Source organism: Chiloscyllium punctatum, chromosome 15 (assembly GCF_047496795.1).
Source record: "Chiloscyllium punctatum isolate Juve2018m chromosome 15, sChiPun1.3, whole genome shotgun sequence".
In the NCBI taxonomy this organism is placed as follows: Eukaryota; Metazoa; Chordata; class Chondrichthyes; order Orectolobiformes; family Hemiscylliidae; genus Chiloscyllium; species Chiloscyllium punctatum.
The window spans coordinates 57,811,400-57,934,833 of NC_092753.1; the positions used below are offsets into that span (position 1 = coordinate 57,811,400).

Consider the following 123,434-nt stretch of genomic DNA (forward strand, 5'->3'; position numbering starts at 1 on the left):
GAGAATTATAGATGAAGTCAATGGATGGAAAGGTTGGCTTGTATGATGGACTGCATTCACAACTCTCCGTAGTTTTTTATGGTCCTGGGCAGAGCAGATGCCAAGATACCAAGCTGTGATGCATCCAGATAGAATGCTCTCTATGGTACATCTATAAAAATGGTAGGAGTCTTTAAATATATGCTGAATTTCCTTAGCCTCCTAAGGAAGTGAAGACCTTTCTGCACATCTAAAATTTCCAGGCTGATTTCTTTTCTGTTTATCTGGCATACTAAGAAAGGGAAAAACACCATGCAAATCTCGTCAGTACTGACAAATCGCAAACACACTATAGTGCTCAGATAATTTTTCATTTGCCAGTAAATTGAAAGAGTTGCTATGTTGAATGAAGAGAACAGTTCAATTTATAGTATTCTATGAGCAGCTGTACACATCAGAGCATAGGCCACAGCAAGAATGTCAGCCCGTCCAGATCCATAAATATTGATTAGTGTTTCAAAAAGTATTGATAACATGTGACATCCCATTACCAGCTTCTCCAGTCAAAAATTCTCTTTGGGGATTCAAGGACTCTTTGTAAATAATCTTTCGCATCTATGTCACACCAACTCATAGTTTTGCCATCATACGAAGATGCCAGAAAACATTAGCAATGCTATGAGAAATTGTAAAATTCTATTTCTTCACTTACTTCAAGTTCAGCATCGGTATCAGTCACTCATTGTAATTTGCTTATCTGGCCTTGTACTACACATAAGTTCCTTTCTGACTGTTGGTATCATAATTTCCATTGCAGTCAACATCAGTCTATCCAAGGTTCTTTACATATGAATGGTTCAACCATTTGGAATTTCTGGTCATCCAGTTTCTAAATGACATGGTGATGCAAGTTTTTTTGGTTCAAACTGCAGTTCTGAGGAAGAGTCACTGGACCCAAAATGTTAACTCTGCTAGATCTACTGAGTTTTTCTAGCAATTTCTGTTTTTGTTTCTGATTTCCAATATCAGCAATTATTTTTGTTTGAGATTTCTCTGGTTCTCAATTTGGATGTATTAGAATGTTTTCACAGTATGGGGTGTTAACACACACCCTCGAGAAAAGCACCCAACTCATAGAATTGAATCATGGAATCCCTATAATGTAGAATCACGCTATCCGGTCTATTGAGTCCACACTGACTCTCTAAAGCGCATTCCACCAATATCCACTCTATCCTTGTAAGCCCACATTTCCCATTGGCTAACCCACCTAGCCTGCACATCCCTGGACACTATGGACAATTTACCATTGCCAATCCACATAACCTCATCTCTTTGGACTTGGGAGGAAACTGGAGTGCCCAGGGGAAACTCATGTAAACACAGGGAGAATGTGCAAACTTCACTGACAGTCACCTTTGGGTGGAATCGAACCTAGGTCCCTGGTGCTGTGAGGCAGCAGTACTAACCACTGAGTCACCATGCCGCCCTAACTTTCCCCTATTTTAGGTTTTGATGGCCATAACAATATAAAAAAGAGTCTTTTCCCTAGCATGTGGGAGTTCATAGCCAGGAGGCATATTTTTAAGGTGAGAGGGGAAATTTTTAAGTAGGATATGGGGGTGTGCAACCTTTTTTTCACATAGACAATGAATTCATGTGTAGAATGAACTGCCAGAGGAAGTGGCTGATGCAGGTACAGTTACAAACGTTTAAAAGATATTTGGATAAGTACATGAATAGGAAAGGCCTGGAGGGATCTGGGCCAAACTATGGCAAATGGGACTAGTTTAGTTTGGGAACATGGTTCAGCATGGATTAGTTGGACTGAGGGGTCTCTTTTGATGCTGTATGATTTTATTACTCTATTATTCTAACAACATGTGTGTTTGTTTTATTACCTAACATGCATTTCTCCCATTTTTAAACCTTTTTTGCCATTCCTTTGATTCTAAATATATAGAAGCTGAAACAATTATTCTTCTGGAGTCCCCCTGTAACTCGAAAAATACCAATGGAATTACAGGAAATTTTGCCACAACCCAGATTCTGTAAGTCTCAGCTTGCGTCCCATGGGGTTTAACAACAGATGGAACCTCTGTAAGTACCTTTACTTGGGCAGCTGTTCTAAGAAAAGGAAGGAACTAAGGGTGGAGCTTTTGCTGTTTCTTCAGCCTAAAAAGACAGGTATGGAACAGGGGAAGAGATGTATGCACTTTCTTTCAAATGTAACAATGCCTCATAATGAAGATCCGAAATGAATGCTTTAAGGAAGAGGTTGCTGCCTTTGGTAGTAGCGAGATGGTAGAGATGAGATTAGAGGCAATCTGTTGTCACCATTTTGGGATTGTTAATAGGCAGAAAACAAAGAGTAGAAATAAGTGTGTCATTTTCTGGTTGGTAGACTGTGACTTGCGGGGTACTGTTTGTTCATAATTAGCTGCTCCCATCCTCTATCAAAAGGATAAAGGGATACCTTGGAACAATATCTGATGTATGCACTAGAGGAAATAAGCAACATTTGGTTAATATACCATTGTAAATTGGTCAGATTAGAAATTGAATACATACTCCAAAGTGCATAAGAGATGACAACTTGTGTTTGTTTTTACGTTTATACGTCTCAATTAAGTCACTTCTCAACCTTCTTCTCTCTAACAAAAACAACCTCAAGTCCGTCAGCCAAGTCCATATACACCACATCAACTGCTTTACCCTCATCCACCTGTTTGGTCACCTTCTCAAAGAACTCAATCAGGTTTGTGAGGCACGGCATACCCTTCACAAAACCATGTTGACTATCCCTAATCAACTTATTCATTTCTAGATGTTTATAAATCCTATCTCTTATAACCCTTTCTAATACTTTTCCCACAACCAAAATAAGGCTCACAGGTCTATAATTTCCAAGATTGTCTCTACTCCCCTTCTTAAACAAGGGAACATTTGCTATCCTCCAGTCTTCTGGCACTATTTCTGTAGACAATGACAACATAAAGAGCAAAGCCAAAAGCTCAGCAATCTCCTCCCTGGCTTCCCAGAGAATCCTGGGTTAAATACCATCTGTCCCAGGGGACATATCTATTTTTACATTTTCCAGAATTGCTAACATCTCTTCCTTGTGAATCTCAATCCCATCTAGTCTAGTAGCCTGTATCTCAGTAATCTCCTCGAACACATTGTCTTTTTCGAGTGTGAATACTGATGAAAAGTGTTAATTTAGCACTTCCCCATCTCCTCTGACTCAATGCACAACTTCCCACTACTATCCTTGATTGGCCCTAATCTTACTCTAGTCATTCTCTTATTCCTGATGTACTATTAGAAACCCTTAGGGTTTTCCTTGATCCTACCTGCCAATGACCTCTCATGTCCCTTCCTGGCTCTTCTTAGCTCTCTCTCTGTAGGTCTTTCCTAGCTAACTTGTGCCCTAACTGAGTCATCACATCTCATCCTAACATAAGCCTTCTTCTTCCTCTTGACAATAGATTCAACTTCCTTAGTAAACCATGACTCCCACGCTCGCCAACTTCCTACCTGCCTGACAGGTACATACTTATCAAGGATCCGCAGTAGCTAGGGAAGGTGACAGCCTAGTGGTATTGTTGCTGGACTGTTAATCCAAACACCCAAATATTGTTCTGGGGACCCAAGTTTGCATTCCACCATTGCCGATGGTGAAATTTGAATCTCATAGGCACCTTATTGTATTCTTAAAAGGATGGGCAAAGTAGGTGCGGAAAGTATGTTTGCCCTGGCTTTGTGTTGAGAATCATGGGACCCAGTCACAGAATTAAAAAAAGCCTTTTGGATCAAGATTAGGATTAAGGTGACCAGGTCTCATTAAGCATAGTTAAAAGAGGCAAGTCTCCTGTAGGAGGTCCACCCAGTCTGTCTGCATGTAGTTGCAACCAATTGGAAAGGGTTCAGAAAACAATTACCAGGATATCGCCAGGAATGGGGTGTTTTGAGTTATCAGGAGAGGCTGGACAGGCTGGGACCTTTTTCAAGGGAGCGTAGAAGGTTGAGGGGTGACCTCATAGAATCCTTGTAAAATCAGGAAGGGTATAGACAACGTGAATAGCAAAGGTTCTTTTCCCTGGAGTGGGGGAGTTCAAAACTAGGGTGAAAGGAGAAAGATTTAAATGGGATGCATGGGTTAACATTTCAACACTGAGGATGGTTCATATGCGGAATTAATTGCCAGAGGAAGTGCTAGATCCAGGTATAGTTATAACATTTAAAAGACATTTAGACTGGCATATGAATAGGAAAGGTTTTAGAGGAATATGGGCCAAACGCAGGTAGGTGGAACTAGGTTAGTTTGGGAAAATTTGTCAGCATGGATAAGTTAGACTGAAGGGTCTGTTTCTGTGCTGTGTGAGTTTGTGATTCTATGACTTGACAACCAAAGGCTTGCCCTGTGGAAAAGTTTCCCATTACTGTAGTTTGGCTCCTTTTTTTTATTATTTAACTATCTTAAATGCTTTTAGAGGTCACCTTCCTATTGAACCCTCTCAATTACATATCCTCTATAGCAGGTTGCTGCATTTCTCATGCTAGTAGGCCTTTCTTTGGTCCTCCAGTTTCATGAGCCTGCTCACCACCTTTAATTAGAAAACCTATCTTCATGCCAATAGGGGGCACCTCTGTATAAATCCCTGCCTGTGACTCAAAAATTGAACCATAAGACTTCCTGTAGAGGGAAGATCCAACCTGCTGTTGAGATCTTTACACCCTAAAAAAGACTGTGGCTACCACAGTGGCGTGCACTTCAATGTAGTTATACATGTCTGTCTAACTGAACTGTCAGTCTGCATTCCAGAGGCATGTGCAATGAAGTCTACAGTTATGAATGAACTACACCCCATATATAATCTGGCCAGAGCTTCAATCACTGATGAATACGTAGCAATCTTGCTTCTTTGAATTCAGTATTCCAAAACAATGGATTGGTAGTGTTCGAATGAAGGACATCAATGACTTGCTCCCACACAGATCCCTGGATATGCTAAGGAAATGTCTGGGAAATAGAAGTGTTAGCACAGATGACAGTGCTGTCTCTCAAGTTTGGAAGAAATTGATTTTTCAGGGTCCTTTGATGAATTAGGCAACATAAAAGGTAAACAACCCTAAATATTTTGTTAGAATTGCTGTTCTGCAAAATTTATGGCTTTCAGTCTCTCAGGATAAGCTGATGTGCGATCACAAGTATCCTCATCAATGTAAAACCTGAGAACTGACAAAAAATAGAGGTGAAGTTCAGAGCTGTCTAACGAGTTACTATTTACTTCTTTTGTACACAGAAATGGGCTGAAATCTTTTCGCTATCCATTAAAATATAATCAAACAGAAATTTATTTTTACTACTTTCAGGATTAAATTTTGTTAATTGCAGTTTTGTATTTAATTTGATAATCTACAAGTTTCCAAGTAATACTTTAGTGTTCCTCCTCATTAGTTACAATGAGGGAAGAATATGTTCGAATATAGATTTTATATACAGCTAGAATTCCCTTTTGTCTCGATAGATTCTTGATCAGTAGGAGAGTCAAGGGGAAAAAGCAGGAAAATGGACATGGGGGAATGTTGGATTATCCATGATCTTATTGAATGGTGGAGTAGGCTGGAGGGGCTGAACAACATACCACTGTTCCTATTTCTTATGATATGTGATCTTAAGGTGCATGGTTGCATGTTTTACCCTGGAAATAGAAATGAAGAACAGAAGAAAACTTGTGTTAAGTCAAATGCCAGGGCCTGTGACTGAAGACATAATTTGTGACATTCGTGATTAGATAGATTTTTTTACATTTCTGTATTTTGGGGTACAGCCTTTGTTTGCATCAGTTTCAGTGTGGAAGTTCCAGGATGGTCACTAGTCAGGTGAAGAGATATGTAAATAGGAGGAACAGGGAATGCTCCTTTCCTTCTACTCTAAAACATATTAACAGTGTAATGTAACTCTCAATTGTTCTTTGTTGTATGCAGCTTAAATGTATTAGTCTTACTTAAATAAAATTACAACTATCATCAATCTGCAGTCAGCTTCAAACCATTGAACCACAATACAGCCCATAGGGGCTTCACATTTCTTAAACAGGATGATACCAGATTAATTCTGTACATCTTCCCATTCAAATGGCACAGTTGTAGAAATATTACATGTGACAAATATTAAGCAAGGTGGTAAGATACACTACGTACGCATGCACTTTACAGTTAACAAGGAAAGTAACTTGGGATTGCAGTACTTTATTTCAAGTGCTATAAGAGTTTACCTTGAAAAGAGTGGAAAAAAATAGCAACTGAAAAATCAATTCATAATTGCTGTAGTTTAAGTAAGGCAAAGGTAAATGATTGGAAAAGTGTACAGTATTAATTGGCCATTTTATGCATTTGTATGACTTTGTGTTAAATTTTAATTTAAGTGATGGTATCACTGACTGTGTTTCTTCCCATTTGCAAATATGACACTGCAGACAAGTCTTCTGCGGTGCCTTTTCTTTCACCTGTTCCATGTTAATACCTCCATACACGTGAAATTCTGCAAAATGCAAATATGTACAATGTTCTTTGAGACAATAATAGAAAAATCTCAGCGGTCAATTGAAGTATGGGGTTTTCTTTCAATATTTTGATGCCATATCCCATCATGATCTTTGTGAATGTTTATGTCTGGTTGTTCAGCTTTTGTATGTTGCTGTCTGAAGAGGGTCATGAACCAGGAAGGAGACAATATCCTTTCTCTACAACGGGCAATCCATCCAACCTTAGCTAATCAATTAAGGGTGACATGATTAATATATCAGGATGGCCGCTTGCCTGTAATCATGTGGTCATAGATCAGCTGCATGCAATAGACTCTTTTTCATCAAAGGAATAAGACTGGGGGAAGGAATTTGTATAGCCATTTATATGCCATCTGGATAATATGCAGTGCTGTCTCATTGCTTCTGACTGCTTTTCATACTGAAAGATGGTGAAGGAATCTGGCAAACAGGGAATATATTACCTCTTTTATGAAGTGGTGCACTGGTTATTAGACTTGGACATATGTACACTATTATTGCTTCAAGGCATTGAGGGACATGCACATTCATGGCTGTGGTCAGTTTGTCAAAAATCATCAGGATTGTACATGTTATGGAACTTAACTGAGGCATCATTTTGCGGTTATTCATTAGCAAAATACAAACATAGGAATAAGTACAGAAAATACAGAACATCAAGCCAGTTCTGCTATTGTATTAGATAAAGGCTGATATACAGCTTAACAGCATCTGCCTGTCCTTTTTTCATAAATCTTCAAACCCTTGCTTTTCAAAACTCTATCAATCTTAGTTTTTAATTTTTTATGTTGCTAGTGAAAGCAGATCTCATGAGACATGTGAATTAGCACGTTTAACTCTGCAAACTTAGATTGTGATGGAGATGGGGATAGGTAAGTACTTGCTGCTTAAATAAAAAGGCACAGCAACAAAATGTTGCTACTGTTAAACAGAATTGTTTTTAAAGGGTCAGCTATTCCAAAGGTCCTTATGTTAAAAATTAGTTTGGACAATCAAATATCAAATTAAGCTATGTTGAAACTAATACGTAAGAGTAATTTAGTCCCCGAGATTTCAGTTACTCTGTGTGAAAGATACATTTTCTAAAATATGATTATTAATAGCTTTGTAGAACAAAATAAATAAATCTACATCTTCGTGTGTAACCTTAAACTTTCAGTCCTGCTTGCTTATAGGTTCACTGCTTTATTGAGTAGAAGGAATTTTTACTGGCAGTTCAAATGTTTAATCATTTTCTTTCACATACTTAAAACAGAGGCGAGTGATACCAGCTCCACCTACAGAGTAAACTACTGAATAACATTCTGGCAATGTTCAATTTGGAAATCTTTTCCACCAAACAATAGTGCAAAGTGTGAAATTTGACCTGCTGATCAGAAATGGTGAAACACTGAAACCATTCTGTCCCTACCATCATTAATATAACAAATTGAGACATATTTCAAAATACTTTTAAAAATCATGTCCACAGTTTCTTTCTCTCGATTTCTGTGAAGTTGTGGTGCTATAACCCTATCAATCCTCTCATTCTATCATTATTTTCCTTTTTAAAAATAGCACAAACATAATTAGGAGATAGCGATGTTGGGCTGGGGTGTACAGAGTTAAAAATCACAACACCAGGTTATAGTCTAACAGGTTTAATTAGAAGCACTAGCTTTCGGAGCACTGCTCCTTCATCAGGTGACAACCACCTGATGAAGGAGCAGTGCTCCGAAAGCTAGAGCTTCTAATTAAATCTGTTGGATTATAACCTGGTGTTATGTGATTTTTAACCTTGCACAAACATAGCGTGTCCAGGATCATGCTCAGGCAATATGTTTAACTTCCTAATGCTGATCCTTAACTTTTGCATTCCTTTCTGAGAACAAATTACAGGTGAATTTGCTACTTCTGTTCAGCTGAAGAAACTCTGCAGTTGTTATGCAAGCATAGCGGAGTTGTGCATGGAGACCCTATGGAATCCCATAGTAGCTGACACTGAAGGAATTGCTTGGGAAATTGAAGATGCTGTTGGGCAATTCCCCTAACCCTGAAACCCTCTGAAAGTCTAATTTTAAATCAGAGAACTTGGAAGGTCCGATGGAATAAAATAAATAGATATCCAGGAAAATTTAGACTGTTAAAAAACAGTCAAACATCTGAGTAGCTTTTTAATTGGCCTCATACGTACATCACAACTCCCCAATGACATATCCCCAATCATTTACATCATAAGACCATGAACTAGACCTGCCAACCTGATATTCCTACACTGCTGTGGACTCATCAGCCCCCTTTCACCTGCTCCAGATCTGGCTTTCCACTTCGGATGTGAACATGCCTGACCCCCACTTTCCCTTTCTTTGGACTCAGCCCCCTCTGTTCCCCCACTGCTGGACCTGGAACCTCCTTCCCCTGCTACCAGACCTGACCTCTCTCTTCACCAATGTGAGTTGACTCCCCTTCCCCCATATTAGGTCTGCTCCCACTTCCCTTGAAGGCTGATGCCCCCACCTCTTCCCTTGTTCCAGATCCAACACTCCTTCCCCTGCACTGGACTCATTGCCTCCTTCCCCCCGATAGACCTGAATCCTCCTTCAAATATTCTAGATACAGCCCCACGTCTTCACGGCCAGACATGAACTCGATTATAATCTCCAGAAATGACCTCCAATGTCTTGTGAGCCAAAACCCCTTCCATCAACCTAGACCCACTCTCTGCATCTCTCCCAGGTTCCAATCTTTATTTAACCATCACCAGACATGACCCTGTCTATTCTTGGAACACCTCCAATTCCACCCAGCCTGGTTTCTCCCACCCACCTCAATCAATGCTGAACACTGCATCACTTACCACATCTCTTGCCACCTTACACCTTATTCAATTGCTCTACCTACTTGGCATACATGAACCCTACCCACTGTTACCCTATCACTACTCAGCTGGCACAATATTTACCTGGCACCCGAACACTAACCAGCCACCACCCTCCTCCCCTACCCACCTGCTACCCTAACCTCATTATTAATTTATATATTTACTTTTTGACAACAGCTGACAAAATAGCTGTCCTTGATTCAGGACTTTTAAATTTCAGAATACAGTACCTGACTGCTGTGAAAAGTGAATGGGTTGGGGTTGCTGGGGTGGCAGGTGGTTTACTTTCCACTGGGACTTATACACTATAAGAGAACTGTCAGAATGGAAATGCGGGTCCACATTTAGGAAGAAGCCCCAATTAGAAGCTCCTGTCAGAAATGCAACGTTCCCTCCTTTGACAAAAAAAGTGGAGTGGTATGGCAATATGCATGGGGGGGGGTTCAATCCTCAGGAAATTCAGGCCATTAGATACAGTTTGCTTGAAAATCTCATGTCGGTTTATTTAACAGCTCAAACAACAACTTACAGTTACAGCAAACTAGTAATTCAACATTCTGCTAGAATACTTCTGATAGATTGCATATGGCAATTGGCCATGTTGTTACATCCTGATTCTTGGCTCTTTAGCATATCGAGTTCTTAAAGCCACATAGTTTTTCAAGCTTTAAAAGTACGGAAGTTGGTGGAACACAATGAACCATTCCAGTCCATGTATTTATTAAATAAGCAGCTGATATACAAATAATTTAAGTAATTAATTTAAATGTCTGATGGTCATCTCATTTCTCTTCAAAACCTGCTACTCTTGCTTTACCAAAAATATAGAACAAAAAACAAAGAAAATTTACAGCTCAGGAACAGGCCCTTCAGCCCTCCAAGCCTGAGCTAATCCAGATGTACTGTTTAAACCAGTCGGTCAATTCCTAAGCATTTGTATCCCTCTGCTCCCCACCTACTCATGCATCAGTCCAGACGCATCTTAAATGAATCTACCGTGCCTGCCTCTACCACCTCTGCTGGCAATGCGTTCCAAACGCCCACCACCCTCTGTGTGAAGTACTTGCCGCGTGTATCCCCCTTAAACTTTCCACTTCTCACCCTGAAAGCATGACCTCTCGTTATTGAATCCTTCACCCTGGGATAAAGCTTGTCTCTATCCACCCTGTCTATACCCTTCATGATTTTGTAAACCTCAATCAGGTCCCCCCTCAATTTCCTTTTTTCTAGTGAAAATAAACCTAACCTACTCAATCTCTCTTCATAGCTAGTACCTTCCATACCAGGCAACATCCTCGTAAACCTTCTCTGCACCCTCTCCAAAACCTCCACATCCTTTCGGTAATGTGGTGACCAGAATTGTACACTGTATTCTAAATGCGGCCAAACCAATGTTTTGTACAATTTTAACTTGACTTGCCAGTTCTTATACTCAATACCCCGTCCAATGAAGTAGAGCATACTATATGCCTTCTTGACCACTCTGTGCAGCAACCTTCAGGATACAATGGACCTGCACTCCCAGATCTCTCTGCCCATCAACTTTTCCCAAGGCTCTTCCATTCATTGTATAATTCGCTCTAGAATTAGACTTGCCTAAATGCATCATCTCTCGTTTGTCTGGATTGAAAGCCATCCGCCACTTTTCTGCCCAACTCTCCAGTCTATCTATATCCTCCTGTATTCTCTGACAGTCCCTTATGCTTTCTGTTACTCCACCAATCTTTGTGTCATCTGCAAACTTGCTGATCATACCAACAGTGCCCTCTTCTAGATCATTTATGTATATTACAAACAACAGTGGCCCCAGTACTGACCCCTGTGGAACACCACTGGTCACCTTTCTCCATTTCGAGAAACTCTCTTCAACTACTACTCTCTGGCTCCTGTTGCTCAACCAGTTCTTTATCCACCTAACTAGAACACCCTGCACATCATGTGACTTCACTTTCTCCAATAGTCTACAATGGGGAACCTTATCAAACGCCTTACTAAAGTCCATGTATATGACATCAACAGCCCTTCCATCATCTAACAACTTGATCACTTCCTCGAAGAACTCTATTTAATTGGTAAGGCACGATCTCCCCCACACAAAACCATGTTGCCTATCACTGATAAGCTCATTCTTTTCTAAATATAAATAGATCCTATCTCTCAGTACCCTCTCCAGCAACTTCCCCAACACCAACATCAGGCTCACTGGTCTGTAGTTACCCGGAATATCCCTACTACCCTTCTTGTACAGGGGGACAACATGAGCAACCTTCCAGTCCTCAATTATAGTTCAACAATAATATTTGTTGAAGTAATATCAAAAGTTTTCAACTTGAATGTTACAAAATTTGCAATAATATTCAATTTGCCCCTGCATGATATGTTCCACTCAATATGATTGTAATATATTAAATATCTACAAAATGATTGCATTCCCTGTCAAGTATAGAGTGCAGGACCTGGAGTGTAGGGAGGTGCAGGACCTGGAGTGTAGGGAGGTTAGGAACATGGCATCAATCTCAAAGGAGGGTGCCTGTAAACAGGAAAGTGGCTTGAACTGTGTATATTTCAATGCAAGAAGTATACGAAATAAGGTAGATGAATTTGCAGCATGGGTTGGTAACTGGGATTTTGATGTTGTGGCTATTACGGAGATATGGGTAGAACAGGGACAGGATTGGCTGTTGCAGGTTCCAGGGTTTAAATGTTTTAGTAGGGTCAGAGATGGAGGTAAAAGAGGGGGAGGTGTGGCATTGCTTGTCAAAGATAGTATTACAGCGGTGGAAAGGACGATGGATGAAGACTCACCATCTGAGGTAGTTTGGGCTGAGATTAGGAATAGGAAAGGTGAGGTCACCCTGTTAGGAGTTTTCTACAGGCCTCCTAATAGTCCGAGAGACGTAGAAGAAAGGATTGCGAGGATGATTCAGGAGAAGAGTGAAAGTAACAGGGTGGTTGTTAGGGGGGACTTTAATTTTCCTGATATTGACTGGGAAAGCTATAGCTCGAGTTCGTTAGATGGGTCGGTGTTTGTCCAATGTGTGCAGGAGGGTTTCCTGACACAATATGTAGACAGGCCAACAAGAGGTGAGGCCATACTGGATTTGGTTCTGGGTAACGAACCAGGCCAGTTGTTAGAATTGGAGGTAGGTGAGCACTTTGGGGACAGTGACCACAATTCAGTGACTTTTACTCTAGTGATGGAGAGGGATAAGTGTGCACTGCAGGGCAAGAGTCATAGCTGGGGGCAGGGAAATTATGATGCAGTGAGGCATGACTTAGGATGCATGGCTTGGAAAAGTAGGCTTCAAGGCAAGGGCGCAATTGATATGTGGAGCTTGTTCAAGGAGCAACTATTAAGTGTCCTTGATAAGTATATACCTGTCAGGCAGGGAGGAAAGGGTCGTGTGAGGGAGCCGTGGTTTAATAAGGAATTGGAATCCCTTGTTAAAGGGAAGAGGGTGGCCTATGTAAAGATGAGGTGTGAATGTTCAATTGGGGCGATTTAGAGTTATAATGTAGCCAGGAAGGATCTGAAGAGAGAGCTAAGAGCAGCAAGGAGGGGGCATGAAAAGTCCTTAGTTGGTAGGATTAGGGAAAACCCAAAGGCTTTCTATAGGTATGTCAGGAATAAACGAATGACTAGGGTAGAAATAGGGCAGTCAAGGATAGTAGTGGGAAGTTGCATGTGGAGGCTGAAGAGATTGGGGAGACACTGAATGAATACTTTTCGTCAGTGTTCACTCAGGAACAGGACATTGTTGCCGATGTGAATACTGAGTCACAATTAATTAGAATGGACGGCTTTGAGGTATGTAGGGAAGAGGTGTTGGAAATTCTGGAAAGGGTGAAAATAGATAAGTCCCCTGGGCCTGATGGCATTTATCCTAGGATTCTCTGGGAAGCAAGGGAGGAGATTGCAGAGCCATTGGCCTTGATTTTTATGTCCTCGTTGTCTACAGGAATAGTGTCAGAAGACTGGAGGATAGCAAATGTGGTTCCCTTGTTCAAGAAGGGGAGTAGGGATAACCCTAGTAACTATAGGCCGGTGAGCCTCACTTCTGTTGTGGGCAAAATCTTAGAGAGAATTGTAAGGGATAGGATTTATGAACATCTGGATAGGAATAATGTGATCAAGGATAGTCAGCATGGTTTTGTGAAGGGCAGATCGTGCCTCACAAACCTTATTGAATTCTTTGAGAAGGTGACTAAGGAGGTGGATGAGGGTAAAGCAGTAGATGTGGTGTATATGGATTTTAGTAAGGCGTTTGATAAGGTTCCCCATGGTAGGCTACTGCAAAAAATATAGAGGTATGGCATTGAGGGTGAGTTGGAGGTTTGGATTAGGAATTGGCTGGCTGGAAGAAGACAGAGGGTAGTAGTTGATGGTAAAGGTTCGTCTTGGAGTGCAGTTACTAGCGGTGTTCCACAAGGATCTGTTTTGGGACCATTGCTGTTTGTCATTTTTATAAATGACCTGGAGGAGGGGCTAGAAGGTTGGGTGAGCAAGTTGGGTGAGTACGAAAGTCGGTGGAGGTGTTGACAGTGAGGAAGGATGTGTCAGGTTACAGCGGGATATAGATAAGCTGCAGAGCTGGGCAGAAAGGTGGCAAATGGAGTTCAATGTAGCTAAGTGTGAGGTGATTCACTTTGGTAAGAGTAACAAAAAGATGGGGTACTGGGCTATTGGTTGGATACTTGGTAGTGTGGATGAGCAGAGGGATCTTGGTGTCCATGTACACAGATCTCTGAAAGTTGCCACCCAGGTAAATAGTGCGGTGAAGAAGGCATATGGCATAATGGCTTTTATCGGTAGAGGAATTGAGTTCCGGAGTCCTGAGGTCATGTTGCAGTTGTATAAGACTCTGGTGCAGCTGCATCTGGAGTATTGTGTGCAGTTTTGGTCACCATACTATAGGAAGGATGTGGAGGCACTGGAACGGGTGCAGAAGAGGTTTACCAGGATGTTGCCTGGTATGGTAGGAAGATCGTATGAGGAAAGGCTGTGGCACTTGGGGCTATTTTCATTGGAGAAAAGAAGGTTTAGGGGTGACTTGATAGAGGTGTACAAGATGATTATGGGTTTAGATAGGGTTGACCATGAGAACCTTTTTTCCACGTATGGAGTCAGCTATTACAAGGGGGCATAGCTTTAAATTAAGGGGTGGTAGGTATAGGACAGACGTTAGGGGTAGATTCTTTACTCAGCGAGTTGTGAGTTCATGGAATGCCCTGCCAGTAGCAGTGGTGGACTCTCCCTCTTTATGGGCATTTAAACGGGCATTGGATAGGCATATGGAGGATAGTGGGCTAGTGTAGGTTAGGTGGGCTTGGATCGGCGCAACATCGAGGGCCAAAAGGGCCTGTACTGCGCTGTATTTTTCTACGTTCTATAACCTGAGGGTGAAAACCTGAAGAATTCACAAGAAGTACATAAGATGTGAAATGTTTTCCTATACACAATAGCACACTGTTTCTCAAAACATTTTCAATGTTCTTAATTTATAATGTACATTTTTGTAAAGTTACAGCCCAAAAGGTGCTATACTTTTGAGCCTATTGGTATATTATGGCTGAAAAGCCTTAGACAATGATTATTTCACATTGCATCAATGTGAATCAGGAAGGAACTCTCCACTTGGTGAAGTTGTTCCTCACACAAAGAAAGATGGTTGTGGTTGTTGGAGACGTATTATCTCAGCTTTAGCACACTAGTGTAGGAGTTCCTCAGGGGAATGTATCTTCAGCTGCTTCATCAATAACCTTCTCTCCATCATAAAATCAGGGGAGGTTTGCTGATAAATCTACAATGTTTAGTACCATTCGCAGGTCTTCAGATACTGACACAGTCTATATTTAAATGCAGTAAGATCTGGACAATATCAAGGCTTGATCTAACCAGTGACAAGTAATACTAAAGGCCCACAAGTGTCAGGAAGTGACCACCTCCTACAAGAGAGAATCTAATCATCACCCTTAACATTCGTTGACATTAAAATTGTTGAAAATTTGCTATCAGTGTCCTGGGGGTTACCACTGAACAGAAACTGAACTGGACTAGCCATATAAATACTGTGACTACAAGACCAGGTTAGATGCTAGAAATCTTGCAGCAAATAATCCACTTATCAACTTCCCAAAGCCTGTCCACATCTACAAGGCACAAGTCAAGAGTGTAATGGAAGACTTCCCACTTGCCTGAATGTGCACAACTCCTAAAATACTCAAAAAGCTTGACACAAAGCAACTCTTTGACTGGCACCATATCCACCCATATTCATTCCCTCCACCACTGACGGTCAGTTGTTGCAGTGTGTATAAGATGCAATGTAGTGATTCGCCAAGGTTCCTGAAATAATACCTTCCAAATACATGGGCAGCTACCATCTAGAAGGACAAGGCAGCAGATATAAGGGAACACAACTGCCTGCAAGCTCCTCTCTCAGCCATTCACCATCCTGACTTGGAAATATATCACTGTTTCTTCACTATCACTCAGCTGAGGTCCTGGATCTCTCTTCCTACCATCATTAATGACATACCTACGCCAAAAGGTCTGCAGTTGTTCAAGAAGACAGCTCACCATCACCTTCTCCAGGGCAATTTGGTATACACAATACATGCTGGCTTGCAAGAGAAATCCACATCCCCTGAACAAAACAAAACTAAGATAAGTCGAGACCTAGTCCCTGGACTTTCCAAGTCTCCTCAATGTGGCTGAAGGGTCAATCCAAACATTTACATGAGAATTCTGGAATTGACAATTCCACAGCCACAGAGTTGCCTCAGATTTTGATTTGAAGCTGTAACATGTCCTGGTCAGGTGTTTCTTAAAGCAGTGGGAATCTAAACAGCCATGATTTTAATGAAAACTGAACAATTTTCAGTCAGTCCTAGGAGTATTTGATGCTTATTTCAGTACTGAAAATCTTAAAAATGAATATATTGAGTCTGACCAGGGGTCCCTGCAGCCAGTTGTCATGGTACCTTCCATCAAAGATAATGCATATTTATTTATATAGTGTCACCAACTCATGTAGGGACTTGGCCATGAAGGCTGAGATTGTTTGATCTCACAACAGTGCAAAACTTAATTCTTGCAGTCAGAACAAGGGCTGACCTTCAAACAGACGAACCAGCATAGATTGCAGGCTTAGCTCAGAGTGTGACCCTGGGGACTACTTCAATGCAGGATTGAGAGTTTGATGAAGCTCATCAATGTGCTAGGCTCAAAGATGGTTGCCCCACCTGACGAAAACCCACCAAAGTGATAAAAAGATGGGACAGCCATTTTGAAATGATGGCACGGTGGTTCAAGGAAGCATTGTAGGCCAGAGGTTGTCCAGTGGGTGATGTCCAATACCTTCACTGTAGCAAATATGGCCATCATTCTGGAGTTTTACAATCTCAGATAATTGCTGAAAAATTAATCACACAGAACAGAGGAGTTCATAAAATTGAGCAAGAAAAACATATGGAAATTATACATTGAAAATGTCTTGACCAAGTTGATATTGTTGACGCTACAGTAGATGATGATATGGACCTGATTATTACTCGTTAACCTGGAAAATCAAGAACTTTGGGATTATTTTTGATTCAGGAGTACAGTTGACAATAGTCTCATAGTAGGCAAAAGTGAGGACTGCAGATACTGGAAATCAGAGTCTAGATTAGAGTGGTGCTGGAAAAACACAGCAGGTCAGGCAGCATCCGAGGAGCAGGAAAATTGATGTTTCAGGCAAAAGCCAGATTCCTGACATAAGGGCTTTTGCCTGAAACATCAATTTTCCTGCTCCTCGGATGCTGCCTGACCTGCTGTGCTTTTCCAGCACCACTCTTTTCAGTGGCTTCATAGTATACATTTCTAGAATCTTAAGATTGTTTTGAAGCCCTTCTCAAGGTCAAGTAAGGATGGGCAATCAATGCTAGCCAGCCAGCAATGCTCACATTCCACAATGAATAAAAAAATTTTTAAAAACGTACCTCCATAATCAAGAACAGAAATAGCAGAACATTTTGGGTGTAGTGACTCTGAAATATAGAAATACTGATCCAGATATCAGTTAGAACACAGGATTGTTGGACATATGCAGCTGGAACCAACTCTGTGGCACCATAGGTGGCTCAGTGTACAGGATGGGGAGGCAGAAGAGTGGAAAGGTTCTATTGAGGGGGCAGTTTTTAGTTGGGGGATAGGCAGGAGTTTCTGTGGACGTAAATATATGTATAATTGCCTCAAAAACAGGGAGTGTTGTAGAAACTCAGCATGTCTGGTAGCATCTGTGGAGTGAAAAACAGCTTTTATCATTTCAAATCCCAGTGTCCCTTTACCATGGTGACCCTTCACCATGGTCACTGGGCCTGAAATGCTAGCTCTGCTTTCTCTCCACCGATGCTGCCAGACCTGCTGACATTTTCCAGCAATTTCAGCTTTGGTTTCCGATTTCCAGCATCTGCAGTTGTTTGTTATTTTTACTTAGTGCTTACCACCATGATGTTTGAATCTGAAGACCTACATCATTTTGCTGCACTCTCCAGGCAGGTGGAGGGTATACCATCACATTCCTACGTGGTGTCTTATAGATGGTGGGCACTTTGGGAAGCCAGGAGATGAGTTTTTACTGCATGCTTCCTTCCCTCTTGCAAACACGGTATTTGTATGGCTGGTCCAGTTCAGTTTCTGGTGAATGATTAACACCCAGGATGTTGATAGTGAGGGTTTCAGTGATACTAATACCATTGACTATCAAGGGTCAATGGTTAGAATCTGTCTTGTTGGAAGTGGTCATTACCTGTGTGCTGTGAAAATTACTTCCCTTTTATCACCCAAATCCTGAATATTGACCAAGTCTTACTGAATTTAGATATGGACTGTTTCAGGAAACACCTCTGATCAACATGCACCAAACAACCCCACTGCCCTGTGGCCAACTACTTCAACTCTCCCTCATACTCTCCCAATAACATGCAAATTGTGGGCCTCCTCCACCACCAATTCAAAGCCAACTTGAGGAAGAACATCTCATCTTCTGCTTCAGGGCTCTACAATTACACAGCATCAACACTGACCTCACCAGTTTCCAAATCTCCCTAACCACCACTCCCCCCCAGCCTCATCACAGATCCAACCTCCAATCCAGCACCACCCTCTTGACCTGTCCATCTTCCTTCCCACCAATCCACTCCACTCTCCCCACCTACCTATCACAATCACCTCTTATCCTATCTCCATCCCACCTACCTTCACCCCCAGCCCCCTTCCACCTCCACATTCCTGATGAAGGGCTTATGCCTGAAACATCGACTCTCCTGATCCTTGGATGTTGTCTGACCTGCTGTGCTTTTTCCAGCGCCACACATTTTAACATGAACTGTTTCAGCATCAATAAAGATGCAATGGTTTTAAAAATTATGAATTTATTATCAAACATCCCCATTTTTGACCTTACGATGGAAGGAAGGTCATTGATGAATCAGCTGATGATGGATGGGCCTAGGACTCTATCCTGAGGAACTCCTATAGTGAATCATTTGGGCAACCCCACAGGGCAGATGACTGCCATTCAGCCCATCAAGTTTGCAGTGACCCTCTGAATAGCATACCACCCTTTCCCCATAAAACCATATTTAACTCACCTAGCCTGCACACTAGATACTAATTTAGCATAGCTGAAAATGTGTTGCTGGAAAAGCGCAGCAGATCAGGCAGCATCCAAGGAGCAGGAGAATTGACGTTTCGGGCATGAGCCCTTCTTCAGGAATGAAGGCTTCTTCAGCTCCTTGGATGCTGCCTGACCTGCTGTGCTTTTCCAGCAACACATTTTCAGCTCACTAATTTAGCATAGCCAATCCACTAAACGTACACATCTTTGGATTGTGGGGGGAAACCGAAGTACCTGGAAGAAACACATGCTGACACAGGGAGAATGTGCAAACTTCACACAGTCACCCAAGACTGGAATCAAACCCTGATCCCGTGCACTGAGGCTGCAGTGTTAACCACTGAGCTACTATGCTACTGTAAGTACTTAAACCGAGATGACTGCCCTCTAACAAATGCAACCATGACTTATGGTGCGTCAGAAAACCACAGGCAGTGCTAGACTGCCTATTTCTGGGATTCGTGATCTGATACTGTTTCCATCATAAAACCATAAGACGTAGAAACAGAATATTAGGCCATTCAGCCCATTGAGTCTGCTCCACGATTCAATTATGGCTGATAAGTTTCTCAACCTCTTTCTCCACTTAACCCTTGATCCCCTTTACAATCAAGAATCTTTCTATTGCTGTCTTAAATATACTCAATGATCTGGCCTCCACAGCCTTTTGTGGCAGTGAATTCCATGGATTCACCACTCTTTGGATGAAGATGGTTCTCCTTATCTCTTTACTCTAAGACTGTGCCCTCAGGTCCTAATTTCTCCTACCAATGGAAACATCTTCCCAACATCCACTCTGTCTAGACCATTCAGTATTCTGTAAGTTTCAATTAGATACCCCCTCATCCTTCTAAACTCCATCAAGTATAGACCCAGAGTGCTCAAACATTCCTAGTATGTTAAGCTGTTCATTCCTGGGATCATTCTCATGAACCTCCTCTGAACACGTTCCAGGGCTAGTACATCCTTCCTGAGATATGGGGCCCATAACTGCACACAATACTCCAAAGTGGCCTGACCAAAGCCTTATAGAGCCTCAGAAGTATATGTTCAAGTCCTCTTAAAACAAATGCCATCATTGTATTTGCCTTCCTAACTACTGACTCAACTTGCAAGTTTACCTTGAGAGAATTCCTGGACTAGAACTCCCTGATCTCTTTGCACTTCAGACTTCAGAATTTTCTCCCCATTTAGAAAATAGTCATGCCTTTGTTCTTCCTACCAAGGTACATGATCTCACACTTTCCCACATTATACTCCATCTGTCACTTCTTTGCCCAATCTCCTAACCTGTTCAAATCCTTCTACAGCCTCCCCACCTCCTCTATGCTAACTGTCCGTCTACCTATCTTTGTGTCATCTGCAAACTTCGACAGAATGCTCTTTGTTCCTTCATTGAGACTGTTAATGTATAAAGTGAAGGGTTGTGGTCCCAACACTGAGCCTTGCAGAACACCACTTATTACTGGCTGCCATCCTGAGAAGGACCCTTTTATTCCTACTCTCTGCTTTTTGCCATACAGCCAAGCTTCTATCCATGCTAGCACCTTGCCTCCAACACCATGGGCCCTTATCTTACTCAGTTGCCTCCTGTGTGGCATCCTATCAAAGGCCTTCTTGAAGTCCAGGTAGATAACATCTATTGCTTCTCCTTGTCTACTCTGCTTGTTACTTCCTCCAAAGAATTCTAGCAGATTTGTCAGGCCTGACCTATCCTTGATAAAACCATGCTGACTCTGCCGTATTTTACCATACACATCCAAGTACTCAGAAATCCCATCCTTCACGATGAATTCCAGGACCTTACCTAAGATTAGGCTAATTGGTCTGTGATTTTCTGTCTTCTGCCTTACTCCATTTTTAAACAGGGATGTTATGTTAGCCATTTTCCAATCCTCCTGGACTCTCGCTGATCATACTATAAACTACATAGCATGAGAGTTTCCATTCCTTTTAGAGTGGTGATTCCACCTCCAAGAGATGCCAAACAATTGTACAGCTGGCTGCTCTTCAGTCAAAGCAGCCTGGATTGTTAACTACTGCTGGGAAGGCACCCAATGTGAAACAGAGTAATGGACACTAACCTGAAATGAGATAATAGTTGGGCTTGCTGGGATTGGTCAGGCAGGCTGCACTGCAATTGAAGTTGTGGCTAATGATGGGGGCAGGGGTGGGTATGTTTCTGTGGAGTTATTTGTTTCTGTTTGTCATTGGGCACCCGATTTGGAGGGGCACCCTCATGGACATATAGCGCAGGAGCCAGCTTTTACTAGCCAGTCTCATCACATGACAAAGGCTTCCTCTGATAGAGATCATGGTAAGAAAGATGTTGTTGAAGAAATTATGTTTAGTTCTGCAGTTCAGCCTTTAGTTAATACCAACTGCAGACATACTAGACTGGTAATTAGGGGTGAATAATGAATTCCCGAGTAGGAATACTAATCAATTAACTTTAAATTAAATCAATTAAGAATTTAAAAAGTAATAGAAGTATTTTACAGGTGTATCAATTAAAAAAACACATTGGAAATGGATATTCAAGACTGAAATCTGTAACAAACTGCTGGAGAACACTAATAAACTTTAAGAGTAAACAAATGTTTGACAAATGAGGTTTAACATAAATAAATAGGGTGATTCAAAGTTTGTGAGAAGATTTGTAGCTCTGGTGCTCGTTGTTGTGGTTCTGTTCGCCGAGCTGGGAATTTGTGTTGCAGATGTTTCATCCCCTGTCTAGGTGACATCCTCAGTGCTTGGGAGCCTCCTGTGAAGCACTTCTGCGTTGTTTCCTCCGGCATTTATAGTGGCCTGTCTCTGCCGCTTCGGGTTGTTAGTTCCAGCTGTCAGCTGCAGTGGCCGGTATATTGGGTCCAGGTCGATGTGTTTATTGATAGAATCTGTGGATGAGTGCCATGCCTCTAGGAATTCCCTCGTTGTTCTCTGTTTGGCTTGTCCTATAATAGTAGTGTTGTCCCAGTCGAACTCATGTTGCTTGTCATGTGTGTGTGTGGCTACTAAAGATAGTTGGTCATGTCGTTTCGTGGCTAGTTGGTGTTCATGATCTGGATCATTGTGCAGTCCTTGCATGGGATTTTGTACACTATGTTGGTTTTGCTCATGCTGGGTATCCGGTCCTTTGTCCTGGTGAGTTGTTGTCTGAGAGTGGCTGTTGGTTTGTGTGCTGTTATGAGTCCTAGTGGTCGCAGTAGTCTGGCCACTGCAGCGGACAGCTGGAACTGACAACCAGAAGCCGGAGGAAACAACACAGAAGCGCTTCACAGGAGGCTCCCAAGCACTTAGGATGTCACCTAGACAGAGGATGAAACATCCGCAACACAAATTCCCAGCTTGGCGAACAGAACCACAACAAATAGGATGATTATTTTGGTTGCATACCTATTTTGCCTATTACTTGAAAGGACTGAGCCTATGTGGGTAGAAATACAATGTGAATTCTCAGTACAAATATGCCAATAAAGTTGTGCTGCAGGTAGCAAAGCCATAAGAAAATGAAGCGAGTTCCAGAACTGATGAACCAATCCTTTAATTGATTATGGATATATGTTTGTTGTTAAATAATGGTCATGGAAATGAGGATGTGAATGAAGGCAGGTCAAGTCAAATGCAGGCTCAATTTATAGTCATCATAGCAGCCTTTACTATGGTTGCCATTTAACAAAGAAAATACAGCAGAACTGGAGCAAGAGTAGGCCACTCAACCTTTCAAGCTCAGTCCTCCATTCATTACGATCATAGCTGATCATCAACCTCAATGGCCTGATTCCACTCTCCCTTCATATCCTTTGATCCCGTTAGCCCCACATGTTATATCTAATTCCTTTGAATCACACAATTGCGCTGGCGTCGGCTGCTTTCCGTGGTCGTGAATTCCATAGGCACACCATTCTCTGTGTGATGAAATTGGATTTGGCTAATGAGGATGCACAGTGAAGATTCACGGTGAAGTTTCTGGTCTCAATAGCTCCACTGTGGGAAAATGTGGCAAAAGTGAGGACTGCAGATGCTGGAAACCAGAGTTTAGATCAGAGTGCTGCTGGAAAAGCACAGCAGGTCAGGCAGCATCCGAGGAGCAGGGGAATCGACGTTTCCACTCTGATCTAAACTGTGGGAAAATGTGCGACGACGCTTGCCAAGTTGAACGCCAAACCCTCTAAAGTTTCAGGGCAAGTCTCTGTGAGTGCATATTCTTCAGCAAACACATCATCTGAAGCGCCTCGTGACACCTGAAGGTGGAACGTGCGCACGGAACGAGTTGTGCGAAGTCCTGAATAGTTTCCCACGCTCCACGCAGACGCCCGTGCCGTCATAACAGATGGGCAGCCAAGCAGACCGCATGCGCAGCGATCAAGGGCGGTGGCCAGTGTGGCCCAGGTGCGGTTGACAGGGAGGGGCACAATTGCGCCTGCGCTCCGCCAGCTTAACCGAAGTTTGGGGGGTGGCCGCGTGGCTGGCAGGTTAGTCAGTCAGTCAGTCAGGTTTCCGTTCCCATGGTGATGAGCGCAGCCTCTTTCCCCTCCCTTGGTTCCGGGACTGAGCCACTCGAAAGTCCGCCCGGGCCGGCCCGAGCCAGGCTGAGTGCAGCGGCCCACATCTGGGGCAGCGGGTCAGTGTGATGGGGGTGGACGAGGCTTATAAATCGATGGGCGGGGTCGGCAGATACCAAGTATACCTCATCGTCTTATTGAACTTGCTGCAGGTGAGTAAGGAGCTGAACTCTGCCCGACAGATGTGCCAGAAGGAACTTTGTCAGGATGCAGTAAATGTGACTCAGGAAAGGGGAAAAATGAGTTTATTCGAACTTTTAAGCTTGAATTGCCCCTTTCGATAAACAAAGAGAAATGATCCAACCGTAGGTAGCTTTGTAACATGTTTTTGATCGCTAAATGAGGCAAATTTAATTTAATGGTATTAGCTTCTTTTTAACGAAGTCCAACATTGTATCCATCGAGGGTTTATAGTTGAAGTTCTGCTGCTCATCAAAACCTTTGTAGGGGAAATTTTATCGTTTCATATTTAGAATTCTGATATCTGGTTTAAGTCTTAGAAATGGACAGTTCCTCATTGAAGTCCATGTCTGTCTGAAAAATTCAAATCACCTGAGGGAAATTAAGTTACATACACATCAATAAAAGTGCTCCTGTATCTTGCCCTTAATATTGTGGGCTCTAATCTTATTTAGCAGCTTCCAGTGTAGCAGGAAAGGGTTCAAATCCCACCATGATAGAAAACTAAAACCTATCGGATTCACTAATGGAAGTCTGAAATCTGTGTGTGCATCTCACACACCCTCCTGTGTGTAAATTCAGACTCTTTGATGTGTTTGCAAGCCTCCTCAAAAAAGGAATGAAACATGGACAGACTGCCTGGCACGGTGGTACAATGGTTAACACTGCTGTCTCACAGCACCAGGGACCTGGGTTCAATTCCTGCCTTGGGTGACTGTCTGTGTGAAATTTGCACATTCTCCCTGTGTCTGTGTGGGTTTCCTCTGGGTGCTCTGATTTCCTTCCACAATCCAAAGATGTGTAGGTTAGGTGAATTGGCCATGCTAAATTGCCCAGTGTTAGGTGCATTAGTCAAGGGTAAATGTAGGGGCATGGGTCTGGTTGGGTTATTCTTTGGAGGGTGGGCATGAACTTGTTGGACCAAATGGCCTGCTTTCACACAGTAGAGAATCTAATCCAATCTAGAGCAACATCTGGGGACTGTTAAAACTGTCCCACAGTTATACTCAGACAATCGTACCCATACCCATCATCACCATCCTTGAATATGTCCTGTCCCACTAGAAGTGGTGGCACACTTGTACACAAGCTGAAGGTGCCTTTGAAATTTGAACAATGATTCCAGAATCCATGAAGTCTCGTGGTACAAGGTCAGACATTGGTCACAAAATGTCCTGCTGCTTACACTTACTGTGCTTCTACTGGATAAGGGATTTCAAAGTCCATTGCCAAGAAGTGCTCAGACGTACACTACTCACACATGGCTAGTCTTAAAGACATTGCCACAGATCCAGTCTAGCAACTGACAGTAGAGGAAACGTAAAAATCTTCTTGACCTTTGTGTCAACTAGTTAACGTAGCACTCTCACCTATCTCTTTATGATAATCATGGTAGGAGCTTAATGAGAGATGGAGGAACAAGAAGCCCTGCAGACAGTCACCAACACATAACTCGGCCAACACATAAATAGGGTCCTAGTTTCTCTGAAATGGAAACATCTCTTCCATGTCCACTCAATCCAAGCCTCTCAGAATTCTGTAAGTTTCAATGAGATTTCCCCTCATCCTTCTAAATACCATTGAGTACAGCCCCAGAGTGCTCAACCACATCCTATATGACATTCCCTTCATTCCTGGGATCATTCTTGCAAACATTTTTTGCACCCATTCCAATGCCATCATTCCTTTGATACAGGGCCCAAAGCTGCTCACAGTATTCCAAATGTGGTCAGACGTGAGCCACATGCAGCCTCAGTAGTACATTCTGCTGTTGTATTCTAGTTCTCTTGAAATGAATTCTGTCATTGCATTTGCCTTCTTAACTGTGAACTGAACCTGCATAACAATATTAAGGGAATCCTGAACCACTACTCTGAAGTCCTTTTGTGCTTCAGGTTTCTGAAACCTTTCCCCATTTAGAAAATAGCGTATGCCTTTCCTAGCTATCAAAATCATTAACTTCACACTTTGCCACATTGCATTCCATGCCACTTCTTTGACTGCTCTCCTAGCCTGTCTAACCCTCCTTCTGCAGCCTCCCCACTTCCTTGACACTTCCTATCCCTCCAACTATCTTTGCATCATTTGCAACCTTAGCAACAATGCCCTCATTTCCTTCATCCAGATAGTCACTGGCTGCTATTCTGAAGAAGACTCCTTTATCCCCACTCTCTACCTTCTGCCAATCCTCTATCTTAGCCAGTACCTTGACTCTAACATTGTGGGCTGTTATCTTATATAACAGCTTCCTGTGCAGCACCTTGTTAAAGACCTGCTGGAAATACAGGTAGATCATGTCCACTAGCTGTCCTTTGTCTAATTTTCTTGTTATCTCCTTAAAAAATTCTAACAGATTTGTCAGACATGACCTCCCCTTGATGAAGCCATACTGACTTAGCCCTATTTTACCATGCATTCCCAGGTACTCCGCAATCTCATCCTTAATAATATACTCTTAAAATCTTAGCAATAACCAAGGACAGACTAACCAGCCTATAGTTTTCTATCTTTTGCTTTCCTCCTTTCTTAAACAGGGATGTTACATTAGCTATTTTCCACTCCTCTGGGGCCTTCCTTGACTCTAGTGATTCCTGTACGGTCTCCTCAGCCATCTCCTCAGAACTCTGGGGTAAAGTCAATCTGGTCTGGGTGATTTATCGACCTTTAGCCCTTTAAGCTTCCCCAGTTCCTTCTGTTTTACTCCCAACTCTTCCCCCTGACTCTCTTGATATTCAAGTATTTGGCTAGTGTCTTCAATGTGAAATTGGGCAGACACACTTAAAGCAACTTGTCGAGAAGAGAGATGTCAAGTGCCATCATAGGAAAGTGATGAGTTGATTGGTTGTTTTGCTGTGAAAGACTATGTTTCAACTCCAATAATTTCGAAAAATATAAAATTCTAAGCCAGCAAAGGAAAATAAATAGTCTCTTGGCATAGGAGTGGAAGCTGATTTGTGGTAAGAATGAAGAAAAATGCTCCAGTTTTTAGGTAATGGTAAAGTAAGTTAAAGTAACTAAAGATTAGATTACTTACAGTGTGGAAACAGGCCCTTCAGCCCAACAAGTCCACACCGCCCCGCCGAAGCGCAACCCACCCATACCCCTACATCTACCCCTTACCTAACACTATGGGCAATTTAGCATGGCCAATTCACCTGACCTGCACATCTTTGGACTGTGGGAGGAAACCGGAGCACCCGGAGGAAACCCATGCAGACACGGGGAGAATGTGCAAACTCCACACAGTCAGTCGCCTGAGGCAGGTCTCTGGCGCTGTGAGGCAGCAGTGCTAACCACTGTGCCACCGTGCCACCCAAAAGTTACAACAAGAAAAATAATGTAAAAGTAGTCAAGTGGAATGCCTGGCTCATGGCATGCAGGAATTGTGGACACTTCTTGTGACCAGTATGAGCTATGTGCAAGGAATATAATTAACAGCAAAGGCTTGAGGCTCAGATTTTTTGAACTAGAGCAGTGGGTTGAGTAACTGAGGTGTATTCACGAGGCAAATAACTACATATATATTGCATTCAGCGAGGTGGTCACACCTGAGGTTGAAATAATTTATTTATAGGGCATCACCAACTAGGCTAGCACTTACTGCCCATCCCAGAGGGTAGTTAAGAGTTAACCACATTGCTTTGGGTCTGGAGTCACACATAAGCCAGTCTAAGTATGACAGTTTCCATCCCTAAAGGAAATCAGTGAACCAGATGTGTTTTCCCATTAATTGTCAATTCTGGTCATAATGAGACTCCTAATTCCAGATTTTTATTAAATTCAGATTTCACCATCTACAAAGGTGGGATTTGAACCTGGGTCCCCACAACATTGCCTGGGTATCTGGATTAACAGTCTAGCAATGATGCCTCTAGGCTATCGCCTCCCCCACATAAGCAAGCAGATAGGAAATAGTAATCATCAGATGGTTTGAGTGAAACAGATAAGCTGTGTAGCTCCCCTGAAGTCTTGGTGTTCTGTTATGAATATTGGTTTGGGCAAAGGATGCTTGGAGCAGTGCAACAAGGACCAAACATGTGGCACTACAAGAGGTTCAGTGTACAAGGTGGGAGGAAAAAACATCAAAAGGTAGTACTGAGGGGGGAATTCTTTGGTTAGGGGAATAGACAGGAGATTCTGTGGCTTTAAATATAATATTTTGCATCAGTGTTGAGAGAAGGATAAGGAAGCTAGAGAATGTGGCAAAATAAATAACAGCATCTTGAAGATTCCATATTACAGGGGAAATGGTACTGGATGTCTTAAAATGCATAAAGGTGAATAAACCTCTGGGACCAGATCAGATGTACTCTCGAACTTTTTGGGAAGCTAGGGAGTTGATTGTTGAGATATTTTTCTCATTGATTGTCACTGGTGAGGCACTGGATTACTGGACGTTGGCTAACATGTTATTATTTAAGGAAAAATCAGGGAACTATAGACCAATAAGCCTGACATCAGTGGTGAGCACATTGTTGAAGGAGATTCTGAGGTACAGGATTTACATGTATTTGGAAAGGTAATAACTGATTAAGGATAGTCAACATGATTTTGTGTGTGAGAAATCATGTCTGACTAACTTGACTGTTTTTGAAGAAGTGACAAAGGGGATTGATGAAGGCACAGTGGTGGATATTGTCTATATGGACTTCAGTAAGGTGTATAGCAAGGTTCTGCATGATAGACTGGATAACAAGATTATATCACATGGAGTACAGGGAAAACTAGCCATTATGATACAAAATTGGCTTAATTGTAGGAGAGAGAGACTAGTGGTGCAGAGTTGCATTTCAGACTGGAGGCCTGTGACCAGTGGTGTGTCGTAAGGATTGGTGCTGCATCCACTGCTTTTTGTCATTTTCTATAAATGACTTGGATGTGAATATAGCAGGTATGGTTAGTAAATTTGCAGATGGCATTAAAATTGGTGAACTTGTGGACAGCGAAAAAGGTTACCTCAGCATGTAACAGGATCTTGATCAGATGGGCCCAATGAGCTGAGGAGTGGCAGATGGAGTTTAATCTAGATAAATGTGAGGTGCTACATCTTGATAGGGCAAAACTGGACAGGACTTATACACTTAATGGTAAGGACCTGGGGAGTGTTGCCAAATTACAGATTGAAAATATTCAATTTGGGGAAACTTGAATCAGTATTTGTTTTAAAATGTTGAATTATGCAAACCTGCTCTAAAAATGTGTTGCTGGAAAAGCGCAGCAGGTCAGACAGCATCCAAGGAGCAGGAGAATCAACGTTTCGGGCATGAGCCCTTCTTCAGGAATGAGGAAAGCTGGACACACTTTCCTCATTCCTAAAGAAGGGCTCATGCCCAAAACATTGATTCCCCTGCTCCTTGGATGCTGCCTGACCTGCTGTGCTTTTCCAGCAACACTTTTTCAGCTCTGATCTCCAGCACCTGCAGTCCTCACTTTTTCTCCTTATGCTAACCTGTTCCGAATTGACAAGTTTCTGATTCTAATTGCTATTTGGTCCTCGAAGAAGGAAACCAGGCTGGGTCAGATGTCTCTTTTCTTGAATAAAATTCTAATAGTCTTCCAGTGAACAAATGGAACCATCATTGGTGTCACAATGAATAGAGGATTGATTGCGAGAATTTTTTTTGTTCAAGATATCATTGAAGGTATCTGTAAAATGGAGGAATTAAATAAAGACAGAATTAAACTGAAAACAGTTTTGCAGATCTGGCTTTTACAACAAAAAACAGAATTGGAATAACATTAATCCAAAGTATCAGTTAATGTTTAGATTATCCAGGACTTGAAATATGATGACAAAGTTAACTGCTCAAAGTGTTAAGGTGGAGTGTCTGGGCACCTCCTAATGGCCCATCCTGCAGACAGTTCTAAGGCAGTGGGTTATGAAACATTGTATATTAATCACAAGGAATTTTAGTCCTCTGGCAAATATGTTTGTGAACTGACTCACTTTAACAGTGTAGTGCTATATTGGCCTTGAATTCTAACTGTATGTGGAACAGTTCTGTTAAATTTGTTATCTTGATTTGTTATGTAGTGGGGAATAGACACAAAGTTAAGAAATATAAAAATATTAGCTTTGTGTTTGGTGATTGCTGTATATTGAGTTTACAAAAAGAAGTTGTACTTCAATATCACACAGCTGGAGTGAGCCAGTGTTGTCTGTACTGAGACACCTTTTTGATGAAAAAATGCAACTAAACTTGAATTAAAGTATGATGAGACTATTAATTTTGGAAAGTCTGTCAATCTTCAGTTTGTCAAGCTAAGATATTATTATAACTTGTAATAAACCCTGATGGTTCTTATCAGTGTTAGACAAGTATTAGTGGAAATTGAATGATTGATATCAGAGAAGGGAAACAAAATCAAATTATCTTCAAGTTACATAATGTGACTGATTTTGACAGTTTGCGCACCCTCCTTGTCAAAGGGTGAAAATCCTGCTAAAAGTGATGGATGTTTTTAATGAAAATTATACCAAACTAACAGAAGGGATTATTGGGAAATGTAAACTTTTTAAATGTTTTGTAGGATGCCTTTGATTAATGTGTAATTTTAATGAGATAGTTGTCATCGATCCAAGGACAAGGGTCATAACAAATTTCTAAAGGAGGCAAATTGCTCAACTTAATTATTTGTATAGAATTTGGATATTTTGATTCACGTAGTTGTGAAATGTTAGCTTTAGACCAGAACACCTGGGTTCATGTCCTGCTTGGTTCAGAAGTGTGTCAGAACATATTGTTTAAAAATAGAAGGTAACAGTTAAGGTAATTCTAATAATTAATCAAGAAAATTTGTAATTCATCTAGTGCTGGATAAGAATGGTATCAAGAATGTTGTCAAAATACATGTTGAATCTAATATCATGAATGTGGATATTTTGCCAAGGGGAAGCATGTAAATGAATTATAGAATGCATATAAATGAGTTATAGGAGGGGAACAAAGATGGGTCCTTGAAGAGTGGGGCATAGACAAAGAGAAAATATTGCTGGAAACTTTCTGGCTATGATTGGGTGGTAAGAATGGAAATAGGTAAAGGGCACCCTATTAAAACTGCACAACAGAAGAGAAGGATTGGAAATAAATATGGTTAACCACATTTAAGGCTGCTTGGAAGTTGAAAAGCATGAGGAATGATCATGCAGTACTGTCATGTCCACAGAGGAAGTAATATCTGGAGTACTGTGTACATCAGTAGTCATTGTGTTTAAGGAAGGATATAAACACATTGGAGGCATGCCAGAGAAGGCTGTCTAAACTAACACCTGGAATGGGTGGGTTGTCTAATGAGGAAAGTTTGGACAGGCTCTTAACTGTTGGAACTTTTAAGAATAAGAGACACCTTGATTGAAACATGCAGGATCCTGAGGGACCCAGACCAGGTAGGTGTGGACAGCTAGTTTGATATTAAGGCTTTTAAGGGAAAATCTACAATTAGCAGTCTTTTTTTTTAAAAGAAACATCAGTGGATAGACTACTCCTAATCCTGATTGTGTATTTTATAGTTTGATTAGGACAAATTCACTGTTGGGGCAGGAAAGATCACACATTAATATTAGAGGAAAATCTGAGTAAATCAGGGGTAAATTTAGCATTATTTGCAGATTTTTTTTCATGCTTCTTACCTTAATTACAATGGTCATTATGGATTGCTAAATTCGTGGTCAGTAATTTTTGGTATTGATGCAAATAATTGATCACATGAATCATTTAATTGAAGGTTATACAAACTGACTTCTCTGAAGTTAGGGATTATGATTTTGAGTAAAGGTAAATCTTCAGAAAACTGGAATAATGCTTTCACTGACCTCTTGTTTAAGTGATAGACTCATAGCAGTAAAGTATATTATTCATTAGTCCTGACACTGGATGTAACTCATTCATTGTGCAATGACTCCTTTCTTTAATTAGGTTTTTGTTGCTGCCCAGGCAGTCTTCATGACTATAGCTGGAGCAAGGGTACCTTATCACTGGGACTTTGGAAACATTTCACCAGATTCAAGCCACAAAAACATTTCAATCGATCAGAATGAGGCATTTAAGCACTGGCTTCATATGGTGAACAAGTCTGAGATTCAAAGGCATGTGCATTTTGATACTGGTTCCTCATCTGTTATCAGAGAGGTAGGTAAGACTTTTAAAGAATGATTACCTCATTTGAAATTTGTTAAGTCGGTAAATCTATAATGAAACTTTCAGGGTGTGTGAAAATATTTAGTTGTATAGAAATGAGCTATCACACAAAGTCTGGAACAAAATTAGAGTTCTCTATTCATGAAATAATGTCAAAGATCAGGAACTAGAATTATTTTGGTTATAAGATCAGAAGGAAGAAAAGCAGAAAAACTAGTCTTTCAACCGCTTGATCCTACACAGTCAGCCATTCAGTGAGATCACCACTATCTGATTCTTACTATGATTTAATTTTACTGCACCCATACCCATAATGTTTTACTCCTTTGTCGAGTAAAACTTTGTCCAAATAAGTCTTGACTAGATTCAATGCCTCAGTCTCCACTGCTATCTGGAAAGAGAATTCCAAATGTGAATGACCCTCTGAGAGGGAAAAAAAAAAGTTCTCTACATGCCAGAAATCCTTTATTTTTAAACTGTATCCAGTTCTAGATTCCCACAAGAGAGTCCTTTTCTCATTTGCTCTTTTGAGCCTCCTGAGAATCTTTTATCTGTTCAATAAGATTTGGAATGACTAGATTACAGTTTGACCTGTTTCTCATTGACATCTTTGCTGTATTTTGACAGTGGTTCCTCATTGGAGATGCTTCATACAAAGTTTTTTTGGCCAGTTCAGTATATTTCTTTGGTGTCTTGGTTGGTGTAATCATTTTTGGACAACTTTCTGATCGATTTGGAAGGAAGAAAGTTTACTTAACAGGTATGGATATATGAAAAGAATAGTATCTTTATTTATCAATTTATTGATGTGAAGGTAATTCAATATGAACTAAGAGCATGAAAACTTTGTTTTATTAGGGAATACCATCAAGAATATGTCAGCTGACCATCCATTTTGGTGCACTGTAGCAGTGGAGATTTTCCCTCATTTGTGAATACATATAAAATAGATTTCAAAAGAAATGGGAGAGAAGTAAATTTTTTGCCCCTTAAATCTCTTCTGCATTTAGTAAGATTGTAGCAAATCTTCATAGGTTTCAGATTCTATCCCAAGCCTTAGATGTCTGGACTCTAAGGAGATCAATTAATTGAAGATTTCAATTTCTTTAAGGACTGAGTATCTTTAGTAGAAATTCCAGCAATCATACCCCTTTGAGTGAAGAAGGTCTCCTCTTGGTCTGAAATGGCTGTCAGTTTATCCTGAGACTGTTCCTCCTATTTCTCGAATCTGCAGCAAGGGAAATCAGCCTTTCATCTTTTACCCTGTTATACCCTCTTAGAATATGTGTTCTTTGAAAACACCTCCCATTCTTCTAAACTCTAGAGAATATTGGCTAATTGTAGTACATCTCTTTAAATGAAACTACTCTGTTAAGCCAGGAAACCATTAAGCAACCCTTCACTGTTCTGCTTCTACAGCAAGTATATCCTTCATTCGGTATGAAGATTAAAACTGGAATTTATATTGCAGATTTGGTTGCATCAAGACCCTGTGCAATTGCAGTAAGACATCCTTACTCTTGTATTCCAACTTCCTTTCAATAAAGGCTCAAATACCATTTTCCTTCATAATTGCTTTCTGTATTTGTGTTCTAACTTGTGTACGAAGGTATCGAAATCCCTGTGAAACCAACAGTTAATGGTTAACTCTGCATTTAAACAATATACATCATTTGAATCTTTCCTGCCAGATTAAGTAACATTATATTTCCCTACATTGTACACAATTTGCAATTGTCTTATCTCCTCAATTAAGCAAATTATTTCCTCCTGACACCCAATGTTCCCACCTAACTTTTATGCTGCATATAAGCTTGGATACATTACACATTCACTTCATCAAACTCAGGCAAATAGATTATAAGATGATAATTGAGGCCTCAAAGCTGAGGCTTATTTCACCCTATTAGAACAGCTTGCCAACTTGAAAACGATTTGTTTATTTCTACCCAGTTTTTTGTCTTTCATCCTGTGAACTATACATGCTAATATGTTATCCCCAACTCCATGCATCCTAACCTTATGCAAAACCTTTTTTGTGACACTTTGCTGAATACTTTTGAAAATCTAAATAAACTATATCCACTGCTTCTTAATTATCAACTTATGTTGTCAAACTAACTCGTTGACAAACATAACTCCCTTGTTTTTATTTTATACACTGTCCCTTTATTTATTGATTCATAAATTTATACAGCATAGAAACAGGCTCTTAGGCCCAACGTATCGATGATGACCAACAAACACCAAACTATACTACTCCCATTTACCTGCAATTGGTTGATAGTAAACTATGTCCTGATATTTTAAATGCTCATCCAGATGCTTCTTAAAGTTGCAAGAGTATCTGCTTCCACCATACGCTCTCAGGTAGCATGTTCATTTATCTGCTACCCTCTAGGTGAAAAAAATCTTTATCAGATCTCCTCTGAATCATTTGTTTCTCATTTTGAGTTTCATAGAATCCCTACAGTGTGAGCCACCATGTGGCCCACTGGTCTTAGACACTTAACAAGGCTGGTAACATCCTTTGGTAACAGCTATTTCAACTTGCCTGGCCACGTTCAAAGATTTATACACATGTACCTCAAGGTCCCTATACTCCTCTACTCTAAGCTGCACCATTGACCCTGGATTGTGTCTCCCAAGTTTTTTTCTACGAAAATGTATTACCTCACATTTCTCTGCAATAAATTTCATCTGCCAGGTATATGCTATAGAGATAGAAGGAAATAGCAATAATGCTGGGCTAAAATGGGTGTAAAGTAGAAACTGCCATGTTAGTGTGTTTACTCTAGCATTAAACCATGCAGGTTTAATGCTAGAGTAAATGGTACAGTGGAATCAATGTGGACTTTGAAAGGACTAATCATATTGCACACCTGGGCAATACCAAATAGCATCAGAATTTTCAATATGGCAAAAATGGATTATGCCTCATAGCCAATCATACTGTATGCTTTGATCTACAAGTACTGACATGATAGGAAAAGTGGGATTAGTGGAAATATATGAGAAAGACTCAGTTGACTGACAGGTCATGGAGAATTTGAAGGATATTTTGACTCTTTCATTAAATTATATTGCTTCTATCAAATTGTTTTTTTTTTCTAAGAACCCTGTTATTAACTGTTTCCTATTTTTGACATCAGATTAACATGTATTAAAATATCATGATCTGGAGATCTGAAATAAAAGTTGAAAGCATTGAAGAAATTCAACAGGTTTATGGATCTATGGAAGGAGGGACAAAGTTAACCTTCCAAGTCTGATATGACACTTTTTGCAAGTGCAATCTGACCCTGAAGAATGTAGGAATATCACAATGAAGAGTCTTGTCAGACTCACAAAGTTAACTTTGTTTCTTTCACTACAGATGCTGGAAGACCTGCTGAGTTTCTTCAGTGCTTTGTTTTTATTAGCTGGTGGTGTAACTCCTTTCTGCAACTAGTTCTCCTTCAAAGGCAGAAACATAATAAGTATTTGGAAGTTCCCAAATTATCCGCTTCAGAGGAATACATAGTGAGGACACTGAAATAACACAAAAGTTGATGATGCTAAAATAGAAATTGTGTAAATAATCATTGTATTATCAGGGTTAGGGAATACCTTAAATAGTAAGTAATCTCTTTTAGAAGAATAAATAGAATCATGCAAGGTTCATGTTGGGTTTAATTAGAACAATAACACTAAAAAGATTACATATAGTAGCAGTGCAGATAATTGCTATTTCCTTGATGTATTGAAGATAGCTATGTGCAGTGTCGTAGAAAAAAGGAAGAAGAGAATTTAGTTATTTCCACTGGTTGTTTTTTTTCTGTCAGTGACAAGTGATTTTTTTTTAATTTTCCTGTTCATGATAGACTATGTTGTGTTTTTCCCCCAGATGTTCTATTTGTGAAGTCCAATTTTTAAATGACTTGCAACAAACTTTCTTTTGTAACTAATATGGAAAGTATTGGAGATACTCAACTGGTCTGTTAAGAGAGAAACAGTGTTTATATTTCGAGTTCTGTAATTTTCTTCTTTGGAATTTTCTTTAGAGTTAAAACAAATAAGTGATTGGTTTATTCAAGCATTCAATTTGGTGAATGATTTGCAACACATGCTGTCTCACAGAGAGCCCTTCCTGATGAAGGGCTTTTGCCCGAAACGTCGATTTTACTGCTCCTCGGATGCTGCCTGAACTGCTGTGCTTTTCCAGCACCACTCTAATCTAGACTCTGACAGAAGTATACAAAGAAAGGAAGGGGAAGGAAAGAAGTTATCAATAGAATTTTTAAAAATAAAGATATTGGCATTAATTCACATGCATTAGAGCCCAGTGAGTTAATGTCTAGTGATATTTTGCAATTGGCTGATTCGACAAAATAATATTTGTCAAAATGAGTGGAATTGCAGTTGAAGGTGCAAAAATATGATTTCCGTAGTCTGAAAGTGATCTCACCTTCAGATGAAATAAAGGGCTTTTTTCCATTTTGAGAGTTTGAGATGAGAAGTAGGCTATACCTAAACTTGGAACTGCTTTGTTGATTGTATTGATGTAAGTAACTAACTAAGGGATGGTATAATTTAAAGTTGTTCAAAAAATAACAGTTTCAGTTATGTGACCAGGCTTAAGGTTGAGTCATTTTAATGAACAAGATGGTGTTGATGCATCTGGTCAACAACCATTGTGTGTTGTGGCAGCTAACTATGTGGTCATTTGTGTCATCTTGGACTTTCAGTGCTCTTTGTTCAGAATAGGCTGAGTTAAACATCTCATCTGTGATTGATTCTTTTTCTGTTGGTTTGACTGGAATGCCTTTACAATGCCAGTACTATGACTGTTGTTATAACCAAGCCTAGTTCCCCAATTTATTACATTTCTAGATGGAATACTGCAACTGTTAAGCTCCCACCTGAGATAGGATGTACTGGCTCCCTTTCTTTATTCACCTGTCCCTTTGCTAGTTGATTGCAACAAGGTTAATATATCAAGGCATCCATAAGGGAAAAGTCCTTCCTTCCAGTACCAAATTATTTTCTGTTTTCAAAGAAGCCAATTTAACTAGGCATTCTTGCTTTAACAAAAATCAGTATTTTATTAATTACTAAATGTAAGAAGAATTAGTTATACAACATACCTCGTTTCCAATCTGTACATTGTAAGTCCAAAAAGAAGACATACAGATCAGTCCCTGGATTGTTTGTGAAGAGCGAGCATTGTGGCCCTTGCAGTGGCAGTAACCAATAACATTGACTTTGAAAGGTGAACTGTTGTTTTTTGAGGTTCTTGATTTTGTAGGCTGACTGAGGTACTTTGGACTGAATCATAAGCATTTTGTGGCTAGGTCTGATTTTCACTAGGTTTTCGATTTTTTTTTTGTGTGAGGCCTAGCAGGTTTTCTTGCCAAACTGACCATGTTAATTATCTACATATCTAATAGCGTCCCTCGATGGACAATTTCCACACCAAATCACCATGTGTCACTCTTGAAATAACTGGCCACTCAGAGGATATTTGCTAGAACACTGGAATCTCTTTCAAAATTGCCAAGCACCTGGACAAGCACTAACATTTGGAAGTGTTATCCATTGTCTAAAGGGATTTTGCCCATTTTTTAAGAGAGTGGGTCAGGTGATCCAGTGCAGGTGCTAGGGGAGGCAATCTAGGATTGACTGTGGAGCTGAGAGGACACACAATTTTACCCTCAGGTTTATCCTCCATCCACCTTATGTTCTATTTATGGTTCAAGTGAATCACAAACACAGTAACAGGTGATAAGAGTGGGATCCAGCCCACCAACTGTTTTCTTTGTCAAGACAAAAAACGTCAATTGGACTTCAAACATGGAACAGGATTGGGGAGATTACATTGAAGGAAGCAGTCGCGAGGGGATTAGGGCTGCACTTTCCACAGTCATCGCAAAGAGCAATTGCAGGGAGGCCTGAGCTGTGGGTGACACCAGAAAAGAATAGTGTGCTAACACATTTGGTGCAGTGAATGTTCACCGAGAGGACTGTGAATGGTGATTGGACTTGAATGGTGGGAATACAAATGGCATGCCAGTTTGGTGCATTGGGTCTGTTTGATGAAGAGCTAGAATGTTGGATGCCATGCACCAAATAGTTTGATGTGTATTTAAATATGAATAAAGTGGCTTATGACATGATGGTTCTGGTTTTCTTGAGCACTGTTGGGAGCAAGACCTTCACAATTCTAATGAGTCTGCTGCACCAGAGAAACTGCAGAGAAGATATACCAAGAACAATGTGAAAAGTTAGGGAGTTATTTTGCACCAAAGCCACTAATGATTGTGGAACACTTCCATTATTATGAACAGGTACAGCGTGAAGAAGAATCTATAATTCATTTTGTGCTGCCTTAAAGAGGTTAGTGGAACATTGTGAATTCAGAGGGTTCCTCCAAGTTGCTTTGCTGGATGGTTTGATTTGCACCCTCTGACATACAGCTATCCAACGGAAGCTACTAACAAGGAGAGACATGGAGTTCAGGACAGCCTTCAAAATTGCTGCCTTGGTGGAGTTGGCCACCAGCAAAGCAACACGATACCTGGGTACGTAGCGTAGTGAAAAGTCAGCAGTGTGTGGTACCAAACGTAGAAAACTGCCAATGTGGCAAGAGTGACCACAAGGACTCAATGTATTGGACTCGAGAAGCACAGTGCTGCAGCTCTAAATGAATGGGCCATATTGCCTGAAATTGCTGGGTACAACTCAAGCAAGAGAAGGTGGGTCTAAAGGAGACAATTCAGAGGACAAGAGGTTCATGCTGCCAGCCAGAGAGCAGACCACCAGACAGCCTGGTCTGTGGGAGAAGAAGACCTAGAGTCAGTAAAGTTTTGATTAAGCGTCCTGTTGGTACGGGGTGAAGCTGATTGTTTCTGGATTCTTCCCAAATTAGAGAGTAAGACAGTAAACATGGAAGTGGATATAGTGCAGTGATACGTCTGATTCCCAAATCAATATATAGGGAAATGTTAAAGGCACTGCCATTGAAGCCTGCCAAGATTACATGACAGACATAATTGAAACAAGTGGTGCCAGCTGAGGGCTTTGTACTAGTAAAGCACAGCTAAAGGACCAGTGTGCCAAGCTGCCTCTGTATGTAGTGAGAGGTGACCACCTTGCATTATTCAGATGCTCCTGGTTACAGAAATTAAAGTTGAATTTGTGGGTGGTTACAAAAGTAAGTTTGCCAAAGATTTAGGACAGACATAAGGCAAACCTAGAGGAAATGAAAGGGGTAAAACTCAAATTTTGGTTGAAGTGGGATGTTCAACTAAGGAGTCTGAAAGTGTATCCATTATTCTATGCCATCCAGCGTAAAGTAGAAGAATTAGAATGGCTGATGAACCTGGGAGCATTGGAACCAGTGAATTGTCCACTCTAATCATCCCAGTTTCAAAAACAGATGGCGCAGTGAGGATTTGTGGTATCTGTTCAGTGGAGTGGCTAGAGGAAAGAAATTCTCAAAAATGAATCTGTTGCAAGCCTACTTGCAGATGGGGTCATGAAGGAGGCCCAGCCACTGCTGATGATAGGCACACACGGGACTGTTCCACTATAAATGACTTCCTTTTGGCATCATATCAGCACTGACTGTATTCCAGAGGGTCATAGACCAAATTTTGAGTAAGTTGCCATTAACCAATATTATATGGACTATATTTCACCTACGGGATCCTCCAAAGAGAAAAACCTACAAGAAACGGTAAAAGGGTTGCAGGAACATGGCCTACAAGTACAAAGGGAGAAATGCAAGATTTTTAGAGACTTCATAGAGTATCTGGGCCAGTTAAACAATGTGTTTGAAATTGTTCTTGAGACCTATGAACTTGCCATAGCAATTTATGTCTGATCTGGCAATTTGTGCTAAAGCCGCCTCCTTCAGTTGCTGGGGAAATGGACCCAGGAATGTGAGGTGGCTTACTGGAAGATGAAGCAAGCCATGAAAAGGTCAGAAGTGTTGACTCATTTCAACACAAAATTGTTACTGCAGTTGGCATATGATGCCTCACCTAATGGGATTGCTGCTGTACTATCACACGTCTTGCCAAATGGAGAGGAAAGGCCCAATGTGTTCACATTTAGGTCAGTAATGAAGATGGTGGAAATGTATACCCAAGTGGAAAAGGAAGGATTGGGCATCATGTTTGGTGTTAAGAAGTTCACCACTTCTTTACAGCAATACTTTGTGCTGCTGACAGACCACAGGCTGCTAACCTTGATTTCTGATCAGTGTATGGGAATACTGTCATGGCGGCAGCATTCCTGCAGAGATGGGCACTGGCTGTGTCAGGCTACTCACATGAGATCAGTTACTGACAGTCAGTGCAGCAATGCAGATGCTTTGTCAAGGTTACCACGACTGGGAAATAAGGATATTTCTGACTGGAACCTGAAAATTAAGTACTTTTCCCAAGAAGACATGGTACAAGTATCAATGAGTCAAGTGCAGACGCCACCTAGAATGAACTGAATTTGAGCGTAGTGGTGGACTAAGGACTAAGAGGAAGGACTTATCATAGGAACCGCTGTACTTGCACCCTTACCTATCGAGGAGCTGGAAGTTGTCCTTATCAGTGAAGTGTTTAATGTGGGGAATGAAAGTTGTTATCCCTCCTCTGCTAAGAGGAAAAGGACCATAACAAGTGCACCAAAGATACCCTGGTATGGAGTGAATCAAAGAATTAGACAGCTAGTTTGCATGTCTCTTTCAGACCAGTTCATCCCTTGTCTGCATCGTTTGTGACAATGGCTCTTTTTCCCCAGATGTATAATTCTGGCCCAGTACAGTTTTTCCTCTTTGGAATACTCTTGACCTTGATGTTCCTGACCTTCTGACCATCTGATCCTCTTGATTTCATTCTATCACCTCTCTGATCTCTTCCAGCCACAAATAGCAAACCAGACGTCGATCAAGTCACGTATCTCTGAGCCAGGATTGGCCATACCCAAGGAGGAGTCGACAGCAGCACCATAGGGCAACAACAGCCAGTAAGATAGAGGCACACCTGCAGAACAACAAGAGCTTTCTGTAGCTTGGGAGACTAAATTAGAAAAGGTTCCTGAAATGGTCTTTAAGGAATCGCCATCCACCAAGAGACTGATGTGAATGTTGCATATGGAAGGGTAGTTTTTTTTTGTAAATATTCCTGACCATGTATGTACCTTAACTAAAATGCTTGTTTAATAGTTAGATATATTCTCAAAAATCGCTAGTTATAATATATATTAATAAGGGGAGTATGGAAATAGGGGGAGGGGGTGTTGTGTATGTTGTTTGGCATTTTTGGGTCAGGAACAAAATGCAGGAGCATGAGGAGGTAGTCCAAGAAAGACTGCAGAGCTGAGAGGACTCACAATAAGGTATTCCCTGTTCAAGTTTACCCTCTGTCTACCTTATGTTCTATGTATATAAACACAATACAAAGCTGTCCTCTGCATTTTCCAAACCAATCATTTGATGACTAGAAGAGGAAGATGGCACTGTGATTCTCTGACAGGGACTTGGAGGGCCTGGTGGGTAGGGGCTGCAAAGAGGAAGAGTCCACTTCCTGGAATAATGACAGCTGAGTCTGTCCCATTAGACACTGATGAACTGATCTGAGGTTGCCACCCATGTTAGTGCCATCTCCAGGGTGTGGATGAATGACCAACAGGGTTGGAAAAAGATCATTGACCTTTAAGCATGTAAGTTACCATACTAGGTAACATCAGTGAGAGTCTCTGGTGAAGATATCTACCTCCCCTTGAAAGAGAGAATTGGAAATGACATCATTCACCTTAAGAAACCAAGAATAAATAGAGAGGCGGGACATACCACCAGCGCTTTAGCAGGGATGCTCACTGTTATATTACTTTAGTATGGTGACAAAACATCTGAAAACAAGCCTTCAAGCTCACTGAGCTAATATACATACGTATCATCAACCTGAGCTACAAATCTTCTTAAAAATCACTATCACTGACATTCGCCACTATGTCATGGAAAGTGCCAACCTTTGCTATCTTGCACTCAATCTATCTCTGCCAATGCACCCATCTCTCACATCAAGGCTCATGCTCTGCCACTCTCTGTATTACATGCAACACCTTCATTCACTTAATCTCATTCCTCCCCTTCAGCCTCCAATACTAATCCAGCATGATCTCTGCATTGTTTCCTCAGTTACTCAGAAACCTGAACATCATCCATCACATGCACCAGTGCCAGCAGCCATGCCACCCACTGTTATCTCACCCAAGTCCAATCTTTCTCTCAATACAAGAGAAAGCATACCATAACAGGACAGAACAAGGCTGTATAGGTGGGGCTGGGGGAGTTTACCCAATATTTGGCTTCTTACCCTTTTGAGGAAAGAATACTTGCCCATACGTGAAAAGAATAGTATTGCTCCTGCGAGATTGCAGAGACATACTTGTCCTGCCAAATAATTTACTTCAACTCTGTGCGTCACTGCTCTCTGTCTGATTCACTGCACACAAGTTCTAACCACTGGCCACGATACTGCCTCTCCCTTGGATCCTGACAACGCCTGTGGACAAATGTTCAGCTCTTGCAGAAGTCACGTCCTGGATCTCTGAGGATGAGAGTGCCTTGGTTTCAGTAGGACTAACGGCAAGCCTGCATCCTGATTTCCCCACCAGCTCATGTATTGACACCTGCACCATTAGTTTAGAAAACATAGGTGCGCAAGCTGGTGAGCACCTCACTGTGATAGTTCCACAGCTGGCTGAGGAGGAAGTGTCCAAGACTGTTGACATTTAAAGTATTGGCATTGATTAGGCACCTGCTAAGCCCCATGCAGGAGAGGATCCTATGGTGTCAGCAGTCAGGGATTTAATTCACATGTACAGCGAGGAAGAGGAATGGCAGGTATGTGGTACACAATGGCCCTCATTGCACAGACGCTGCAAGAATGCAGTGAATCATGCAACTATCAGCACCCATTGGCAGATGCCATGGAGAGCCAAGCCTAGCATCCACAGACCCCACTAGTGATGTCCACAAACGTGTATTCCATTGTTTCATCTCAGGACTGAAGACATGGAGACATGGGGGTGAGGAATTTTGATCGCAATCCAGGTACCACCTCCTCAGAAGGAGACAAGCAGTGCTAGAAGGCATCCATCCAGAGGAAGAATCTCGCACACACCTCTTGACAGTTTCCAGTCAGGACACTGCAGAGGTTGCCAAGCTCTCTACCTCCAAACTATCTGCCCCCCTGACCTTTTGAAAGTTCAGATTGAGGAGGGTCATCTTGCTTCTGGCTCCTCCTGCCACAAGCGTTCCCAGAGTTCCCCAGCCACTCCTCTGGTCAACCGCTGTACAGTCTTCCTCCATCCATCTGCTGAACATGGGAGGACACAAAGACATTGGACGGAGAGGAAGAAGAAAATTTAGTGATGATACTTTGATGGCATAAGTTAGAATGGCTTCTATAAAACAAAGAGCTACAGATGCTGGAAATCTGAAAAACAACAGTAAATGCTGGAGAAATTCAGCAGGACTGGCAGCATCTTTAGAAAGAAAAACAGAGATCGCATTCTGAGTCTGTGGAGAAATGACAAAGGGGCCCCAGGCTCAACGTTGAGCTTGCTTTCTTTCCAAAACTGCTGCCAAATCTGCTGAGCTTTTCCAATACCTTCTGGTTTTGTTTTAATGGTTGTGTTTGATTCTCAGCTTTTGTATAAATGTTTGTGCTTTAACTCCATGCTTGGTAAGTAGTTTGGCTGTGTTGGCCTGAAACACATTGATACACCATCCTGAATTGCTTCAATGTCACAGACAAGACTCAATAGATGAATGTGCCCTGAAAACCTAACTATATAATTTGGAAATAGTGGGAATAATGTATACCCATGGTATTGGGACATGCTAACACCTTTTGGTTTTCTTCATTCAGCATCTGTGGTGTTCAGCTTCTTCTATGTGCAAAGGTGGATCTGTTGATAAATTGCCCAGCAATGGCTACGCCAGGAAGGTGCAATACACCTGTCAATATTGTAGAATGGCTACAGAGTAGGTATATGTCTTGTACAGTGCATTGGTTTGTGATCAGTGTTCCTTCAGAAGCCCCATGATCAGTGATTACTGCAACCCGTTTCCTCACCGGGTGAGTCTGCTTACTCAGTGTGATCGCAGCTATTTTCTTTGCAACTGATGAAATGTGACAGTGAGTATTTATTAGCCTGTAGTTTCCAGCCTTGGCCTGAGTTCCCAAATGTGTATGTCCTGCTTCTAGAAGCTGATCTTGTAAACCCCATATATTTCAATTTGCCCAAATTCACACCCACCCAACTTTAAGTGCCTACTGTGCCTACCTTTCCCAACCAGCACCTGGCATATCCAGTGTATACTCCATTGTGCATGCTTCCAGTTTATTGGAAAGGTATCAAGATGGCCATGAAGAGTTGCTGGATGCTGCATGCCAGTGTACATGAAGGAAAGATGCATACGGCTGGCCACTGGTTTGGTCATAGCCAACAAGGACATCAATCAGTGCAAGTGCAAAACTGAATCAGCTGGGCACACTTTATGATTTCCATGTTTAGTTTCCCCAGTGTCTAGCTTGTTTGGTGACTTTGGGATTCTTAAAGCATTATGCTTGAACATAAGGTAGGCTGAACAGAGTTGGGCTGTCAACAAGGTCTTTAACAAGCAATAAATTTCCACTTAATTTGGAATTCATCATTCCTTATCAAAAAACTTGTCATGAAAAGCATTAAAGGCTGAGCTAATTGCTCCCGCCATTGAGATGGGCCTGGTTACACTTCTTGTTCGATTCTGCCCCATATCGTGCCATAATCCACTTCGCTCAAACCCCTGTAATATTCTGCTGTGTATCCTGATGTTTTTTTTCTTATCTGATTTTCAGCACTCAAAATGAAAGAGTGGCTTTTTGGAACAGAGGTAACTTGGGCTAATTTTCAATTGTGACCTACACAGTATGCTGAAATTAGAATGCTGCTTCTTGCACAGGACCGTTCAGTCCCACTAGTCCACCTCAATAGAATGGAAAATGAGCTTTTAACCCCTGTTCTTGTACATCCCTGGAGTTAAACCAGATGTAATCTGCAAGGTGTGGCTTTCTGCCAAGAGAGAAAAGATAATCAGCCCATTGTTACTTCCTGTAATAAAGTCTGAAGTTTCCCTGACAATTTACGTCTGTGCTAAGTGCAAGCTAGGATCAAGCAGGGGTGCGGCATTGCACTGACGTTCTTCTCCACTTTGTTCACCCCAGCATTGCATTCCATTCCGTCTCCATGAAGCTCCCCCCCTACATTGCAGCTAACTTACAGGATGTTTGGGAGAATGTTCAACCTTCCTTTCCAGGCCAGAACTAAGACCAACTTTTATCACCGAGCTTCAGTACAGATGACATCTGCATGTGCGTACACTCAGAGGACGAGATACAAATCACTGTGGACACATTCATTGATGTGTATGAGCGAATGACCCTCGGACTAAACTTCTGGAACACAAAGACTCTATACCAGCTCTCTCCAGCCACACAATATAGCCCCAACTATAAATCCTTGACCAAACGCCCGGATAATGTAGATCATTTTCCTTACTTGGGGAACCTTCTCTCGGTTGATGAAATCCAATGTCAACTCCAGTGTACCATTGCATCCTTCAGGTGTCTGAGACCTCAAACACAGCACCAAGCTGTGGTCTACAGACCAGCTGTGGTCCCCACAGTCCTGTATGCATCAGAGACATGGACAATGCAAAACAAACATTGCAAATCCTTGGATAGTTGTCACCAGTGATGTCTTCAAAAAATCCTGGAAGTCCACTGACAAGATAGATGTATCAATATCCTCATCCAGGCCAATATTCACAGAATCCAGCACTAGTCATGCACAACTAGCAAGATGGACAGTTCATATTGCCTACATGCCCAATACAAGATTGCTTAAGCTAGTGCACTGCTCTAAGCTCTGCAATTATAATTGATCACAAAAGGGCAGAGGAAATGCTATCATGACACCTGAACTCCTCCATAAACAAATTCAACATCCTTACCAACACATGGGAATCACTTACCTTGAATACACAAACTGGAGAAGAAGCTTCTGCGAAGGCACCAACCACTTCAAACATCACGGAATGGAGCACGTCGAGGCCAAGTGGAAAGAGTGTGTAGAGTGTCACACACACCTGCCTCATCAAACACTACCGCCTCAGGCGGATCCAAGATGGTGGCAATCTAGGAAGACCACATTGCAGAGCTCTGCACCACATCACATCACAAGCAGGACGAAGCCCTAACTGCCCTACCCAGACCACTGCAATATCCTGGGACTCTGGAAAGGCTGGAGAGTCCCAGTAAACTGTCAGAGAGCAACTTACTTCGGATTTCACTGTTCACAGATGTCGAAGAAAGGAGTGGGTATGTCCGAGGCGGGGCCCGCGGCCCAGCCTGCAGGATCCTTGGACTTGATTTTCTACCAGCTCCTGGTAAAGGAGCTCACAAAATCTCAAGAGATGTTGGGCAAGCAGTTAGAGGAGAAGCTGACCCCAATCATGAAGGGTATAGACAGGGTGGATAGAGACCAGCTCTTTCCCAGAGTGAAGGATTCAATAACCAAGGGTCATGCTTTCAAGGTGAAGGGGGAAATTTAAGGGGGATACATAGAGCAAGTGGGCAGAGGGTAGTGGGCATTTGGAACACGTTGCCAGCAGAGGTGGTAGAGGCAGGCACGGGTAAATTCTTTTAAGATGCATCTGGACAGATGCATGAGGAGGTGGGGAGCAGAGGGATACAAATGCTTAGGAATTGACCGACAGGTTTGGACAGTACATTTGGATCGGCTCAGGCTTGAAGGGCCTGTTCCTGAGCTGTAAACTTTCTTTGTTCAATCTCTCTCATTCTGCAGAAGCATGGACAGCAGCTGGGAGACCTGGAGAAAAGGATGGATGGGGTAGAACACTGAGTCACAGTGGTGGAAGCTGATACTGGTTCCTCACAGGATAGGATCTAGAACCTGGAGACACAGGTCTGTAATTTTCTTGACCAGGTTGATGACTTCACGAACAGGGGTAGGAGAAAAAATATTCTGATTGTCGTCTGCCAGAGGGTAAGGAAGGTGAGCGACCAGTGAAATTTATTGAGGACTGTTTGCCGAAATTACTTAACTTGGAGACCGGAATAAGAAGCGGAGGTCACGGTGCGGAGGTCAGCTCTGGACCAATGTCGTCCTCCTATCTTGATGCAGTTTCCTCACGATAGAGATGAGAGAATCGTGGAAGCTTCCAGAATCCAGGGGATGGATCCGACGACCTTCGTTTATGAGGGCTCTAAGATCATGTCCTTCCAAGACTTCTCAGCGGCGGTGATCCAGTAAAGAAAATCCTGCAACAGCATCAAGATTGAAGGAGCTCGGTATCCAGCAGTGCTTTGGATTACCTTGGATGGATCTGTACATCTTCTTGACACTTCTGAGAAGGCAAGAGACTTTGTGGACAAAGTAACTTAATTTGAACAATTTAGTATGTATAAATAGTAGTGTTGTTTTGGTATGCCTCTACTTTTCTTTTTTTAAAAAAAAGGAAGTCCGGTCAGGGGTTTCTTTTCCTTTTTTTATTGGTAATAATTTGGTCTAAACTTTGCTCAGGGGCAGTTGGGATGTGTACTTTCAGTTTCTATGTTAAGTTATACCAAAGGATGGGTGGAGTGCATATCTTTTTTTCTTTAAAATTTTCTTTGTTCACATTGTTATATCATGGTATATTTGTTCTTTTCTGCTTATATTTGTGGTGTGGCTATAGCTAGGAGGAGAGAAAATTATTGGGATGGCAGATGCCAACTTACGGGCAATTTATGCCTGGTTCAGGTATTTAAATGTCCTGACTGCAGTAATGCCAGCGGGATGGGAAGTTGGGTTTCGGGATGTGTAGATGCCTGCTTTGGGGCAGAGGGGGAGTTCCCCTATTCATCACCATTGGCACTTTACATGTTGGGGTTTTTTTTTGGTTTTTGTTGTATATAGTCGTTGGTAGCCTGTAGGTTTGTTTACTGTCGTAGTTTTAGTTTATGTAGTTTTTATGTGTGATGGATCTTGCAACACTAAGGCTTGGCGATTTGTAATTCAAGTTCCTCCTCTCTGGAATCTAAATGTTACTGCAGAAGGTTATGACTAATGACTTGATTAAAGGTGTACCTGGAAAATCAAGGGATTCACTCACCAATTAAGAGGAAAAAGGTACTCTTGAGTCTTAGAAAGGAAAAGTTGGATATTGCTTTATTATAGGAGACACACTTAGATGATAGGGAGCATTTGAAACTACAGCAGAATGGCTTTGATCAGGTTTACTTTTCATCTTTTAATACCAGAAGTAGGGGATTGGTTATATTGATCAGTTAGCATGGAAATACGAGCAATCTAGCAGGGACCTCTTCTGTTTTTTTTTCAAGTTAGGGATTTTATTAAAAAAAAAGACTACACTTTTGACTGACTCCTACAAATCCGACCAGAGAGCAGGATACTCGGTGCTAAGAGTGCACTTTCTGTCAACACTTTAAATCATCTGAGGGGCTGCCCCCCAACTGATGAATTTGATCGACTCTGCAGGGTGTGGGAGAGAGAGCTAGGCGTTGAGGCCTCCTCAGAGGCATGGGAAGATATTTGGGAAAATGCAAGAAAGATATCGATTTGCAATAGGACCCATGTTGCAGTTGAAGATTCTCCACAAGGTCCACTTGGCTCCAGATAGTTTGTCAAAGTTTAAACCCAGGGGCATCTTCAACATGCCCCAGGTATAAAGTTAGTGCGGGCACTCTTACCCATTGTCTTTGGTCCTGTGGTAGGCTTCAAACATATTAGAGTGCTGTGGCAGGTACAATGGAGGGGATTTTGGGTAAAAAGTTGGTGAAGGACTTGATCTCTCCTCCTCTTGGCGGGGTCTGTATGTTCCCTGTAGATGCACATAAAAAAACTTCTCAACATCCTCACTTTCTATGCAAGAAAAAACATCTTGTTAGGTTGGATGTCTGAAAATCCCCTGGGCCTGTCGGGTTGGTGTAAGATTATTATGGAGCATATCCCTTTGGATTTTCTTATAAGTATGTTACACCATAAAACTGAGAATTTCTATAAGACATGATGGCCCTTTTTGCAATACCTGGACACAGATTTATCTGCCAACTAATAAGGGCTTTTATATAGCCGTAACGATTGTGCTTTGAGTCCAATATTCAGAGAGAGGAATCCGCAAATGTATGTGAAAATTAATGCTCTCGATACTTGAGAGTTAGCGTTTTGTGTTGCTGAACTGTATTATTATTATTATTATTATTATTATTATTATTAGTTTGTTGCTAGTTATTATTTATTTAGTTAAGTAGTTAATTGGGCCTTTTAAAATAATTTTATACATTTTGTACATGAGGGCAGTTTTGGTGTTCTTTCTTTGTATTATTTTGAATTGTATTGTTTTGTATTTGTTGTAATATTTAAAAATCTATTTTTCAATAGAATTTTTTTTTAAAAAGTTACTACCTCAGAACAATTTCCCAAAAATGCATATGGGGTACTTTAGTGGCTCTTGCACTCCCACTTTGATGGCAATTCTGTTTATTTACACCAGAAGTGGAGTGTTTATGATTACAGACAGTGTCAAAAAATTTCCAAATGATATTATCTTATATTTAAATGGTTAAGAGAATAGAATTGGTTTCCTTTATCCTAAAACTTGTAAATTATTAGACCTTTGTGTGAAATTACACTAAGATGATTTGTCATTTGCCTAGGTCTTTTTCTAGATATAATACTTGGAATTGTAAGTGGACTCACTCCTACCTATGACATCTTTGCGGTATCCCGTTTTGGTGTTGGCGTGATGAATGGAGGAATGTCATTGGTGTCCTTTGTTCTGCTCCAGGAATATGTGGCTGTTTCTTATTGGGCACTAACTGGTAAGATATCCATCTTGTTCCTTTTTAGGGCAATACATGATGAGGGAAGCATGTGTGTGCAACTATGTTTTTTTTTCTTGGAGCTTATTTCATTGGGATAGCAAGCACATGCTACTGAATGATCCATAATCCACAATGTCTGCTGCTAATTTAAATTTGCTACACACAGTATAGATCAATGAGAGTATTACAAGTAATGCATTACAAGTACAGTCTATTACATTTTGCCTCGATTTATGGCTCTCTAGGCAGTCTTCTTCAAATCCTAAGAACAGACCATGCAACCAGTTGATTCATACCCATGTTTATGCTCCTCACAAGCCTTGTCCAATTCATCTTAGCTTTTATTCATTCATGGAATGAGGGCTTCACTGGCTAGGCAGCATTTATTGCCCACCCTTAATTGCCCAAAGAGTGTGGTGAGAGTCAACCATGTTGCTGTGGGTCTGGAGTGACATGTATGTCAGACCAGGTAAGGATGGCAGTTTCCTTCCCTAAAGGGCATTTGTGGACCAGATGGGTTTTACCAATAACTGGCAAATTCAAGATTTTTATTGTTGAATTCAAATTCCACCATCTGCTGTGGAAAGATTCAAACACAGGTCCCCAGAACATTATCTGGATCTTTGGATTAACAATCCAGTGATAATACAATAGGCCATCACCTCCCTCTAGACCTATCAAAGTAATCTTCTGCTCCTTCCTTTCCACATATTTGTTCAGCATGCTTTAAACACATCTGTGCAGCTTGTGGTGGCCAACACCAAGCTTTGGTTAAAGAAGTAAAATAAAACAAAGAACTAGATATGCTGGAGCTCTGAAACAAATAAAACAGAAAATTACTGAAGAAACTCAACGGGTCTGGCAGCTTCTTGGAGAGAAATGAGAGTTAATGTTTTGAGTCCAGTGATCCTTCTTCAGAACTGGAAGCAACTGGGGAAAAGTGATATTTGTGCTGATTGGAGGGGGTTGGGGGAAATTAAAGGACTGAGCAATAGGTGGAGACAGATCCCACAGAGAGAGATAGACAGAGATATGTCATCAGGCAGATAAATTGTTGATTGTAAGCCAGGGAAGAAAAGCTAGAAAAATGATCATGGGAACTATAAGTAGTTGAAAATGGGTTGGCTACGTTAAAAGAAAGCTATTTCATAATAGGATCTGGGATTGTGAGGGTAGCCAACAGACATGGAAGGAGGTGTTTATGCTTTGAAATTGTAAAACTCAATGTTGAGTCCTGCAGGCTGCGAGTTATCCACCACCTTTTTTTTTTAACTTTTTCTTAACTGCTTCTTGTTCTGAAGAAGGGTCACAGACTTGAAACGATAACTCTGTTTTCTCTCCACAGATGCTGTCAGACTTGCTGCAACAATTTGTTTTCATTTGCTTGGTTAACGAAAGGACTTTTGAGTTTATTGTTGAATTTATTAGTGACTATCTTTTATTTAATGACCTCCACATTTGATCTCCCCCAGAAATGGAATCATCTTCTCTACACCTACTCTGTTAAACAATCTCATAATCTTAGTCTTTTCTAGAGAAAAGCACACTACATCCAATTTGTGGATCCTCTGAGGACGTAGTGCAGCGAACACAATGATTTCACTTTTTTAGCAGATCTGGAAAACTATGGCTATTTATCTTCAGTACGTTTTTCTTTCCCTTTGCTAATCTACCCACTCAACACATTATATTGTCTCTCCTTTTATGTTTAATAGATAAAAGTTACATGCTTGAAATCTATCTCAGCTTAGGTTTAGAAAAATTGTGAATGCTACTTATAGACTGCTTTTGAGACCAATTCTACTGTTTTTGTTAAATATGTTCAAGAAAATTTTCTTTATCGATATGTATATGGTTCTGCTAGAGAGGGGCAAAACCTGACCCTTTCTTGGGAAATAGGCAGAGCAAGTGACTGAAGTGTTAGTAGGGGAACACTTTTGGACTAGTGATCATAATAATATTATTAGTTTTTAAATAACTATGGAAAAAGATAAGTCTTCCATAAAAGTTAAGTTCTTATTTGGAGTAATGCAAATTTTAAGCATATGAAACAAGAACTTCCAAAAGTTGATTGGAGTAGACTGTTTGTGACAAGTGGGAGGCCTTCAACAGAGTGGTAACAAGAGTTCAGGAGCTTTATACTCCCATTAGAGTGAAAGGCAAGACCAGTAAGATTAGGGAACAATTGGATGAATAAACATATTGAAGTTCTATTCAAGAATTTAAAATAATCCTATATTAGATATTGACAGCTGGGATCAAGTGAGCCTCTTGAAGTGTATAAAGAATGTTGGGGCATTATTAAGAAAGAAATCAGGAAGGCAAAGAGGAGATATGAGGGAGCCTTGGCAGATAAAGTTAAAGATAATCCAAAACGATTCTACAAATACACCAAGAGCAAGGGAGCAACTAGAGAGAGTATAGCAGTTTATGTGAGGACATCATGTCTCTCAACCTTGATTCAGGATTTTTTAATGAAGTAACCAAAAAGATTGATGAAGGCTGAGCGGTAAACATCATTTACTTTAATATAACCGTTGACAAGGTTCCGCATAGTAAGCTGATTAGCAAAATTAGATCTCACAGAATTCAGGGTGAACTTGCCAATTGGATAGAAACTTTGTTAGGAGACAGAGGGTGATGGTGGAGGATTGTTTTTCAGAGTGGAGGATCTGCCCAGCAGTGTTCCACAGAGATTGGTACTGAGTCTACTTTTGTTTGTCATTTATGAAAATGATTTAGATGAGAATATAGGAGACATAATGATTAAGTTTGTAGATGACACCAAAATTGGTGGTATTGTTGATAGTGAAGAAGGTTATCTAAGATTAGAAAAAAGATCTTGATCAATTGGGGGAATGGGCTGAGGAGTGGCAGATGCAGTTTAATTTGGATAAATGTGAATTGGTGTACTTTGGTAAAATCAGTAAGAACAGGACTTATACAATTAATGGTAGGGCTATGGATAGTATTGTAGAACAGAGACCTGGGGATTCAGGTACGTAATTTCTTTAAAACTAGTGTCACTGGTTGACAGGGTAGGTAAGAAGGTGTTTAGCATGCTTGCCTTCATTGCTCAGACCTTTGACTTTAGGAGGTGGGATGCCATGTTGAGGTAATACAGGATGTTGGTGAGGCCTCTTCTTAATACTGTGTGCAATTCTGATTGTCTGGTTATAGATTATTAAACTGGAGAGTGTTCAAGCAAGGTTTACCAGAATGCAGCTGTGAATGGAGGGTTTGAGATACTAAAAAAACGATTGGACATACTGGGAGTTTTTCACTGGAGTAAAAGAAGTTGAGCGGTGACTTTACTGAGGTTTATTAGATCATGAGGGCATAGATAAGGTGAATGAAAAGGATCTTTCCCCTAGGTTAGGGTAGTTCAAATCGAAGGAGCATATTTTTAAGGTGAGAGGAGCAAGATTTAAAAAGAACATGAGGGGCAACAGTTTTACACAGAGTGGTTCATGTGTGAACTGCCAAAGGATGTAGTGATGGAATACCTGCACATGAACCACTCTGTGTTTTAAAAAAAAGTTACAATGTTTAAAAGACATTTGGATAAGTTCATGAGTAGGAAAGATTTGGAGGGATATACGCTAAATGGTGGAATTAGTTTAGTTTGACAACATGGTTGACAGGGACTGATGGACTGAAGAATCTGTTTCCAAGCTGTATGACGCTAAGACTCTAAGAGGCCTAGTAGACAAAGTTTAAGGAACAACGTAGAATGCTGAGCCTGAAGAAGTTACTTTTAGCTGAGACTAACATGGAAGTAATTAAGTGGCAATAAGACCAAGTAGTGATTACAAATTAAATATTGTTGAATTGATGTGAAATTTAAATTACTTTCATCTTTCTAGGGTCACTACAGAGTCTTTCATTTGCTGCTGGAATTTCTCTCTATGCCCTGCTTGGATACTTTATTCGACCATGGCGGATTTTGGCCATTGTGATCAATATTGAGGGCATACTCATTCTGCTCCCATCTTTGTAAGTTGGAGATTCTATATGCCCTAGAGGAAAATATAAATGGAAAACAGTAATTTTCTGGTTCAAGAGGAACATCTTGTTTCTGGATGCTGCTTTATGAGCTACTGAACATTAGAAACTTTGGGATTTTTTTTCTTGTTAATGAATAACAATTTCTACTTGTTTTTAAATCTTACTATATTTAAAAATAATATTACAAGTAACTTTTTGAAATTCCAATCTCTTTTTCAGTATTAGGGCAAGTCTTCATATTAAATAAACTTTCTATTTTGTAAGACCATAGAACATAATTTAAAGTTAAGGGTAGGAGAGGCTTTGAGGAAAAGGTGTTTCATCCACAGGGTGGTGGGAATCTAGAATGTATATCCTGGGAAGATGGCAGAGAAGAAAACCTCACAAAGATTAAAAGGTACACGGAGGGGCACTTGAGATGTCAAGGCTCTGTGCCAACTGCTGGAAAGTAGAATTAGTGTAGGTAGGTTAGTGTAGATTCAATGAACTGAAGGGCCTCTTCTGTGCTCTATGACTCGTATGATTTATGTGCAAAAGTAGATCATCCAGCTCATTGTGTCTGTGCCACCATTCAAGGAGACCATGTTTGCTTGGATAATCCTCAGTTCCACTTCCCTATCTTTCCCCAGTAACCTTGATTCCCTTCCTGATTAAAAATCTGTCTATCTCAGCCTTGAATATATTTAATGACCACTCTCAATATTTCTCTGTGATAAAGAGTTCCACAGCTTCAAACCGTCTGAAACGAGAAACTCCTCCTCATCTCTGTCTTAGATGTGTGATCCCTTATTTTGAGATTATATCGCCTGGTCCTCAAATCTCCAAAAGAGCAAACAACCTTTTGAGTAGCTACCCTGTCATGCACCCTATCAACATTTCTGAAAAACTCTAAACCAGAAGTAATTTTGTTTATTTGAAAAGTTGTCTTATAAGTGACCTGAAACAAAACAATCGAATTTGTTCAAATTCAAAAAGTATATTTCAACTTAAATCTCAACAGATACTATTTTAAGTAGTATTAGTCATATTTGATATTGATTTTAAGTTATTATGGAGTAGATTCTCCTTGTTCTCTCCATCACCATGTCCGAATCGCATGTTTCATCTACCTGAAACATTAATCTTGCCCTAGGTGTTTGTAGTTGACCCATTTATCTATATTGTAATTATGTATCAGCTACATACCACTAGTTAAAATTTAATTTAAGATTGGCTCTAATTCATCATGTGATTGTATTCTTGCAAATTTGGATGTACAGATGACTTGCCTCCATCACCCAAGCCTCACTCACATTTGTCTTCCTTAGCTTCAAAAAGCTATTATGAAGTCACCCCTGTCTGAGCTGAGAAATTATAAAGTTTGCTCAGAAGCTCACCATATAACTTATTAATTTGTTTTTCTTTGCCTTCATGGCTTTTCACCATTATTGGTTGAAGAGATATTTCTATAGTTATTATCAGAATTTATGATACTAAAAATATTTTCAGACAGGACAAAGACTTTGTTTCACCTAGCAAACCTGTCTACATAATTCTGTCAGCACATTTCTAATACTTCTGAGTCCTGTTTTTTAACAAGAACTTGTCTTGTTCCTCCTTAAGTCTGACTTGCTCTACATCAATGGCAGAGGTTTTCCATATAAATATCATCCTGTTAGCTTGTGAAAAATATAGCCTTCTTGGTGTTCCTTTCTTTGTCCTTAGTTTCCTCAGTATTTTATTTAAACATTTAATTAAGTGTTTGAATGTTGCGTCACAGAGAGGGTGGTTAAGAATGTGTTTAGCACACTTGTTTTCATTGCTCAAACCATTGAATATGGAAGTTGGGACATCAGGTTGAGGTTGTACAGGATGTTTGTGAGGCTACTTGTGGAGTACTGTGTACAGTTCTGATTGCCCTACTGTAGGGAGGATGTTTTTAAATTGGAGAAGGTTCAGAAAAGATTTACCAGGATGTTGCCAGCACTGGAGAGTTTGGGTTATAAGGAGAGGTTGGAAAGGCTGGGGACTTTTTTCACTGGTGCATAGGAGGTTGAGGGGTGACTTTATAGAGATTTATAAAATCATGAGTGGCATAGATAAGGTGAATAGCAAAGATCTTTTCCTAGGGTGGGGGCAAGTTCAAAACTACAGAGCATAATTTTAAGGTGAGTGTTGAAAGATTTAGGAGACACCTGAGGGGCAACGTTTTCACACAGAGGGTGATTCAAATGTGGAATGGACTGCCAGAGAAATGGTAAATGCAGATACAGTACAATATTTAAAAGACATTTGGGCAGATACATAAATAGGGAAGGTTTAAAGGGATATGATCCAAATGCAGGCAGGTGGGACTAGTTTAGATTGGGAAACTTGGCCAGCATGGATAGGTTGGACCAAAGGATCTTTTTCTGTGCTGTATGAGTCTTTGACTGTATAAGAGAGGAAAGATCCAAGCAGTAAACTTTTCATCATTCATGATTTTTGAAACTTCTGTGATTAACTGTGTATCTGATCTCCATGCCTATCTCTAGTAGGAGAATACTCTATTTGAAACACAGAGACTCCTATAGCTGCAGTACTCCAATGTTGTCTTATCAGGGTTGAATATAGGTTTGAAATTACTTTTCTGGATTTAAATGTCCAGACAATATCCATGGCAGTCTATCCCAAGATTCTGTTTGGTTTTATTTTAGCAGATAGGAAGATTGTGTTGTTTATTTTGGTGATTTGACCATGCCAACCCTGAGATTCATCTTCTGATCCAATCCTTTAAATATAATCTCATTTAACACTTGACTCACGTTTGTTTATTGCATGCAAAATCCCATAATTTGTCTCTCAGTAGTTTGGAATCTTATTCTGTGAACACTAGTTAGTATGATTATATTTTAAGAACTGTATTTTAAAACTGCACATAAAACTTCCTTAAACTCTTGTTCACCTGCTTATTAGTGACTTGTAACCTCCCTTACTATTAGAATCTCTTATTCCTTTTAAATATATAAAGCTGTATTCAGCTTTCACCATCATCTTTTTTTTATTCATTCATGGCATGTGAGTGCCCTTGGCTGGGCCAGCACTTATTGCATATCCCGAGTTCCCCTCGTTAAAGTGGTATTGAACTTGAACCGCTGTAGTACATTTGGTATAGGTACTTGAGCAGTGCTATTCGCAATATGTTTCTATTTCAGAATAGCAAGGGGCTTAGAGGGGATCTTGCAGGTACTAGTGATCATGAGTTTGAAAGGTGCTGTCTAAGGAGCCTTGGTAAATTTTTGCACTACATCTCATAGTGCACATTGCTACTACTTCTTGGTGTGGTAGTGATTGTTAGAGTGAATGTTTGCAGATGTACCAATCAAGCCGGCATCTTTGTCCTCAATGATATCAAGGGTCTTGAGTGTTGTTGGAGCTGTATTCATCCAGGCAAGTGGGGAGTTATTTTTTTGCAGATGGTGGGAGGACAAGCTTTCGGGAGTCAGACTCATTGGAGGATTTAGTCTCTGGTCAAAAGCAAATCCAAGGATATTGATGGTTAGTGATTCAGTAGTGGTAATGGTGGTGGGGGTTGGAGATGGGACGTGGGGTGGGGGGGATGGTAGAAAGGTTTCTAAACCGTTCTAGTGAGAGTCACAAGACATGAGAAGACAAAATTCATGGTGATAATATTCTGCATGGCTGATGGATAAAATCAAAACCCGTGGTGATTTTTAAAAATACAACTATGCCAAAAATCCCTCCAGGATCTTTTGTCCCTATCCATAGTAGCATAACAATTGATGGATGGTGAGGGTGAAGTGAAGTTGTGGATTGATAATGGGTATAATTAATGACCTTGTGGCCTATGAACATAACATTGTTAGTGTGAGACATATTAAGACCACAAATACTAATGAAATTAAGAGACGGTCATGGAGAAAACTTACCTAAGTTACAGTTGTAACAGGTATTTAACATTTGTAATTCAGCCTTTAGATGTGTATCTTAGTAAGCCATTTCAAGGATCATGATCATACAGAATAGAATAGTTGGATAGTTGACAGAGATAAGACCAAAGAGTGGACGAACCTTGCTTGATGATTTTAATAATCTCGTCATCCAATTATCACATGTTAGTAATGCACAAACTGCCCAAAAACAAAAAAGGAATGAGAAACATCAAATTCAGTAGGTTGAAAGGAAGATGTTTTGTTTTGGAGGGAAGTTTCTGAAACTGAAACTGTCAAATCTGATTGAAAATAGATTCATGCGATGGTGCCTTAACCAAATAACTCTGAATGAATTTGGTGAACTCTTTGCCTCTGAAATCTGAAATAATTTGACAGCTTTGTAAATGCTTTCATTATTGTCAAAGAAATGATTGCAGAATGAGTTAACTAATTCAACAAAAAAGTTTATTTTCAATTCTGTAGCTATAATAGGTCAGAGGCTGGGATTCTGTGACAAATAACTCTCCTCCAGATTCTCTATAATCTATCAACTTTCTATCCACTACTTCAAACATTTATTCCCATCACCATTGCACAGTGGTTATAAAATGCCTGGTTAGATAAGTGATGGATTTGTAATGAAACTAAATGGGTACAAGAAATTCTAAATGGATGGGATCAGATTGCAATAGACATAACTTGCTCATTGATATTCAATTTTGGTTCCATCAGGGCAACTGAACGAATAACTATGATTCATTTATGGACATTCCAAATGTGAGATCAGAGTGTGTACCCTTGAAATAAAGGCTGCATTTGACTGAGTCTGACATAAAAGAACACTAGCAAAACTAGAGTGAATGGGAATCAGGGGAAAACTCTCCACTGATTGGAGTCATGCACAGCACAAAGGAAAATGGTTGTGATTACTGGAGGTCAGTCATCTCAGCTCCAAAACATCTCTATAGGAGTTCTTCAGCGGAGTATTCAAGGGCCAACCACCTTCAGCTACATCATTATGTTACAACTTGAGATGACATGCTGGTAACCAAGCCCTGTTATTCATAGGGTAATTACAAAAGACAAAAAAATTATCAGTGTACCTAAATCGCTAATTTTGCCTGTCTGATAGAACCAACTTAACAGAAAACAGACAAGGTTCCCGCACTTATCAAGAACTACTGTTTATTATAAATACAAAGGTTCTAACCACAGGTAAACATCTATGAATTCTACCTATATAACTGTAACCCCCTTCTAAATCCACCACCCTCCCAGCCCAAATAAACAGATCAGACAAGAAAACATCAGTGTTCTGGATGGAGGCAAAAACATACTGATGAAAGAGCTCAGTTGCACCTCCGGGATAGATGGAGTGCACATTCCAGCTCCCTGCCCCCAGCCAGGCCCACCAAATCATTCAGTTCTCTAATTTACTTATGAACACAATTACAGGGCTGTACTTTTAAATTCTGACATGCAAACATTTCCTTGTATGTACGAAAGGCTATTTTCTGGTGTCCTGCATTTTGTTCCAGATTGAGTACAAATTGATTTACAAACATATTCAAGAACAGAGCTCATTTGCAACTCTGGTTTTGCCTGTAATTAAAATACTAGGTGAAAGTGAGGACTGCAGATGTTGGAGATTAGAGTCGAGCGTGTGGTGCTGGCAAAGCACAGCAGGTCAGACAGCATCTAAGGAGCAGGAGAGTCGATGTTTCAGGCAAAAGCCCTTCATCAGGAATGAGGCTGTGAGCCAAGGTGGTGGTGACATAAATGGGAGGGTGTGGGGCTGGGGGTAGGTAGATGGAGGTGGGGGTAATGGTGATAGTTTAGAGGGGAGGGTGGAGTGGATAGGTGGGAAGGAAGATGGACAGGTCATGAGGGTGATGCTGATGTGGAAGGAGCCCCAGCTGTGCCTGTCTTTGTTGGTTACAGTCCATCTTCCTTAGCTACACCAGCACTATTCACCACGTTTTACTCCGCTACATTGATGACTGCATCAGAGCCACCTCGTGCTCCCATGAGGAGGTTGAACAGTTCATCAACTTCACCAAAACATCCACCCTGACCTTAAATTCACCTGGACTATCTCAAACACCTCCCTCCCCTTCCTGGATCTGTCTATCTCCATCAATAGTGACCAACTCAACACTGACATCTTCTACAAACCCACTAACTCCCACGGCTACCTGACTACGCCTCCTGTTACCCTGTCTTCTGTAAAAGTGCTATCCCTAATTCCCAATTCATCTACCTCTGTTGCATCTGCTCCCAGGAGGACCTGTTCCACGACAGAACACACCAGGTGGCCTCCTTCTTTAAAGACTGCAATTTCACCTCCCACGTGGTTGATGATGCCCTCCAATGCATCTCATCCACTTTCCGCACCTCCGACCCCAAACCTCACCCCCCAACTACAACAAGGACAGAACACCCTGGGCCTCACCTACTACCCCACCAACCTCCGTATACATCACATCATCCTCCGCCATTTTCACCAACTACAAATGGACCCCACCACCAGAGACACATTTCCCTCCCCACCCCATCCACTTTCCGTGAAGACTACCTCATCAGGTCCACGGCCAACACAAACCCACTGTCCCCTCCCGGCATCTTCCCTTGCCACTGCAGGAATTGCAAAACCTGCACCCACACCTTCCCCCTCACCTCAGTCCAAGGCGGCAAAGGAGCCTTCCACATCCATCAAAGTTTCATCTGCACTTCCACACGTGTCATTTACTGTATCCATTGCTCCAGATGCAGTCATCTCTACGTTGGGGAGACAGGACACCTACTTGTACAGCACTTCAGAGACCATCTCCAGGACACCTGCACCAACCAACCCCAATGGTCTGTGACCGAACACTTCAACTCCCCCTCCCACTCCGCCAAGAACGTGCAGGTCCTGGGCCTCCTCCACCGCCACTCCCTAACCACCCAATGCCTGAAGGAAGAACCCCTCTGCCTCGAGACCCTCCAAACCCCTGGCATCAATGTGGATTTCACCAGTTTCCTCATTTCTCCCCTCCCTACCTTATCCCAGATCCAACCTTCCATCTCAGCACTGCCCTCATGACCCGTCTTACCTTTCCATCTTTCTTCCATCTTCCTATCCACTCCATCTTCCCCTCTGACCTATCACCATTACCTCCACTTCCATCTAATTATTGCACACTCAGCTACCTGCGCCCCCTGCCCCACCCCCTCCCATTTATCTCACCGCCCTCTTACCTTTGAGAAAGTAATAATCCATATGATGTTACTATACTGCTGTATTACTTACTATATTGACAAAAGTTGAGCATAAGCAAATGACATTTGATTCTCCAGAGTTTTTTTTTCAGGGGAGTGGCCCTTTGGCACTGAGCATAAAAGAAAATAAAAATCCTCAACCATAACATAGATTCATAGATACCAAAAAAGGTTATGACTACATTTTGCACTGAATATATGTTTTATGGGAAACCTATCTTGTAATTACAGCCATAAACTTTGGTGTTATTCTGGACAAAACTGGAATAGCATCTTGTAAGCAAGATTTTGTCTAATAGCATTTTTCAGCTTTCTGCTGTAATATATGAATGCAAGAAATATCTTAACTACATAATTCATATATTCATATATAAATAGAATCATAGAACCGCCACAGTGCAGAAAGAAACCATTTGGCACATCATGTCTGTGCTGAACCTCTGAGGAGCATTCCACTGTCAACCCATATTTACCATCGCTAACCCACCTCGCCTGCAAATTCCTGGACACCACATAGCAATTTAGCATGGCCAGTCTTCCTAACCTGCATATCTTAGGACAGTGGGAGAAAACAGGTGCACCTGAAGGAAACCCACACAGACACAGGAAGAATATGCAAACTCCACACAGACAATTGCCCAAGGTTGGAATTGAACCTGGGTAAAAGCAAATTGCTGCGGATGCTGAAATCTGAAATCAAAGCTTTGACCAAGGGTCAGTTAGACTGAAAATGTCAGCCCTTTTCTCTCCTTACAGATGCTGCCAGACCTGCTGAGATTTTCTGGCATTTTCTCTTTTGGAATTGAATCTGGGTCCCTTGTACTGTGAGACAGTAGAGCTAACCACCAAGCGACAGTACTGCTCCTAAATAGGTATTGTGCTGCAAGGAGATTTTATATGCAATTGTAAGAAATGTAAGGCTATTTTGACTGGAAGGTTTTCCTTCATCAAGTAAGTGTTTATTGTACATTTTTTATATTTTTATAAGGGTCAGTTGCATCATTTGTGTTTCGCATAATTTTCATTTTCCCATCTGGTTGAAATGAGTATATGATCTGTGTGTCTGAATTAGCTGTTGCTAAGTTTTACCTTCAAAAAAAATTGTGACTGACTTCTTTGTAGATGTATCCCAGAATCTCCACATTGGCTGTACACTCAAGGGCGGTGGAATGAAGCAAAGAATATACTTGACAACTTTGCAAAGAAGAATGGTCAGCAGAAGTATTCAGAGTTTCTGAAGCCACCAACTGGAGAAATTGACGATGAGTCCAGTAATATGTTTGATCTTTTCCGGGATCGAGTTCTCTTGTGGCGAACATTGATAATGATGTATGTTTGGTATGTCTCAAATACGTCATTTTGATACATCATTTTATGTTAAAGTTTTGCTGATACAGTAATTGGCTGATGCAAATGACATAGATGTACTTAACTAAAGTCTAAATTAGCATTTGAGGGAGAAGGAAATGGAAGAGTCTTGATAAATTAGAAGAGGAAAGATAGGAGAAAAAGCTTGGTCGAGTATTAATACCAACATGGACTGGTTTGGCCAAATAATTTGTCTTTGTTCCACATTTTATTTCATGTGTTGTAGTTGTGACCAAGCAGATTACATACATTTGGACTTTTGCAGTCTGGAACTAGGAGACTTGAGAACAATTGATATATTTTGTTTCCTTATTCGCTACTCTCTTACAACATAACTAAGATTGGAAATTCAACAGACATAGATTAAATGTGTAATTCTTTCTATCTGTGTTTTAAGATGATTGTATTTTTACAAGTTTCAAATCCTGTACTAGAATTTTCTGGAATGCGATGTTTGGGCTCTTACTCCTATCGACTTTTATTCTGTCATTGTTAAAAATTGTTAAAATTTTTGAAAGTTTTTTTTTTGTTCAGCTACCTAACAAAACATTGTATTTCATCAAATGTAATTTGAATAAATTATAAATACAAACAAAATGATTTTAGATTAGGAAATAAAACAAGGAATATTTGCTTTGAACTTCCATATAATCAACTTGTAACTATTGCTCTTTCTCTTTCCTCATTAGGTTTATATGCAGTCTTGTATATTATGGTCTGACTCTAAATGCCAGTGACATGGGTGGTAATCAATATCTAGGTGTAGCACTTTCGGGAATAGCTGAGTTGCCTTCATATCCTCTCTGTTTCTTTCTGTTGAACCGCTCTTGGTGAGTTGACATACCGTACTCCTCTCTATATGCAAATACCTTTACAAAATCTTTCACTTCTTTCACTATTTGTTGCTCATCTCATTTTCTAAAATGATTTTCTGTTTTGTCTTGATATTCATTGGCAAAAATTAATCAATCTATTGACAATAACGTTGTCTTTTTCTAGTGAGTATCCATAATACTTATAGCTTTTAATGGACTTTGGGGTGATGTTGACAGCCACTTACAGTCCTTAGCCAATCTTGCAATTATTTAACATGAACAGCAGGCTATTGCAGTTTCTAATGGCACATATGATTGAACATTTGCGTAGACTTAGTTCAGAAGTTTAACAGCTAAAGTGCATTTATCCCTGTTGGTCTTTTAGTATCATTATCCCCATGTCCTTTTGAGTCAGAAAGCTGTTGAGTCAAGCCCTGTTCCTAAATTAATTTCATAAAACTGAGGCTTGTTGTGGTGGCAGGTATGCTGTCTTTTGAATAAACTAATAATTTCAAGCTCTGTTTGTATGGATCTGGTAGTTCAGATGGATTCTAAAAATCCTTACTGTAAGCAAGACCACAGTTTACCATGCTTTCAGTATTCCCCTCAGCCAACACTGTCAAAAATGGCTAACTGGTTCTGCTGTTTGTGTTCCTGGTAAAACACAAAATTCCCTCATTAAATAGCATTTTAAATTAAGGAATCAACTTTTAACATGGTTATGATACATTTCTGTTCTGTAATATAAAGGTATAAATAATTTCAATCATTTAGTGCTTGTGCCTAATTATGTAAATTTTGTTAAGTAATGTGGTAGCATTTTCAGTAACTGACAGTCTGGTTTTGTATGATATTTCTAATGAAACAACCATTTTTGTAAATTGAAAATAAGAAGCAAAATAATTTCCTATTTTATTTTATTGCAGCATTCTGATCTTTGAAATATTCACTGTCCAATATTCGTGAAAATAACAGAACATTATTTATTCTTCATAAGAACTATGAGCAGGAATAAGCATTTCAGCCCCTGGGGCCTGCTCTGCCATTCAATAACGTCATGGCTGATCTTACCTTGGTCTCAACTCTACTTTCTTGTTCACTGTCCATAACCCATCAACCCATTACTAATTAAAAATATGTCCATCTCCTCCTTTAAATTTAGTCAGTATCCCAGTGTCCACCACACTCCGGGTAATGAATTCTACAGATTCACTCCTCTTTGAGAGAAGTAATTTCTCCTCATATCTGTTTTAAATCTGCTACCCCTTATCTTAAAACAATGGCCTTTCGTTCTAAATTGCCCCACACAAGGGAAAATCCTCCCTATCTCCCTTGTCAATCCCCTATAGCATTTCGTACACCTTAGTTAGGTTTCCTTTCATTCACCAGAGTGCATAGACCTGAATTGCTCAACCTTTCTTTATAAGTCAAACCCTTCATTCCCTGGAATCAATCTAGTGAATCTCCTCTGATCAGCCTTCAATGCAACTACATCTCTCCTCAAGTAATTGGACAAAAATTGTATGTAGTGTTCCAGGTGCAGTCTCACTAATGCCTTGTACAGTTGCAGCAATGTTTCCTTACTTTTATACTCTGTTCTTCTCACAATAAATGCCAAAATTCAATTTGTCTTCCTTATTACCTCCTGTAGCTGTAGATAATTTTGAGGTTGTAATCCATGAATAATTTTAAATTTGTGTAAATAAAGAAGAAGTCAGTATTGATACTCAGAAAATATGTTGCAGAATGGCAAAAAGAATGTCTGAACCTCTGATTTGTGGATATTGTCCCTGCTCTTCCTTCAGGTCAGGCCGTAGACGGACGTTAGCAGGATTCCTTCTGTTGGGAGGTGCCACTTGTCTTATTATAATTTTGTTGCCAGAAAAGAAAGGCAAGTTAAATATATTATTAAAATACCTGTATGTTTGTCATTTAGTCAAAGGTCATAGCAATGTTTCATTTCTGTAACTGTGCAGAAATTTTATTTCCTTACTTTATCACTGTTCAAAGTGATGAATATCACTGCCAGAAAATTAGCTGAATGGATGCTAGTATCTGGCTGTAATATTGCATGCATTCAAACCGTCTGTTTTTGTGCATTAATGGTTAGTTTTTCAAATTCTCAGGCCACTTGATTGTGCTGCATATTGATCACTACTTTGCCACTTTTACAACTCAGAGTCCAATTTCACTGAAACTATCTGGCACTCATTAGTCAGTGAATATATATAATTGAGAAGAATAGGAAACTAACAGTACTACAGATTGTTCAATTTTCAACTAATACCGTTACTGGAATTGCACATAAATCATCAACTCAAGACCATCTAGGCTGTGCATGATTTCTCACTTTAATCAAATTTGGTATAGAAACTTGTGGATGTATCATTGTTTGAGATTACTACATAGGAGGCCTTCAACAATTGACTACACTGATCTAGAAAACTAGTGATAAAGGTAGCAGTTGAGTGATATGCAATTATCAGCAGGAAACTTTGTGTGCGTAATATGTATTATCTGCTATTGATGACCTCCAATATTTTAACTTTTTAGAAATTTTCATATGACTATAAATTAAAACAATGCAATTATTTCATGATTCTCACTCTTAGGAATAATAAAACAGTGTATTACTCTGACATGGATAGAAAACTAGAGAGCTGTTTGACAGATAGGAAACAAAGAGTAGGAATTAATTATTCTCTTTCTGTGTGGCAGCCAGTGACTATTGGGGTAGTGCAGGAATCAGTACTAGGATCCTAGTTATTCATAATACATGTTCATGATTTAGATGAGGGAACTACTAACCTCATGGTTTGTAGATGAAACAAAGATGTGTGGGAGAGAGAACTGTGAGGATGAATCCGAGGTGCTTCAGTGTAATTTGGATAAAATGAGCTTGTGGGAAAAGGTATGGCAGATGAAGTATGATATGGATAATTGAGGTTGTTCACTTTGTAGCAAAAAAAGGAAGACAGGTTATTATCTGAATGCCTGAAAGTAAGCATGAAGGTGCAGTAGGCAATGAAGAAGGCAAATGGTATGTTGGCTTTCATAGTGAGAAGATTAATGTATAGGAGCAGATATGTCTTGCTGCAAATGTACAGGGCCTTGGTGAGAATACCTGGAGTATTGTATACAGCTTTGGTCTCCTCACCTGGGGAAGAGTTTCCTAGCTATGGAGGGAGTGCAACAAAAATTTACAAGACACATTCCTGGAATGGGAGAGCCATATAAAGAGCAATTGTATCAGTTAGGATATATTCGCTGGAGTTTAGAAGAATGAGGGGACAAACCATAGAATCCTATAAAATGCTAGCAGGACTAGTCAGATTAAATGCAGGAAGGATGTTTTGAATGACTGGGGAGTCCAGAACCAGGGATCACAGTTTAAAAATACAGGATAGGCTATTTAGGACGGAGATGAGGAGAAAAGAGTTTCAAAAGCTTGTGACCCTCTGAGAGAAAATATTGTACTTAATCAATTTTAAATGGGAGTCCTCTGATTTTTAATTATAATTCTTGATTTTGCCGTAACAGGGATCATCCCCTGCCTATCTATCCAGTCAAGATTCCTTTGAACCTCAAAGTGTTAAAGTAAATGTTCCACATATAGTGTTGTAATAGAAGTGAACACTATTACAGCTTGAACTGTCACCTGCCAAATATGGGTTTGAAAGAGTCAATACTGAGGTGTCCAGCTCATTGTGAGGTCATATGGATAATTATGTGGGCAGAGCAGCTTAGAACCTTGAACGAGTGAGACCTAACATCTGATCCTCCTCAAAATCTTTATGTAACAATACCTATCACTTCAATGTAGATATTTTTATTAAACTCATTCAGACATATTATAAAAAGGTGGGGCTTGTACCCAGGTCTTCTGGCCCAGAGATATGGACACTCATTACACAAAAACAACCAATCACATCAATGTAAACTGTAACTCATTGGTAACATGTAATGAGTTTGAGTCCAGATGCTAGAATCAAGTTCCCTGACCATAAGGTCTCAATTTTTTCTTTTCCCTCGAGAGTCTCATGACCTGCTATAGAACCTTAATGTTTCTTCTCCTGTCTATTTCCACTAGTAATGTCTGCAGAACTGCTTTGGAGATCCTGAAGATATCTCTCTGCCCTGAAGTTCAATTTTCCTTGTTTACAATTGAAGCAATTGGCTTCAACAGCAGTCTGCTGTAATTCAAAAGCATATTTCTTTCAGAGGGATAGTCTGCCTGCAAGATCTAAATCGACTGTATCCTATGTTGTTAACACACATTGCTCGATTCCATGTTGAACACAGAGCAGAGACATCTGGCAAGGTGACAATTGCTGAGCCCAATACCCATTTAAGTGAGGTGATAGCATCAAATGTACCTACCCACTGGAGCACAGATGCACACTGGTCACAAATTATGATTGGAAAAATAATACAAGCCTATTTTTAGCTGAGTTCTCAACATAGATATAAATGTTTAGAGAATTAGTTGAAGAGTAAAGGTTACTGTAATTATTAATCTTCAGAATATTTAGGTTAATATTTATCAATTAATATCATTTCTCTAGCGCAGCAGTGCTAGTAATTCATTGCTTATAGCACTTAAGAATTTGATATTTCTTGCATTCTGGAAATGTTTTGCGGTCTACCCTTTTTTTAGAACATTATTTCAATGAGCCACCACACACTGCAGCATAGAGGAACTAGGAAGAGCAGAGGAAAACCATCTATAAAGTGTATTCAAAAAGAATGAGTACTCAATAAACACAGTCCACCAATTTCTCAGCAACAAACCCAAACAAGCAGACAAAACATGTCCAGAAACCCTAGCCCCTAGGCAGGGGATGATCCCTGTTATGGCAGAATCAAGAACTATGATTAAAAATCAGGGGACTCCTATCAAAGACATCTTGGAAATGAGTGCCAGACTACTCAGACCTCTTGGCATCATGGTAGTCCACAAACGCACTAAAACAGCAGCTAATGAACTTGAAAGACCTTGTACAGACAACAAACAAAACTAATGTCATCTACAAAATACCTTGCAAGAACTGTTAACAAACACTACATTGGATAAACAGGCAGAAAACTAACCACCAGGATACATGAACATCAACTAGCCACAAAAAGACATGACCCACTCTCACTACTATCTTTACATACAGATGAGGAAGGACACCACTTCGACTGGGACAACACATCCATTCTAGGACAAGCCAAATAGAGACACGCACAAGAATTCTTAGTAGCACGGCATTCCAACCAGAACTCTTATCAACAAACACATTGACTTGGATCCCATTTACCACACCCTGAGAAAAAGAACAGGAAATCATGTCACCACAGGAAATAAATCACCAACCCAACACATAGAAAACAGGCCATACCACCAGTGCTTCATCTGGGGGTTCACTGAAGATGTTAGTATGGTGACGAAACGTCTGAAAATGAACCTTCCAGCTCAGCGAGCAAACCTACATCCAGAACCACAACCTGAGCTATATATCTTCTCAAAACAGGACGTTGGTTAGGCCACTGTTGGAATATTGCGTGCAATTCTGGTCTCCTTCCTATCGGAAAGATGTTGTGAAACTTGATAGGGTTCAGAAAAGATTTACAAGGATGTTGCCAGGGTTGGAGGGTTTGAGTTGAAGGGAGAGGCTGAACAGGTTGGGGCAGTTTTCCCTGGAGCGTCGGAGACTGAGGGTTGACCTTATAGAGGTTTATAAAATTATGAGGGGCAAGGATAGAATAAATAGACAAAGTCTTTTCCCTGGGGCCGGAGATTCCAGAACTAGAGGGCATAGGTTTAGGGTGAGAGGGGAAAGATATGAAAGAGACCTAAGGGGTGTCTTTTTCATGCAGAGGGTGGTATGTGAATGGAATGAACTGCCAGAGGAAGTGGTGAAGGCTGATACAATTGCAACATTTAAGAGGCATTTGGATGGATATATGAATAGGAAGGGTGTGGAGGGATATGGGCCGGGTATTGGCAGGTGGGACTGGATTGGGTTGGGATATCTCGTCGGCATGGACAGGTTGGACCGAAGGGTCTGTTTCCATGCTGTACATCTCTATGACTCTATGGCTATTATCAGTGGAATTCGTCATCTGATTCAGGAATTTTTGCTTTGTGCTATTTTGCTTGTTTATTCTGTATAAATTATTTCATTGTGTCCTCTGGTAATTGCTAATTTGTGCTGGAGTACAGTTGATAAGTGTCATCACTCATAATGACCAATTGTCATGTTGAATCCAGACAATCATGCCAGGACATTCAAATTTGCAGAGTTTCATAGCTGAACTTGACCCTTGCCTTAACATTGCTCACATGGATATATTTCATCATCAGTTATTGAATATCCTTCAGAGAATATTTCCTTTCATAAATCTAATTTATTACATCTAAATTGATATTGCAAGATATTAAATTATGTGTGTTGGGTTTTTGCTGTGCACATTTCATACAAAGCATTTTATCTTTACTATTGTCTTTTTTCAGGCATTGGAATATATTCTGTTATCAACAGTCAAGCATTTTCTATATTGGGTAAACTTTCAATAAGCGCTGCCTTTAATGTGGTCTACATTTACACCTCTGAGCTCTATCCCACATCTGTCAGGTACGTCTACAATGGTTGAAACCATTGGAGTGATTGCAGGTGTGTCTTTCTGATATCCCATTAACTGTTTCACTTATGTGAGTTTTCTCAAGCTTTTCTCCAGTGCAATTTTTATTTGTTCTTGTGGCGGACATGACACTAGTGATCCCCATTTTATTTCCCAGAGTTTTAAGAATCTCATACATTGTGAGATTGGAGTAATATGTAGGCTAGACTAGGTAAAGGTAGCTGATTCACTTCTCTGAAGAATATTGGTACAAAACCTAACTTTGTAATGATCCAGTCAGTCCCAAGCTAATCTTCAGGTATTAGACCACAGGTTGCCAGATTTGTTAAATTCATTTTGATTGTGTGCCATTTTGATACGTTCATTATATTAAATGTGTGATGTAAGTGCATGTTGGTAGCATACAGACTTGGTGAAATAACTAAACTCAGAGGTGCTATAAGTTGCCTCTCATGTATTGTGATATTTGATACCCACTATTTGTGTACAGTTAGGAGTAAGTTCATTTTTATTATTAACTTGAATCCTTTTGAGTTTTGAATCCTTTTAGAAGTGGTGACATCATAGTGAATTGCTTTGAAGCTGATTGCTTAAATTCTACATATTTCAGCTTGTTTCCTGTTGTTTCTATCATTTGGAGAAAAACTTTCTAAAGACCTGGAATTTCAAAGTAGAATCAAGTTTTTAAAAATTCTCAGATATTTGTTTACAAAGTGGGCGGGCATGCTCTTTAAGGTTGTCACAAGTGTGGGAACTGTGTCCTGAGCTATTCTACATATTGATTTGTGATTGTATATTTTGATATTTTGAAATTTCAAATATTTGCTTATTATTTCCTTGTTTTCCTACAGGAATGTTGGGCTAGGCATTTGTTCAATGTCTGCTAGAATGGGAGGAATCCTTGCACCTTTTCTTCCATCACTGGTTAGTGTACAATTCTCTCATCTCTCAGTAACGCTCTTCCATATACTTTTCCCTCTACCCTTGGAGGGTACAGTTATCTAATACTTGGCTTTGTTTAGACTTTATATTTGATTTGTTGCTTAATCTCTTAGAGTTGGATTAAAACTAGTTTAGATTACTTACAGTGTGGAAACAGGCCCTTCAGCCCAACAAGTCCTCACTGACCTGCCACCCACCCAGACCAATTCCCCTACCTTTACCCCTTCACCTAACACTACGGGCAATTTAGCATGGCCAATTCTCCTAACCTGCACATTTTTGGACTGTGGGAGGAAACTGGAGTACCCGCAGACACTGGGAGAATGTGCAAACTCCACACAGACAGTCGCCTGAGGCGGGAATTGAACCTGGGTCTCTGCCGCTGTGAGGCAGCAGCGCTAACCACTGTGCCACTGTTAATCAATAATAAACTTAGAACAGCACACGAATGGGCCCTTTGACCCACAATGTTGTGCTAAACATGATGCCAAATTAAACTAATCCCTTCTGCCTGACCTTGGCCCATATCCCTCCATTCCTTGCACATTCATATGCTTATCTAAAAGTCTCTTAAATGTCCCTATCATATCTGCCTCCATCACCACCCTGTTCTAGCATGTTCCAGACTCCTATCACACTTTGTATTTTGAAAAAACCTCCTTTGAACTTTCCCCCTGTCACCTTAAATGCATGCCGCCTGGTTTTAGATATTTCAACTCTGGGGAAAGAGATTCTGTCAATCCTATGAATACATCTCATAATTTTATAGACCTCTATCAAATTTCCCCTCAGCCTCTGCCAATCCAGAGAAAACAAGCTGAACTCTTCTCGCCTCTCCTAGTAGCTCATATCCTTTAATCCAGGATACTACCTGGTAAACCTCTTCTGCACCCTCTACAAAGCATCCACTTCTTTTCAGTAATGTGGCACCATAATTGAACGCTTTACTCCGTGTGATCTAACCAACATCCTATAAATCTGCAACATGATATCCTGACTCTTGTATTCACTTCCCCAACGAATAAATGCAAGCATGCCATATGCCTTCTTTACCACTCTTTCTACTTGTGTGGCCACTTTCTGTGAGCTATGAACTTGAACCCCAAGGTCCCTCTGCATATCAATTTTGTTCACAGTCCTGCCATTGACTGTATACTTTTCTTTTAACATTTGATCTCCCAAAGTGCAGCATCTCATACCTACCCAGATTAATTTCCACCTACCATTTCTCCACCCATGTCTGCGACTGGTCTGTATCCTTTTACACTACCCACAACACCAATCTTTGTATCATCTTCAAACTTACTAACCCATCCATCCACATTTTCATCCAAAAAAGATTTATTATTTTAATAAAATCTGAGAAGTGTGCCAAGACATTTGCTTACATTTAACATGTAAGTGTAGTTTGTTTTTGTGTATCTTGAGTGACAAAACCCTTCTCTGTTTGTATTTATAGTTTTGGATAGTTCAGTAGTAAGGACGGTGTTGGTTACTGGTGACAGGGTAAACCACATCATGTAACTGTTTTCAACAATGAGTCTGAGAACCATTTAGTTTAGCAGAAGTTCATGTTTGTAAAATAATTTAGTGCTAGGAACTAGATATCAAACAGCACATTTGAATAAAATACAAATGGAATTGGATCCTGCGGGTGCCTTTCTACTCTTAGAACAACAAACTTTAATGGGTTCGCCAGTCCTCAATGCAGCATTGTAACAGAACCAATAAACAGTTAACAGGAACCTATGAAATGGAAACTCATCAAATCAAAATAGCATTATCCAGTATGATGATGCACCCCAGACCCTACAGTGCCCACTGGACTCCAAAAACCTCTAACGTGCATTTCAATGCTAGTAACTGGTACCAAAATGTTAGATATTTGTATCCATACAATTCACAACTATTGTGCATTAAAAATCATTTTTGGCTATATTGAACTACTGAATGAAAATTGAATTTTCTAGAATTGCATTTCTACATCAAGTGCTTCCTGTTACTAATATTCTACATTTATTGAAATAACTCCACAGAGGCTGGTATCCCATCACCAAGTCACCCTTTAATTATACATGGACAGCCCTTGACACTGAACTAACTCCCTCAAAGCCAGCTCTGAGTGAACAGAACCTCTGACACTCCTGTTTATATCTGTCAGAGCTCCCTGATTGGGGCTGATAATCTGGTCCAATCAGGGGACTCATATTCTATGAGGTCCACTCGGCTGATATCATTACAATTACTTTAATCACCTTATTATATATGCAATTTTTAAAAATAACCTGAAAATTAATAGAAATCTAGAACTAGCTCCCTTTTAAGATCAATATTGAAACTTAATTCAACTTATTAGAAATCAATTGTGCTTACAATGGTCTCTTAAAACTCTATTGCTCTACCCTCAATGCAGTCATCAAGTACAAGGAGCTCTTGTGCTCAGCCTTGGTGATGAAGAATTCTGTTTTTTCTCCTTCTAGTTGCCCGCAAATCCAAAATCACCTTATTAACCCTTAGCTGCCCTAGCCTGAATCTATAGCTGTCTACCTTCTTCACCATCTCTCCTTTCATTCTCCCTTCTCAATAGTTCTGTCTTTGTTGTACCTAACCGAGCCATTCTTTTCCAGTGCCTCTTCTCTGCTATGTTGTTCTGTCGGATCATCCTCAAGCCTGTGGTAATGGTGAGTCTACTGTGGAAAAACAACAGATGGGAGCAGCTCATGCAAATAATATAAATAATTCCCATCAGGCTAGCCTCTGTGCATCATTGAATAAGTGCCTAAAAATGGACAATAAACAATTTCCTTGCCAATGTCCTTCTATGCCATTAGAAAATGATGTCGATAGCAATAAAAGTTGATGATGAACAGCTGCCTCTTCTCCCCATATTGATGCACTTCTGTCACTTGCTTTATTATTTCGTTGGTTTAAATGACAGATTTTTTTACCTGGAAAATGCAGTTGACATGCAGGTATTGAACTGAAAGACTAACCATACATGAGGAAGCTGATAGAGTAAAGAATGGTAGTACGTCTCAGCATCAGCATCTGTTGGTTGAAGAGTCATTGGATGTCTGTGAGTAGTGCTTGGAAAGAAAAGTGTTCAATAAAGATCAAATTTAGATGAAGGCATTGAGTTAATTTTCCAAAGGTGCACACAGTAGTAAGAACATGCTCACTTCTGTTGAACATATTTTCAGTTTCCTCTTAAAGCTTTGTGGCAGGGCATTATAATCCTATTGAGACCCAAAATTCACAGATAATGTCTCTCCTCCCTCTTTTCCATGGCTATTTCAAATTGATTATCCTATTCCATTGACTACTCGGTCAAAAATTATTTTCCCTACTCACTAGCAAATACTTTCGTAATGTTAGTCTTTGCATCAATGAAAATATTTATATTTTTCTCACTTGCCACACCTAAATCATGGTTATGGTATAATCATTACAACTAAGTCAAATCTTGGCCTGCCCTCTACTCCTATGCAAATCCTCCTTTTGAGCATTTCACCTTCTTCCATCCTTCATATATCATATTGTAAATTGTTCTTCTGCTCCACCCACCCAAATAGAATTCCATGTTTCCCAGGAAGATGCCATTTCCTCCCTCAGTTTCTGCATTGAATGGCTTTTCATTCTCAGTAATATCAGCCTCTTCCTTAAGTTTGCTTACTCTCATCCGCCGATATTTCCGCCACCTCCAAAAAGACCCCACCACCAGGGATATATTTCCCTCCCCACCCCTTTCCGCCTTCCGCAAAGACTGTTCCCTCCGTGATTACCTGGTCAGGTCCACGCCCCCCTACAACCCACCCTCCCATCCTTGCACCTTTCCCTGCCACCACAGGAACTGTAAAACCTGCGCCCATACCTCCTCCCTCACCTCTATCCATGGTCCTAAAGGAGCCTTCCACATCCATCAAAGTTTTACCTGCACATCCACTAATATCATTTATTGTATTCGCTGCTCCCGATACAGTCTCCTCTGCATTGGGGAGACTGGGCGCCTCCTAGCAGAGCGCTTTAGGGAACATCTCCGGGACACCCGCACCAATCAACCACACCGTCCCGTGGTCCAACATTTCAACTCACCCTCCCACTCTGCCGAGGACATGGAGGTCCTGGGCCTCCTTCACCACCACTCCCTCACCACCAGACGCCTGGAGGAAGAACCCCTCATCTTCCGCCTCGGAACACTTCAACCCCAGGGCATCAATGTGGACTTCAACAGTTTCCTCATTTCCCCTTCCCCCACCTCACCCTAGTTCCAAACTTCCAGCTCAGCACTGTCCCCATGACTTGTCTGGATTTGTCCTACCTGCCTATTTCCTTTTCCACCTATCCACTCCACCCTCTCCTCCCTGACTTCTCACCTTCATCCCCTCCCCATTCACCTATTGTACTCTGTGCTACCTTCTCCCCACCCACCCTCCTCTAGCTTATCTCTCTATGCTTCAGGCTTTCTGCTTTTATTCCTGATGAAGGGCTTTTGCCCGAAACGTTGATTTTGCTGCTCCTTGGATGCTGCCTGAACTGCTGTGCTCTTCCAGCACCACTAATCCAGAATCTGGTTTCCAGCATCTGCAGTCATTGTTTTTACTCTCCTCTGAGTTAGCTTTCCTCCTTTTTTTTCCCTAATTCTCTCCCTCCATAAATGTTGCACACCTACGTACACAACCATCACTTTGAAGTTGGCACTTTTGTGGTATCCGTATTTATATTGTAAGTATCACTAATAAGGCCACGTCTTATCACCATAATTTGGGTTCAGTGGGGAAACTTTCCCTAAAGTCACTTATCACTGCTCTTTCAAATTTCCAATAATCTAACCTTTAGCCAACAACTTACCATGATATTTTATACAGTTACAAATTTAGTAAATTGCATCATGTCCTTGCCTTCTTTACAACTAGACTGCCCTGCCCTTGTCATTCTTCTAGAATTTGTTCTGCCCTTAGAAACAACTGCTTAATCATTTGATTTGGCTGGCTGATTGTTGTGACTGAGTTACAGGGGGTCAACAGATTCTTTTCCTTGTTACGTTCTCCGTTGGTCACAATTAAATTTAAATTGAAAAGACGGGTGATGTTGGCAACTTGTACATGTGTATATAAGACCACCTATAACTCAGTCCCAGGATCCTTAACTGACAAATAAGATAGTTTATTGCAAACGAAACTTACACCAGAAAAGATGTAAAGTTTTTTATGTTTCACCTGTGCAAATATAATATATGCAAACATACCGGAACTTCAATCTGGGAAAAGTAAGAAAAAAACTTCAAGATGTTATCTTAAAATAGTGAAGTTCAGAAAAAAAAGCTCATGGTTTTTTCTTTCTTGTTTATCTGCATCCAAAGGCACTTTGCATAAATACCCTTGGCACTGGGATGACTTTGTAGGTCAACTATAGCTGGTTATATTTGCATTTCTTGGGATGGTGATTGATTCAGAATTCTTCCTTTGAGAACTCTCAAGTTGAAGCAAGAAAACATCCCCTTTAGGAACTTTCCACTTGTAGTGATGCATATTTTCAATTCTCAAACTTTGAGAGGGACTTCGGAGAAAAGAGAGGGAAGGTTAGTTCAGGCAAGTTTTTCTATCACTGTCTGTGTTCAAATTCAATAACTGTAGTACATTCATAAACTGGGATATGTATCCTCTTTATGAAAATATTATAGCCTTAGTGACTCCAATCAGGCAACTTGTGTCAATTGCAAGTACAACACTTTTGTCTGCTGCAGCCAGACTCCTTTGCTTAGCAAAGTCTTCTTTCCAAAATGTCCAGAATGTTGTAAATGTCCAGCCAATCGTGATACTCTAATATCTGAGGTAACACATCATCATAACACTTCTGAAAGCATTATTAAAGTATTCTCCATGTTGATAAAAATTGTTCAGTATTTTAAGACCAACCAAGAATACAAAGACAAACCTAACTTCTCACTATCACAATCAGTTTTGTGAATGAGCACTCCCCGTCACTCCCCAGCCCCCAGCCCTAACCACCACTCCTTGGGTCTTCCACCCTTGACTTGTAATAATGAGTGCAATGGGTTTATAGATTTTCTTTTGTAGCCTTTGAGATAGTCAACCAGAATCTTCTCTCCCAATGCCTTCCTGCTTGTTCTTCAGCTTTCTTAGATTCCCTACAGTGTGGAAACAGGCCGTTCAGCCAACAAGTCCACATCGATCCTCTGAAGAGCAATCCACCCAGACCCATTCCCTTACATTTTACCCCTGCACCTAACACTGTGGGCAATTTAGCATGGTCGAATCACCTAACCTGCACATCTTTGGACTTGGATGGAACTGCCCTCACTACGTTCCCTTCTTTTCTGTCAAATCACAGCTAAAAGATCATTTGTAATCCTGTTATGTCCCATTCTCACTGAAAATACTGAAAGGATTTGACTTCAAATCCGTTTTTATTTCTCATCTATTTGCTATCTCCCTAGTATCTAAATACATAAGGCTGAATTTTGTACTTACCATTGACTCGCACAGTGACACTTCCTCAGATCTCACCCTTCCTGTTCCCAGTCAGACTGAATACCCATCCCCCACCTAACCTGTTTTAACACTCATTGCTTATCTCGCACCCTATCAGCTTTGCATCCTGGCACCCTACTTAAATGGCATTCTAACCCAGACTTACCTTTCATGCCAGCCTTTAACTGAAGTTGACAAATTGGCTGTCTGTACTGCAGGACATTTAAATCACAGAATGCAGCAACTATTGTCATGAAAAAGGTGCATGGTCTGATTTACTTCCCCACCCTTGCCTCCCCCCGACTACCCTGCAATTGAGGGGCTTGTTGGATTTCAGGTATGATCTGTGTTTCTGAAGGAGCTAATATTAAATTCTCTTCCCAGACAGGTAGAATTCATTCTTGACAGGAAATGTTAGGAGCCTCAGAAAACCTGGCTTATCTATTCAGCAACAGAAAATGCTCATGGAGTGCAAAAATAACTTGATCCATGTAACCAACAGAACATTACAATGGAAGGGTACCCTTGTTCTTCCTGGAGCTTTCAAATTGGTTCTGCCTGTCCTCTTCTTAAGGAAAGATTTTGAATTAATCACCATCTTCAGAAAAGCAAATACAGCCAAATATAATTGACCTATGCAGACACTCCAGTGCCAACAACATTTGTGCTCAATAATGCGTAGCTTTATCATGGTCTCTTTAATGTCCTTCCTAGTCAATGTTCTCAGGGTAATGGGACCAAAGGAATGAGGTGAAAACTGGAACAGGGTACTGAATAGAATGATCAGCCATGATCCTCTTGAATGGCGGAGCAGACTCAAAGGACCAACTGATCTACCCCTGTTCCTATTATCTATAGTTTTAATACCCTGAACATCCTCTACAACCCTCCAATCCTCTACAGAGGATTGCTCTTGATTCCCATATTTCATCTGCGTCCAGGCTATCCGCTGCCTTTATCAACTCCAGTTGTAAATGGCAAAGCATGACACAATGATATGGAACACACTTTCAGGGCTTTAATGCAAGGCTCCATTGGCGTGATCCAAGCATCCCCCTTTGAGAAGATATTGGCAGCCTCCAATTAGCACAAAGTGAGTGAATCATATGTTCTCCTGTGGCCAAAGCAATCTAGCAGAAGCATACATGGCATAAGTGTCCCTGAGTTCCACTGTGAAGTCCTGAGAGTGTGAAGTGTTGTGCAAGTTGGCCCAAAGCAGCCATGATGATGATGCAAGACTGGTGGTTTTGTAATTCCCAATTGTATGGAGAAAGGGGGAAGAGGTAGCTGTCTATGAGCATGTAGGGAAATGGTGGTGACAGTGGAGTTGGAAATTGGAATATTTTCTTTACAAAGAAATCTGAATTTTTCGTTTTTATTATAATTAAGAACAAATAACAAAGAAAATTACAGCATAGAACAGGCCCTTCAGCCCCGCAAGCCTGTGCTGATCCAGATCCTCTATCTAAGCCTGTTGCCCATTTTCCAAGGATCTGTATCCCTCTGCTCCATGCCCATTCATGTATCTGTCTAGATGATGCTATCATGCCCGCCTCTACCACCTTTGCTGACAACGCATTTCAAGTACCCACCATCCTCTGCATAAAGAACTTTTCACGCATATTTCCCCTAAACTTTCCCCTCTCACCTTGAATTCGTGACCCCTAGTAATTGAGTTCTCTCACTCTGGGAAAATGCTTCTTGCTATCCACCCTATCTATACTGGTCATGATTTTGTAGACCTCAATCACATCCCCCCCTCAACCTCTGTCTTTCTAATGAAAATAATTCTAATCTACTCAACCTCATTTCATAGCTAGCACCCTCATACCAAGCAACATCCTGGTGAACCTCCTCTGCACCCTCTAAAGCATCCACATCCTTCTAGTAATGTGGCGACCAGAAATGTACATAGTATTCCAAATGTGGCCAAACCAAAATCCTAAACATCTGTAACATGACATGCCAGCTCTTGTACTCAATACCTCATTTGATGAAGGAACCCATGCTGTATGCCTTTTTGACCACTCTATCGACCAGCATTGCCACCTTCAAGGTACAGTGGACCTGAACACCCAGGTCTCTCTGTACATCAGTTTTTTTCAGGGCTTTTTCATTTACTGTATAGTTCCCTCTAGAATTAGTTCTTCCTAAATGCATCACCTCATATTTGCCCAGATTGAACTCCATCTGCCATTTCTTTGCCCAACTCTCCAATCTATCTATATTCTGCTGCATTCTCTGACCGTCCTTCTCACTCCACCAATCACCAATCAGCAGACTTGCTAATCAGATCACCTGTACCTTCCTCCAGATCATTTATGTATGTCAAAAACAACAGTGGTCCCAGCACAGATCCCTGTGGAACACAGCTGGTCACAATTCTCCATTTTGAGAAAATCCCTTCCACTAATACTCTGTCTCCTGTTGCTTAGCCAGTTTTCTATCTATCTAACTAGTACACCCTGGACCCCATGCAACTTCACTTACTCCGCCAGCCTACCATGGGGAACCTTATCAGACACCTTACTGAAGTCCATGTATTTGACATTTATAACCCTTCCCTCATCAATCAACTTTGTCACTTCCTCAAAGAATTCTATGAAGTTGGTAAGACATGATCTTCCCTGCACAAAACCTTGCTGCCTATCACTGATAAGCCCATTTTCTTTACATCGTTAAATAGGTCCTATCTCTCAATATCTTCTCCAGCAGCTTCCCTACCACTGACATCAGGCTCATTGGTCTGTAATTGCCTGGATTATCTTTGCTACCCTTCTTAAACAAGGGGACAACATTAGCAATTCTCCAGTCATCTGGTGTTAAGTTCTTTTACTCCTGAGATTCTCACACACTTGATGCAACTGCAACACTCCAACTTCTGTGCACAAGCAACCAAATTTATTAAGCATTGTACATTACAAGCTTTCTGGAGGAACCTTTACCACACACCTCGCAGAGCTTACAGGATCGTGGCAAAAGCTCTTACTGAACAAAAGAAACAGTCTTTCCTTTATACAAAACTCTCAACATCGCAGTTAATACTGCCCACAAGTCAACCCTCAGCCAACCCCTCATAGTCTCAGGCCACTCAAGATACAATGTAGTGACCACCCCACCTCCAGAAACAATGTAATGCAAATCATCCCTTAATGGTCAGATCTGTTGCAAATTGTTTTTTGTAACTGTAGAGGAGTAGTCAAGTTCCAACTGTAATGTCCGTATTGATTTCTGGATGAAAATGTAAATCATCCCTGAATGGCAAGGAAATGGCCATGTAAACCTCCCACATTCCACCTGTAAGACAAAGACACACCAACTTACCCTTGGGGCATTCAATTTCTCGCAGGTCAGTAGGGCAAATTAACTTTTTAATGTCTCACAAGGACCTTATCCGTGTTCAAGGATGCTGAAAAGATATCTGTTAAGGCCCCAGCTATTTCCTTTCTTGCTTCCTCAGTAACCCGGGATAGATGTCATCCGAACCTGGGGATTTATCCACCTTAATGCCTTTTAGAATACTAAACATTCCCTCCCTGCTAATGTCGAATTAACTGAAAGTAATCAAATATGTATCCTCACCTCAACATCCACCGTGTCCCTCTCCTCGACACAAAGTACTCATTAAGAATATCACCCATTTTCTCTGACTCCAAGGATAACTTCCCTTCTTTGTCCTTGAGTGGGCCAACCCTTTCTCTAGTTACCCTCTTGCTCCTTATATACGAATAAAAGGCTTTGGGATTTTCCTTAACCCTGTTTGCTAAAGATATTGCATGACCCCTTTTCATGACCACTTAATTCCTCGTTTCAGATTGCCCCAACTTTCTCATTATTGCCATGCTGCTCATCACAGCGGGAAGTTCTGTCAATAGTTTCTGCATCTCTGTTGGAACTGTTCTGATAATGAAATCCTTCTCACTTTTCCCTCCATTTGGGATTAGGATGTGAACAATGCAAACACAGTTTGGAAGGATGCTTGAATGAGTCTGTCCAATCTCCTGCCCTTCTGCACTTACCCTTTCTCACATGCTTAAATTTCTGTATGCAGTGACTTTTTCTGGATACTAAACAGTCCTAAATTCTCAGTGAAATGAAAATGTATGGTCAGAATTGACTTAAGAAACTTAGAAAGTTTTTTGCAAGTGCTTAAGTGTATGCTATATAATAGGCATCAATCCATTAACTGAGGGATAATATTATCCTTTCTGTTATGAACAAGCTCTATATGAAAATACTGGCTCAGAATTTACAACCAGCAGTTCCAACAAATGTGCTCCATGAAATCAATATGAACTCCATAAACTCCATGTACAGGCAAAAACTGTCAGCCTGCCCACAATTGGAATACAATACAGCATGACCCAGCACCACTTTTGCAAGTTGTTGTCAATGGAAATGCAAGAAATCTCATTGGAAATTTCTGTGCTCCATGAGTTATACATGTCATCACCTTCGTGACGCAGTGCTATCGCAATAATGATTTGTATGGTTTGATTGTAAATTGCATTCATTTATTTATTTGTTTGTGATGACAGAATTGCAATGCTTATTTCTGCAACTGAAATTGATTTGATTTGTAGTGTTTTGAAATGATTATTGTTTTTAAAAATCTAGATTTCTGTTAGCATGGTTAAGTGCAATATAAATTGCTGTTCTTCTCAGTGCTTTCATTGTAAAGTTCAGTTTAAAAAGCATTGTTTGCTTACATTTAGCACAACTTAACAGTCTAGAACTTATGGTAGTATTAGCAGTGAGGCTGTTAACATCATTGTTTTTACAATCTAAAACCTAAAGCAATTCTGGCGTCCCCAAATATGAATTTAAATGTAGAAATGTTGGAGTTGCTCTCAATAATACCTTGCTCCTGCACAGACTGCATTGATGTAGTCTTTGAAAGATGAAATAATTTTTAAATCATTCATTTGTCGTGAACTTCAACAATTTAAATAAGAAGCAAAATAAGTCTAGGTTTATTCGGAGTAATTAATCACACCCAAAATCATAGTTACTGCTGAACAAACTCTCTGACCCTAAAAGGTTAAATTTACAAGTGTAGAATTTCATTCCATCAGAGGAATGTTTAAACATTACTGTTATTTTGTTGTTTTTAATTTTGCTTTAATGTTTATGTTTCAACCCAATTTGTCCCAGTTTTTATTTTGCTTTCTGTGCAGCAATTCTTTTACTTTCTATTTTCCTGTCAGTTAGGAATTTCTAATTTTGTTGGGTGATGAACTAATTAGCTATATTTTATAAGAACTCCCCGATAGGAAACAGCACGTTGAAATGAATGTTAGAGAAGAGGAAACCTAGGTTCTCAAGCTCACTAAATCATCTGTATTTTTAAGGGGTCAGCAGCAGGTGCGATTCCAAAATTGAAAAATGGGGTTAATGTATTTTAAGTTGATTTAAAATGCTACAAGTATTTTTGGTACTTTTTCAGGTTATTTTCAGTTCTCATGGCCTTAAATAAAACCTGAGGGAAAACTTGTGAATGTGTTTGTTTGCCTGTCAAGCCATGGAGTAATTTATGGCACAGAAGGAGGATATTTGGACCATTTGAACCTTTGCAGGCATATGAAACTTTCTATCCTTTTGTTCAATTTAAGGCACTGTATAGATACACTAATGGGCCTTAATACCCTGGTAAGAATCATAAATGTGATAATAACAGGAATAAAATACCTGTAAGAGAAAATATTTGTGTTATATTCAACAAATATTGACTCCAACTTAACTATCAATATAAAAACAGTTTGTTCCTGGACCAACTATTTTTGTGGTGTGTTATGGGTCTGGATATCAATCCAGTGAGCAGTATAATGTGTGTCTGGTCTCTGAAATTGTTGGTGTGAAGATTTCCCTGTATTGGCAACTCCTGGCATATTATTGAGATAATAAATTAGAAGTGCCAATGCAAATTTAAATCAAAAACATTTCAAACTGTGACCACCTTCGGTGGCCAATTATGTTTGTAGCTAAGTTAATTTGCTAGGTGAAAACCAAATATCCGCACGGTAATCAACTTAGACTCCCTGCTGTATTCACATGCTTACAAGAGTTTGTTCAATTCAGATGGAGCAAGGGAAATGCTGACAGGTGACTCTGGCTGTTAATATGCTTGCCTTGAATTAGCAACTGGCACAAAACCGAAGAAAGCATTCAGATGACCGTGATTCTGCACTGAAGTAAAATCTATCTGTAATACTCCTACTTAGCTACCTCAAAGAAAACAGTTAAATGTCAGGAGCCACATTCCCTTATAAAACTACTAAACAAAAGCATATGTTTAGGACAAGTGTGGAGTCTTTGTTCTTGTTATTGTTAGAGTTTGAGCATCACGTTGTATTTAGGAGAAGTGTCAAACACTGATACAACTTGGATGAGAGGCTCAATTTTCATTTTCGAGTAGGGGTGGACTGCTTTTGGGAATATTTAGTACACATGTTCAATTTATAAATTTTAGATTGGTGTGAGATAATTTAAGTTAAAATTGTGATTTATTCAAGTATTAAATTATTTCCACAGAAAGCTTATCGATTTGATTGAAATTTGTCTATTCTTAGTCTTATAGTTATAACCACATAATGATAATTGAATGTATCATAGAAATGCTCACCAGGGCATTTAATAGTTAGTGCCTTCAAAAGCTAGTTTTTGGAATATAAGAAAACATATTGTTCCATTTTGTCCATTGCTACTGTAGTGGGGGTTAATTTGTGAATTTTAATAGACAAGAAGATAAAAAGGAATTTTACATTGCAGCAATAATAATGATTAAAAAAAAACATTTTAATACTACTTCTGAGCACCTTTTATCAATACCTCCATAAATTTCAGAATTTTAATTTCCTGTCACAAATATTGCCCTGTGAAGTCTCTCCACCTTTATCAATAAGTCAAACAAATCTTCACTCGACAACCACATTTGTCAGCTTTGTCTTTATTGATGAAATATTTATCAAATCATGTTTGCAATTACAGAATGTATCGCAGATTAATTTTATTGTTTCAGCCTATTAAGTTTGCACCATTGTTTTTCCTACCAGTTACCTAATCTCATTTATTCTGTTCCTATAGCCTTTTTGTTCTAACTTTTTAAAAGCAGCTACCTAAAAACATTGTAAAATATGACTTAAGGCAGAAAATTTTAAAATCTAACAAACCTTTGTGTAAAGATAATTTTCTGAACTCTCCTTCAATTCTATTTTTGATTATATTAAAATTGTACTGCCTTCACATTGTCATTCTGAATACATCTATTATTATATCTTCATTATATTAATATGGCTGTCAGGAGCATTTACTGCTAATGGACATTGAAGGAAATCATTTAGTATTTCCCATGATAGGTTTAGGATCCATCCTGTTTGAAATTCAACCAATTACTATATACCTTCTCTTGTTTGATTTTAAATATTGAGAGAACGTACTGTGGTGACTAAAGGATGGAAACTGTATATTTTGATATGGTATATACAACCATATACAAAGTCAAACTGTATGAGCAAGTAGGTTAGTTTGTTTAAACAGTCAGTTAGATACCCACCCTTCTGAGGAAACCTGGATTTTTTTAGGAAAGAGCAGATTACATTGTGTAAACAGTAGGATTTTTTGAGTAAACCAGATGGCAGGTGATAGTAATCAATTAACATCTGCTTTAAGAAAAATAAAGTGCTGGAGCAATTCAGGTTTGGCACCATCGGTAGAGAAACAAAAAGAGATAACATTTCAGTCCCAATGAACTCCAGTTCCAAACGAGTGGGAAGAGAAGCTATTGCTAGTGATTTACAGATCAGAATGGAACCAGATGAGAAATAGTCATACAGTTGGATGACCTGAGAGGCATTGAAAAAGAATGGTATCATCAACCATGTCAGAGGCTGCAGAAAGCACGGAATTTTTAATTTGATGTCCTCTCAATGTTTTGGTTGTTAATATATTCTATTAATATACTGTGTGGCACACTGTCATGCAAAATGGAATACATTCAAACAGATCCAGCAACTCCAAACTGAGGTTCTATGAAATGCTGTGTCCATCAGCAGCAGACATGTAGACAATCACAATCTGTAACCTCGTGGCCTGGCGGCATATCTTTGAATCTATCATTACCATCAAACCAAAAGATCAATCCTGGTTCATTGGAGAGTATAGGAAGCATGCCAGGAATAGCATCAGGCATACCTAAAAACTGTGGAAGTGTAACATAAGTTCTTTGACATGCAAGTTGTCCTAAGCAGCATGTGATAAATAAATCTACATGAATCCACATTCGATGGATCGTGTTTACAGTCGTGACTATTGAGTTTGCTCATATTGGATATGTTTGTGCTAATTTTCCATGGTTTGCTAGATTGCAGAAAGGTTCCATCAGGCTGGAAAGTAGCAAATACAATGCACTTGTTCTAAAGGGGTAGGTCACAGAAAACAGGAAGCTGTAGGCTACTTAATTTGATGTTTGTCATAGGGGAGGTGTTAGAATTGATAATTAAAGAGGTTGTAGCTGGGCACTTGGAAAATCCAAGGTAAACTGTAAGAATCAGCATTGTTTAGTGAAAAGTATATCATTTTAACCAATCTGTTAGAGTTTTTTGAAAGAGTAACAAGCACTCTGGAAATAGGGGAGCCTGTAGATGTAGTGTACTTTGATTTCCAAGAAGCATTTCACAAGATACCACATAAAAGTGGAAGTGTGTTGTAGGGGGAATGCATTAATCTGGATATAAAATTATCTGGCAGAAAACAGCTTCATAATTAGGTCTTTGTATGATGTACTTACTATGGAAAAGGATATGGAAGATATAGAAAGTAGCGAAATAGATGGTGACACCTTGCAAAATGTCCATATTACAGAGGAGGAAGTGCTGGATGTCTTGAAATGCATAAAAGTGAATAAATCCCCAGGACCTGATCAGGTGTACCCTAGAACTCTGAGAAGCTAAAGAAGTGATTGCTGGGCCTCTTGCTGAGGTATTTGTATCATCAATAGTCACAGGTGAGGTGCTGGAAGACTGGAGGTTGGCTAACGTGGTGCCACTCTTTAAGAAGGGTAGTAAGGACAAGCCAGGGAACGACAGACCAGTGAGCCTGACCTCGGTGATGGGCAAGTTGTTGGAGAGACAGGATGTACATGTATTTGGAAAGGCAAGGTCTGATTAGGGATAGTCAACATGGCTTTGTGCATGGGAAATTATGTCTCCCAAACTTGTTGAGATTTTGACGAAGTAACAAAGAAGATTAATGAGGGCAGAGTGGTAGATGTGATCTATATGGACTTCAGTAAGGCGTTTGACAAGGTTCCCCATGGGAGACTGATTAGCAAGGTTAGATCTCATGGAATACAAGGAGAACTAGCCATTTGGATACAGAACTGGCTCAAAGGTAGAAGACCGAGGGTTGTTTTTCAGACTGGAGGCCTGTGACCAGTGGAGTGCCACAAGGATTGGTGCTGGTCCTCTACTTTTCATCATTTACATAAATGATTTGGTTGCGAGCATAAGAGGTACAGTTAGGAAGTTTGCAGATGACACCAAAATTGGAGGTGTAGTGGACAGCGAAGAAGGTGACCTCCGATTACAACAGGATCTTGATTAGATGGGCCAATCAGAAGTGGCAGATGGAGTTTAACTCATATAAATGCGAGGTACTGTATTTTGGGAAAGCAAATCTTAGCACGACTTATACACTTAATGGTAAGGTCCTAGAGAGTGTTGCTGAACAAAGAGACCTTAGAGTGCAAGTTCATAGCTCCTTGAAAGTGGAGTCGCAGGTAGATAGGATAGTGAAGACGACGTTTGGTATGCTTTCTTTTATTGGTCAGAGTATTGAGTACAGGAGTTGGGAGGTCATGTTGTGGCTGTACAGGACATTGGTTACGCCACTGTTGGAGTATTGTGTGCAATTCTGGTCTCCTTCCTATTGGAAAGATGTTGTGAAACTTGAAAGGGTTCAGAAAAGATTTCCAAGGATGTTGCCAGGCTTGGAGGATTTGAGCTATACGGAGAGGCTGAACAGGCTGGGGCAGTTTTCCCTGGAGTGTCGGAGGCAGAGGGGTGACCTTTATAGAGGTTTACAAAATTATGAGGGGCATGGATAGGGTAAATAGACAAAGTCTTTTCCATGGAGTCAGGGGGTCCAGAACTAGAGGGCATAGGTTTAGGGTGAGAGGGGAAAGATATAAAAGAGACCTAAGGGGCAACTTTTTCACACAAGGATGGTATGTGTATGGAATGAGCTGCCAGAGGAAGTGATGAATGCTGGTACAGTTGCAACATTTAAAAGGCATTTGGATGGGTATATGAATAGGAAGGGTTTGGAGGGATATGGGCTGGGTGCTGGCAGGTGGCACTAGATTGTGTTGGGATACCTGATCGGCATGGACGGGTTGGACCAAAGGGTCTGTTTCTATGCTGTACATCTCTATGACTCTATGACTGGTTGGACCAAAAGGTCTGTTTCCACGCTCTGAGTCTATGACAGGATATGACAAGTGGAGTCCCACAGAGGTGGAGCCTCAACTTTTTATATTTATGATTTAGATAAGAGGAGCAAAGGGAGAAGTAATAGCTAAATTTGAAGTTAACACAAAGTTGGGAAGGAAAGTGAGTTGAACAGAGAACATTAGGATAAGATAGATATAAATAGGTTGAGTGAGTTGGCAAAAGACTGGCTGATGCAGTGAAATGTGGGAAGAAGCGAAGTTGTTGGAAAAAATAAAACGGAACATCATTTAAAAGAATGACTGCAAAATTCTAAGAGTCTAGATGTTCTAGTGCATTAGTCACAAGAAATTAGTACAGGCCATTCTGCTATAACGTGTGTTTAATTTAAGCAAATTTGCTATAACGCAATTGATGAATTGGGGGCGTTGTTTCCAAAGCGCAGACTTCTAAAACATGTGTTGACTGTAATGCAATTATGTTACCAACACTAAGTGCTGTTTCTAAAGTGCGATTTTTCATAACATGGAGTTGCTTAAGAATGCAAACATTGTGTTATAGAACTACCTGTATGTAGGTAGAGAAATTAATTAAGACAGCTAATGGAATGCTCATCTTTATTACAAAAGGAATTGAATGTCAAAAAATAAGGATGTTGTATTTCATTTGTACAGGGCATCGGTGAGACCATGCCTCAAAGATTGTGTGCAATTTTGGAGTACTTAAAAAGGATGCAAATACACTGGAGGCAGTTCAGAGGAGGTTTACTAGACTGATGCTTGGAATAAAGAACTTGTCTTATGGGGACAGATTGAAATGAATTAGATTGTTTCCACTGGAGTTTAGAAGGAGTGAGAAAGCAGTATATCAGATCCTATAAAATTCTGACAAGGTGGATGCATAAAATATGTTTCCTGAACCAGGGGGCCTTGTTTTAAAATTAGGTGTCATTCTTTAAAGTTAGAAATGAGAATTTGTTTCTCTCCAGACAGTTGTGCAACTTTGGAACTCTGCCTTAGAAAAAGCTGGAATAATTGAATATTTATTAAAGTGCAGGTTAAGTGCAAGTGCTTTGTTAGCCAAGGAAATCATAGGTTGTCAGTAGATGGATATCTGAAATTCAAAATGCAGACAGATTAGCCATGATTTTATTGAATGCCAGAGCAGGCTTGAGCAGCAGAATGTCCTAATTTGTATGTTTCTATATAAGCAAATAACTGGAGGTGAGAGCTCCTCAAATATCCTATCTTTCGTGAAAAGGGAGCCAAGGATATAAGTGCAAAATACATTACTGAGGTATTTACAATCATTTTCAGCCAGAGGTGCCCAACGGATGATCCATCTGTGTCCACTTGTCATCCCCAGCATCAGATCTCAGTCTTCAACCAATTCATTTTGCTGAAAGTACTGGGTACTAAAAAAGGCTATGTGCCTTGACAACATTACAGCGATAGTGTTCCTGATTTGTGTTCCTGAAGTAGCCACATCCTTAATCAAGCTGCTCCAGTACAGCTGCAATTCTGGCATCTTACCCAGCAATGTGGAAAATCTGGGTAATATTCCATCCACAAAATAAAGAACCAGTTCAATTCAGCCAATTATCGTCCAACCAGTGTGCTCTTCATCATCAGCAAAGTGATGAAAGGTCTGTTTAACAGAGTTGTCAAGTGGTACTTGCTCAGCAATGATGTGCTCGCTGATGCTTAGTTTGTGATCTGCCAGGACTACTCTGTTCCTGACCTCATTAGTCTAAGTCAAAACATTGACATAAAAGCTGATCTCCAGAGGTGTGAGAGTAGTTGCCCTTGATATCAAGGCTTTTTTGAGTGTGACTCAAAGAGCCCTAGCAAAACTGGACTCCATGGGAATTGGGGTAAACTCTTCACTGGTTAAAATTATACTAAGCATAAAGGGAATTGGATGTGGTTGTTGGAAACCAGTCATCTCAGCTCTGGGATATTGCTGTAAGGGTTTTTTAGAGTGGTGTCCCAGACCCAACTGTCTTGGGCTGCATCATCAATTACCTTCCCTCCATCATAAGGTTAGAAGTGGAAATGTTTGTAAGTGATTGTACATTTTTGTTCAGCACTATTTCTGACTCCTTCAAGACTCAAATTATCCATATCTATAAGCAGCAAGCCCAGACAACATCAGGTTTGGGCTGATACGTAACAAGTAACATTCATGCCCTATGTGCCAAGCAATTACATTCTCCATCAAGAGAAAATATGATCATCTTTTTTTCATGAAATGGCATTCCCATCGTTGAATCTGCCACTATCAGCATCCCGAAGTTACCGTTGACCAGAAACTGAACTGGCATCCACCTAAACACTCTGGCTACAAAGTAGGTCAGAGGTTTAGGAGTTTGCTGGCAGTACTCATGTACGAAGTCCTCAGAACCTGTCCACCTTCTACCAGGAACAAATCAGAGTGTGATGAAATAATTTGCGTTTGCCTGGAAATGTGCAATTCTAACTAACACTCAGGAAGCTGAGCATTATCCATGGCACAGCAACCTGCTTGATTGGCACCACATAAGCCACCTTCAACATCCACTCTCTCCAATACTGATGATCAGTGACAGTTGTGTATTCCATATACAAAATACATAGCAACAACTTATCAAGGCTTCTTTGACCACACCTCAAAATCTGTGAACTCTGCTGCCTAAAAAGATAAGGGCAGCCAATGCATGGAAACTCCATTACTGGCAAGTTTCCCTCCAAGTCACATTCCATCCTGATGTGAAACTACGTTATTGTTCTTTGCTATCGTGAGATCAAAATTCTAGAAATTCCTTCCCAACTCCGATGTTGATATGCCTACTACTTTTCTCACTTGCCTCATCTTTCTCATGAATGGACTCCAGTGAAACAAAGAAACTTGGAGCAGGGGTAGACCATCCAACCCTTCCAGCCTGCTCCCCCATTCAACATGATCATGGCTGGTCCTCTATTTCAGTGCCAATCCTGATTTCTCTTTTGATGCCTTTACTATCGAAATATTTATCAATCTCATTCTTGAATATACTCAGTAACCTGTACTTCTGTGCTCTCTATTCCTGATGAAGGGCTTTTGCCCGAAACGTCAATTTTCCTGCTGCTCAGATGCTGCCTGACCTGCTGTATTTTTCCAGCACCATTCTGATCTAAACCTGTTCTCCTCAGCCTTCTGTGCTAGCCAATACCATGGGTTGGCCAATCTGAATGCAGCAATGTTTTCTTCCCTATTCCTAATCTCTGCTGTACTCCCCCATGGCAAGTTTATCTTTCGTAGGTAGGGAGACTAAGGTTTCACACAACACTCCAAATGTGGTCTCACGAACACTTTATAGGCTAAATGACCTATTCCATATCCTGAGACTGTGACCTGGTTCTAGATTGTCATCCAGGCAAAACATTCTCCTTGCAACTAACCTTTCTAACTTTTTAACTTTGTCCACGCCACTGGCAGCATGGTAGCACAGTGGTTAGCACTGCTGCCTCACAGCACCAGGGTCCCTGGTTGGATTCCAGCCTCGGGCGACTGTCTGTGCAGAGTTTGCACATTCTCCTCATGTCTTTGTGGGTTTCCTCCAGGTGCTCCGCTTTCCTCCCACAGTCCAAAGATGTGCAGGTCAGGTGAATGTTAAATTGCCCATAGTGTTAGGTGCATTAGTCAAAGGGAAATTGGTCTAGGTGGGTTACTCTTCGGAGGGTTGGTGTCGACTGGTTGGGCCAAAGGTCCTGTTTCCACACTGTAGGAAATCTAATGTCTAACCTGTAAGTTTACACACACAGACAGACCGACACACACACACACACACACACTCTCACTCTCACTCCCACACGCTTACATGCACATTCAATCTGTCGCTCCTACATGTGCATACATATAAACTTATGGGGTGAATTTGTTTTTGCAGAATTACATTTTATTTTGCTCAAAAATTGCATGAATCCATGTAAAATGCTGTAAAACTATACAGGGTGTTTGTCAGTCTGACATAGCATTGGGACACAGACAGACTTCACACCTATTGTTTAAAAAACTGAGCTGTCTTGAAAATGTAATTTAACAGAAGCTCTGGGATTTACATATCAAAGAACAGAAACCAGCAAATTCCATTATAAAAGATGAAAGTTTTAATCTGAGATTGTTTACAGTATCACATCTCCATAACACTGGACTCCTTTGGCTATAAATTCTATGAGCATGACCTTAACCTCCACAACTACCTGATGAAGGAACGGCAGTCCAAAAGCTAGTGCTTCCAAATAAACCTGTTGGACTATAACCTGGTGTTGAGTGATTTTTAACTTTGTCCGCCCCAGTCCAACACCGGCATCTCCTAGTCCTGTTCAGCTATGTGAGAATTCTATTTTTATTTATCTATTTTATCTATTTATTTTATTGCTACTTTTTCAGTAGAACTCCCTCTCATTCTTTTAAACTCTAGTGAATACAGGTCCAGTGAAACTAATCTGCCTCGATTATGACAGTCCTTTGATCCTCAATATTATCCCTGGTAGTGAACCTCTGCTGTACTCCCCCATGGCAAGTTTATCTTTCTTAGGTAGGGAGACCAACGTTTCACACAACACTCCAAATGTGGTCTCACCAACACCGTATATAACTACAGCAAGACATTCCTACTTCTGGACTCAAATCCTGTTGCAATGAAAACCAATATACCATTTGCATTCCTAATTGTTAGCTTTGATTGGCTGGTAGACAAGGACACATTTTTTTATATGCAGTTTCCCAGTATGCCATCATTTAAGTAATACCCTGATGTTTCCTAAAAGTGTCAGACCACCTTCTTAAGGGTAATTAAGGAGGAGAAATAAAAATACTGGCCTAGCTAAAAACGTGGTGACTTATCAGTGCACGTATTGCCTTTTTTTATAAGCATTAATAAATACCTGTAATTGATTGAATATGTCAGAGGTACAACTTACAGATGGCATAGTAGACAGTGAAGAAGGTTTTGTCAGATTACAAAAGGATCTTGATCATATGGGTCAGTGGGCTGAAAAATGGCAGATGGAGCGCAATCTATAAATGTGAGGTATTGCGTTTTGATAAAATAAACAAGGGTAAGGGTTATACAATTAATGCGAGGGCTTTGGTCCGCATTGTAGAACAGAGGGACCTGTGGGTTCAGGTACATAACTTTTTGAAGTTTGCATCACCCGTAGACAGGGTGCTTAAAAAGGTGTTTGGCACACTTGCATTCATGGCTCAGAACTTTGAGTAAAGAAATTGAGAAGTCATGTTGAGGTTGTACAGGATATTGGTGAGGCGTCTTCTGGAACGCTGTGTCCAGTTTTAGTTGCCCTGTTATAGAAAGGATATTATTAAGCTGGAGATGGTTCAGAAGAGATTTACCAGGATGTTGCTGAGTATGGAAGGTTTGAGTTTAAAGAAAACCTGCATAGGCCGGGACTTCTTTCACTGGAGCTTGAGGAGGTTGAGAGGCGACCTTATAGATATCAATAAAATAATGAGGGGTACAGATATAGCTAATGGTAGTTGTCTTTTCCCTGGGATGGGGAATTTCAAGACTGGGGGCAAATTTTTAAGGTGAAAGGAGAGAGATTTTAAAAAGACATGAGGGGCAAATATTTTTACAGAGGGTGGTTCATGTGTGGAATGAACTTTCTCAGGAAGTGGTGGATGTCGGTACAATTACAACATTTAAAAGACATTTGGTTAAGTATTTGAATAGGAAAGGATTGGAGGGATATGGACCAGGAGCGGGTAGGTGGGACTAGTTTAGTTTGGGATTATGTTCAGCATGGACTGGTTGGATGGCAGGATCTGTTTTGGTGCTGTATGATTCGATGATTTAGTGGGCACTTTTGGCTCATCTAGCTCATGCTAGCGTTTATATTCCACGAGCATCATTCTGTTCTACTTCATCCCACAGTCCAAAGATGTGCAGGTCAGGTGAATTGGCCATGCTAAAATTGTCAGTAGTGTTAGGTCAGGGGTAAATGTAGGGGTATGGGTGGGTTGTGCTTCGGCGGGTCGGTGTGGACTTGTTGGGCCGAAGGGCCTGTTTCCACACTGTAAAGTAATCTAACCTAATCTAATCTAATCTGTTCCTATCCTAAAATATTTATTTGTCTATTCATTCTCAGTCATGAATTTACCTAGCTTGCCATTGAATGCATCTTTTTCAGAATTTCAGTTACTTCTACTGCCCATTCCACTACCACTGTGAATGTAAGGAAATTAGTTGAGTAAATCTGGGTTTTATAATAAATTAGTAATTTAGTTTTAGTGATACAGCTGTATGTGTGGTTTTTTTTGATTCACTGCTTCAAAGAGACCATAGATTTAAAACAGGATGCTACTACATATGAACAAGAAAGCTGTGTGATGGCCATTTAATCTCGTAACTGCCGCTAAATTCGAATGGGCTCAAATAATTGTCAAATTATTTAATTAACCAATTGACATTTTTCCACAAGCAGATAAATTGCATGTATCAGCTCCTTCAACTTAATTGTGGGAGGTTATTCCTGGCACCGACTCTTTTAAATGTGGCCTTTTTATACAGTTTAGTGAGCCTGGCCACATTTCCTGCAGTGATGGGTTGGTTTAAATTCCAACTATAATCTGTTATCAGAAACTGGGATTATAAATGGGCAATAGTAATTGAACAAGATAGCATCAAGCTACTGATATCCATGGGATATGAGATGGAAATTCCTTCTGAACCCATGATCAGTTTCTAGCTGTGAAGTGCAGTGTCTTGCAGACAGGTGAGCAGAGAAAAACTAAAAACTATTTAGCGCAAGGAATACATTTTGAATCATAAAATCCTGCCAGTGTGGAAGAAAGCTGTTTGGCCCATTGAGTCCACACTGACTCTCCGAAGATCATCCCACCCAGAGTCAGCCCCCTACCCTATTCCTCTAACTTTGCATTTCCCATGGCTAATCCATCTAGCTTGCATATCCCTGGATACCATGGACAATTCAGCATTTAGTTTCTGAGTTTTATTACATTATCGGTGTCATTTATATCTTCTTAGTCCAGTGTCATTCTTGTATCATTGGATAACTAATATTATTTCCTGCCCTTGACAGAAGTCCATTCAGGCATCATTGCATTTTGTTGTGTTTGGAGCCACCGGACTGCTAGCAGGCATCCTCAGTTTGTTGCTGCCTGAAACATTGGACAAATCTCTTCCTGAAAAGATCTCTGATCTGCACATTATCACATATCGCCAGCTTGGGGAAGAAGTAGTCCCACTGCAGTCACAGGAAAATAAAATGGTATATATGTATAATCTACGTAAAGGCTTGTTAATTATTATTTGTTTCAACTCATGCTGAACTAAATCTGACAGAAACTCCCGTTTTGAGCAAATCTGCAGCTTAAGTCTCACTTTATAAAAAGCCTGATGTTGAGTCACTTTGCTGTGCTAAGTGAACATCTACATGTGAAAAGTGGGAGGAAGTCTACAGCAATATTTTCTGCTAGATTTATTTATGTCTAGATATTTTTAAGTATTATCCCTTATTCAAAACCTTTTTTTCATTGTCTTGTTATTATCCTCATTTTTTTTTTACTGATGTCAGTGTGGTAGCATTAGTTTTGGAGAGGGGCTGTCTGATCCTAAAATGCTTCTGTTCATTTCAACAGAGATCATCATTTTGAACTAGCCTGAAAACATATTGTAATTTGGAATCAACTACCCCAGAAACCCTTTGCAAACACATATTGTCTTACTACAGGGATTGTTAATACTTGAGAATATTAGATCATGAAAAGACTATTAATATGTTTAAAGAAATTAGCATGGACAGAGAGGAGTCTGGCAGGTGTAAAAGTAGGCAAATATGCAGGACCAAATGAAACGTATCCCAGGCTATTGGGTGAGGCAAGGGAGAAATTGGCAGGGATGCTGGCAATAATTTTCAATTCCTTTCAGGCCACAGGAGAGGTGCAAGAGGACTGGAAGTTGGCTAATGTAGTTCCATAATTCAAGAAAGAAGCAAGGGATAAACCAAGAAATTAAGCCCAGTCAGTCTAACTTCAGTGATGGGGAAACTAATGGAAGCAGTTCTGATGGTCAGATGTAATCTGGATTTGTAGAGGCAGGGATTAATCAAGAACAGTCAGCATGATTGAATTTTTTGAAAAGGTGACCAGGTATGCAAATGTGGGCAATGCATTTTATGGAGTCTACTTAGACATCAGCAAGGCTTTTGTTGAGATCTTGCATTGTACAGATATGAGCCTGTGGGATCCAAAAACATTTGGACAAATGGGTCCAGAATTTACTGAGCGGCAGAATGCAGAGGGTAATGATTGAAGGTGTGTCCAGTGAGGTTTCACAGGGATTAGTGTTGAGGCCCTACTGTATGTGGTATATATAAACTATACTTGAATGTAGGAGGATTGATCAGTAAGTTCATGTTTCATACAAAATTGGAAGTAAATAATGAGTAAAATAGCCTTAGATTACAGGAGAATATAGATGGGCTGCTCAGTGGCAAATGAATTTAATCTGGATAACTGTGAGGTAATGCACTTAAGCAGAACAAATAAGGCAATGGAATACATGAGTGGGAGGACTCTAGGATGCACTGAGAAATAGAGGGACCTTGGTGTGTATATCTACTTATCCCTTAAAGTCGGGTCAAGAAGATAAAGTACTTAAAAAGGAAGATGGAATATTTGCTTTTATCAGCCAAGGCATGTAGTTTAAGAACAGGGAGGTTATACAGGAACTCCATAAAAACTTGGTTAGGCTACAGCTAGTATCTTATGTCAAATTCTGAAATCCACATAATAGGATAGATGTTATTGCACCGGAGATAGAGCAGAGGAGATTTACCAGGATGTTGCCTAGGCTGGAAACTTTTAATTATGATACGGAGTAGGAGGTTTAGAGAGGATATGAGGAAACATTTTTTCACTCAGATGGTGGTAAAGGTGGTAAAAGCAAAAACCCTCATAACATTTAAGAAGTATTTAAATGTACACTTACAATGCAAAGGCATAAAAGGTTATGGACCAAGTACTGGAAAATGGGATTAGAATAGGTAGGTGGTTGTTTTTGACCAACACAGACTTGATGGGCTGAAGGGCCTTTTTCTGTCCTGTAGACCTCTATAAGTTGATGTTTAATTTGTCATGTCTCTATTTAGGTAGAGAGTACAAAAATGAAAGTCTTGTCTTACTGTGAATCGAGATATTCTGTTCTTTGTGTATATGGTTCCCCATTTACAAACATCCAACTACGAACACTCATACTAATGATTGTATAATGAGGTATAATTTTAAAGACCCAACATATAAACATTTCCTGTACTCATGAACAGCTCCTTTAGATTGTCCTGCATTATATTCCAACTTGCGAATGGACTGCAGAACAGAATCTGTTCACAACCAGGGACTGCCTGTATTCATGCACTTTACTGGTAACATGAACACTGATGCCAGATTCATGGTCATCATTAGACTCTTAATTTAAGATTCTTTTGAATTCAAATTTCACCATATGCTATATTGGGTTCGAACCCGGCTTCCCAGAACATTACCTGGGTTGCTGTAATTACAGTCCAATAATAATATCAATAGAACATCGCCTCCCCACAGTTAATGGGATATACTGAAGTTCTTTCAACATTGCATATCTCTGATAAATTTTGTTATGCAGCTGGATAACTGTGGACATGGAAATGTTTAAATTTGAAACCTCAATATATTTTTACACACCATCTGAAACATTGAATTTCCATTTATGTTAAGTAATGTTGTCCAATTGTTAACTTTAGTTGATTACAATATAATTGAGTAATCTACATTGGCACAATTACTAATTAGATACTTCTGGGATAAATAGCTTAAGTTCCCCAAAGTTCATCTTGATGAAAATGTGCACTTTGGATCACTCAGTCAAACATTACTTGCACAGACCTAATTGAACTTAGCAGTTGGTAATCAAATGCGAGCACATACAATTACGATGTAAGCATAATTGAAATCTGTTGTTCATGCTGTGATTCCTTTTATTGGGAAGTAATGACTTATTTAGGAAACTAAAATTTTAAAGGAGGATGGAAGATCTACAAGAAAATTACAGAAAAAAAGGAAACATGGTAAAATTATATGGTTGCTAGAAATCTAAAATAAGAAAATGTTAGAAATACCCAGCAAATGAAACCGTATTTATAAAGTCATAGAGATGCACAGCATGGAAACAGACCCTTCAGTCCAACCCTTCCATGCCGACCAGATATCCCAACCCAATCTAGTCCCACCTGCCAGCACCTGGCCCATATCCCTCCAAACCCTTCCTATTCATATACCCATCCAAATGCCTCTTAAATGTTGCAATTGTACCAGCTTCCACCACTTTCCTCTGGCAGCTCATTCCATACACGTACCACCCTCTGTGTGAAAAAGTTGCCTGAGAGAGAGTTAGCATTTCGTGTAAAAATGACGAGTGAGGAAAAAGAACACCTCAGAATTTGGACAAAAGAATGGATAAGAAGGGATGATAATGTTGCAATCTTGTGGAATGAAATTACATATTGAATCCATCTTTATTACCTGGGAAAGTACTTTACAGAAATGTTGTATGTGGCTGCACAAAAGTTTCATGTTGGCTTACATGCTATCTGCAGACCAAAGCGCACCACATTTTGTTTTCTGGTTGTCATGAGTTAGAATAATTTAGACTTAGAAAGATTAGAAGACTTTGTGTTTAATATAGTTTACCAGGCTGCCTAGTAAGAATAATGCATTAGGCCAATGTCCTGTGTAAAATGTTACATGCGACTTGATACATGAATGTGGTCCAGTGGAACATTTGTGTATAATTAGTTCCTAGCTCCACAAAAGTAGTATTCAATACTATGTGCAACACATACTCCCTTACATAATCTGTTGTCCTCTGTGAAGCAACCAGATGTGGTGTTTGCTGACACCATTACTTTTTAAAACAAAGCCTGGAAAATTGTCATTTTGGTTTTGATGAAGGCTAGAATGGTTAAAGTTACCTTTGCTCCATGAGTGCAACTCTTTTTTTTATTTATTTACAGGCAAGTGATGGGAATCATGCAGGAGACTATAATGGTGAGAATGAAGAGGATGGTGATACTGACGAAGAGACCAAATTGATCAAGTGATATTCAAAGATTATTTTACAAATCAAATTGCAATTTAATGACAATTCATTATCAGCACTTTACGTACATGTTTTTCAATTTATTAAGAATCATCAATGCATAGTTTATTTCTTGCAATGTGCAGTAGTAACTGGTATGTTACAGGCAGTGTCACTTTCAAGGTATTTGCAAACTGTGACCTGTCAATAATACAAATATTTCTGATGGTGCAATATTTCAAGTATTCTACTATCTACTTTGACATGTGAATTTAATATATGGTTTATTTTGATGATGTTGGTGGTCCTTGATTATTCGGAAACTTGTATTAATAGATATTTTTGCAATATCTTAATACATTTGTTGATATTTAGCCTCTTTCCTCTGCATATTAAGCTTGGCCTGATTAGCAGTGTTCATTTCTGACTTGGCCTGTTGGTTCTGGCCTGACTTTGCGATTTGAATACGGAACAATACTTCCACCAGACTGTGATGTGGTCTTTTGGAAGAATCAGTAAAGTCAGATCCATCCAGGTTTTTAGCTTACAGGCAAATGTTAAAATCACAGCAGCACTCGTGGAAGATGAGCAAAAGGAGTTCTTGCCATTTTCTGCTCAAAACATGTGTTTTTTCTCAGTTGATGCTCCTAAGAAACTATTAACTGCATTCACTGCATTAGTAAGATCTTGCTCAACACAGATGAACTGTTGTATTTGGCTCCGGTTCAACAGTGACTACTGTTTTTTTAAATGAATGTGTAAAATGCTTTGAGATGCCTTAAAATGCAGTCTGCTCTATAGTTTTATGAAGTTTTTTTGCACATGTCTCAAATTCTTAAAGTCTTCCTGTGTGACCACTGGACAAACATCTACCTAATTTTCATTGGTAGACTGTGTGGTTTATATTTGTTGCAGAGAATTGCAAAGCTGGCATTTATTGTCTGTCAATAATTGCTTTCAGAAGATGGTGTTGCATCTTCTCTTAGAAAAAAATTATGTTGAGATTTATGTTGAAAATGGAACATGTATACACTGTCTTCCAAAATTAGCATCAGATGCTCAAATTAGATAGACCATGGTCTAATTCACAATAAAAGTCTTTCTGCTCTGCCCAATCTGAGAAAAGCATTTTCAGGAGCACAGAATCATTATGATGCAGGAGGAGGTCTTTCTGCTCAGCAGCTCTGTACTGGTTCTCTGAGCTTTTTAACTTGGTGCCAATCTTCTGATTTTTTTCCTTGTAACTATGCACATTGTTTCTATGTAGGTAATCATTCAATATTCTCATGAAATCCTTAATTTTACCCATTTCCACTATGTGATAATAAAATCTTCATCACTTAACCAATTTAATAATTTACACAGTTGAATTGTCAGTCAAGTTCCAGATTATGATAGTTTGAGGCTCTGAGTCTAAGTCCATTATAGAACTAGGTTAAGATCATTTGAACCGGTTTCATGAAGGGAATAACACTTGCGAGGCAGTATGTTGTTGTTAAGCTGTGTTTAATTCTATCACATTAATGAAAAGATAACTTCTCTGAACCAAAATAAAAGCAAAGGACTGCAGTTAGTGGAAATCAAAACAAAAACAGAATGTGTTAGAGATAACTCAACAGGTCTGGCAGCATCTGTAGAGAAACAAGCAGATTTAATGCTTCAAGTCCAGTGATCTTTCATAAGAATAGGCGAAGAGTCGCTAGACTGAAAACATAAGCTCTGTTTTTTTCTCTGCATTCTGTTTACATTTCTCTGCACCACCTTGCCTACCTAATCATTTTTGCTTTTAACAATCTTTCAGATAGATTGCAGAGGTTTGACATTAGAATGAAGAATTTAAATAGCATCATTCACAGCCAAAACTGATCAAGAGGCATGACTTTAATTTATCACTAAAACAGGGTCATCAGAGATGTTGGTCCAGATCTTCCAATCTCCTGCTAGAGACCAGACATATCTCTAAAGACATGTGTCAGATCCCTTGGAATAGCATGATGCGTTGACTCCGTGGAAATTGACTGGGATGTATGAACATCCAATAGGTTTTTCTCCAGGACCCCAGGATCCTGCATGAATGTCGATAATGGTGAGTTGAATTCAGACATTTGGGCAAGACTTGCTAACCTGGTTAGTGACCCAAGAAATGAAAGATATAAAAAAAATCTAAATCCTTGATAACTATATGACTGACTACCTCTCCCAATCCTGATCTTCTCCACCAATATCCCATCATTGACTTGAGCAGGCCTAACTCTACCTCACCACTGTGCTGTCCTGCCTCCTACCTTTCTTTCACCACCTTATCTACAACTCAATCACCCTAACTTCTTTCCAACTTACTTCACCCAGAATACCTTACCCTTTTACACACATACATATTCTACCATACATTCTTATGCTCACACTAACATGCAAAGAGTTTGGAGAATTTGAACTTATTCTAGTATGTGGCAGGTAGTGCAGTAAAAATGATGTGTGACCCCTACTCCCTGTACGGTTTCCTGCGCTGACTGAGTTTTGAAGAATCAAACCTCTAAAGGATGGCCAGAAAAATCAAGAAAACGGGAAATAGGTAAACTTTTGCCTGTCCAACATTAGAAAAATGGCATCTGACTCTGACCAGAACATTTGGACCAATGTTTAAGTTCTCTTTTAGATTTGTTGTAAGCTTTGTAGCAAAGTCCTCTGAAAATAGATTTTGAATTGAAGTGAAATCCTACCTCTCTGTTGGACAAATGTTTGCTGAATTTGATGCAAAAAGCTGACAAAAATGCAGCAGAGTTACTCTTTAAAGCACTAGGATAATCAGACATTATACATTAAAAACTAAAATCAAAAACATAGTACCATGATTTTGTAACACATAATTACACTAACATTTTCAAAAATAAAGTTCTATATTTTGTACTATCTTGTGCATTGTGAAAGCGTTATCATTCTTGAAAAGTTAATTTCAATGAGCTTGCCAAAACGTTTGGCAAATAGTCCATTAAAATGGCAACTGAGGAGACTTAAGATTGCTCAAACACATGGGTTGCTCTTCCATATCTTTTCAGATTCTTTGTAAAACTTGACTGTGTGGCCACCTGAACTGCAATACCCCCTGCCTGTGTATCCAATGTAACTTATTCCTGCAATTGTGAATAGGGCCATCTGGGTGCACCTAACTGTGGCTCGTGTCTGACTTCTGTGACTGGAACAGATAGAGCAAAATGTTTATTTTGTTTTCATTTTACAGTGGATTAGAACAGCTAGATATGAATGAGTACAGGAAATATTTCTAGAATGTTTGTAGAGCTCACTCATATAGCAAGTACAGAACAAATTCTCAATAGAGTGCCAAAGTGTTCACCCAATTAACTGTTTATTATTATCATTTATTATGTGTTTCAATTTCATTCAGATGCAAAGTTTCTCCAGGCTTCCGTAAATTTCAAAATTGGAACTAGTTACTGAGAATTTCCAGTGTTTTATACAATTTATGTATATGTAAATTCACTAATCCAGACCATGCTGGAAAGAAATAAAAATTCTACATAATTCTTAAAACATTTTTTGTTTGCCTTGCTTATAATAAGTATTTATTTCATTAAAATTTATGGAATGAACCAGCTCAAAAATATCATATGTTAAGATATGCTGAAATTGATTCAGTATTATCTAGCAAAACTTGCAGTCAATACAGTCCACTGACTCTATGTAGTGTAGATAGCAATAGTGGAATACATTAAATTTATTTAGTGATGGTTATGTTCAATTTTAGTCATACAAATGTAACTAAGAACAGTGCTGTCTGTGTTTGGTAAAGGTATCCTGTATAATTATGCACTCAATACAGATTATGACAATTCTGTTTTGTCTTGCACAGGTTATCATTCATTATTTTAAGCGTAGTCAACTGGACTTGCAGCGGCCTTTACAATTCTTTCTGGATGCTAGTGATCCACAATTATTAGGTTCCATCTGTCAAAATCTCTAGAGTCAGCCAATTGTTTGGCACCAGGGCAACAAAAAACATCAGCAAGCAAAATTCCCTTGGGGCTTAACAATTTATGTTCTTTGCTGTCCTGATTCAATCCATATCGTTATCTATGTATAGATTATTTTATTTGTGTATTGTGAGACATAAGCTTATCTTCAGACTGATTAATGAATAAAATAATATTCATACAGTAGAGCTGCAAATACGTGCACTGCTAGTCTTGGCAGTTATACCAGAATTACTCACGCCAGAGTATGTGGGTCAAATCAATTTAAATATTCCTGACTGGTTCATTTCGGGCATCTGCCTATCACAGGAATCTGCAAAATATGGCAATGATGATCAGGCTGAGGAGAACATCTGAGAGTACCTAGAAACGTCCTGATTGTGCCATCCCGTACTTTGCTAAGGGGTCTAATTTTTTCTAATAATTTTGGAATTCTTTAATTTTGCAGGTACAGATCACAAGTCAAACCTGCCCCTAACTGTCCTTTCTTGGTCTGGGTATGCTGGTTTTAAGCCCTTCCCAATTCCACCCCAAAAATAAGGCAAATAGGCAAACTTCAATCCCAGTCCTTACCCCATTTACAGCTCTTGCTCTACTGTTGAAATTATTGTGTGAGTATGCTTGTAAGATTTAAACTGTTTTAAAAAGCCTGTAAGTTACCTTACAGAGAAAGACAATTTTAACATTAACTCCCAATATAAGAGGAATGATGGTGAGGATGGGAGTAAAGAAGGGAGTTGGGAATCGGTACTGTGAAAGAGGAGGCGATGTTGGGGAGTTGGGAGAGCGGGGTTAGTGGTAGAGGTTACAAATTGAGAATACACAATTAACGTTTGTGCCCCCAAATTTTCACCCAGGTCAGATAAGATCCAAGTCAACACTAAAATTTTGGGATGTGATTTAACTTGAATTGTAAGTTAATTACAATTATAGATTGTCTCTTTCAAAATTCTGTCTAAAATTTACAAGCCTTGATTAGTTTAGTAACCATTTCAATTCTGAATGTGTTTTCACAAGTTTTTCAGGACTCATTACGTTTGTCATATGATGTGCATAAGAACTTATGCTTGCTAAAAGCAGTGAGTTGCAACCCACACACATAAGGATGCCAGATTGTAGCACTGGTTTGATTAAGCACTGGCTTCTTATTCTGCTCTGTTGACTGAAGTAGTAGTTCTTTTCTTGGTGTTCCCTTATGTACATTGACCTACTAAAATCCAGGCCTTATTAACACTTGGTAGCCACTAACTTTGTGTGTAATCAGAGACATCATGAACTCAATGAGGAGTGTGTGGTCAGTAGTCTCTGGAATGGCTAGGTAGTCTCTGTCTAATTCTTGCTTGGTTTCTTCAAAAGTAATATTCATTTCAGTGATATCATATCTTCTGTCTCCAGTTTCAGTTTCAGAACTAGCATATCCCATTCTAAAAGATGAAAGACTTAATCTAAATTTGTTTAATATATCATTACAGCTCTATGACACTGTTAGCCTTTTGCTGTAAATTCTGTGTCTTATGATCCTATACTCCACAACCACCTGATGAAGGAGCAGCACTTCAAAGGCAAGTGCTTCCAAATAAACCTGTTGAACTATAACCTGGTGTGTGATTTTGAATTTGAATATGAGATTAGGTACAGGATTTATGATCTGGGAAAATCCAAATGATTTTACAGTCCTTGACTTCCTGCAAGACTTGGTCTCATTAATATTTCTTATTTGTTCTGTCCATTCTTTTCACTCACTACTCAAGCAATTTTGTTTGTTTAACCATTGACTAAATTTTTGAAATAAGTATGAGTAACTAATGTGTTCTGTTCTTCCACTGACAAACTGAGTTTGTCATGTCTGCTGATTTGAAGATAACTGGTTTGAAAGAGGTACAACTAATGATAGCAGGGTCCAAAAACACAGATGCTGGTCCATTAAAAGGTTTGAGCAAGCTGTAGAATGTCTGTTATGTTTTTCTATAGATCATTCACTGCAGTTGAACTTAATTCGTGCTTAACTCAGTGAAAGAGATAACAAGAAAAAGTAGAAGAGAAAATTAAAGTGGAATTCTATTTACACAAAATGTGGTAGATAAGTACATTGCAGAAAAAATAATTTTATTGCTATGGAGATGACAATGTTTCAAGTTGGGGGTGGAGAGGCATGTGTTTGGGAGGGGTGCTTGTGGAAGTTGTGTGGTGACAGTCCAAAATATGGTCAAATTTCGGTTGGCTTGAAAGTTAAAAACCTTGATATCGGGAAGTCGGTCATTACCCAGTCTCAGGACAGTGAGGGCTGACAATTAATTCAAAGTAGACCGCATCTTATATTTACCACCATTTCAAATTTAATTCTGGGGCTGGTAGGGTTTCCCAGGCCTTACACAAAAGGAAATTGAAGACTGCTCAATCCAGGAAATCTCTTTTCACTTAACTGCTAGGTGTCTTTTACCTGTGTCACCAATGACAAATCCTCTACCCCCATGACCCCCACCTCAATCAGAACTTCCCTCCACAACCCTTGCAAAACTCTCAACTTTCCCCAAAATCACCCTGTGTCTACTCAACAAGTCTAATCTCCTTCCAGCAGAAGGTTCTTCTACCACATTGATCATTACCTCTGCCACACTCAGCCCAGCCCACACTAAGACTTGGAGGAAGTCCTTACTGTGCTGGTGTTCGTCAGGCTTCAGCCACAGTTGTGAAAAGTCCTGGAACGGTAGAGGTTCTCTCATAATTCTCTGCTGCTCACCTCATTACATATATAGCACTCTCAAACTATCTGGAAGTCTTTGCCACCCATGGACCTCAGAGATTTGCATAAAAGATAAAAAGATTAGCAGGAACACTGGTCTCCAGGAATTCCAAACCTTAACTATAGTGTGTGAAAGAAATTTTTCTTATATCACATTTTTTTGCAAGTGACTTTAAATCTATGTACTTTCATCTTTGATCCTTTTTATGACTGGGAATAGTTTCTCCCTAGTATGCCAAAACAGAATTTACTGGAGAAACTCAGCAGGTCTGGCTGCATCTGTGGAGAGAGACAAACAGAGTTAAAGTTTTGAGTCCAGTGAACCTTCTTCAGAAGCAGTCACTGAAGTCAACATTAACTCCACAAATACTACCAGATCTCCTGAGTTCCTCCCAGCAATTTATGCTTTTGTTTATTTCAGAATTCTTGCATCTATGTTTCCTTGTTTTATTTTATGGTTTTTCCCTATCAATCTAAACAGATCTCTCATGATTTTGAAAACTTCAGTCAAGTCTCCTTTTAGACTTCTCTTCCAGGAAAGCATTTCCAAGTTCTCCAGTCTATCCTCATAGCTGAAGCTTTTCATCCCTAGAGTTATTCTCATAAACCTCTTCTACACTCTCTCCTATGTATTCACATCCTTCTTAACCTACATCAGAACCTCAACCTGAGCTACAAATCTTCTCAAAACTCACAAATATCTGCCTTATCTTGTGGCGTGCAGAATGATACATAATACTTCATCTGAGGATTAGTGTCCTAAATACATTTAGCATAACCTCTTTACTCCCTACACTCTACATCCCACTGAATGAAGCGTAGGTTACTATCTGCATACTCTCTATCTGTCTTGCCACCTTTAATGACTTATGTGCAGAAGATTTCTCTGCTCCTTCATCCCTTTTAGAGTAGTACCTTTGATACTGTCTCCATGTCTGTCTACCAAAACACATCATGTATATCTCTCCATATTGAAGTTCATTTGCCACTCATTCACCCACCTTAACAACTTGTCAGTCTCCATTGGAAATTCTACACTCTCCTCTTCACATTTACATTGTTCCCAGGTTTTTCGTCATTCACAAACCTTGAAATTCTCCTCTGCTCTCCAAATTCTAGATCATTTCTGGAAATCAGGAAAAGCAAAGATTCCAGTGACCTGTGGCGAACCTTCCTCCTCTCTCAAAAATATCTATTTAGTATTACTCTCTTTTCTGTGTTAAAAATCATAACACCAGGTTATACTCCAACAGGTTTATTTGGAAGTACTAGCTCTCGGAGAGGCAGGGCTCTCCTGTTGGACTATTACCTGGTGTTTTGTGATTTTTAACTTGGTCCATCCCAGTCCAACGCTGGCTCTCCCACACCATCTCTTTTCTATCTCAGCTATGCTTTTATCCATGTTACTACTTTATTCCATGTTTTATCATTTTTCTGACAAGTATCTTGTGTGACACTGTATCAAACATATTCTGAAAGTCCATGCACACCATATCAGCAACATTATCCTCATTAACACTCCCAGTTACCCCTTCAAAGAACACCAGTAGGTTTCTTAAACACTATTTACATGTAAGAAATCCAAGCTGGCTCACCTTAATGAAGCAACCTTTTTTCCTATGATTATTAATTCTTGATGGAATTGTTCTTTTTAGAAGTTAAATTGGTTAGTTTATAAATGATGGGCTTATCCTTACAACCTTTTTTAAAACAGGTCATAATGTTTGCAGTTCTCCAGTCTTCTGGCACCACCGAGTCCAGGGAAAACCGAAATGACAACGGCTGATGCCCCTCAGCTGTAAGTTGACACCCATGAAATTCCTTTCTCACTTCCTTCAATGTACTCTAACACATCTCTTGTAGCATCTTGTCAACTCTAAATACCAACAGCTTATCTAATACGTCCTCCTTACCAACTTTGACCCCTTCCATTAACTGAGTTTTCATCTCTAATACCATTGGCTTAGGCAGAAGAAAGCAGACAGAAAATAATCATTTAATACTTCAGTCGCGTTCCCTGCCTCCATGAGTAAATCCCATTTTTTGGTCATCAATTGGTCCTGCTGCTCCTTTTACCACTCTTTTACTATTTATGTCCCTACAGAAGACTTTGGAATTGTCCATTATGTTAGAGTCATAGAGATGTACAGCATGGAAACAGACCCTTCGGTCCAACCCGTTCATGCTGACCAGATATTCCAACCCAATCTAGTCCCACCAGCCAGTGCCTGGCCCATATCCCTCCAAACCCTTCCTATTCATATACCCATCCAAATGCCTCTTAAATGTTGCAATTGTACCAGCCTCCACCACATCCTTTGGCAGCTCAGTCCATACACGTACCACCCTCTGCGTTGCCCCTTAGGTCTCTTTAATATCTTTCCCCTCTCACCTTCCACCTATGCCCTCTAGTTCTGGACTCCCTGATCCCAGGGAAAAGACTTTGTCTATTTATCCTATCCATGCCCCTCAATTTTATAAACCCCTATAAGGTCACCCCTCAGCCTCCGACACTCCAGGGAAAACAGCCCCAGCCTGTTTAGCCTCTCCCTATAGCTCAAATCCTCCAACCATGGCAACATCCTTGTAAATCTTTTCTGAACCCTTTCAAGTTTCACAACATCTTTCCGATAGGAAGGAGACCAGAATTGCACATAATATTCCAACAGTGGCCTAACCAATGTCCTGTACAGCTGCAACATGACCTCCAAACTCCTGTACTCAATACTCTGACCAATAAAGGAAAGCATATCAAACGCCGCCTTCACTATCCTATCTACCTGCGACTCCACTTTCAAGGAGCTATGAACAGAGTTTTTCATAATCCTTCGCTTAATTGCTGTTCCAACTTGTTTCTGAGCATTTTGCATTCAGTTTAGTTCTCGGTTGTATTTTCTACCTGACAATTTTCATTAACACACTTTTCCTCCTTATCTTAATTTCAATCTCCTATTTCAACCAGGGTCTCTGGATTTATTTGCATTACATTTTCTCTTTGAGGTCTGTTCATTGATTGTGCTTAACCATTTAGTTTTTTGAAGGTAGCCCATTATTCAGCTATGGTTTTACTCACCAACCTTTGGCTCCAGTCTATGCAGCCCCACTCTATTCTTAACTAATTGAAGTTTGCTTCCCCCTAGTTAATTATTACTCTTATGGTTTGCTCCCCACTAATTATCCCCCATACCTTTTTAACCATTATCCTTTATCTTACGATATAGTGATCTTAGCGAGTTTTGACAAGATTTGTAGCTCAGGTTGAGGGTCCATATGTAGGTTTGCTCGCTGAGCTGGAAGATTCATTTTCAGACATTTTGTCACCTTACTAGGTAACATCTTCAGTGAGCCTCCAAATGAAGCACTGGTGGTGTAGCCCACTTTCTATTTATATGTTTGGGTTTCGTTGGGTTGGTGGTATCATTTCCTGTGGTGATGTCATTTCCTATTCTTTTTCTCAAGGAGTGGTAAATGGGATCCAAATCAATGTGTTTGTTGATAGCGTTCCTGTTGAAATGCTATGCTTCTAGGAATTCTTGTGCGTGTCTCTGTTTGGCTTGTCTAGGATGGATATGTTGTCCCAGTCAAAGTGGTGTCCTTCCTCATCTGTATGTAATGTCACTAGTGATAGTGGGTCATGTCTTTTTCTGGCCAATTGATGTTCATGTATCCTGGTGGCTAGTTTTCTGACTGTTTGTCCAGTGTAGTGCTCCAGTTCTTGCAAGGTATTTTGTAGATAACATTAGTTTTGCTTGTTGTCTGTATAGCGTTTTTCAAGTTCATTAGCTACTGTTTTAGTGTGTGGGTGGGTTTGTGGGCTACCATGATGCCAAAGGGTCTGAGTAGTCTGGCAGTCGTTCTGAGATGTCTTTGATGTAGGGGAGAGTGGCTAGGATTTCTGGATGTGTTTTGTCTGCTTGTTTGGGTTTGTTCCTCAGAAATTGGCGGACTGTGTTTATTGGGTACTCGTTCTTTTTGAATACAATGTATAGGTAATTTATCTCTGCTCTACTTGTTTCCTCTGTGCTGCACTGTTTGTTGGCTCATTGATCTATGTCTGATACAGTGATCTATGTCTACTAAATGTTCACCCACTAATATCTGTTTGGCCCAACTCATTTCCAAGAATCGTGTCAAACAGTGCCACCTTTCTTATTGGATTGGATTAATTCTGGTGTTGAAAATGAGCCTAAACACAAATTAGGATCACTTGCCCCTCCCTGCCGGTTACATCACCACGATCCCAGTTTATATTCAGATAGTTAAAGTTTCCCATTATAACATCTATAAAACATTTTATTATACCTCTCTTTAATTTCCCTGCAAATGTGTTCCAATATACTCTTCCCACAAGTTAGTGTCTGTAGACCACACTAAGTAATGCAATTGCGCCTTTTTTGTTCCTTAGCTGAAGCCAATTGATTCTGTCCTTGAATCTGGGAATTCCTCTTTCTCTAGTGCTGCAATAAACACCTAACTAAACTGCAAACCCTCCTCCTTTTCTTCTATTCATATAGTTTCTGAATAGCCTGTGCCCAGAACATTTAAAATTCAGCCCTGCTCTTTATTGAGCCAGGTCTCCTTTTTCACCACAAAATCATAATTTCACATGGCAAATCTGCACCTGTAACTTGCAAATTCTATTTGCTATCCTTTCTACACTTGCATACATGCAATATAATCCTGATTTAGACTTTTCCATCAGTTCTCCCTTCAACTTCACCTATTCATTCTCTACTCTCGTAGTATTTGTTTCTCTCAGTATTTTGTGCACTTTGGTAGCTCTCTCTGATATTCTGTCCTGATGCCCACACTTCTAGCTGAGTCTGTTTTAAGGTACATTCCCACCCCTTCCTAGCCAGGTCCACAGCAACTCATCCAGCTTGTACTGTACTGAGTCTGTCCTAAGAATCTAAAGCCCTTCCTCCTGCACCTTATTTCCTTCCACATAATCATCTGTCTTATCTTCTATTTCTGTACTTACTCGCATTCAACACTGGGAATAATCTGGAAATTACTACCTTTGATGTCCTGCTTGCTATTTTTTTTTAACCAAGCTATCTAAATTCTGACTAGATGACCAGTTCCCCTTACTTTGGTACCAAAATATCTTTGGTACCAAAATATTTCACAACCTCTAACTGTTCAGCCTCCCCTATAGAAATGTCCTGCAGCTGTTCTGCAACATCCTTGACCTTGGTACCAGAGAGGCAACACCCCATCTAGGGCTCACATCTATGGTTGCAGAAAGGTCTGTCTGTTCCCCTAGGTGATGAACCTTCTATCACTATTGCTCTTCCTTCCATCCTTGTTCCACATTTGTACAGCTCAACCACTCTTGGTGCCTCAGGTTTGGCTACTGCACTCCTCTGAAGAATGAATCAATGAATGCTTTTATCAAGATCCAAAATGGAAAATCAATTGGTGAGTGAGACCCTGGTGACTCATGCACAATCTGCCTAAGGGACATCTTTTAAGAGTAAGAGGTCTTCTTTTAAGGCAGAGATAAGGATAACTTACTTCTTTCAGAAAGTCATCAGAGAATAGAATTCCATTCCCCAGATAGTGGAGGCTGGGCTTGATTGAAGCATGAATTAAATAGATATTTGTTAGACATGAGAGTCAAAGGTTATGTGGTTAAGACAGAAAAGTGGAGATGAGACCACAACCAGGTCAGTCCATGATCCTACTGAATGACGCAAAAGCTTTAAAGGATCAATTGGCCTACTTCTGCTTCTAAGTTCTCTTTTCCTGTGTAAATGTTTGAAGTACATATCATTTTATAAATACAAATGAAGTAAAGCTATTAAAACTTTGAGCTTATTTATATTTTTGCTCAATTAAAAGGAAAAATTGGGCCCCATCTGTTTAGTGTGCAGTTGATTCACAGAATGATGTGCAAATGTCATTTTCTTTTTCATTTCATATTGGCTGCCTTGAAGGCAGGAATGTATACATTCCCAGCTTAAATAAAATGGTTTATGTGTGCACATGTATACCTAAAAAGTGTGCCAACAACTTAACTTAGTATGTCACATAATTCATTGTATTTATACATCACTGCTCACACAGGAAATTAATCTTTAACTTGTGCGATAAACAAACTTTGTATCCCAGTGCAGAATAACTCTGACATTCCAATCTCAATCATTCCAATATTACAAAGAAATATATTAACAGAGGGACAATGATATGTGATTCTTTTGCTGAGTATCTGTGAAGTTTCTTTTCCATTAAATCACAGGTATCATCTCTAGTTGATGTTATAAATATTTATCAATGTGAGAACTTCATATGTGCTCGCACACACCTGTTAAGCTACTATAAATGATTATAGCTCAGTAAACCACTTTAATCTACAAATTATTATTTAATTAAGCTTGTTACTTTATCTAAATGCAACTTTTTTTCTTATAGGTAAGGCTATGTAGTCAGTAATTGTGAAGTCAATTGAAATGTTTGCTATATCAGCTTTAGAGACAATGGAAGTATTTCACAATGTGATCAATATGTTCAAACTCCTGAAAGCATTAAAACATTCACAAATGCAGCATGTTCATTGTCTGATTCCTCATTAACAGTTCTATTCCTGTGTGTAAAATTTAAAACAAAACAATAATAACATGGGTAAAATTATCATAAACAGTTCTGATAAAAGGTTTGTGATGCATTCTATTTACATCATGCTGCAAAGTGAATTTGTTAACCAGAATTTGTTAACAAAATCCATTGTAACTGTCCTTTTGCTGTATGTAAATATTTATAGCAAAACAACTTTGAAGCGATTTAACCACAAAAAAGTCCTGAAATTTAAATAAAGATTTGTATCAACAAAGGCAGAAGTTGTTCTCAGAGTACATATTAGTTGTAAATAAATAATGGACAAATCTACAAACATTCAAAAATGCTCACTTGAAAATATTTCACATCAAATAGTTGCAGGAGTAATCTGAATTAACTCATCTTTATCTCCGTGCTGTTCATGGGCATTAAAGCATGGATCAGTGCCCCTGGGTTTGAATGAGTTAAAATTTGCCAAAGTGAAATAATCACCCAATGAGAAATTAATGCCTTCAGGAAGAGAGGGAAGATAATTATGCAAGAGTGAAAAACAAATAAGTTCTATTAATTGAGAAACCTCAACTCACATTTAAGCACAGTGTAGATCTGTTATTTTCTAAGGATTCTTGGAACACAATTTCAGAGATAATTATGATGTTCTCCACCCACTTTCCCCAAATCTATAGCTCGCTAATTCCCCTGTGTGTACACATACATGGTTGCTTTGAATCCTGGCACTTTGTATTATATGCTGGCATTGATAGCTGCCTTAAGGATACATGCTGATAATTGACTCATGTTATAAAACCATTCTTGAAAAGGATACAGTTTTCACAAAAGACGTTTTGGCAAACTTCTTTTTCATTTGTTTAGACAGAATCCAATTAGTAAATCTTGAGGAAGCACATCTCCAGCGTTTTCTTGGTGGTGCCAATATAACAAAATAAAGCACAACTTGATGACTCATATCTCCAAAAGGAAAAATAAACATTTAATACTTTTCAAACAACAATTATCCATTAATGACATGATTTATACTAGTTACTGGAATAAATGTCAATATAGATTGTGTCAGTTGGCTGAGGTGCCAAATAAACAACATCATTTAGCATTAACTTTTCGTCCCCTCTAGCCCAGACATGTTTTTGTGACGTTATTCTTTATTTCACAAGCGTAATCTGCTAACTATTTACCATCTGGTTTTGCACAGTAGTTAACACTGCATTCTCAACAATAACGTAAACCTATTGGACTGTTAGCTAAATTTATTTTCTTGCTCAGAATTTAAACAATAAATGACAGTTGTGCTTAGAAAAATCACATTTTTGGGTGAACAATATCCCAGTATACACTACACAGAAAGGATCATTGGTTGAATGTCATTCCAACCTTGTACATTGTGCAGGAAATCCCATTGGGTAATATTTTTAATCTATGTGGTACTAAATAGGCCATGGGCATAGTTCCAAATTTCTAGACAGGGTGCTACACATCACAACTGTCCCTCCCTGGCTCCCAATGTACAGTACAGTATTAAGAGTTGAGAGTTACTGACTAGCAATCTGTCAATAGTACTGCAAATCGATTTGTACCACTTACTAGTTGGAAGATTTCATTTTGGATCAGATTCACAGTATGAGGCCTCTGTCAATTATTATACAATATTCTAGAATAGTATGATGTTACATGGCACAACATTTACACTTGTGGATTTATTGAAGATGATGTTGGCAATACTTGAAAGACAAGAAATGTCCTTTTACTGCTTTGGGCAATAAAGTGAAGCAATTTCGGCTCAAAATACGACCTTCAAAAAACAATTTATGAACAATTTCCTTGTAGGCTAGCACTTTATTTTCAATACTGTGTGGAAAGCTCAGTGAGGCATGACATTTCAGGTTGGGTGAAGGTTCTAACTTGTGTCCAACTAGTATGGAACATGAACTCTGCCAGCAAGAAACAGGGGCAAATGCCCATTTTGTTTATGGGGATTGAAGCAAGCTACCAACAAACAAATAAGTGAATAGTGACGGAGCACCCTGCCAGCACCAAGTTACTTGATGACTGACAGCTTCAGCTGGATGTCCAGGAGTGGAACAGATGCTGTTCTTCTCTGACTCAATAGAGCCATTTGCTAATAGAACTAATGGGTGGCGTCAGCTGAAAGTGTATCTGGGTCTCTGCTGACTTGAAAATCAAATCTCCTCAGGGTGTGAGGCAGTGTTGGCTAATAATGAATTCTCCTGAATGGTAAGAGATTACTCATAAATTATATGGCTCAGGCATTAAATAGGGATCGCCTCTGCTTTGAGAGAATTTCCCTTAGGATATTATTGCCCTTTAAAACTATAAAAGTCAAACAGGGTGAATGATTTGCTGCTTGAATAGATCATACCAATTTTCTGTTCTGCTATAAAACAAAGTGTTTTTGGAATTTTTGATTGAGTTAAAGATGATTGGGTTTTAAGTATAAAATATCAATCTATCATTAAGGGTTTCAAATCTATTGGTGTCTTTTTCGGCTAAAATTTAAATCCTACACCATGCTGGAAAAATTAGCCAGCTGATATTTAGATTTTGTGCATTCTATGGATGAGTTTAGGAGCAGTTATTTCCACACAGTGCCTCAACACTACATAAATGGAAATTGATTGATGCTCTGACTTTAAATACTATCTAAAAATGGCCATTAGCTGTTATATATGTCCTCACGCAACTCCTAGAAACACATAGTCTGCGTGCACTCTCTTGTATGCTGTGTTACAGGAGAATTCAAAGAAATAAAGTCAAAGGGGCAGAAAAAAAATTTATATGAATATATGGTGCAATATAAAAAAGTGCATTCCTAGATATGCTGTACATCCATCTAGAAAATGAGCACATTTCTATGAGTTTAAGCTATAGTTTGACATATGTGTTAATTTACTGATTGCTTCATTAAGGGAAAGTAAGCTAATACATGGCATATAGTATTAGACTGGCAATACATAAATGGCACAAACTAATGAGCAAGAGGTTGATGATAAGAAGAATTTCTCTTTCCAAAGACCTTGTTTTTATTTGAGACATTTTTCCATAATTTAACCCATTATTAGATTTGTTTAGATATTAAGATTAATATTTGTGGTTAGCTGAATAATGGTTGCCTGCTTAATACTCAATTTCAAAAATACTGCAATGTCACACAAAGCTGTTTTCGTCCAGTGGACAAATTGCTATAAGAAAACTAATTGTCAGTGCACAAGTCAAGGAGTTCACCAAGAGAAGATTTCTGGAACGATTACAGCGTGTAGACAGTAGGGGGCATGCCAATTATGAGAACGGTTTAGAAACTGCAAAAAAATTATTTTGTAAGATATATCAAATTGTTGAATTCTGAATCAGAAGTCAGGAGGCTAACTTGCATCATATAATTATTTTGGAGTAAATTTCACATTATGTGAAAAACATACCACTACTTTCATGCCAATATTGTAGAACCTATGTTTAATGTTCTTCAAGAAAGTTTCCAATTTATTTATTTAGGCTGGTTGACTAAATTTCTATTTAAGCTTATTCAACATTTAATGGTAAGGTCCTAGGGAGTGTTGTTGAACAAAGAGACCTTGGAGTGCAGGTTCATAGCTCCTTGAAAGTGGAGTCGCAGGTAGATAGGATAGTGAAAAGGGCGTTTGGGTATGCTTTCCTTTATTGGTCACAGTATTGAGTACAGGAGTTGGGAGGTCATGTTGCAGCTGTACAGGACATTGGTTAGGCCACTGTTGGAATATTGCATGCAATTCTGGTCTTCTTCCTATCGGAAAGATGTTGTAAAACTTGAAAGGGTTCAGAAAAGATTTAGAAAGATGTTGCCAGGGTTGGAGGATTTGAGCTATAGGGAGAGGCTGAACAGGCTAGGGCTGTTTTCCCTGTAGCGTCGGAGGCTGAGGGGTGACCTTATAGAGGTTTACAAAATTATGAGGGGCATGGATAGGGTAAATAAGCAAAGTCTTTCCCCTGGGGTCAGGGAGTCCAGTACTAGAGGGCATAGGTTTAGGGTGAGAGGGGAAAGATATAAAAGAGACCTAAGGGGCAACCTTTTCACACAAGGGTGGTATGTGTATGGAATGAGCTGCCAGAGGAAGTGATGGATGCTGGTACAATTGCAACATTTAAAAAGCATTTGGATGGGTATATGAATAGGATGGGTATATGAATAGGAAGGGTTTGGAGGGATATGGGCCAGGTGCTGGCAGGTGGGACTAGATTGGGTTGGGATATCTGGTCGGCATGGACAGGTTGGACCAAAGGGTCTGTTTCCATGCTGTTCATCTCTATGGCTCTATGACTAAGTGGTTGAAGTATTTTCCTTATCAATTAACAATAGTTCATGCTTCTAATACTTATCTATTTTTATTAGATAATGTTTTAATTCACACGATTTAGATTTTTGTTTTCCATTTTACTTGGAAATTGCTTGTAATGTGACTAGAAATAATAAAATGGTCAATGTATTCATTCTCAAAATACTTTAGGATATGGACAGTATTTAGCAAAAAAAAAGGCTTTGTCAGGAATGATGTGTATAGGATCAATTGTCTTTCAAATAAGTATATAGCTTCAATCATCCATACAGATAAGGCAGTGATCAATAGATTTGTCATATCAACTTAAACGAAGTCTCGTTCACCAATCTTCCCTGTGTTCATTGACCTGCATTGGTAATGATGAAGCAAATAAAACACTTCTGCTATATTGTGTTGCAACCAGCAGAATTTCCAATATGCTTTACAGTCCATGATGAACTTTTGAATCACAATTACTGTTATAATATAGAAAACGCAGTTGCCAAAATGAACAGTGCTACATCCCATATACAGCAATGTGGTAATGACCTGATAATCTTTTCTCATTATAGTGCTGATTGTGGGATAACTATTGGCCAGGATATCATGGCTGCTCTTCTTTAAAATTAATGCTTTTGGGCTATTATGTGAAACTGAGTGGGCCTTTGTTTAATATTTCAATCTAAAGATTGCACTGCACTCAAACATCAGCCTAGATTTTTGGAATCAAGGCCTGGAGCATGATTTGAAGCCACAATCTCTGACTCAGAGACAGTGTGTCATAGAGTCATAGAGGGCTACCAACTGAGCCAGGTTTGACACAACAACCCTTCAAAATTTAAATTTTGTTTTCATTTCCCTTCATGGTCTTGCTGCTATGTTTCTCTGTATTCTTCACCAGCCCCAAAACATTGAAATGTTTGTACTTCTGTTATACGTACGTCTTGAGGATGTCCGATTTTAATTCTGTTAAAATATAAGACCATAGGACATCGGAGCTGAAATTAGGCCATTCAGCCCATCGGGTCTGCTCCACCATTCAATTATGGTTGATAGGTTTTTCAGCCCCATTTCCCACTTTCTCCCTGTAATGTTTGATCCCCTTGGCACTCAAGAGCTTATCTATCTCTGTCTTAAATATACTCAATGACCTGGCCTCCACACCCTTCTGTGGCAGTGAATTCCATAGATTCACCACTCTCTGGCTATAGAAGTTTCTCCCTATCTCCATTCTAAAAGGTCTTCCCTTTCCACTAAGGCTGTGCCCTCTGGTCCTCGTATCTCCTACCAATGGAAACACCTTACCAACATCCACTCTGTCCAAGCCATTCAGTATTCTGAAAGTTTAAGTCAGATCCCCCCTTATCCTTCTAAATTCCATCAAGTATATTCCTAAAGTACTCACACATTCCTCATATCCTCCTTTCATTCCTGGAATCATTCTCGTGAACCTCCTCTGGACTCGTTACAGGGCCAATGCATCTTTCCTGAGGTATAGGCCCAAAATTACTCACAATACCCCCCATGTGGTCTGACCAGAGCCTTATAAAGCCTCAGAAGTGCATCCTTGCCTTTATATTCTCGTCCTCTTGAGATGAATGACTGCATTGTATTTGCCTTCCTAACTACTGATGCAACCTGCAAGTTTACCTTAAGAGAATCCTGGACTAGGACTCCCAAGTCCCTTTGCTCTCCAGACTTATGAATGTTCTTCCCATTTAGAAAATATATGGTCAAGCCTTCAGCCAAAAAGACAGTAAGCTCGAGAATTCCCCTCCTTAACATCTCCAATAGTCTGCCTCTCTGTTCTACTTCAACTCACTCCTTAAAATCTACCTTTTTGGCCTGGCATCTGTCTTAATATCTTCGCATGAACTCCTATATCAAGTTGATAATGCCCTTGAAAGTGTAGAAATATGTCAATTCATGGTGGCCTCAATTTTAGAAACATATGAGCAGGAGTAGTCCATTTAGCTATCAAGCTTGCTCTGCCATTTGATATGATCATGGTTAATCAAACTCTTCAATGCCTTTTGCCTACATAGCACTATCCTTGGAACCCTTTCCATCACTGATAATCCAGACTTTATCAACCTCTACTCTAATATACTCAAAGACTGAGCTTCCACAACACTCTGGGCTTGAGAATCCCAAAGATTTCCTCCCATCTTGTCTCTGTTAAATGACATCTCACTTATCTTTTAATTGTGTCTGCTGTTCTAAACTCCCCAGTGTTGATTTCTGGGAGCTTTGTGATTGCAGCTACTTTATATATGCCATCAATAATTTATAACAATTTTCTGATAGTTTATTAAGTTGGTTAAGAAGCAGTAGTTTAAGTATGGTACATTAGTTAGTTCAAGACAGTATACAACTGTGGCAACTGTGGATGATTCACTGATACCAGAGAACAAATAGCTGTTGGCACAGAATGTGTTGTCTTGGTAAAGTTGTGAAGGCAGAATCCTGCTCTGTAGTTGGTGATAGGGAACCCTTTCCCTCCTCCTCTTCCTGTCTGACTTACATTTGGAGAAGATAGCTCTCTGAGGACCACACAATGCATGCCACTTGTTAAGGACTGCACTGAGAATAATCCTGAGATTACTGCTCATGTGGTCCTGCTTTTTTAATTTTCTTCCTAACTCTCTGAATTTTGCTTTCAGGACCTCCACCCACTTCCAACCATGTTGTTGGTACCAATGTGGGCCACAACTTCAGGTTGATCCCCCTCCCCTAGAAGGATGCCCTGTAGCTGCTCTGTGACATCCTTGACCCTGGCACCAGGGAGGCAACACACCATCCTGGAGTCACATTTCATGTTGCAGGAGCTCCTGTCAGATCCCCTGCCAATGGAATCCCCTAGCACTACTTCCCTTCCATTCTTTTATCTTCCCCACTCCCACCAACCTGTACAGCTGAGGTGCCTTTGGTACCATTCACTTATCTCTAGCTGTACTCACCTGAGAAACCATTGCCCTTATCAATTTCCAGGGTATGATACTTGCTGCAGGGGTGTTGCTCTGTCCAAGAATGTGCAAGATAGGTGGATTGGCCATGCTAAAGTACCCGTACTGTCCAGGGATATGCAGGCTAGGTTGATTAGCCATGGGAAATGCAGGGTGACAGGGATAGGGTAGGGGGTGAGTCTGGGTGGAAAGCTGTTTAGGGGATTGGTGTGGACTCAATGGGACAAATGGCCTGCTTTGACACTGTAGGGATTCGATGATTCTATGCCATGATATGTCCATGATTTCTCCAACCTGCAGGATGTACACTCCACTAGCCTGCACTAGCTTGCTGTCATGTAACCCTGAAAACTACTTGTACTTCATAAATGGCATGTTTCTCTGCCCTCAGGTCCTAGTCTCTCTTACCACTGGAAACATCTCCACATCTGTTCTATCCAGGCCTCTCAGTATTCTGTAAGTTTCAATCAGATCCCCTCTCATCTTTCTAAACTCCATCAAGTAAAACCGCTCCTCATACAATAAGCCCTTCATCTGAGGATCATTCTTGTAAGCCTCCTCTGGACCCCTCCTATGTCAGCACATCCTTGCTCAGATATGGAGTCTAAAACTGTTCAAAATATCCCAAGGGCATTCTGAGTGAAACCTTAAACAGCCTCAACAATACATCACTGCTCTTGTATTCTAACCTGCTTGGATGCTAACATTTCATTTGCGTTCCTAACTGCTAATTGAAACCGAATGTTAACCTTAAGAGAATCCTGAACTCAGACTCCTCAGTCCCTTTGTGCTTCAGATTTCTGAAGTCTTTCCCCATTTAGGAAATAGTCTACATCTCTATTTTTCCTACCAAAATGCATAACCTCACAGTTTCCTAAATTGTATTCCATCTGCCACTTCTTTGCCCAGACTCCTAGCCTGCCCAACTCTTTCTGCAGTCTCTCCACTTCCTCAACACTACCTGTTCCCTCCATCTAACCTTGTGTCATCTGCAAACTTAGTAACAACATCCTCAGTTCCTGTGTCCAGTTCATTAATGTATGACATGAATAGTTGTGGGGCCCAACACTAACCCCTGTGGAACTCCAGTCACTGGCTGCCATCCTGAAAAAGGCCCCTTTCTCCCACTCTCTGCCTTCTGCCAGTCAGCCAATTCTCTAATCATGCCTGTACTTTGCCCCTAATAAAATGGGCTCTTATTTTACTTAGCACAACTCCTGTGTGGCACCTTGTCAAAGGCTTTGGAAATCCAAATAAATCATGTCTACAGACTCTCCTGTATCTAAATTAATTGTTAACTTCTCACAGATTTCAAACAAATTTGTTAGACATGACCTCCCCTTGAAAAGCCATGCTGACTCAGCCCTATTTTACCATGCACTTCCAAGTCATTCTTGGATTTTTTTTCCACCATCAGACTCTCTTGGTGCAGTGTTTATCATAATTCTCTTCCCCTTTCTGCATTCTTTTTAAATTTGCTGCCTTCTCTCTTGACACTCTGCTTAAAAAGAAGCCACACTATTCTCCAAACTGTTTTAAAATTTGCTGCCTCCTCTCTCAGGAGTGTTATGCTTTGAATAAATGCAGTCCACACTCTTTGCACTTTTTAAACTTATTGCCTTCTTTCTTGGTTCTGTGTTTAGAATGAATTCATTCCCTGCTTACAATACTCTTTGTAAACTGTTGCTGTCTTTCTTATCTCTGTATTCACAATTAAGTTGTTCTCTGCTCTCTGCTGTTTTGAACTTGCTGCCTCCTTGTTTGGCATTGTGTTCAGATAAGGGATTCCCTAATGTCTAAACTTTCATTAAACTTGTTGCATCCTCTCTGTGCTGTATTCGGAATGAAGCCAATCCCTGCTCTCCATGCTCTTTTTAAACTGGCTGCCTCCTCTCTTGCTGTTGTGTGTAGAATGAAGCCACTCCTTGCTCACCACACTCTTTTTAAACTTGTTGCTTCCTCTATCAGTTCTGTGTCTGCAATTAAGTCACTCCCTGCTCTCTGTGCTCATTTTAAACTCGCTGCCTCCTTGTGTGATGAGGTATTCCTACTTTCTATGTTTTTTTTAACTTTCTGCCTCCTTTCTGCACTGTGTTCAGACTGAAGTCAGTCTCCATTTGCTTTTTAAACTGGCTGCCCCTTCTCAGCACTTTGTTCTTTATTAAGGAGTAGACCTTTCATTTCATCTTCAATTTCAACAAAGCGCAAGTTTTCAGCTTTATAACTGACCTGAGAGTACTGATTTTTTGTTCCTGTAGCCAACTATATTCCAGGCACTTCTCCACTCCAGTACCGTTGTTGTGTTTGCTCCAGTTCCCCTTTACAGGGGAGTACCCTGAAAAGTACTCCAATATTAAAGGTGCTTTATAAATACAAGTCACTGTTGTTGTAAACTTATCACATTATAATTCACCATGTTGTAAATTGAAAGGTTAATCTATCACACAATAATTCACCATTAAGCTTACAAGGATAAGAATTCTTGTGTATGGTTCTGAAAGAGTTAATACTGAAGTATGCCATGAGCCCCACCCACTATGATAATATCATTGCACAGAACATCTCAGGATCTCGAAGGATTAGGGCCTAGTAACCAGTCTTCTGCAAAGTCTCTGTCACAATGCTTATCATACCAATGCAAACCTGTTGCTAACATGCGATAATTTTTTTCTTATTATCTATAAGAAGTAGTTTGAATCTACCATACCAGATGAAGCATACATGATAGTTCTCTACACTTAAAGAGGATGGAGGCAGCAGCTCATAAAATGTTGTGAGCTGACTCACCTATACAAGAGGTGTGAAAGGCCCAGGTCCTATGAAGATCATAAATTTGACATCACAATCTTGTATTGAACCAGAAACAAAAGGATTAAGAATGGTTCAGGTGCCATCAGTTGACACAGTTGGAGGTGAAATGTTCAAAGTGAGAATGAGCTCAGCCACGTGGAGGAAGATGACGGTGTTGGGGACAGCTTGTGGGGGTGCTGCTGTATATCCAGTTAGCAGCCAGGCAACTGGGCGTTGCTCACCTTTCCAAGCTTCAGTAGGTCAGAAAGTGCTTTCTGCACTGTATCCACATTCTTCAGATTATTCCCCAAATTATATGATACATAGTTTGGACTGGGCTGAGGAGAAGTTTCTTCACTCAGAGGCTGGTGAACCTATGGAATTCTTGAGCAAAGAACACCATAGATGCAAAGTCACAGAAATGTCGAAGATTGAAATAAGTAGATTTCTAAACACTAAAGGTGTCAAAGAGCTTGGGCAATGGATATCAAAGAGCATGGAGCAAGCTAAATGGCCTGTTCCTACTTATATTTTCTATATTCTCACTTGAAACCACTTGAAGGATGACATGCCATGAGAAGCAGGCTACTCTGTGCAACTTAATAGTTCAATGTCAGCTCAGACACTAATGTGCCTGAAGAATGTAATACCTGCATATAAAAGCTAGCTATGATAAACATCTGTTAGATTCCTTAATACCATGATATGCACTTTTTTATGTTATAAAGGATAACATAAGCTTCATTAGGTAAAATACCCTGCTGGATGCAAAGTCACATTAACCAATGCGGTCACTCTGACTAAAACCTCCTAATCAAAGATTCAGCCTTGCATTTCTAGACCTCTTTAGCTGAAGACAGCATTTAAAGTTAATCAGGGTTTGAACATAAGTACTTAGAAATGGCCATCTGTTACATTAATTCAAAAAATTATTGTAAAATTACTGCTACAATTTCTATCTTAGATCGCATGGTTAAATCATGTAAATGAGACTGTCCTACTCCAATTCCTTTTATAAATGTATTTTCTTTAATGTCCAAATCTGAAGTTGAATGTTAGTTTTGTATTGTGGCTTAATACTTTCAGGAAATTAATTCAGGAGAAATAGATTTTATTAATGATCCTTGGCGATACATGACAGAGAGAAGACCATCATTTCCACTATTTCGGCTCAATTTGTATCCTGA

The 123,434-nt window shown here is 39.9% G+C and overlaps 1 protein-coding gene across 1 annotated transcript; it reads left to right on the forward strand.

Annotated features, from left to right (window-relative positions):
• The first annotated feature begins 23,533 nt into the window (after nt 1–23,533).
• Nucleotides 23,534–99,026, forward strand: LOC140486282 (solute carrier family 22 member 15-like). Its single transcript, XM_072585204.1, has 12 exons — nt 23,534–23,790; nt 31,735–31,947; nt 32,584–32,716; nt 49,725–49,889; nt 53,759–53,888; nt 62,195–62,410; nt 63,130–63,270; nt 65,061–65,146; nt 69,755–69,875; nt 70,734–70,806; nt 94,843–95,031; nt 98,812–99,026. Exons 1-12 carry the CDS (start codon nt 23,707–23,709, stop codon nt 98,896–98,898), a joined length of 1,638 nt encoding a protein of 545 aa, XP_072441305.1. The 5' UTR covers nt 23,534–23,706; the 3' UTR covers nt 98,899–99,026.
• Nucleotides 99,027–123,434: the final 24,408 nt, after the last annotated feature.

What these genes read in the sequence shown, in the direction of transcription:
- LOC140486282 (XM_072585204.1), top strand. Translation starts at nt 23,707, where the DNA reads ATGGGGGTGGACGAGGCTTATAAATCGATGGGCGGGGTCGGCAGATAC. An exon ending in TTTGTTGCCAGAAAAGAAAG is followed by an intron (nt 65,147 to 69,754) that starts GCAAGTTAAATA and finishes GTCTTTTTTCAG; the next exon opens with GCATTGGAATATATTCTGTT. An exon ending in CACCTTTTCTTCCATCACTG is followed by an intron (nt 70,807 to 94,842) that starts GTTAGTGTACAA and finishes TGCCCTTGACAG; the next exon opens with AAGTCCATTCAGGCATCATT.